At 37.1% G+C, this 144179-nt stretch overlaps 3 protein-coding genes across 9 annotated transcripts in view; 2 read left to right on the top strand and 1 right to left on the bottom strand.

The window, feature by feature from the left end:
- Window positions 1-2274: 2274 nt before the first annotated feature.
- Window positions 2275-94033, bottom strand: SLC9C1 (solute carrier family 9 member C1). The gene is made up of 27 exons (XM_070508529.1): window positions 93891-94033; window positions 90120-90321; window positions 88860-88960; window positions 86873-87001; window positions 77872-78037; window positions 74836-74964; window positions 70692-70853; window positions 67000-67099; window positions 62076-62219; window positions 60724-60898; window positions 51771-51852; window positions 49303-49469; window positions 47339-47464; window positions 44237-44334; window positions 40192-40311; window positions 27941-28136; window positions 24213-24398; window positions 22961-23110; window positions 21565-21616; window positions 20179-20327; window positions 12013-12138; window positions 10267-10365; window positions 9371-9544; window positions 8036-8167; window positions 7713-7898; window positions 6085-6215; window positions 2275-2416 (listed from the first exon to the last, which is right to left on the bottom strand). The coding sequence occupies exons 2-27, from the start codon at window positions 90268-90270 to the stop codon at window positions 2275-2277; spliced, it is 3573 nt and encodes a 1190-aa protein (XP_070364630.1). The 5' UTR covers window positions 90271-90321; window positions 93891-94033.
- A 2603-nt stretch (window positions 94034-96636) lies between these two features.
- Window positions 96637-137432, top strand: LOC106831806 (uncharacterized). The gene is made up of 7 exons (XM_070508811.1): window positions 96637-96769; window positions 120876-120992; window positions 122526-122864; window positions 123646-123873; window positions 127427-127529; window positions 129683-129763; window positions 137232-137432. Exons 2-7 carry the CDS (start codon window positions 120881-120883, stop codon window positions 137254-137256), a joined length of 888 nt encoding a protein of 295 aa, XP_070364912.1. The 5' UTR covers window positions 96637-96769; window positions 120876-120880; the 3' UTR covers window positions 137257-137432.
- Window positions 137433-137694: 262 nt separating this feature from the next.
- The window catches only part of LOC106831824 (OX-2 membrane glycoprotein), a 19212-nt gene continuing 12727 nt past the window's right edge, over window positions 137695-144179 (top strand). The window contains exons 1-5 of one of the 7 annotated variants that reach the window (XM_070508815.1): window positions 137718-137847; window positions 138027-138100; window positions 140659-140705; window positions 141112-141193; window positions 144129-144179. The exon at window positions 144129-144179 is cut by the window's right edge and continues 270 nt beyond it. In XM_070508815.1, the coding sequence (XP_070364916.1) occupies window positions 141172-141193; window positions 144129-144179 (73 nt within the window). In that variant the 5' untranslated portion in view covers window positions 137718-137847; window positions 138027-138100; window positions 140659-140705; window positions 141112-141171. Of the gene's footprint in view, window positions 137848-138026; window positions 138101-140424; window positions 140706-141111; window positions 141194-144128 lie in introns of those variants that run through there. The other 6 variants (XM_014842273.3, XM_070508814.1, XM_014842265.3 and 3 more) reach the window with 6 other exon arrangements.

Raw genomic sequence — 144179 nt, forward strand, 5'->3', positions numbered from 1 at the left:
GTAAAAAATACGGTTTAAATGGAATGAGTGCGAGGTCCATACTTCTTTGCTTATGGCACCAAGAACATCCACACAGGGTCCAGCTGGAAGTTGCTCTCTCTCGATGTAGGAAACGTGTTTCAAAAACAGGAGGCATCTCATTAGAGCAGCACCAATACGTGCATCAATCTTCAAAAGAGTCTTGTCCACCATTCCTAACAGAAGTGGGAAGGGAAAAAAAGAAATGCAAAAGAGCTTTGGAATCTTTCAACATTGACCTACGATCCAGATGAGGCTGCAATAGAGGGTCAGTTTCATTCCCACAACAACGTCTCCTGGTCATCATTGCTGAGGCCAAGGAAGCGAGTTAAGTGAGTGAGTGTGAATCACTCATCATTCATAAAGCAGTGGCAGCAGTGATTTAAACCGGGAGGCAGAGTCCGAGAAGCCCCTGGGGCCGGTTGAACCGGATAGAAGTTTACAGATGATCAGTGGGAGCATTTTCCACTGTGGGAAACTAACTGACGCCATCATCACTCACTGAGCTTCAGCTACGACTGTACCATCCCTTTCATGACTCTGCGACTGCTGAGTGAAGGGGTGATAGAGAGGAACAGACAACCATCAAATAACTTATATTTGAATGATGCTTTATAGTTTTAAAATCATGTTTGCATTATAAGAGTAATAAAACCACATAAAATAAGAGAAAGGAACAAAACTATCTCTACTGTCATCGTTCTAACATCTAATTGAATCATTTGGATTTATATTTCTGGTCTTTTTTCTGTTAAAAAAATCATATGTACAGTTTTGCCTTCCTCTTTGTATTTTACTTTGGACTACACAACCAGTCTTTTTGATGATGCGTGATATTTCCTTATATGGATGTTCTGTAGTGAAATTATGTACTTTCTTATTGTTGAACACTTGGGCTCTTTTACATTTTTTACCATTAAAAATAGTAGTGCACTGGACATTTTGTCAATGTGTCTACTTTAATACTTCGTATTACTCTCTTTGGATTGATTTCCAGAAGCAAAATCACTGAGTCAAAGTGTGTGAGTGTTTTTGTGACTGTGTTAAAAACTACTTTTACTCATTTACCAGCAAAATATGAGAAAACAAGTATCACTTTATTTTCATCTATTTCAAAGGAAATAGATGTTACCATTGAATAAAAATTGTTAATTTAAAAAAGCAAATATTAATACTTCATTGTTATTTAATTTTGCTTTTCTTAGGTAACTATTTCCTCCATATTCTGGGTATTGACTTTTCCCTGAAATGGCTGTTTACAAGTTTGCCTATTAGAATCATAGTTTTCCTTATCACTTTATATGCATTTTTTCCAAGGTAAAGATATTGAATGTATTGCAAATAATCCTTTCAAATGCTTTTTCATAGTGTATTGTTAGCCTTTAAATCTATTTTAAAATATGGTCTTCGTTATAAGAAGTGGCATGCAAGAGTTAACATTTTTAAAATGGCGATAAAATGAATTATCTGAAGGTCATTGTTTAATCCAGTGGTATGCTTTACGTAAGATAGAATCATATAAAATGCTCATATACACAAATATTTCCCCATACATGTCACATTTTGAATAACCACTAGCCAGACTGGTCCCTTCATTGTTCCCCAAAAAACTCGCCCTCTTGGTCCTCTCTTCTGAACGTCTCTTCCTTTCTCCACATGTTTATGCTCAATAACCAGCTGTTTCTCTTTTGAATTCCTTTAGCTTTCGTTGGCACTATCCATAGTGTATCATGTATTGTTATTTAATTGCCTTCTGGTATGTTTTGTCTCCTTGACTAGAATATAAACTTTTGAGAAATGACTTAACTTATTGCCTGTTTATACATATCTTCCACAGTACATGGCAGCCTGAGAAAGGACCTGCCAAATTGGGAGCAGCCAATGTTGCTTGTGAGATTAAGTCACAGAATATAGAGATGAAACCACGAGACTATAAAGTTTTCAGAAATCTAGATAAAGGAATCTCAGTTTAGAGTTCATTTTCCAAATTAGAATTTAGAAATAGTGTCATTAGAAGAATCGACCAGCCAGTGGAGAGTGGTGTAATTTACACTATCACACAAAGGGCAAGTGAACTCTGGCTTCAGTCTGTATCTCCAGGGACAGGTGTGCTCCTGATCATGTTGAGGAAACTGAGGCAGCTTACCAAGGTTTCATTTAGGTTTTTTCTCGTTGACTTCATCTATCTTCCTCTCTTCGACATTATCAAGTAATTCTGTAGGCTGTTCAACCTAGAAATGAGATAGGAGAGAGGAGTCAAATTCTGAGACTTTTAATGAGGATCAGATTTATAAAGCAGTCAAATCTGGTCTGTAGAACAGGGGACCAAGAACTGGGACTTCTGGCAGTGGCAGCACAAAAAACACTACGTGAGGAGCTGCTTGATGTTGAGACACGCCTTTTCATTATGTGAAGATAAGGTCACAACTCTGAGGTGGTGGGGGAAGGGTTTGTGGGGAGTGGGAAGGGAGCTGGCTCAGACACATAGCCAGGATCCAACAAGAGGGAGAAAAAGTACCTACTAAATAACACAATTTGAAGATCTTCTCTATATGACTCATTAGCTAATGTTTCTACCATTTAATGGACTGTCTTCCACTGTCACACTACTTCCTCTGTATTAACAGCCATCATGCAATCAATTTTTTTAATTATGAAAAAGCAGCATTTTGGGAGAATATGTACAGGGAGAGCAGTAGCTTCCTGGCTCATCCCTCCATTACCCAAAATATGCTATTAAGCCGAATCTTACAAGCTTGGCAGCCTGCCTAGGCTAAGGAGAAGGATGGCCTAGTCAGCGTGCTCTCGAAGCCATCTAATATTTCATCTTTTAAAAAAAATTGTAATTTCTCTTTGTTATTTCCTAGTCTGCAGCAACAACTGTGTTTGGGAGAATTAGAGGAGGTGACTGTATCCATATTTTTTAGGAAATGAATATGAGGAGAGCAAAGAAGTTTGGAGAAGTCATTTACAATTTTAAGAAGAGGTTGTCAAAGACTGATAGAAATTATGTGCAGAGATTGCTTGTTATATGCCCAAAACTATGCAGTGTACTTTTCCTTTCTTTAATCCCCACAGCAGCACTGTGAGGAAGGTATTATAAACGAGCAATGTGTTTTATAAATGAGGAAAGTGATGGTTACATGGGTTAAGGAATTCATCTGAGGTCACATGGCTAATAAGTGATGGAACCAGGAGGCAAACCAGGGAGTCTCATGCCAGACATCCCATACTCTTAGCTCCTCTGCTGTTGGGTCAGGAGTTCCAGGCAACAAGCCACAACCAAGGGAGATCTGAGGAAAAGCTTCCCCAGGAAGACTCCAAAATACTCAGGGAGAGAGTGAACTTCCTGCTTTTATGCAGGATGGGAACTTGGATATTAAAGAAGAATATTGGCCTGTTGAAGGCCAGGGAAGCTGGACACATTTGAGTTAAAGATGGACATGGCAGAAACACATTCAACTTCCCCATAGAATCTATCGTCACCTCTCATTCAACGTACGCTTGTGAGGAGAGGTTTGGGGAGGAGGAGCGTGCGTTCTCAGTTCTATGCCTAGTACTAACAGAGCAAATGGACTTAACTGATGTCAAACATATTTTTAACAACCAGATATACTATTTTCTGGCTTGTGTATTTGTAGCAGACATCTCTCAGATTCTGGGCATTATAATCAGCATCTCCTGGAGTAATACAACCAACTTGGCAAAGACTAGAATGAAAAATAAATTCTCCACCCCGTCTGGGACTCCCAAAGGGCCAGTCTACTGTTAAGCCAGTGTAGATGATGTCAGATACTTTCACTCTATTCTCTTTGCTGCAGTTTCATTTCCAGGGCCCTACAGTTTCATAACTTGGGCTCTTGTTGAAAAGTTGGCCCAGATCTTGAAGATCCCAAGATGCCCAAGTGACCTATCCAAGTTCATAGTGGACCATGAAATTAATCAATATTTGTGGGACTTTCTGAATAACTTAGGTTAGCCTGGGGTAGATTAGATTAGAGCATTTATCATTGAGCTCCTGCTTTGTGACAGGCATCGTGAATACAGGGGCAAACTGCCTTCAGGTTGGAAGATCCCAGATGGACAGCTGAGGTAGCAACGAAGCCTTCAGACCAGTCAAAGTTCCAGCACGAAGTGGAGAAGCGAAAGGGGCTCGTGTACATGACAACCATAGCCACCCCGGTAAGTGCCTGGTTGCTAATGTGATTCAAGAAGAATATTCTCGCATTTCCTGAGCTTTGTCTGTCTTTGTCATTTCTCTAATATTTACCGAAAAATACCAATACAATTTCCACTGTATCCCACACTGAAGGAAAGTGTTCATATCAAAATCTACAAAATGACTAGCTGGTGAACTCCTTCAGAATATGGAAACATAGTAGTTTCCATAAATTCCAGACTCTCTTCTCCCCAAAATAAAGCTTTCACCTCAATACCTTTGGGGAGATAAAGCAGGAAAAAAAAAAAAAAAAGATTGGCAACAGTTGTTAGCCCAGGTGCCAATCTTAAAAAAAAATAAAAATAAATAAATAAATAAAAAATTTACCTCAATACCTGTCTCATCTTCAGGGTGCTCTTCCTGTATCTTCTCTGTAGCTGGTGCAAATAAGACTGAGTTAGTTCAAGCACTGAAATAAAGGCCTGTTTCTCTTAGCCCTCCTATTAAATTAAACCAGGGTCAAATCCCTCACACCGGGGCCTGCGGTCTGAAACTGGTGGTAACCTCAGCTAGTGAGAAGAAGGATCACTTTTTAAAATAAGGATTAGAAATCTTTTATTATAAAGATTATGAAACAAATGTGCAGAAAGTTTGGGAATTAGAGAGAAAAAATCGTCTATTGTCCCAACATCCCCAAACACTTTTATGTTAATATGTATCGAGAGTTCCGGGCCCAGTGGTAAACAATGGGGTTACAGAAGAAAGCAAACCAGTTATGAACCATGCTTTCTTGGAGTCTATATTCTAATGGAGCAGACAGACCAGCAAAATATAAACCAAAAAATACGATATGGAACAATAGGCCTGTGTACGTAATGGGCAATGAGAGCACAGAGGAGAGTGAAGTTTTGTGAATTTGGGATGGATCAGTGATGGCTCCTTGGAGCAGAGTCTGAGATGTAAAGGATAAGGAGTCAGCTCCATGGAATGGGGAGGTGAGGAGGGGATGTTTAAAGGGTTCCGGGGAGAAGGAACAGAAGGAATGTGCAAAGGTTCAGGAATGAGAGACCATCAGGTCTCCACATTAAGTGAACCATTAGCAGTTTGGTGTGGCTCAGTTTTAGAGAGTGAGGAGGGGAGATGGCTGGTGAAGGAACAGATGGTGAAGGTTCCAACACCATGTCCTACTCCTGCTGAATTGAAAGGTCAGCGGGGACTCGTGGGATGACAGTATTCTGTGTCCACATGGATGCAAAGTTATATAACTGCAACATAATAAAGATAAAACTTTTATTGACAGAATTTTAAAGTTGATTTCTATATTTCTAAATTTAGAACATTATTTCCTCTTTAGCGAAATGATAAATATTACATTCTATTGTTATTTATTCTATAATTTAATTCTCTACTATTCAATTTTTCAATCTACATCAAACATTTTCTAAATTTTAATCAACTGCTTAATAGTAATTAAATACTTATTTATGTTATGATTCAATTTTTATTATGTGGAATCTGTATATAGAATAGGCTTTATATTAAGGTTATCTGTTCACCTCCAATGGTTTATATCTCTGTTGTTCAGACAGTACACCACCAATTTCATTACTACGGCTATATAAAATACTGTAATTTTTGGGAAGAGCTAGAAATTCCCTCACTAGTCTTTTTTTAAATATTATTTGGATAATTATATATGTTTATTCTTACAGATGAAATACAGAATAATTTCTAACTGTAACTTAGATATTCTCAGTTTGAATTCATACATTGGATATCAAATATGGCAGTTAAAAGGATTCCTCAGTACTCTAGGCAGAATGCATACAACAGTTTCTAAATACATATATATATATGGCTATTTTATAAATAGAAAGTAAGTTCTCAATTTCTCAAAGAAATCTAACTTACAAGCTGATTCTTCTGGAAGAGACGGCTTACGTGAAGATACATATTTTCTGGTGTTCCATCTGAATTTCTTCAAATCGACTGGAGTTTGAACAATCATTACCTTTGTGAAATCTTCAGTGCCTTGTACCTGAGAGTTGACAGAATACAAGTTAATTTCTGAGTAAATATCATACAATTAAATGTTTCTCTAGTAAGCTACTATCTCAGGCCCTCTCTAAATATTTGGGTCTGAAAATTGAAAATATCGATACATCTTAGATAGATATCTTAAAATACATGGATAGTTGGTTTTGTGAAAGTCAATATTCCATACACTTTCACTGATTTTTAAATATTTTGTGCATTTCTCTTACAAATGAGAAAAATGATCAAGAATTAATGATCAATGATTAAAATAGAGACTTTTTCTATGTGGCAGAAGAAAAGTGTTAAAAACAATGGATTTCAAGAAACGCTTCAACCTTGTGCTTGTTTTCAATATGCTTTGACTCACATTGGTAACCAAATATACAGTGAGCAGGGCTTTATGCTCAGCAGAGTGGACAGAGCTGGGAAGATATTGGGCTACCTTGAGAATCTCTTGCTTGACCATCTAAATTCCCAACCAGCACCCACACCAAAGCTCTGTTATTATGTATGTATCCAAGAATAGAGGGAGGGAGCACTATACTTAAGAATAATATGTTACTTCCTCTCATTGGGTATCACATTGGCGCTGGTGGCGTCCATGCAGAAAATTTTCTTGCCACCATTTCTCACCTCAAGATTCCTCTTATCCTTACCTCATGTCTTTCTAGTCTCCCAAATCTACCCTGTAAGTACTTCTAACATAGCTGTAAATGTTTTATTAACATATTTACATATGTTTCTTTTCACTTTGAGAGCTTTCTTGAGGGCAAGTTGCATGTCTCATTTGTCTTGATCACTTCGGCATCTAGCACTGTTTCTGTCATATATTAGCTGCTTAAAAAATACACGCCTAATTTAATTGACTCTCGGTCCCTCTTTCAATTTACTTTCTGTAGCTATATTTTATACACACCTTGATTCTTCCTGACGTGTGCCTCTCTTACTGTACCCGAACTTGCACACACACACACACACATACAGTCCTCCTTCTTTCCTTCTTCACATGGCACAGCTTCTCACTTTCCTTGGAAGGGGAACTCAACAGCTTAAATATGAGAAGTCCTTCACTGACACATTCACTTCCAAAGTAGCTGGGGAAATACCACTAGTATCGGGTCAGCATGGGTCTGGTAGAAACTTCTAGAGTATTATTGCACAGTCCAGAAAGAGCGGTCCTTCTGCAATGTGCAAATGAACTTAACAGGCCCTCTTTTGCTATTTACAACTGCACCAAAATCGAACTGTGGCCAAAAGGTACAGCTTGCCTTGCTTCATTGACCCAACAGGAAAAGCTTGGTGTTTGGGCTACCCGGTGCCAAAACAATAAATGAACTGGGTATGTGTGTGTTTGTGTGTGTGTGTGTGTGTGTGTGTTTATGGAGTGCAGAAGAATGGGAGAGGATGGGAAGGTGGAAAAGTGACAAATTTTCTAATGTTAACACATTGTTGGACATATGGCATATTGACCTGCAGACATGAATCAATATTTCTTTACCTGATGGCATGTTAGAGGAATTAAGGAAGGTGCCTTATAAGCTTTTCGTAACTGACAATCTTCTAAAGCTCCATGTATAAGGATGACATAAATTACAGTTTCATCATACATATCAGTTTTGATGTTCTGTGGTATATCTTTTACACAAACGTTACACAGCTTTAATTGCATCTTGTAGTTCCAATCCTATAAAAAAACCCATAATTTCATAGTCTACTGTTTACAAAGTTTAATATAAATTCCTAAATAGTTAATTTCTAACAATACTTTAATAGAATCCTTTAGTTCAGAGAGAAGGACGAGTTTGCATTAACACCTCTTACCTCATAAGATAAATGTCCCCTGATTTTTTGGGCAGTAATAGAAAGTCCAAGTTTTAGCCACATTTTGTATTCAATGTGAGGATAGTATTGTTCAAAAGCTTCATACAAGTCACTTTTGGGAATAAAACATGTCTGGAAAAAGGAGGATATAAATTTAAGACTTCATTTTGTGTACCTATGGTTTAAGGAAATAAGGTTTTCTCATTTGTATATAGCATTAAAACTAAGAATTTATGTACGATTTGAATTACTGCCTGGAAACCTAATAAAATGTTTATATTAGTAAATATTTGTACAATATTGTCATACACTAAATCTTAAAAGGCTACATGATCCAATGAGAACTTTTTTATTATTCTTATAGATTCAGAAAAAATGGAAAACAAAGTATCAAGAATCATTTACCCTTTTTAACGAAAGATGTAAGTGATTCTAAAAATACATTATTTGAAGGGAGCAAACTTTTTAGGCAACAATAAAATGTTGATGCTAACAATGAACAGACTATTGGCTACTAGGAAAAAGTTTCTGTGAATATACAAAACTTCGTGTATATTGGTTTTTATTTCCCTTGGGTAAGCACCTTTGAGTGGTATTACCAGGTAATACGGTAAGTGTGTGTTTAAGCTTAGAAGAAACTGCCAAACCATTTTCAGAAGTGGTTCTAACAAGTTACACTCTCACCAGCCACATACGAGCATTTCAGTCGCTTCACATCCTGGCTAATACCGGGTATTCAGTCTTTGTTGTTAGCCAACGCAGTAGGTGTGTAGTGATTACTCATCATGACTTTAATTCGTATTTCTCTGAGAGCTCATGTTACTGAGCCTATTCTTCATGTGCTTATATATTTACTGGGTTCAGTTGTTTTCAGTCATTGTTCTTTTTGAGCTCAAATTAGGCCACTGGGAGCCCCCACTGCTTTGAGGATTTTGTCCTCAATCGTGCCTAGGGAAACTTCCAACCACTTTGCTCAACTTTTCTATTAACAGATCCTAGCTCTCTGACTTCTTCCATTCCTTATCCTCCAAATTATGGTATTGATAATTAACATATCCCATCTAATTTCCCCATGAAAGACCTCATATAACCAGTTTTTCTGGTTAAATCCTTCTTTCAGTATGGTAGGTTAACTTTTGCAAGCCATTTTGTCAGGATGTTATACTGGGTGAGTACAATTCTGTAACAAGGTTTTTTTTTTTTTTACCATTCCTATATTTTACAAAATTTTCACTACACTGTAAACATATACTGAGTAGTATAGAAATATTCTAAAATTTGATACTAGATATTTAACAGGATACAACAGTAAGAGGTATGGTGATGTTTTCTGACCTCGACTACAGTTTTGCAGGTGGCAGAATATTTCATGGGTTCATTAGTTAAGCAGTTTAGCTCTCCTATTATCTCCCCGCTGATCAAAAAGTCTGTGTAAGTTATTGGATAATCTTTCTCCTCCGTCTCCCAGAGTACTTGGTCAATTCCCAAACCTGGCTTTGATCTTTGAAGCTGTTTAGGAACAAAGAAAGAGAAAAATACATATGGTCAGTTAATTTACCAAAATTATCTAATTTATGGCTTTTTTCCTTTGGTTTTAACAATTTTAGTATGTACATATTGTTTCAAGAATACTTGTTACTGGTATGTTTTTAAGTAAATTTATTGAATTAGCAATGGCTTAGAAACAAAGCAATCTTTTTTGCTGTTGTTGAGGAAGATCTGCCCTGAGCTAACATCTGTGCGAATCTTCCTCTATTTGTTAGTCTGTGGGCTGCCAGCACGGCACGGCCACTAACAGAGAGGTGTAGGTCCACACACGGGAACCAAACCCATGCCCCTGAAGGGAAGTGTGCTGAACTTCACCACTAAGCCACTGGGGCTGGCCCCAAGGCATTCTTAAATACTCCAATCTTTCAGATTCCTCCTACTCAGACAACCTGTACCTGCCTTGGAATGGCTAAATGCCCAACTCAAACATACGATAAGTAACAATTTATATTATATTTTCCATCTTAAAGATGATCCTTTGATGGTTACTTGTCATCTATGGGAAAGAGTGACTTAAAAGGTGTTAGGTGGTGTTAGCCATTGTGTCTGAACAAGAAAATCATTGTTTGGATGGTAGCTGCTATCCTAAAAAAGGAACAATAAAATTCCTAACATGGGAAGCTCTTAATTCTCAACTTTTTAACTAAAGCTCACAAATGCATTTATAAATAACTCTGCCTTACCTTTACCATGCCTGAAATAATTATATAAATTCCTTTGGGCTCATCACCTTCTTCAAATATATCATTTCCACAATCAAATGTTACAACTTTGGCTCTTTCCTAAAAAATATCACCAATAGTAAGCTATAAACAATGTTTTAGTAGTCGTTGGGGATGTTGAAGTTTACATTTTAATAAAAGTTTTACTTTTTTATTTTTGAGGCAGATTAGCCCTGAGCTAACATTTGCTGCCAATCCTCCTCTTTTTGCTGAGGAAGACTGACCCTGAGCTAACATCCATGCCCATCTTCCTCTACTTTATATGTGGGAAGCCTGTCACAGCATGGCTTGACAAGAAGTGCATAGGTCCGCACCCGGGATCCGAACCAACGAACCCTGGGCTCCCAAAGTAGAATATGAGAACTTAACCCCTGCACCACGGGGCCAGCCTAAAAAGTTTTACATTTGTAAAGTAAATATCACCCAAGAAGATCTGAGCTATCATGTTAGTAATAACTTTGTAAAAGAAAATAGGAGTTATGGCTAGCAAAGAGAGGAAGGTGGATATTCATGTATGTATGTAATTTCAGGTGGAATATTTATACATAGGTTAGAAAAGAAGTAATCTAATCCAGGAATAAGAATGTAATGGACAGGTGCAGGACAGATGCAGACTAATGTCACATATATGTCTCATACATACTCATGCTCTAAACAGCTGATGAAGTAAAAAGAGAAATTATTCATTAAAAATATTTTAAGTAGGTGGTAAAATGTAATTGGTCTTTTGCTACCAACTAGATATAGAAAAAGAATGTTATTAGAACAAGTTAGACCCTTTCATTTGTTCATTCCACAAACACTTATTGAGCATCTGCTATGTGATACGTAACGTGCTGGGGGCTACGTGTTCAAAAGCTGGATGAGCTAAAAAATATAGTAGGGGAGAGAGGTGTCAAGATGATTGTAGGGGCCGGCTCCTTGGCCAAGTGTTAAGTTCGCGCTCTCTGCTGCAGTGGCCCAGGGTTCGGATCCTGGGCGCGGACACAGCACCGCTCGTCAGGCCGAGTTGAGGCGGCGTCCCACATCCCACAACTAGAAGGACCTGCAACTAAGATATACAACTGTGTACAGGGGGGGTTGGGGAGATAAAGCAGAAAAAAAAAAAGATTGGCAACAGTTGTTAGCCCAGGTGTCAATCCTTAAAAAAAAAAGAAGATTGGCAACAGTTGTTAGCCTAGGTGCCAATCTTTAAAAAAAAAAAAAAAGATGATTGTAATGTAATGCACTTAATGCTATAATAAAGATATCTACTGGCTACAGTGGTGACAGCTTCTGTCCTCCAAACTCAGGATGTACAACAGGATGGTCTTCTACTGGTGGGGTGTGTGATCCCACAGCTTACTTTTCTGAGTACCTTTGGTGAGGATGTTTTCAGAGAAGCCATAAACAGGGAAGGTTTGAAAAAAGCAAAAACAAAAGGCATTTCAAAAAAAGTAAATAGCACCCACAGAGGAATGGAATTAGAAAACAGCATACTGTGCTGGGGTACCATGAGTGGTTCAGTGTGGAGTATGGGATATATGACGAATGCACGGGCTGTGGAGGCACTTTCCATGTCATTCAAAGGGATTTTGATGTGATCCTATAGGCAGTAAGGGATACGAAGAATTTTAAACTGGAGAGTATCACGGTCAAATCTTTATTGTTTAAAAGATCATTTGTTGGTATATTAAAGATGATATTACTAGGAAATAAAAATATTACCTGAATGAAGTTGATATGGTCCTCGTCTTTATCTAGCCATGGAATATGGTACAGTGCTTCTTCAACAGTAAGAGGCTTGATAATAGGCTGAAAATCAAGTATCTCTTGTTTTTTGGCCATTATTAACTAAAACCACAAAATTTAAGAAAGGAGGTGAGCAAACCTGGTGTTCACAGAATGCTTAAAACAATTATGGCTTTGTACTATTTCCTTCTCTTGCTCTTCTGAGATTTTTGTTCTTCCATGGAAACCGCCAACCTCTGCCCTCTTAGAGCATTTTTCTGCTATTCTTCTGAAGTCGTCGATTAAACTTTTAAAAGTAAACCTTTTTACTGAAGCATAGCAGATAAGCAAGAACTGCACAAAGCACTAACGTCCACTCAAAACACATTTACAGTGTGAAAACATCTGTGTAACTAGAACCCGGATTAAGAAAGAAAACGTTTCCTGCCCCCTAGAATCCTCCTTTATATTCTCTCCTAGTCATTACTCCTACCCAAGATAAGCACTCTTCTTCTATTACTGTTGTTTAGTTTTGTCAGCTTTTGAGCTTTATCTGCATGAAATCAGAGTATGCACTTGTTTGTGTCTAGTTTCATTTGCTCAACATTATGTTTCTGAGACTCATCTATAATGCTGCAGGGAGTAAAACTTCATTCATTTTCACTATTGTACAGTATTATGTTGTATGAATATGCCGCAGCTTTATTTATCCCCCGTTGATTTGCATTTGGGTTGCTCCAGTTTTGGGCTTTTGTAATGCTGCTATGAGCGTTTGTTCACTGTACTTATGTACACATTTCTGTGAGATATATGATTATATAATCTAATTTCTGGGTCTTAAGATATGTATATGTTCAAATTTAGTAGATTCTGCCAAACAATTTTGCAAAGCGATTGCATCAATTTACACTCCCACTCTAGCATTCTCACAGCTGCATACCGTCGTCTACACTTGGTATTGTCAGGGTTTTTTGGTTTTTTTTTTTAATTTAGGTATTCTAGTGGTTGTGTATTGATATTTCATTTTGATTTTAATCTGTGTTAAGCTTACAACAATGATTTTTTTGGTGTCTTTCCTTTTGTTTATTGGCTGTTTGAATATCCTCTGTTGTGAAGTGCTTGTTCAAGTCTTTTGCTGATTTTAAAAAAAATGGGTTTTCTGTCTTGTTCTTATTGATTTTTAAGAGATTTTAATATATTCTGGATGTGAGCCCTTTGTTGGATATATTTATTTTGAAAATATTTCCCACCTTTGTGTGCATTGTCTTTTCATTCTCTGAATTTTTTAATAAAGAGAAATTCTCAATTTTTATGTTATTTAAATCCAATTTTCTGTTCTGTTTAAGAAATCTCTGCCTAAGCCAATATCATGAAAATTCTCATGTTATCTTGTAAAAGCTTATTGTTTTACCTTTTATAGTTATGTACAATCCATCTGGAATTGACTTTTTCATGTGGTATGAAATAAGAGTTCAGATTCATGAATGAAATAGGTGCAAGAACTCTACACAGAAACAAAACAAGGACTACTGAGACAAAATTAAACCTAATTAAGTGGAGAGATATGTTAATGGATTGAGTCAATATTAGAAAGATGTCAGTCTCTAAATTGATGTACAGGCTTACTGCGATCCCAATGGAAATTGCAGTAGACTATTTAGTGGAAATTGACAAGCTGATTCTACAATTTCTTCGAAAATACAAAATGCCAAAACTAGTCAAAATAATCGCGAAGAAAAGAATGAAGCTGGAAGATACACACAATCAGATATGAAGATTTTTTATTGTTTCAATATGAGTGTCATATATATTGAAAAAGATTCAGTGATAAACAAAAAAATAAAACAAAAAAGAGTTCAGAAACTGAGTAGCACACACACAGTCACGTAATTTGTGACAAAGACTCTACTGCAGTGTAGTAGGGTAGGATGATCTTTTCTATAAATGATGCTGGATTGACAATTCTCCGTATGGGAAAAAATGTTAACTTTAACCTAGCATTGTTATGTGAGGCATTCTATATGACATTGCTTCTGTTCATTATTTCTATTGTCCTACAGGATAAACTTTCCCCATAATCAGGTATATTGGTCTTGGTTTTTTAAGTTCGAAACTTCCAGTCATTTTAGCCATATATACACCCATTTCTTTCTATTTTTGGTTTTTGATGGTGTTATGTCTAAAAGCGTGGGCTCTAGAATCAGAATTCCCGCATTAGAATACTGTCTCCTTACTTACTAGTTGTCTGAACTTGGGGCAGGTTACTTAATCACTCTGTGCCTCAGTTTCCTCCCTTATGAAATAAGGACAATAATAGTACTCAAGTCATAGGGTTGCTGTGAGGATCAAGTGAATACAGATTTACTATTATTGTTTTTTATGCTTTTGTTATTCTCCTCTTTGCATTATTTTACCATGGTCTTTTGAGGTTTTCCTCTAGTGTTTTACATTTTTTCTCCAGTGAAGATGCCCCTTTTCACAGGTCTTCCTGCTATAGTCAGGTGAAATTACAGCCTGGACCCATTAAACTGCAAAATAAGCATTAATCTAAAAATAATCTCCATTGATGGTGGCGAGTTTGTTTATTCGCACAAGGCACACAAGCATTGTGTGGTAATGGACTAACCTACAGAAGTATGGGCCAGACTATCTGTATCTTCAGGATGCTATTCTGGATACCTAGGGAAATTGTGGCAGCTGGGGGGCTTGGGATACCATATATCAGGACAAAATCCTCTTTAAACATTTATTTTACTTGTTACACAAGTGATATATGAGAACGTTTCTAAGTGAAAGTTTCAATCACTATGAAAAATATAAATAAAATGAATAAGGCTCCCATTATCCTCCTTCTCTCCTTACTACTGTTTCCTCCAGATGCAAACAATGTTAAGAGTTTCATATATTTTTGTCTAGATTTCTTTTTAAAATAGTACATAGATATAATGTGTAATATATCTTGGTGAATTTTTTCATGTCAGTACATATAGATTTTTCTTGTTAATTTACATGTAATGTTCATTTGCATGGATGTATCACAATTTACACAATCATTCACAATTTGATGGATGTGTAAGTTGTTTATAACATGTTTAAACATATATCTTTGTTTACTTTTAAGTATCTGTACATTTCTACATGTAATTGTGGTTTAAAGGGTGTGCACTTTTAAAGTTTTCATTTGCTAAAACTGCCCTCTAGAACGGCTATGCTCATTGGCATTTCATTCTGCCATATTTGTCTATTTTCTTATAACCTCATTAGCACTGAACATTGACAGTTTTTTCCATTATTGCTCATTTAATGGGCAAATTATGGTAGCTATTAATACTTCAGTTTCTATTTCTTTGGTTACTAGAGATGTCAAATATCTTTTCAAACATTCATTGGCAAATTTTCTTATTGTGTCTGTGAAAAGCCTGTTTCATATTCTTTTCTCACTTTCTATTGAATTTTTTGTCTTTTTTCTCTTGATTTGTGGGAAGTTTTTAGGTATTATTGCTATCACTATTTTGTCTGTCATTTTTGTTACAAATATCTTCCACGCTGTGCCTCACTTCTTAACTTGTTTGTAATATATTTCAACACATGAGGTTTTAAATTGTATGCTGGATTATCTACTAATTCTTTCACTAATGACATCTGGGTTTTGTGAACAGTTTAATAAAACTTTTCCCACATCAAGAATATAAAGATATTCTCTATATTTGATTATAACATTTGTACAATTTTTATGTTTAAATCATCATTACATCTGGATGGTTTTCTTTCCTGGTACGGTGTGAAGTATGGCCCTAATGCTATTTTTTCCATATGAACTTTGAATGTCTCAGCATCATTTATTGAATGAGCTATCATTTTTCCTAATTTGCAATGTCACATTTACATATAGTAGATCACTGTGTATTTAGATCTGCTACTGGATTCAAGCCTGTTCCATTGACGTATTTTTTCCTAATTCTATTCTAATTCCATGTTATTTGATTATTATGGATTTGTAGCGTGTCTTACTACCTAGTAGGGTAAACATTGCCTCACTGTTTTTTTCCCTCATATTTTCATTTGTGGTAAAATATACAAAATATAAAACTTACAATCTTAACCATTTTTAAGTGAGCAGTTCACGTGTTAAGTACATTCACATAGTGCAGCCAACAGCACTATTCATTTCCAGAAGGCTTGTCATCTTGCGAAACTGAAACTCTATACCCATTAAACAATAATTCCCCATTCTTCCCTCCCCGCAGTTCTATAGAAAGTTCTATAGAAAGTAGAAACCACTATTCTACTTTCTGTCTTTAAGATTTTTACTGCTCTAAGTACCTCACACAAATGGAATCATACCGTATTTGTCTTTTTGTGATCGTCTTATTTCACTTAGTATAATGTCCTCAAGGTTCATCTGCGCTGCAGTATATGTCAGAATTTCCTTCCTTTTTAAGGCTGAATAATATTCTATTGTATATTCCACATTTTGCTTACCCATTCTTCCGTCAATGAACATTCGGGTTGCTTCCTTGTTTTAGCTCTTGTGAACAATGCTGCTATAAACATGGGTATACAAATATCTCTTTGAGATCTTGCTTTTCAATTTTTTAAAGTATATTCTCAGAAGTGGAATTGCTGGCTGTTATGGTAGTTCTATTTTTAATTTTCTGAGGAAGTGCCATACTGTTTTCTACCGTGGCTATACCATTTTACATTCCCACCAACAGTGCACCAGGGTTTTTGTTTTTGTTTTTTTGTAATAGCCATCCCAACTGGCATCATGGTGTCTCTCATTGTAGTTTTGATTTGCATTTCCTTAATGATTAGTAAATGATTAGTGATGTTAAGCATCTTTTCATGTGCTTATTGGTCATTTGCATATCTTCTTTGGAGAAATATCTATCCAAGATCTTTGCCTATTTTCGAATTGGGCTGTTTGGTTTTTGTTGTTGAGTTTTAGTTCTCTCTATGTTTTGGATATTAATTCCTTCTCAGATACATGCTTTGCAAATATTTTCTCCCACCCTGTGGATTGCCTTTTTATTCTGTTGATAGTGTCTTTTGATGCACATGAGACACCTCATGTGCATTTTAAAACATTTTTTAATTTTCATAAAGTGCAATTTGTCTATTTTTTCTTTTGTTGCCTGTGCCTTTGTCATTTCCAAGAAATCATTGCCAAATCCTGTGTCATGAAGTTTTTGCCCTATGTTTTCTTCTAAGAGTTTTAGTTTTAGGTCTTACATTTAGGTCACGGATTCACTTTAAAATTAATTTTTGTATATGGTGTTAGGTAAGGATCCAACTTCTTTCTTTTGCATGTGGATATCCAGTTTTCCTAGAAATAGCATGTAGTTGGATTGCATCTTTTTTTAAATTTTTATTTATTTTCTTTTTATTGAGGTCATAATTGGATCATACTTTTTAACCATTATGCCAATCTTTGTGTTTTGATTGGAGAGTTTAATCCATTTACCTTTAATTAATTACTGATTAGGAACCATTTACTTCTGTTGTTTTACCATTTTTTTCTACATGCCTTATAGTTTTTTTGTCCCTCATTCCCTGCATTATTATCTTCTTCTATACTTAGTTGATTTTTTGTAGTGAAACATTTAAATTCCTTTCTCATTTATTTTTGTGTATATTCTTTAGTTCTTTTCTTTTTGGCTACCATGGAGATTACATTTAACATTCTAGAGTATAACACTCTAATTTGACTTTATACCAGCTTACCTTCCACAACATAAAAAACTCTACTCCTTTTATAACTCCATTCTCACCCCTTTCAGTTGTTGCTGTCACAAAATTACATCTTCATACATTATGTGTCCAAAAACGTAAACAAATAATTTTTTAAATGCATTAGTCTCTTAAATTATGCAGAAAACAAAATGTGGAGTTACAAGCCCAAGTAATAATAATACTAACTTTTAGACTAATAATTGTTTTTTGAAAATGTATTAGTCTCAAATCATGCAGACAACAAAAAGTGGAGTTACACACCATTATTAGAATAATGCCTCGGGTGGTGAACATGATGTAATGTATACAGAATTCAAAATATGATGTACATCCAAAAAAAACAAAAATTAAAAAAAAGAAATAAAAAAAGAATAACGTCAGCTTTTATAAATGCCTATATATATACCTTTACTGAGATCTTTATTTCTTCATATGGATTTGAGTTATTGCCTAGTGTTCTTTCTTAAAGATTGGCACCCGGGCTAACAACTGTTGCCGATCTTTTTTTTTTTTTCTGCTTTATCTCCCCAAACCCCACCATACACAGTTGTGTATCTTAGTTGCAGTTCCTTCTAGTTGTGTGAGTTATTGTCTAGTGTTCTTTCATTTCAACCTGCAGGACTCCTTTTAGCATTTCTTTCAGGGCAGGTCTAGTGGTAATGAATTCCCTCAGCTTTTGTTTATCTGGGAATGTCTTAATTTATTCCTCACTTCTGAAGGACAGTTTTGCTGGATATGGGATTCTTGGCTGACATTTTTTCCCTTTCAGTACTTTGAATATAGCAGCCCATTTACTTCTGGTCTCCAAAGTTTCTGATGAGAAATCTGCTTATAATCTTGTTGAAGATAACTTGTATGTGATGAGTTGGTTCTCTCTTGCTGATTTCAAAATTCTGTCTCTGTCTTTCAATGGTTTGATTATAACATGTCTTAATATGGATCTCTTTGAGTTCATCCTACTTGGAGTTCACTGAGCTTCTTGAATGTTAATATTCATGTCTTTCATCCTATTTGGGACATTTTCAGCCACTATTTCTTCAAATATTCTCTCTGTCCCTTTCTCTCTCTCTTCTCCTTTTGGGACTCCCACAATGCATGTGTTGGTCCAGTTGATGGTGTTCCACAGGTCCCTTAGACTCTGTTCTCTTTTCTTCAGTTTTTCTTTTTGTTCCTCAGATGTGATAATTTTCATTGTCCTAACTTCAAGGTGACTGATTCTTTCTTCTGTCCGCTCAAATATGCCCTTCATTTCTTGCTACATGGGTATTATATATTTTATGTTAAGTTCATACTTAACGATTTAGAGTTTTTAACTGCTATTGTGAATAGAATATTTTTCTACATTTTCTTTAATTGGGGAAGAATTTTGAATATTGATCTTGTTTCTGGATATGCTATTAAATTATCTTATTAATTCTACAGCTTTTAAGTTAATTCCTTAGAATTTTAAATTAAACAATAAATAAGTAATAACAATTTTCTTCTCTTTCCAAAATTTCTGGCTCTCAAGTTCCTTTCTTTCCTTCTTGACTTGGCTAAGGCCTCCAGCACAGAATTCAAGACTTGGAAGGACACTGTTCATTCTTCTTTTGTTCCTGAATTTAATAGGAATATTTCTAAATGTTTTGCCATCCAATACAATGTTTGCTTCAGATTTTTAATAAATACTTTTTATCCAGTTAATATTCTCTTATTAACCTTGTAAGATTTCTTTGAACATTCTGATTGAAGGCTAAATTTTATCAAATTGTTTATCTTCTTTGGTCTATTAATAAGTGAGCTATTTAGCTATTTTGGGAGATAAAACTTTCTTAGTCACAGTATGTTATGCTTTTAATATATTGCCAGATTCAATTAGCTACTATTATGTTAAGAAGTTTTATATATGTAGTCACAAATATAATAGCTTTATGGAGTTTTTTTTCTTACAGTATTCTGAATTTGGGGAATAAATTTTGCACTTACAGAATGAGTTGGGATGCTCTCTATCTTTTCACATGTCATGGTACTATTTAAAGAACTTAGAGAAATGAAATGTAGTCAATTCTTACCCTATAGTTGAACCCTATAGTTCTTATACATTATGGTTTTTATGGGAAAAGTTGTTTCAGTGTCACAGATAATTTCCAGGAACATATTGATACCTACTCAAACCTAGGCTGAAGAATAGTTTCATCATACCCTTGATTTGGGAGGAAAGTATAGAAAGAGGTGGTCCCTCATTGTGGTAGGAAAGGAAAGAGAAGTTGACCACTGGAGCTTCAGGAAGGAATCTCTCTATGATGGGTGCTTTTCTTTAGAAAATTATTTTAAGTTAGATATTCATATCTTAGGGATGGCCTATATACAAAAGAGCCAAATGTAGGTCTGAAGATCATGGATGACCATATATCAAGTAAACATATTTGCTTTGAAAATATTCTATCTTACCTTATTAATTTCAGAGCCTTCAATTTTATGAATAATTCCTTTTAACCTGAAAACTCTAACGATTTCTCTAGCCAAACTGAGCATGACAAGAATCTCCTCCTTTGTTTTCATAGTGACAACAATTTCTGGGTGATCATACTCTAAGTAGCCTGCAAAACCACGAAATATTTTCAGAAGAAATAAGGACATTGTTTAAATATTTCAAGTGGACATTATGCTAATATTTCTGTTCTAAACCCATGGAGTAAAACCCTCAACACAGGGAATGGTATCTCCCCCTGATGAGGCCTCTGCAATCAATCATCATTCACCAGTAGTTGCAGAGTCCCGCCTGCCATTTTCTTGTTAGCAGCTCATACCTGTGCCTTAGCTCATGAGGGACAGACAACTCTAGTCCTAGCATTAACAATTATGCTGATCCACTTGCACTGGACACCGTGAGGCTCTTCTGGGCTCTAGGTCTGGAGTTCATGTTCAACTTTTCTATTCTGTTTAAATCAGGATTTTTGACTACTGACTGTGTGCTTAGATACGGCTTCTGATTAAGTCCTTTCACTCAGCCTGGGTCATTGTCCATCTACCCTGCCTGTATATCTAGATAACTCTTCCATCTCCCTGTTTTATCTGGATTACTGAATGTCCATGAGAGTTTCATCCACTTAGATTTTACACTTGCCTTTTTGTTGGTCATGACCTCTTGTCTGGCTTGACAACTACATGCCATGCAAGATCTCTCGAGTTTGGCCTCATACCCAGGCTTGCTGTATCCTTTTGCTGCCCACCAGCTGGGACCAAATCCTCTTCTCCTCACACATGAACATTATACTACAGGAATTTGTCTGTCCCACTCCTGGGATTTGTCCTGCACTGAGAGCATGACCTGGCATGACTCAGAGAATAGGCTGTTGTCATGTTTGGGCATTGAACCTCCCAGGAGTCATAACAGAGATCTGTGAGACTCTGTTCTGATTTCAACTCATTATAAAGCTTAAGTCCTCAGATGGCAGCTCTGTGGCAACTGGAAGGAAAAAGTAACTTCTTCCCTGTGTTGTGCAGAAAGGTATGTATACTTCTGGTATGAAAGAAAATAGAATTTATAAGGTGATAATAACGTGTAATCATGGCATGCTAATGTGTTTTCTTTAAACAGAAATTAAAAGCCCTTCACTGTGGTATAAGGCAGAGAGAATAAGTGTGGAGAGATAAAATTACATTATGCCCATCCAGCCAAAGATATGATCATGTGGACTGTTGAAGTTATTCACTTTATTATTAATGGTAAGTAGGTTTCCTAAGAGAGCAGTTTAGTTATCAAGACCATTGCCTCTCTGAAGTAGTGATAATAAGAGATGGTCATGCTGAATCTTTAGGGTGAGAGATACCTACCTAGTTCTTTCATAGCATGTCCTGTATTCCTCGTTAGCCTGCTTAATAACATCTACGGAACAAAAGAAGCGTTATCCCCATTGGAAAACAAACTCTCAAAAAAGGCCTTTACATTTGCAACTGATTGATTTTTAACCCAAATTAAGAACTTTAAAGAAAAATATGATGGAGAGCCTTTCAGAAATTAGAATTAAATTTTGTGCAGTGAATTTAATTTTGGTCCAGCAAGAGTGATGGAGAGGATATGTGGTATTAACTAGGCTGATTCTGAGAAGCCTGAAGGTGAGTCATATATTTTTCCTTAAAGTAACTTGCTTTAGGATGCTATCGATTCCAAAAAATGCGAGAATTGTAGATACTTTCCCATTCAACTTTATGAGAATCCCCAAATTTGGGAAACAGGGGCAGCTGCACCTTAAGTGAGGTAAGAGGTTTGGCCAAGCTGTGTAAGAGCAAAAATGAGGACTAAAACTGAGCAAAATCCTAGAGATTCAAATCATTTTGTATTTCCTATTGTGTACCCTCAGATTTCAGTGCTAAAAATGAGTGGTTAGAAAAGGTAACAAAATTCAGGAAAATAGCTTGAAAGTTACAGGTAGTGAAGAGAGGAAAGATACTGCTTTTTGCGTTCTCCTTTACATATTGAATGTTCAATTTTCTCAACTCCAAAGCTTTGGGCATGTAAAATATAGCACTCAAATGTTCTAAATTTCCTTGAAAGGTAAATATTTAATTCCATAGCTGACAAACTTGTGGCTATATATCAGTGTTAATCTGCCTCAACGGAGAAAATAAGAAATAAAATCTGGAACTTAGGCCCTAGAATTCCCTTTGCTGTTTACCATCTATGTGACTTTCAGCCTAAATAATTTAATGTCTCTTGGCTTCATTTTTTTCATGTGCAGAAATAAGGGAATTCAACAACTTTTCCCTCTAGATGACTTATTGTTACTTCTTCCCATTTGCCGGATCCCCATCCTTTACTTCTGTTACTATTTACTGTGGGAAAATCAGGAATAGAGAGAGAGAGAAGGAGCCTGCAGGAATTATGAGGAACCTCTGTTTGTTCAACATTGCCTTCACTTCTGATCCTCCAATATTTCCTATTTAATGCATCTGTAGCTTGACCGATCCTGGAATTTGCATCAAGAGGAGATGACCATTGCACATGTGTTTCATGATAGCTTCCAAGAGCCTTGTAACTTCCTAGTCACAGACATTTCAGTAAGGAGGCATTTGAGTAATCTAAACATAGACTAGTTTAAGCTTTTACAAAAATTACTTAGCAAACCAGGAGTCAAAGACCACATCTACATAAATAGACAGAAGACATTATAGGGGCAATGGAGGGGTGAAAGGAATAAATACTCTTCTTAGTATTTAAAGTTTTCCTCACCTTTTTAACCTGTTTAGAACTTGCAATCTGATCAATTATAGTCATTATGTCTGCTTCACCTTGGACATATCCTTTTAGTATAGCATACCTAAAGGACAGCTGATGACTCATCTTTTTATCTATTATTTGCAGCAACTTTGGTGTTACAAGCTGAAAAAACAGGACTATTATTTAATATAAATTGTACAAATGTTAGTTGATTATATGTTGATTAGTCTAAATTAAAATAGATAGTAAGATGAAATGGCATGCCCTCAACAGTAACTATAGTAACCTGTCAGGGTTCTTAGTTATTTTATTCACGTTATCTTTATAACTTCATGGCTTCAGCTATTTCCCTATAACTAATAATGTTGGGCCCCTATGTGAAGTTATGACTTTATTCTTTACTTATTTCCCTTATAGAGAATTAGATTCTATTTTCAACTGGTTTAAATACTTGGAAAACAATGTGATTAATCTGTGCTTAGGTCATAAAATGGCTGTCTATAAAGTACTGCCACTTTTACCTGCTAAATCTCCTACTAAACTTCCTACTAGATGGTTCATTTGGGTTAGAATCTGCCATACTCAGACTCCATGTTTGACCCCACAATTAACTTCTTGTTGTTCCTTTGCTGAGAGTTTCTGTCTACAGGTTATCTGTTACCAGAGTGCACTCCCCTAACTTCAGCAGAATTGGCTATTCCTATGTTTTCCAATCTATGCTTCACAATCTCTATACTCATATAGAAAACAAATAATTACCCATCATGCTTGTTATAGAAAGATGTATTAGACAAAGGTCATTTTTGATACTTCAATTTTATAATACAAATTTATATAATACAAAACGTATATTTTGTGGTTTCTTGATTTGTATAAATGTGTACTATTTGCTTTATCACTATGAATGGTTTGTATGTGTGTTTGTTTTGTTGATTTCCATCTTTTATTCCAGGTATCTGTAAGAATAAACAGTACTTTGGGGTTAATCTTTATTTACACTAATATGGAATGTTTCATGTGCTCTCTATTCAAAGGGAAAGCTGTGATGAGTATTTCTATACTTTTATAAGCTAAATAAATTCTAATATAATTTGGATATTCATAATATGTTACAAAACTTAATTTGTCAAAGGGATCTAAAATTTAAAATATAAACATCAGACCAACAGAGAGTGGAAGCCATAAAACTATAAACTGGTTTTAGTCCATATCTCACGAAGCAGTCAAGAGAAATTTGAAATTACACAATTTAACAGTTCTTTACCTTCAAAATGCGTAGTATGCGAAGAAGCCGAGCAATTTTTATAAAGACCATGGCTTGAATCAAATCAAAAGTATAATCAATGGAGTTTGTCTCAATAAGTATTACGTCTATGATGCCAACTAATGTAATTGCTAATTCAAATAGGTTCCAGGTATGTGAAACATATTTCTTCCTCATTGCTGCTATCTGTTGATTTAAAAAGAAATTATATTATCTTGTTTGTTTTTGTTTTACTACAGCATTTTCTACAATAACTAAAACATCACTTAGTTAGGTTTTTCTCTGATCTACCTTAAGACTCCACTTGTCTGAAATACTTGTAAGTGATCATAGTAATTTGAAATAAATGGTTAACATATTGAAGCATCTATTCCAAGGGAGAAAATATTCAAAATATCTACTAGTTTATGATCATTCATTCATTCATTCCTTCTTTATTTCAAAAAACTTTCATTGAAAACCTACTTATAGCTAAGAGAGCGGGAGATGTCAAAGACGATTGTGGATTTCAGCCTGGGAAATTAGTTTTCCAGTGGAACTTTGAAGGAAAAGTAGGTTCAGAGAAGATATATGTGTTTCGAATATGCTGTTTGAGATGTTGGCACAGTATTTTGTTAAAGAGATCCAGTCATCAGTTGTCTATATGGTGTGAGGCTCTGGATAAAATCTGAGCTGGAGATAGGAATTTGGGAGTCATTACACCATGGATGGCAGTAGATACCAGCGAAGTGCACAAGATAGCATGACCTATGAGGCTCTTTATTATTTAATTCACATCTATGTTTCTTGTCTCATTTCCCACATCCTCCACACAAATTTGACACCTCTCCAATCTCCACCCTGACCAACATATCCCTAAACTTCTGTCACTGGGCATGATGCTCCTTGCATGTGTCACAGTGTTGCCTCTAAGTTTCCCCTTGTTTCTATTTCCCGTTATGCTACGTATTCACGTATTTATTCTCTAGTTTGACTCCTATTCATTATTCAAAATTCAACTCATGCATCTGCTTTCCTCAAAAGTCTTTCTCCTCTGACCCTACTATTCTGTGTAAAAAACTCTTGTTTTTTCTCATAACACCCTGTGTGTTTCTGTATTATAATGTTTAAGATACTGATTTGTAATTTTGATTAATTTGTTTTCCTTTAGCAGCTTGGTCCCCCTACCCACTATGATTCAAAGAATGTGTAGGAGACAGACATATTCATGCCCCAGGGAAAGCCTATGCTCCATTATAAATTAAGAAATTGCCACGTTTATTAACAGACTCCTGTGTGTTTAGTGGTAGAGAGTCATTTCTCTTGAGTCTGCTCACATTTGGCTGGGCTGAGGAAATTCAGTGTCTGAATCTAGGAAGTAGAAGACCAGATCCTGGTCTTGTGAGGTCCTGCCCAAGTCACTGTTTAGCCTCTTGTAGACGTCTCATTTCCTTCTTATGGAAACAGAGTATATAGGTGGGGTCATTCTCTTAGGAACTTGAAAAAACAGGTATAAAAGTTAAGACTTTATCCAGATACCAAATATTCAGAAACATGAAGGAGTATTCTGGAGGTCACTAGAATAGAGTCACAGGAGAGGAAGAGCCTGGCATAAAAGGATAGCGTAGACTTCAAAGGAAGAGGGATTTGTTGAATATAAGGTTGTCAAAGAATGGCTGAAGTTCAGGTAATGCCAGCCTCTGGCTCTCGGATGCAGAAGAGTGATTACCCTTCCTCTGGGAAAGTTTCAAAAAACGCATTCCTCTAATAGGTTAAGGAATGTTTTGGGAAAATGTTGAAAATACAAGTATGGAATTCTAAGGCAGCACTGTATATTAGAAAGAAAACAGAGTTGGCCCCACGGCCAAGCGGTTAAGCTCGCGCTCTGCTTTGGTGGCCTAGGGTTTCGCCAGTTTGGACCGTGGGCGCGGACATGACATCACTCATCAGGCCATGCTGAGGCAGTGTCCCACATAGCACAACCAAAAGGACCACAACTAGAATATACAACTATGTACTGAGGGGCTTTGGGGAGAAGAAGAAAGAAAAAAAAACATTGGCAACAGATATTAGCTGAGGTGCCAATCTACAAAAAAAAAAAGAACACAAACTTTGAAGGACTGGATTCCAACTTTACTATTCATTAGCTGTGTGACCTTAGACAAGTTACACAACTTATCAGAGACTCAGGTCCCTCATCTATAAAATGCAAGGCATAAACACAATGGATATTTAAAAAGGCACAGTACAAAGAGGGCAGAACTGAACTAAATAGTAAAGAGAGTGAAGGAAATGATAAGTGAAGGCGAGTTTGCAGATTGAGCAGTGAGGATGAATCTTGACTTAAGTAGAAGGGAGAGTCAAGAATGGGATTGCACAGTTGAGAACATCCTTTCAGCTATGAAGTGTGATGACACCTCTGCAGTCCAGTTCTGCTGTCTTAAGTGGGCCTGATTGAATGAAGCGGTGGCTGTGATGGCTATGACAGCAGCTTACATTTGGCAAAGTACAAAGAATAATAGAGCTAGAGGGATCTTCATCTATCATTTAGGCCAACCCTGACATTTTCTAGAAGAACAAATGGAGGTTGGGAAAAGATCAGTAACTTGATAAACAGCTAACAGTTTGTCAGAGAAAAACAAAACCAGAGCCAAGTCTCCTGACTCCTGTTCAGTGCTCTTTCTACTATAGCATGTATTACATGATTTCTTTCCTTTTTTTTTGCTTTTTGGTGAGAAAGAAGGGCCCTAAGCTAACATTCGGTGCCTATCTTCCTCTTTTTACTTGAGGAAGATTGTCCCTGAGCTAACATCTGTGCCAATCTTCCTCTATTTTGTATGTGGGATGCTGCCACAGCATGGCTTGATGATGGTGTCTAGGTCAGCAACCAGGATCCAAACCCGTGAATCCTGGGCTGCTGAAGTGGAGTGCGTGAACTTAACCACTATGCCACTGGGCTGGCCTCCATATTAAATGATTTTAGGGAACACCTCACTAACCCTAATTGTCTTGTTTTTTACTCTTAGTTATATGAAATCTCCTATGGTCTTTCCAACTAACTTGGAATTTTTTTACATACAGTGTGATTGAATGTAAATCTATCCCCACCTTCAAATATCATGGCTCAGCAGTAGCATTTAAATTTTCCAGTAAAGATTTGAAAGTCATTTATTTTGTCCAAATATAAGATTTAAATTCATCTATTTAAATCTTTTTGCTAAAAATATTTTATATTACAACTTGAACCATCTGACACAATATTATCAGTTTGTGAGTGTATATTTTCATTATTTAACAACTACGCTTATATTGGACTTAAAAAATCAAATTATGAAATGATTTCAAATATAATTGAATACCTAATAATATACCTATCCAACAGTATATCTGTCTAGTACAAAAATAATGAAATGACCAACCACGTACTCACCACCCTGCTAAGTTTAAGAACACTGCCAACACCTTTGAAACTCACTCTAGGTCCCTTTGACACACACCATTTTAAAATTTATTTCTGCAAATACAAACTCAGTCCTTAAAGTATATATATTTTCTATTGATTTACCCTAAGAAATCATCTTTAAAAATTAAAGCTTGTTTGAGAAGTGAGGGAGAATTTCATACACTCCTTTAGAAAACTGTCTGTAGCTAATGTTGAAAAATGAAGTTGGGAAATCTTCCTCTTAGAAAAATAACACATTCACACACACACACACACACACACACACACACACACACAGTTAGATTACCTTAAGTAGGGCCTCCAAGATATAAAATGCAAGAAAAGAGTAGTTAGAATGTCTTAATTCCTGCTCGTAGATAGTATTTAACCCGGGTATCCAAGAAATTATAATAGGAAACAAATTCATTAGTATCACAAGGTATCCAACGTACTCGAATTCATCAGTAAATACTATTTTATGGCATATACGAAGAAAGAAATGTCTGTAAAAAAAGAGAGAGTTTTATCTGATAAAAGAATCACATTGGATTATTTTTATCATATGCTCAGTTCTGTTCTAATCATCAATAGCTACAGAGCCCAGCTTAATTCTGGGAAGTTGTCATCATTACCTAAAATTTCTGGCATCCTACTTCAGACACTGTCCTACGAATTTCCTCCTCTGAGAAGGGAACCTTTGTACACTGCTGGTGGGAGTGCAAACTGGTGCAGCCACTATGGAAAACAGTATGGAGTTTCCTCAGAAAATTAAACATAGATTTACAGCATGATACAGCTATTTTACCACTGGGTATTTATCCAAAGAACTTGAAAACAGAAATGCATAAAGTTACATGCAGCCTGATGTTCACCGTAGCATAATTCACAATAGCCGAGACTTGGAAGCAACCTAGGTGCCCATCAAGGGACGAATGGATAAAGAAGATGTGGTATTTATACACAATGGAATACTACTCAGCCATAAGAAATGATGGAATCTGCCCATTTGTGACAACATAGATGGACCTTGAGGGTATTATGTTAAGTGAGATGAGTCAGAGGAAGAAAGTCAAATACCGTATGATCTCACTCATAAGCAGAAGACAAAAACGACAAACACATAGCAACAGAAGATTGGATTGGTAGTTACCAGGGAAGGGGGAGGGAGGAGAGCAAAAGAGGTGATTAGGCACATGTGTACGGTGATGGATGGTAATTAGTCTTTGGGTGGTGAATGTGAAGTAATCTACATGGAATTCGAAATATATTACGATGTACACCTGAAATTTATGCAATGTTATAAACCAATGTTAATGAAATAAAAAAAATAATAAAATAAAAAATTAAAAATAAAAGGATTGGTTTACCAAATAAAAAAATACAAAAAAGTTAAAAAATAAATAAATAAAATAAAATACATAAGCCAATGGGATGTGATGGCTTCTCAGTGGAAAAAAAAATCCTCCTTTGCTAAATGTCTTGAAGCTGGTTTCTCCTCTTTCTTTCTCACATTCTTCACCTCTCATTCATTTTTACTTTTACTTTTAATAGAAATACTTTTGGTTACAAGACAGGGATAATTCAAGCTGGAAATATTAAAAAACAAAACAAAACAGAGGGAATCTCTCCCACCTTCCAATAATTTCACTTCACAAGGATGACTACTATTAACAATTTGAATATTGTTCCAATTTTTTTAATATCATCACTATCGAAAAACACAAAATAAGTTATATCATACATATTGTCTTGTAAGTTTTGTTTTCTCTTAATAGTTATCACGAGCATCTTTCTTTGTCAAGGCATAAAATCTGGAACGGATCTGAGGATGTGTGGTAGCAGAACAGTGTGGGTCCACATTTTATCAAAAAATTTAAATTAATGAATATGCTTTAAAAAATAGTTTTCATACCAAGTATGCTAGAGAGTGGAATTGTAGATGAGAGGATTTTTACGTTAAGCATTTTAATTTTATTTTTTAAATATTCAAGTAGTATAATCACGGATTATTATTGGTAAAACTCAAATGAAGCGATTACTCAATTACAGATTGACGATTGGGTAAGTGCTCAGTCGCTTTCCCATTCTCAGAGATAGATCTGTGTTATTTATGATCCAAAAATTTTACAACTTGGGCCTTATTTAAGAAGAAGGTGAAACTATGAATACATGGATGATCCTGTCATCAAATTGCCAGGGACCTCCAAGGCCTCAGGCAGTGCCCAGGTGAGAGAGAAGCCACAGAGTGTAGGCCTTGTTGACTGCACGGTAACACAGCCTCTGCCCTTCTCAGTCCTCTCTCCAGACTGCTTTTCTTTTCTTTCTTTTATCTTTATTTCAGCTCTATTGAGGTATAATTGACATATAAAATTGTAGATATTTAAAGTGTACAACATGGTGGTTTGATATACATACAGATTGTGAGAACATTCCCCACACCTAGTTAATGAACACATCCATTACCTCACATAATTATCTTTTTTGGAGGGTGAGACCATTTACATTCTACTCTCTTAGCAAATTTCAATTATACAATACAGTGTTATCAGCTATAGTCACCAGGCTGTACATTAGGTCCTCACGCCATACTCAGGTTATAGCTGAACGTTTGTAACCTTTTACCAAACTGTACCAATATATATAATATATTCTTTATCTGTTCATCCGTTGATGTACACTTAGGTTATGTCCATATCTTGGCTATTGTGAATAATCCTGCAATGAAGAAGAGAGTGCAGATATCTCTTTGATATCCTGCTTTTATTTCCTTTGGATATATACCCAGAAGTGGGATTGCTGAATCATATGGTAGTCCTATTTTTAATTTTTGAAGAACCTCCATACTGTGTTCTATAGTGGCTGCACCAATTTACATTCCCACCAACAGTGTACATGGGTTCCATTTTCTCCACATCCATCCTCACCAACATTTATTATCTTTTGTCCTTTTGAGGGTAGGCATTCTAACAGGTGTGAGGTGATAGCTCCTTGTGGTTTTGATTTGCCTTTCTCTGATAGTGATGTTAAGCACCTTTTCATGTATCCGTTGACCATTTGTATGTCTCCTTTGGAAAACTGTGTATTTAGTTCCTCTGTTCATTTTTAAAATCATATTGCTTGTTTTCTTTTGGCTGTTGAGTTGCATGAGTTCTTGAAATATTTTGGATGTTAACCCCTTGTCATGTATATGAATTGCAAATATTTTCTCCCGTTCCATAGGTTGCCTTTTCATTTTGTTGACGGTTTCCTTTGCTGTGCAGAAGCTTGTTAGTTTGATGTAGTCACACTGGATTTTTGTTTTTGTTGCCTTTGCTTTTGGTGTCAAATCCAAAAAGTCATTGTAAAGACAGATATCAAGGAGCTTACCCCCATGTTTTTTCTAGTTTTATGGTGTCAGGTCTTATGTTCAAGTCTTTACTCTATTCTGAGTTGACTTTTGTTTATGGTGTAAAATAGTGGTCTAGTTTCATTCCTTTGCATGTGGCTGTGCAGTTTCCCCAACACCATTTATTGAAGAGACTATCATTTTCCTATTGTGTAGTCTAGGCTCCTTTGTCATAAATTAATTGACCATACATTCATGGTTTTATTTCTGGGTTCTCTATTTTGTTCCATTGACCTGTGTGTCTGTTTTTATGCCAACGCCTACTATTTGATTACTACAACTTTGTAATATAGTTTAAAACCAACAAGTGTGATACCTCCAGTTTGTTCTTCTTTCTCAGAATTGCTTTGGTTATTCAGGGTCTTTTGTAGTTCTGTACAAGTTTTTGGATTTTTAAAAATTTTTGTAAAAAATGTCATTGGAAGTTTGATAGGGATTGCATTGAATCTGTAGATTGTTTTGGGTAATTGGATATTTTAACAAAATTAGTTCTTCTGATCTATGAGCACAGAATATATTTCCATTTATTTGTGTCTTCTTCAGTTTCTCTCATCAATGTCTTATAGTATTCAGTGTACAGGTCTTTCACCTCCCTGGTTAGATTTATTCCTAGATATTTTACTCTTTCTGATGCAATTTTAAATGGGATTGTTTGCTTAGCTTCTGTTTCTGCTAGTTTGTTATTAGTGTATAGAAATGTTACTGATTTTTCTATATCGATTTTGTATCCTGTGACTTTACTGAATTTGTTTATTAGTTCTAACAGGTTTTGATGGAGGCTTTAGGGCTGTCTATATATAATATTATGTCATCTGCAAATAGAGACAGTTTTACTTCTTCCTTTCTGATTTGGTTGCCTTTTATTTCTTTTTCTTGTCTAATTGCTCTGGCTAGGACTTCCACTACTATGTTGAATAAGGTGGTGAGAGTAGGCATCCTTGTCTTCTTCCTGATCTTAGAGGAAAAACTGTCAGCTTCTCATCCTTGAGTATGATGTTAGCTGTGGGCTTGCCATACATAGCCTTTATTATGTTTAGGTACATTCCCTCTATACCCAGTTTGTTGAGAATTTTTATCATGCATGATGTTGAATTTTGTCAAATGCTTCTTCTGCATCTATTGAGATGATCATATGATTTTTATTCTCATTTTCTTAACGTGTTGTATAACATTAATTGATTTGAGGATGGTGAACCATCCTTACATCCCTGGAATAAATTCCACTTGATCATGGTATATGACCATTTAAATGTATTATTGAATTTGGTCTGTTAATATTTTATTGAGGATTTTTGCATCTAGGGATATTGGCCTATAATTTTATTTTCTTGTAATGTCCTTGTTTGGTTTTGGTATCAGGGTAATGCTCACCTTGTAAAACAGGTATGGGTGTATTCCTTCCTCTTGTATTTTTTGGAAGAGTCTGAGAAGGATTGATATTAATTTTTCATTAAATGTTTGATAGAAGCCACCAGTGGAGCCTTCTGGTCCTAGGCTTGTTTGTTGGGAGGTTTATTATTACTGATTCTATATATTTACTAGTAATTGACCTGTTGAAATTTTCTATTTCTTCCTGAATCAGAGTTGGAAGTTGTATGGTCTAGGAATTTATACATTTCTTCTGGCTTGTCCAGTTTGTTGGTGCATAATTTTTCACAGTAGTCTCTTATGATTCTTTGCATTTGTGTAGTATCAATTGTAATATCTCCTCCTTCATTTCTATTTGTATTTGTTTGAGTCTTCTTTCTCTTTTCTTGATAAGCCTAGCTAAAGGTGTGTGTATTTTGTTTATCTTTTCAAGAAAACAGCTCTTAGTTTCATTGATCTTTTCTATTGTCTTTTTAGTCTCTACTTTGTTTATTTCCACTCTGATCTTTGTTATTTCCTTCTTTCTACTACCTTTGGGCTTAATTTGTCCTTTTCTAGTTCGTTGAACTGTAAAGTTAGGTTATTTATTTGAGATCTTTCTTGCTTCTTAATGTAGGTGTTTATTGCTATGAACTTCCCTCTTAGAACTGTTTTTGCTTCATTCCATAACTTTTGATGTGTTGTAGTTTTTTTTAAAGATTGGCACCTGAGCTAACAACTATTGCCAATCTTTTTTTCTGCTTTTTCTCCCCAAATCTCCCCAGTACATAGCTGCATATATATTTTTTAGTTTTGGGTCCTTCTAGTTGTGTCATGTGGGATGCCGCCTCAGCATGGCCTGAGGAGGCCCACACCTGGGATCTGAAGCGGTGAAACTCTGGGCCACCAAAGCGGAGTTCGCGAACTTAACCACTTGGCCACAGGGCTGACCCCTGGTGTGTTGTATTTTCATTTTCATTTTTCTCAAGATATTTTTTTATTCTCCTTTTGATTTATTCTTCGACCCATTGGTTGTTTAGTAGCATGTTGTTTAATCTCCACATATTTGTGAGTTTTCCAGTTTTCTCTTTGTACTTGATTTCTAATTTCATATCATTTTAGTCAGAAAAGATGTTTCATATCATTTCAATCTTCTTAAATTTATTAAGACTTGTTTTGTGGCTTAGCATATGATCTGTTCTCTGTGCACTTGAGAAGAAAGTGTATGTTCTGCTGCTGTTGGATGAGATGTTTTGTAAATATCTGTTAGGTCCATCTGGTCTAAACTGTAGTTTAGATCTGATGTTTCCTTATTGATTTTCTGTCCAGGTGATCTACCCATTGTTTAAAGTGGGGTGTTGAAGTGCCCTACAATATTGTTTTGCTGTCTATTTCTCCCTCTAGATCTGCTAATATTTGCTTTATATATTTAGGTGCTCCTATGTTGGGTGAATAATATTTACAAATGTTATATTCTCTCATTGGATTGACCCCTTTATCATTATATAATTGTATATAATGATATAATTATGTCATGATAGCATCATATAATTATTTGTCTCATTACAGTCTTTGTCATAAAGTCTATTTTGTCTGATACTTCAGTTTTATTTTGGTTTCCATTTGCATGGAACATCTTTTTTCCATCACTTCACTCTCAGCCTGTGTGTGTCCTAAAACTGAAATGAGTCTCTTCTAGGCAGTGTATAGTTGTATCATTTTTTTAAAATCCATTCAGTCACTCTGTGTCTTTTGATTGGAGAATTTAGTCTATTTACATTTAAAGTAATTATTGATAGATATGGATTTACTATTGCCATTTTGATTATTGTTTTCTGGCTAATTTGTAATTCTTTTGTGCCTATCTTCTTTTGCTTTCCATCTTTCTGACTTGACAATTTTCTGTAGTGGTATGCTTATATTCCTTTCTCTCTATCTTCTGTTTATCTACTATAGGCTTTTACTTTGTGGTTACCACAAGGCTTATGTAAAACATCTTTTATTTATAACAATCTATTTTAACTTTGCTGTGTAGAGTATTCTTGGTTAGCAGAGTTTTTTTCCTCTCAGTACTTTGACTATATCATGACACTGTCTTCTGGCCTGCAAAATTTCTGCTGAAAAATCTGATAGTCTTATGGGAGGTTCCCTTCTACATAACAAGTTTTTTTTCTCTTGATGCTTTTAAGATTCTCTCCTTATCTTTAACTTTTGACAATTTAATTATATAATGTGTCTCAGTGTAGGTCTCTGGAATCATTGTATTTGGAACTCTCTGAGTTTCTTGGATCTGGATATCTGTTTCTTTCTCCAAGTTAGGGAAGTTTTCAGCCATTATTTCTTTGAATAAGCTTTCTGCCCTTTTCTGTCTCTGTTCTCCTTCTGGGACCCCTATAATGTGAATATTGGTCTGCTTGATGGTGTCCCATAAATCCTTTAAGCTATCTTTTTCTTTTTGCTCCTCTGATTGGATGAATTTCACTACCCTGTCTTTGAGTTCACTGATCCTTTATTCTGCTTGATCTAGTCTGCTGTTTAGCCCCTCTACTGAATTTTTCAGCTCAGTTGTTGTATTCTTCAGCTCTGTGATTTCTATTTGGTACTTTCTTATGTTTTCTGTCTCTTTGTTGAAATTCTCTCTTTGTTCATGCATTCTTCTCCTGACCTTGGTAAGCAACTTTATGATTGCTATTTTGATCTATCAGATAAATCACTTATCTCAGTTTCATTAAGATCTATTTCTGGAGTTTTATCCAGTTCTTTTGTTTGGAATATACTCCTCTGTCTCTTCATTTTCCTTTATTCTCTGTGCTGGTTCCTGTGCATTAGATCAAAAAGCCACCTCTCCCAGCTTTGATGAAGTGATCTTGTGTAAGAGATGAAGCTAATCATTCCGCCCAGCCTGAGCTCTCAGTTGTCTCTCAAACCTTTGTGATTGTCCAAGCTGCCTTATTTGTTCTTAGTGTCTCCCAGTAATTGAGGGTATGCTAAGACCTGTCTGTGTCCCAAGGGGTAGGATCTTATTCAGCAGTTATATGCAGGTTGATTAGAAGCCAGTGCCCTCAGGTAGCAGCTTTTGATGTATGCAAATAGACTTCTTTCAGAGAAAGACTGGGAGATGGGCATTTCTGTCTGCTTCTGTACTGAGCTCTGGAGGGCAGCCAGTTGAAAAGTGTCTCTTTATTTGCTACATTCCAGTGGACCCTTGAATGCAAGCTCCACTGGCCACTAGAGCCAGATAATAATAAAAGGGTATGTCCTCTGGGTAGCAGTCACAAAAGCCAGGGTGCCAGACTTTTGCACAAGCTCCTTCTGGGGAGACACTATCTTTGCAAGCTTATTAAGAATTATTACTTTGCCTTCTCTAATCTTGTGGATCTTGTGAATGTAAGCCCCATTAGCTTTCAGAGCTATGTGTTTTGGGGGCCCATCTCTCAGATGGAAGTCTTAAAAGTTGGGGCACTAAATGCTGGGTCCAAACTTCTTCCTTCTCAGGGAAAAGCTGGGAGCTGTGAATTCCTTTCTGATTGTATGTCTCTGTTCCAGAGGGTGGGTTTTATGGTAAGAGTGTGTCTCAGCCTTTCCTACCCATTTCAATGTAGGTATTTTCTCATTAGCCTGATGCGCAGAAGTCATTCAGCTAGTTTCTGGATTTCTTTCAGAGGGAATTGATCCATGTGTAGCTGTAGATTCAGTGTATCCACGGGAGGAGTTGAGTTCAAGGGCCTCCTAAGTTGCCATCTCGGACCAGACCACAGACTGCTTTTCTTGATTTCTTCCAGCAATAAAATCATATCTGGTACAGCTTTGCACTCGAAGTTACCTTTTGCTTAAGTTTATGATTGAGTATAATCTGACTTTTTTTATGCCAGATAGATGAATTGAAGGGGATATGATGGAGATTACTCACAATTCCTTTAAATCTGTAACGTTGGTATTAATTTCTTACCTCCTTCTAGAATGCTATATTGCTTCTTATTACTATTTTGTCCAGGGGTTCCACTTGGCCACTTGGCCCTTCCTGCCATAATGATTCTCATTCTATAGGTTAGCGAGACAATATGAATGTTTGGCTAGATGCTAAGTATATTCATTCCAATTATACACTTACGGACTCAGGGAAATAAACAGAGAGTAGACCTACTGGACTTCTATGAGACAGACTGGGTCAGAAACTCCATATATCATCTAGAATCAAAGCTCCTAGTCTAACTTGAGGACCGTGATGACATTATAAACCTTTCATATCAGTATCATTTTAAATGCCATATCCCAAAGTCCTATAAAAGTCTGGGTATTCTCTTTTCCCAATGCACAGTAACTCTGGTAAAGTGACTAAAGGTCCACTTGAGAAAAGATCGAGGGACTATTTACCTATATACTTGTGGTATTGTTGCGGTCTTTTCTCAAGGACTCTGGTTCTGAGAATTGACTTAGATTGAGAGAAGGGGTGAGGGAGGGATCATGATTTTCCTTTGCAGTAGTTGATCTCATCCTTTTGCTCATCAGCTCTCTCTCCATTCTTGAATCCTTTTGATGCTAAAAAGACCAATTCCATGGCAGCCTCTACTGTCAACCATGTCTTGCAGAGGACACCTATCTTTGAGGTTCTCACGATTGCCTTGGTGAAGGGAAATGTTCTCTGGGCCTTCCCAAGAAACAACGTCATGTGGTTGGTTCTTCATTCTTATATAATAAATCTAGTTAAACATTCCAATTTTTATCATATTCATTTCATCTACTGTAGGTTATTCATCTGGTCAAGCTTCAAAGAACCATCCCAGAAGTGTAATAGTACCAGCTCCAAGTGTCCTTGACAGAATCATCCCTGAATCATCATGGATAAGACCACTGTGCCAATAAATTCTCCCCAATGTGGTCTTATGCTGCAAACTTCTGGTCCAATATCCTCAAGATCCATTCTCTTATATGTTCTACTAGCATTTGCTAGTATTAGGCAGCTCCTGAAATTCCTTCAGTAGATAAGTTGTAATCTCTTGGAGAAGGCTCTGTATTTCCACTCTAGCTGTGCTGAGACTTGAGCTGGGTAATTATTTTGGAAGCAATGAAAGGTGGCAGAGACTAACCTTCATTTTGTGATGCTTCCTCTTGTCATGTCTTTGCAGCATCTGAAGGTGATATGAGGCTATTATGCTCTAGCAGGGGAGAGGCGACTGCTTCTGCCAGGCCAGAGTATTCATGAGAATGTGGGGTTCCAAGATCCTGAGGTTTGTTCACCCAAGAGCTACCACTTCAGATCTCAGGGTCCTGATATTTTCCTATCAGAGCCTTGACATTGATATGGAAGTCCTGTCAATGCTATGCATTTAACATTCTTTGTGTAGCTTTAGCTGCATCCCTCTAAATTAGATATACTGTATACATTTTTATTCAATTCTGAATAATTTAAGTTGAATTTTTAATTTTAAGAATTATATATATTTTTCCATTTTCTATTCAGTTTCTTTTGGTGATTGACCTCGTCATGTTTGTAATTCCATCACTTATTAATTTCAACATTTCAGTAATGCTTATCTTACAGTCCATATTGCATAATTCTAATAACTGAAGTCTTATAAACATAAATCTGCTGTTATTTCTGCTGATTCTCTTTGTTTCCTTCTGTGTTTGTTGATCTTTGATAGTTACTTCATCCATTGGCTAGAAAACTCAATTTTGAACGGAATGGTATTCCGTACATAGTAATAAATGCTAACATTTATTAACTGCTTACCCCGTGCTAGTCCCAGGATTAAAGCTTTCTATATACCCTACGTAATCTTGAGAACCATCCCATGAGGTAGGCAGAGGAGAACCCAACTAGCATATCTGAGAACATATTATGTGTCAGTTATTTTGCCAGATGCATCCAGAATATGACATAGATGTTACTATACTATTTTGCAGATAAGAAAACTGGGACCTGAAAAGATCATTCAGCTAATAAATGGTGTAGACTAGTATTCTAAACCAAGCCATCTGACTCCAGAATCTACCCACTTTAAGATGAATGATATTTAAGAGATAGCCTAAAGGATGCATTGACTATCAATTCTTTTTCAAATCTCACTTTCTTTAAGTTTCATCAACAGAAATAATTACTCAGGAAGTTGTAGCTTAAGTCAGTATTGAAGGCTTTAAAAGAACTGTGGTACAAAAATATCGTTTTGGTATTTATTGAGTGTGGTGGATTAAAGATAGCCACACAAACGTTGATACTCCTACTGAGAAGAAGGGTCTATATTTTCTCCTCTTGAATCTAAGAAAAGAAATAAAAGCTATCCAAAATGAAAAGGAAGAAGCAAAATTATCTCTATTCATAGATGATATGATCTTACATAGAGAAAATCTTAGAGAAATCACAGAAAACAACTAGAGCTAATAAGTGAATTCAGCAAATCTTCAGGATACAAGATCACTATACAAAAATCAGTTGTATTTCTACACATTAGGAAGGAATAGTCCAAAAATTAAATTAAGAAAACAATTTCATTTACAATAACATAAAAAATACTTAAAATTAAAGTCAACCGAAAACTTGAATACTGAAAACTATAAAACATTCTTGAAAGAAATTAGGGAAGATCTAAATAAATGAAAAGACATCCTGTGCTCATTAATTGGAAAGGTTAATATTGTTAAGGTAGCAATACTACCCAATGTAATCTATAAATTCAATGTCCCTATGAAAATCTCAATGACACTCAGGAATAGACATGCTAATCCTAAAATTCATATGGAATTGCAAGGAACTCCAAAGAGTTACACCAAATTTGAAAAAGAAAAGCAAAGTTGATGGACTCACACTTCCTGATTTCAAAATTGCCCAGCAGCTGTGGAAAACAATTTGGTGGCTCCTCAAGATGTTAAACATAAAATTATCATATGATCCAACAATTTCACTCTTAGGTGCATGGAAAGCAGGTGTTCAAACAAATACTTGTACACAAATATTGATAGCAGCACTGTTCACAATAGCAAAAGGTAAAAACAATCCAAATGTCCATCAACTGATGAAATGGCAAATAAAATATAGTATATCCATACAATGGGCTATTATTCAGCCATAAGAAGGAATAAAGTATTGATATATGTACAAAGTAGATGAACCTTTTGCTACCGATATATGCTACAACCTGGATGAAAACATTATGTTGAGTGAAAGAAGCCAGAAACAAAATGCTACATACCGTATCAGTCTATTTACATGGAATATTCAGAATAGGTAAATTCGCTGAGACAGAAAGCAGACTACAGTCATGACCCGCATAATGACGTTTTGGTTAAGGACAGACCACATATGCGACAATAGTTTCATAAGGTTAATATCATATAGCCTAGGTTTGTAGTAGCCTATATCATCTCGGTTTGTGTAAGTACACTCTACGATGTTCACACAACAATGAAATCGCCTAACAATGTGTTTCACAGAATGTATGCTAGTCGTTATGCAATGCATGACTGTAGTACCATCCAGCAGCTGGGGAGAAGGGGGAATGGGGAGTGACTGATTCATTGGGACCAGGTTTACCTTTGGGGCAACGAAAATGTTGTGGAATTTGGTAGAGGAGATGATTGCCCAACATTGTGAATATGCTAAACAACACTGAATGGTACACAAAAATGTGAAATTTATCTCAATAATAAAAAAAGTTATCATACTGTCTCTTTTTTTCTTTAAGTAACTTTCTATCTGTGTACAAGTAATTTAGTTGTAAACCACCTCAAAATATTTTGGAAAATATTCAGGATATAAATCTAAAAAAATAAAAAAGGAATTTCAAGTGAATATAAAAGCATTTCTAGTAAGCTTCAAAAATACTCACCTTGATGGGACCCCTTTTTCCTTTTTAGTATTATACACCCAATTGAGCAACACTTTTCTAATAAAGCTAAGAATTTTTTTGCTTTCAGAATAATTCTTTATTGTTTCAGGACTCACATGTCTAAAAAAAAAACAGAAATCTTTAAACATGCTTTAAAATTTTTAGGATGAGTTTATTGCAGTATCGTCAGAAGGCAGGAAGCCTATTTTGTACGGTGATGACTGGGAATGAGACACACTCATGGGCATAGGTCCAAGTCACAAAATTATAGATATAAGTAGATACACAATTATGAAGTTAGATTGTGGGGCTCACTCATTAAACAGAGTACCAAAAATGGGAGATACGTGGTTTAAAATAGCAGAGAAATCAAGGTTCAAAAAGAGAAAGCATATTATAATTCAAATATTTGAGACGCAAATACCTTCGGGTTGTCATGTTGGATCTTCCATTATCTGGTATGGCAATGAACAAATTATCTCACTAATCTGTTTGCTCTGTGAAACAGAGGTAAAAATATCTATGCCAGCTTGGGATAATTAAATGAGACAGGATATATGAAGCATCCAACCCATCTCACACCTCCTCCCATCTCTTTTCTTTCACCTTCTGAGCAAGTAGTCAGGGAATTTATGGGAAAAATACAAGAGGTGAAGTAAAAGAGTTAAAATGCTTACTTGGAGAAGTCAGTGATACCGACCCTGATATCATTTTCCCCACATTAAACCCAGCAAATATGGGGTTAAAAGCAAAACACCCATTCCCTGCTTACTCTCTGGCTTCCTGGCTCAAGAATCCACTATTCTCCATGGAGACAGACACCATCAAGGACAAGCACCTGGACTATCTCCTCCCGCAAAGAGATACGGGCTGGTGGGAAAGCTGCTGACCAGCAAGGTCATGAGCTCCCTCCTCTCTGCAAGTGTCTCAAGGCCAAAGACAGGCTGGTGGGAAAGCTCCAACCAGCAAGGCCATACGCTCCCCCTCCCCTACCTAAAACCCCAAATAAAAACCCTTCCTTTTAGCTTTTCGGGGAGTTTGGGATTTCAGCATTAGCTGCCCTCTCTCCTTGCTCAGCGCTGTGCAAAAATAAAATTCCTACTTTCTTCCACCACACCTGGTGTCAGAGATTGGCTTGCTGTGCAACGGGTGAGCGAACTCACTTCAGGTTCGGTAACATCAGTGAGTCTAACACCTTAAAAGACACTTTGGTAGCACTTGTCCCAAGTTGTCTGCAGGTTTCTTCTGGCTTTTCTATTGAGACAGCTCAGATTTATGTGCTATGATTTGGTCTCACTTAGCCAATTCCCTTGGTTTTATAAGGAACTTACCTGCTGCTGACCAAATACTTTCACTGTCTTCATCAGAAGGAGGTTAGGGCTCCGTCCCTGGGTCTGAGACCCTATCTTAAAATATGGCTCAGAGGAAGGGCATTGGTAACTTAAGTTCAACTTCCTATTGATTATAACGTTCTCACTCTGAAATTTGGGAGATTTCTCTGCTAACAGGGATACTGATGTAATTGAAAAGAATGAAGTCATTCAATTCTCTGTGATTCAATATAATAATGTGGTAATTACACGGAAAATCATGAATGGGTATATGACTTGATTCATTCCTAATTGTAAAATATTTATTGAACACCTGTTATGCTTGCTAAATGCTCCCCAGCATTTAGGAGGCATAAACCATAAAAAAGCATAAACCATAAACCATAAAGAAATACCGGTCCCTGCTCTTAAGGATCCAGCAGACTAGTGGAGTAAGACATGCAAATAACCATTGCAGGAAAGTGTAGTAAGTGTTGCTGCAGAGATAATGAACAAGAGGGCATGCTGGACCGCAAAGGGGGCATTTAATATAGTCTTGGGGAATCAGGGAGTCTTCCTGAAGGAGTTAACATCTAAGCTAAGATCTGATCATTTCACAGGTTCCTATGAATCTTAAAATTCTTTGATATCAATGAGTTTGTGATATATTTACAGCTCAAATTACTAAGTAATTGAGGTTCCTGAATTCCTGTTTTATATCAAGATGGTCACTGTTTAGACCTGATTTAGGAAAACAGTATGGTGTCTTTAAATGGATAGTGAGGCTGCTTCGCTTTAAACCTGAGCTCTGTAATTTATTAGTCAGATGACCTTGGCTAAATTACTTAAGCTCTCTGTGCCTCATTTTCCTCATTTGCAAAATGAAGATGTTAATAGCACTTATAGGATTTTTATGACATTAAATTGGTAATACATGTAAAATGTTTAAAACTGTGCCCTGACACAGAAGTCAACAAATATAAGCTCTGTATTCAAAGTATTATTTCTTAGTCAATTACGTAGGCACTTAAGACAGATTCTGGTCCCCCTGTTTAAACTCCCCACTCTTTCTCTCCTTAGACTTACTTTCTCACCACAAGATAACCCAACACGTGGGGATACTGATAGGAAAGATCAGCAAGTGACAAAATCAACTCCAAGGCAGCCCAGCAAAGAAGCAAGTACTGAATGCAAGTGTAATTAATAGAAAGTTCTCTGGGCACTGGAACATCATCTCGCTAATCTTGATATTCCCAACAGTGCCTGGCATATAGCTTTGCACATATTAATATTCAATATTTACCTCTTACAAACATGGATAAAAATGTACTATATTCCAAAATTTGCCTTCATTGTCCACTATGAGTCCTTTCAACTCTTTAACCCCTTTTCCCACTGTCAGTCTCCTCTATGTGTCCATTTATTCTGGGTCCTCATAGGCATGTGTTGCTTCTGCCTTCGTGGAGGATTTAAAGAGGAAAAATCAAGGCAGTGGGCGACTTTCTCGATACTGCTTTTTTATATTAACCTCTCCTAGACAATGCAGTGATAGCATTTTCAGCATATCATTTATTCATTCATTTAAAAACTTACACAATACACTGTGCATCTATCCTCTTTAAAGCATCCATCATATTGTTTCTAATTAATCACATTTGCCCAACCTTCTCCCCCACACCCCCTAACACCACTAAAGTCCCCTAAGCACTTGAAGGGTCTGAAGCCAGAGGGTACACAGAGGCCCTTGTACCATGTATGGATATATTTAAACATTACTACTCCAGAAAATGAAATTTTAAATAAGATATTTTATCTTCCTACCTTGACAAATATAATATCATAATGCTTTGCATGACTAGGTTTGAAATGAAAACTCTTAAGAGTCTTTGAAAATCTGTACTGGAGCTACATGAGAACACGCTCCAGTGTCTGGTTGCTTCTCCTCCCACGCACGGTTTTATCCCTCACTGCACCACAAGCTAGTACACGCAAGTGAACACCAGGCCAGCATCCCTCTTAGGTTTTGGGATGTGCATACCAAAGGCCTAGTTTGCTTATGAGAGGATGGCCCAGGGGAAGAGGCCCAATAAGATCCTAGAAATGAGCTGAAGAGCACTAGAGCAGGGAATTTTGGTGTCTTTGGTACCAGGAGTGTGGTCTGGAACAAGAAGGTATGTCTGGGCTTTGGGTGGACATGGTTGTAACTGCATTGCTGTTTAACTCTTCCCTCCACCCAATCATGTATCCTTCATCCTTCCACAGGCAATGATCTGAGGGTACTCCCTAACACACTGACTTTGAGGAACTCACTGGTTGCTGTGGAGATGGGAATCTAAACAAATCAGTCCAAGTGGATGCTGAGTATTAAGAGAGGATGCGCATTGAGAAGCTGTGCCTGGAGGGATCAAGGGAGTCTTTGACCTTAGTGAGGCAGTCTAAAGGAAAGAGTGGTTTACCACAGCTCAGCTTTGGAAGGCAAAAGGAGGATGGGAAGAGCATCTCATGCAGAAGGAGCAGCTTGTTCTAATGCACAGAGGTGTGAACGAGCAGAGCAAGTTTGGGAAACTGAAAGTAGGTGATTTAGCCTGATGGTGGGGTTCAGAGCAGGCAGTGGCTCACACACATAGTACTTAATGATCCCAAATTACCAGACAAAAGTAAGAAAACTCACTTGTACAATTTCCTAAATACAGTGGCTTAGAAGGATAGAAGCTTTCTCTTGACAACATACTTACTCTCCCTTCTTCTCGCCAAAGCTTCCTGCTACACCTACCAGCACTTGGACCGCATTCTGGGATAGAGTCTCATTCCTGTATTGTCTCTGGTAGCTTGCCTAAACGAAATGTTGAGTGAAATCATTATATAGAAGGATTGACAATGAAAACTTATGATTCCCTTTATGGAAAAATAATCTATGAGAAAGAATTCAAAATCCCCAGATAATCTAGTATCTTTCTAAAAAGAATCTTTCTATGGAGTCCAGACATGAGATCAATGCAGAAGGTAGTTCTGAGCTTTCGGTGGAAACAAACTGGTTTTGCAGGAAACTAGGATCCTGCTAGATGTTTATTAGGTTTTCAAAAATAAGTAGAGTTCTGTGGCTAAATAAATGTCGGAAGTGCTGCAAGCTGCATCCCCATCTTAAAAGTTGATAAAGCATATTCAAATATTAAAGGCTCTGAGAAATCCTTCACTAAAGGATCTGGGTTAATATCTTTACATAATTCCATTTTCCCAAACATATTGACAACAGAGCTCTGTTGTCTCCAGTCTATTGTAAGCATTAAATGAACTGCTACCATTGTGCAGAATGCTGTCATTTGTTCATTCAGTCCACATATTGAGAGCCCACTCTGCCTCGGGCACTACGTTTGAAGCTGGGGAAACCACTGTCTGACACCGTCTGGCCTCAGTGTTCTGAACATTGTTGAGAATCATTGTACAGACCAACTTCCTAAAGTGTAATGTATGATATCACTAAAGATTCCTGGGTTCCACAGAAGACATTCTGTCTGCACAATCATTTACGGATATTAAAACATGGTTTTACTCTTGGGGGATACTAGAAAGGGATAGAACTAAATCTGAGGATGAGGATCAAAAGGCTATTTGACCATAATGAGAAGAATTCAATAGAGTAGCATTTTTCTCCTTAAACTTCACTAAAATACTTATAAAATAATGTGAGATTTAAATATTTTCAGTATCCTCAAAGATAAACACTGTAGTCTGTGGAAAAATAAGGAAGCTAAAAATACTATGGGAACTCATGAGAGTTTAGCAACACAAATGACAAAGCATTTAGATACTAGAAAAATGTTAATGTTTAAATGATTATTTACAACAAAATGTAAGAAGAATTCAGAGAATGGCTGATTCCCAAAAATAACTGCCATTATTATATATTTTACATATATATATTATTAATTAATCAATGTATATATTTTGAATAAAATTATTTAATTCTTTCAATAGCTTTATGAGGAAGGTATTCTAATCTGTATTTTACAGATAAAAAAGCTGAGGCTCAGAGAGTTAAGTAGTTTTCCCAAGATCACAGTGGAAACTCAGTTCTTTCTGAATTTAAAACCTGTCTCCCTTCCCCCTCGCTTTACGGTATGCTGCCTCTCCTGTGCCACCGGCTTCCCATGCTGTGTTTCCTCTTCTAACATACGATAGTGGAGAAGATACTGCCCCAGGCAACAAGGACTGGCTGAGATTTCAATAAAAACTCTCAAAGCTGAAAAAACTGTAATAGACTAATTAATACTATAGTCGGGAACAGTGAACATTAGAGTTGAGTTTGCAGGAAGCAAATCAACAACCTGAGATAAACATGAAAATATGTCTTGGATGAAGAGGAACTAAAAAGATATGAGGTAAGATGAAGATCGAGAGACCAGAGCAGAGAGATTCAGCCTGCTTTGAAAAATAGGATTTCCTGATTAAGACACAACACATAGCACAAAATCAACAAAGATATACCAGTAGAAAATAAACATTTAAGGCAAGAAATCAAAAAGGTACATGGGGCCAGCCCAGTGGCACAGTAGTTAAGTTCACATACTCCACGTTGGTGGCCTGGGGTGTGCGGGTTTTGATCCCAGGTGCCGATCTACGCACTACTTGTCAAACCATGCTGTGGCAGGCGTGCCACATATAAAATAGAGGAAGATGGGCACAGATGGTAGCTCAGGGCCAATCTTCCTTAGCAAAAAGAGGAGGATGGGTGGTGGATATTAAATCAGTGCTAACCTTCCTTGAAAAAAATGGTACATGGAATGTATATTGCAGAAAACATAGACTATCACAAGTGGGAAGAATCTAAGAGGCCATTCAGTTAGCATAAGTTTTCTATTTTACAGGTGGTTAGAATAAAGAATAAAAGGAATAAGTCCTGAGTCACACATGATATTAATAAGGAAAACAAGACTCTACATGGAGTCTGCTGCATTGATTCTGAAGGCTCTTGAATACTATATTCTCCTGCAGTAGATTAAAAATTTGCAAGTGACTCAAAGACAGTATCTCATAAAAGCTGCTGGTGGAACAAGCACCATATGAGCATGAGTTCATCCTTCACAGCACTGCCTCCATTGCTTCAAGACGTCATGTAGGTCCTTGGAAAAGCTGTCTTTGAGACTCAGCTTGTCTACTAGGACTACTGCTGAAGAGAGAACCATCCCCTATAGAGCTTCCCTTGCCAAGTTCGACGGAGCAAGCAAAGGCGTGGAATCCTATGGAATAGCTGAAAAAATGCATGGCAGCTCCGTACGCAATGAGGAAGGCCCAACACGAACATTTGGAGAAGCTGAGTCGCGGCAACTAGCCTAGATCCTGACCTGAATAGGTAACAGCAACTAGGTTATTAGCAATTTCCCCAAGAGTTCTGTATGCTGCGATGCTACAAAATTTCTCTAATTTTTACTCAAGATTCAAGATGAAAACATACTATCCTCTACTTGCAGTTATTAGCAGACTTGGTGGCATCCTTTCATGAAAAACTAGATGGACCCAGAGACGGGCAGTGTCATAGAACTGACTGAATAACATGTCTGAAGACTGCGCTCAGCTGTAATTCCTGCCACTGGGATCTGTGAGATTCCTGGTTCCTCATAATAAAACACTTGAGTTAATTTGAGTAGATTTCTTTTCCTTTTTTTTTTTTTTGCAGTCAAGCAGATTCCTAAGATAATGCCAAACTTCCCTTTGCCTTTGTAAACAATCTACTAAGCTATGCAGGTGAGCATAATCAAGATGTTTTCAGCAAGGGAGAAAGTTTTCAGTATAATTTTAAGCCAAAAAGTAATTTTAAAAGAATACAATAAAGGACTAACGATTTGTGCTGACAAGAGACGCCTGTTGGCCAGCTCCATTGCTTCAATGTTCAGGGTCTCATCGATTTCCTTGTTGCAGTCTGGACATTTCACCTTTTGATGTTCTGTCGTTTCTCCTTGGCTCAACTAAGTAAAACACAAATCAAAACCAAAAAGTAATACATGAATATTAACATATTGTTTAGCATAAACCTCAAGTAATTTGCATAGCAGTTTGGTTTGAAAAACTATAGAAAATCTGCTGGATGCAGAAAAATGTTCAGATGAGTTTCCTCATTGTTTACACAGTTATCTGGAAGGGAAAATAATTGCCAGTTTTGGGGGGAAGGAGTTGTATCATATCTTTACCTTTACATGGCATTAACAGTTTATAAAAGCTACCATATATTTGATCACATTTTAAACCAGTGGGTCTGCAAGTGTGGTGCCCCAGCCTCAGCATCACCTGGGAATTGTTAGAAATGCACATTCTCAGACCCCGTCACAGACCTACTGAATCAGAAACTGGGAGAAAAGACAGCAATCTGTGCTTTCATAAACCCCTTCCTTGATTCTGCTGCAGCTCAAGTTGACAACCACCACTTTAAACTACTCAGGAAGGAAGAACAGAAAATGAACATGGCATTAGGAGATGGGAATATGGATAACCCCATTGTACTGATGAGAAAAGCTGAAGCTTAGAGAAAATAAAAGTTTTGCTCAAGATCACAAAGCCATTTATTAAGGGACACAGCTAGGACATGAACCTAGATTTTCTGAGACCAAGGCCGGTGCTCTGTCTATAACACTAAAATATCCCTCTTGTTTGCATCGTAAAGAACAGAAAGCGGTTGTCTGGTCACCTGCCTTCTGAAACAGATCAAGTCCCAGGGTGGTGCTTCAACCCTGACTTTGCAATAGCATCAGTTGGGTAAATGGATTAAAAATACATATTCCTGGGACCCTCTTCAGATCCTTTGCATCAGATTCTCCTGGGTAGGGGCTGGGGGAATCAATCCACATTTTTAATAAGTTTTCCAGATGATTCTGATGCAGTCAGGTTAGCAAAAGGTCACAATCAGACATTGGAAGCTACTATAGAAAATCCTGGGATTTGACTTGGTGCTTGTCTCATCCTGAAATCCTGGCAGTATTCCTGCAGGCAGAGGGCTTGGTTCTGACCCTCCATCTGGAGCTTCAAGCACTGGTTAGTGGACGTGAAAGAGATTTTTAGGAATCCTATTTCATAGAAACCAATTCTTATGCCTACACTCCTGAAGTTGGCTCCTCGTATTGTATGATGCAGAAAAACATTGTAATGAAGACTGGACATCACCTAGGAGAGGGCAAAGCAGCAGCAGCACTGAGGAAATCCCAGAACAACTTCATGATTTCTCTTTACGGCACGCATGACTGATTATTGAGTTACGTACTCTTAAATAAGTAAGAAGTCTGACCACAGAGATTCTAGAGCAGATCTCAGAAGTAGGAAGTGACATCCCACTCACATCTAAACTCATAATACTGGTTTTGAATTCTACTTTATATAAAAAAAAATAATATTTACCATAAGCTAGGGCCTAGCAAGTGCTCAGTATATATGATAGCCTGAATGCTGAATAAATGCAGAACAAAGGCACCTGTCTACCTTCAATCTAGTAAAAAACTGCCTATTTTCTAAGGCTCTCTCTCCTCTTTTTATGATATTTTTCAAAGGCAGCTCCGTTCACTGTTCCTTCTTTTGAACTTACAACACAAATCTTCTACGTACTCACAGGGGTTGTCACTTCTACTTTGCCCCACAGTGATCACAAAATGCCCTGAAATCGCCTCCATACAGTTAGGGTAAATACGGAGTTACCAATACCACTTCTCTGTCAATTACAAGTATTAAAAATTGTGAGTTAATAATTGTAACGTTTATGCTTACTTAAGGGCAATCATATCCATTTCGAGGGAACAAACAGAAGATACTACCGGCTCACCGCATACGGGTTTTGAAGTACAATGGCTTTCTCGACCATGTTCCAATCCGCATCAGCAAGATCTTTGTCAAATTTGAGTGCAGAGGCTGCGGATCTGGTTACCTCTTGAAAGTGTTGGAATGTACAATAAAGTGATTTATATTTTGTTGATGTGACGTCACGGAGACCTTCGATACAAAGAGCGTATTTTACAAATGAGGCACACCATCATTTTGATATGATTATAAAGCTTCCTTTTGTTCTTATTGTCACTAAGTATTTTTTTTTAAGTTAAAGACAACATAAATTTTTTAATAATGGGAACACTAACAATGTCAAACTTTTCTACTTTCATACTTCTCACAAAAGCTGAGGTACATAATGATAACAATAGCAACAGTTAATATTGATGGAGTGCTTGCTGTGTGCTGAGAAAGCACATCTCAGCACTTGGCACCTAGTAAGTCTTTGGATCATCCTGACTAACTTTTGAGGTAAGTTCCTTTTCTAGTTCCATAGAGGAGACAGAGGAACAGACGTGTGATGATTAATTTTATGTGTTAACTTGATTGGGCCATGGAATGTCCGGATAGTTGGTCAAACATTATTCTGGGCGTGTCTGTGAAGGTGTTTCTGGATGAGACTAATATTTAAGTTGGTAGACACTGAGTCAATGAGATTGCTCTCGTCAGTGTGGGCAGGCCTCGTCCAATCCACAGAGGCCTGAACAGGACAAAAGGCTGAGCAAAAGAAAATTCGCTCTCTGTGCCTGACGATCTTCAAGCTGGGCGGGCGGCCCTCTCCTGCCTGTGGAGTCCGACTGGAACTCACTCTACTGGTTCTTCCCTGGTTCTCAGGCCTTCGGACTGCAGATCCTGGGACTTCTTAGCTTCCATAATCATGTGAGCCAATTCCTTATAATAAATCCCTTTATATATGCATATACACACATACAGAATATATGTATGTGCATATATATTTATAAGATATATAGGTAGGAGATATATATGTCAGATATATATATGTGTGTGTATACATATATCTCCTAAACATACGTCTCTTAGATGTACATACGTACCCATATGTAAGAAATACGTGCCTATATATAAGATCATATATATAAGTATATATGATATATCTCCAGACCTCATAAACGTTTGAAGGACTCTTACTCTCAGACACAAATTCTTTCTTTGAGCCCTAGAAACTGTTTTGGAAAGCAATAAGGTACCATAAACAAATGTTCACTGCTCTCAGTGCAAGTAAACAGATGCTCCACATAAGAATTTTAGGTTTATTTAGCAACTAAGTAGAACATGTGATATTCTTTGCAAAACTTTACCTCTTTAATCTGTTCTTCCCATTTTACTAGGTTAAGGCACAGACAATGAAAAAAGAAAAGGAAAGAAAAAGAAAAGGTTCTGTTGCAAATATGAGGAAGGAAAGGAGATTGGCTAGTGCGATATTATCCTTAAAAATAAAATTTCAGATTGATAAAAAATGCCATTAGAGTGAAAATTCTGGATGAGACAGAAAGGGTGATAGGGTAGTCAAGAATATAATGGATTCAAAGTATCAGGGCAATTTATTTATAGTTCTTTTCTAGCCCTGACCTAGCTGTGTGACCTTTGGCAAGAACTTTTAACTCTCTAGATCTCAATTTCTCAATTGTTAAAAAGTAGGGGATTGAAACATGCATATTGCACAATGCAATCGCCTCCTAAAACTGCTATTTCTGTTTCTACTCTCCTCATGCCCCTCAATCACTTATCCACAGAAGGAGAGTGATCTTTCTAAGGCCTTAATTGTATAATTACATGTACTTGCTTAACACCAACCAAAGAATTCCTTTTTCCCTCAGAAAAAAGTCTTAAAATTCAAGGCCCTTCATTATCTAACTCCTCCCTACCTCTCCCATTTGGCCTTCCTCCATTCTCTGCATTGTTCTAGAAGGTTCCAACACCTCTAATGCTCTTTCCTTGAATGCACTCAATTTCTAGCTTCCTTGGGAGTCTAGCATCTGCTGTGTTTTCTCCTTTATTTATATGTGGTTTGTTTACTTTGATGCACACGTGACTCTCCGATATTACCTTATCTGACTGGTTTACTCTTTCTCCTCTCTCCAGTGTAAACTCCATCAACTCAGAAATCTTGTCTGTCTTCATAAAGCATCTCTATCAGTTAGAATGGTGCCTGGCATATGAGAGCCTCGTGTTTTTTTTTTAAAGGCTCTTAATAAAAGTTTGTCAAAAGAATAAACTTATTATATTATTTTACTTAAACTAAACTAATATAAATAAGTAATCATTTAAAGTAAACAAGCTTATCGGCCCAAACCTTTCATATGCCTTTACATAAAGATCTAATTTTCTCTTCAATTAGACACAGTTGATTTGTATTTATGTGGCTTCTTTCTTCATTATTAGCAATTCTTTAGCATATTTAGAATATTTTTTTCTTCACTCAGAATAGTAATTAGTAGGGCTTACCTAATTTACTGACTGCTATCGGCAAAATCAATCTATTGACAATCAGGCTGACTAAGCATACTGCCACTGCATGAAATAATACCTAGAATTGTAAAAAAAATACAAAGTAAGCATTATGACAATTTCATATAATGTGTTCTATATTTACCAATGCAGATTAAGCTGGGGAGTGTTATGTCATTAGATGCTCACAGCAGGGGAGAATTTGGATGTCAGGCTTGATGAAAGTACTCTGGGGATGTTCTATCTTCCTGAGTATATTTCATTCATGCTTTTGGAACCAAAACAAAACTCCGGACACGCAGTTTGACAAGTAAACTGATACTTATAAAGACATTGGGAAAAATATACTTGACCTTAACTCCCTTGCTGCACTTCTTGAGCCCTAGGAATATGTCTGTAACTTATCATTTCTCATGCACTATCCACACCTCCATGTGTGTAGCCACACAGTTCTCTGCTCAGCATTACCAGCACCTCCGTTAAAATAAGTCCCCTCACCTGGGAAAGTAGAACAACTCGGAGGGCTTGATATGTGTGCTCCACCTCATACTTTGCCTCCCTGGCATCCTTTCATTGTCAGCGGGGAGGAGCAGTTAATGGCTTTGGTGCCACTTGATTTCTTTCTCTACTTATTTCTGAAGTTGATCTCCATAGACGAGTGGAGCAATATCTTTCCATTTGAGACTACATACTTCTGTTGATTTGTAGATTTCTAACTTCCAGAACTTGTGTTAAACCCATAGGCAGTCCTCTGTTCTTTGGCCACAGATGGAGGTGAGGGACAGAGGTGAAACCACACGGGAGGCTCTCAAGTTTGCACCTTAGGATCACCTAGGAAACTGAAGTATTGGTGCCCAGGATGCTCCCACTGAATATTCTGATTTAATTCTTCAAGGGTACAGCCCAAGCATTGGTAATTAGAAAAACAAATCAAAAGTATAATCTACATGCATTGAATGTGTTTGTGTACTATTTGATGAGTTTTGACGGTGCGTACACTCATAGATCCCTCAATCCCATCGTGATGTGGAACATTCTCGTATCTCCCCAAACTTGTGTAGTCGCCCTTCCCAATTAACCCGCTACCTGACAAGAGGCAGCTACTGTTCTGATTTCTATTCCTATAAATAAGAATTACCAATTCTAAAACTTTCATATAAATTGATTATGTTTTTCATTGAAGTTTTAATTTGCATTTCCCTAGAGTAATGATGTTGAGCATTTTCAACGTGCTTAGTGGTATACATCTTTCTTTTTGAAGCATATATTCAAATCTTTTGCCTATTAAAAATTGGGTTATTTTTCTCTTATTATAAAATTGTGGAAATTTTGAAAAATATATTCTGGATAGAAGTGCAATGTCAGATATATGCATTGTGGATGTTTTCTCCCAGATTGTGACTTATCTATCCATTTCTGTAAAACTATCTTTTGATGAGCAAACATTTTTAATATCAATGAAGTCCAATATTATTTTTTATGTTCTAAAAACCCTTTGTTTATCCCAAGGTCATGAAGGTATTCTCTCATGTTTTCTTCCAGAGGTTTTAGAGTTTTTGACTTTATATTCAAGTCTGTGATTCATCTGGAATCAGTTTTATGTATGCTGTGAGGTAAAAATACAGGTTTTATTTTCTTTTTTCTAAATAAATATTTAGTTGTTCAGCACAATTTGTCAAAAAGACTATCCTTTCCTCCACTGAACTGCTTTGGCATCTTTGTCAAGAATCAATTCTGAGTCCTGTCTGGACTCTTTATCATATTCCATTTACTTTTTTTTTTCTATTTTATCTTTTATTGAAGTTATGCTAGTTTACAACCTTGTGAAATTTCATTTGTACATTATTGTCAGTCACATTATAGGTGTACCACTTCACCCTTTGTGCCCACCCCCTATTATCTATCTATTTTTATGCCTATATCCTACCAACTTAATTACTGTATCTTTACAGTAAGTCCTGATGTCAGATAATATATATTTGAATATATATTCAACTTTGTTCTTCTTTTTCAAAATTGTTATGGCTATTCTAGGTCTTTTATATTTCTACATAAATTTTAGATTCAGCTTATCTATTTCTAAAACAAATCTTCTGGGAGTGGATTGTGTTGAATAAAGTGAAATCTTAATGATCTTGAGCCTTCCAATCCATGAACGTGGTATATCTCTCCATTTATTTAGGTTTTTAAAATTTCTCCCAACAATGTCTTGTAGTTTTCAGTGCACAAGTCCTGTGCATTGTGAAAAGGAGCCTCTGAGATGGCTCCCAAAGATATCTACCTCCCGATATTTAGGTCCACGTGCAATCACCTCCCCTTGGGTGTGGACTGAACTTATTGATTCACTTCTGATGAATACAGAATATGGTAGAAGTAATGGGAAATTACTTTCAAATTAGGTTATAAAAAGACTGTGGCTTCTGTCTTGAGTGCTTGTTTTTTCTCACTTTCTTGCTTGTTCTGAGAGAAGCCAGCTACTGTATTGTGAGCTGACCTATGGAGAGACCCAGGTGGCAAGGAACTGAGGGAGGCTTCTGGCCAAGAGCCAGCAATGAACTGAGGCCCTTAGTCCGACTGTCTGCTGGGAATGAATCCTGTCAACAACCATGCAAGTGAGCTTGGAAGCAGAATCTCCAGCCCATTTGATCCTTTCGACGCTGTATCCCCAGTTTATGCTTAAATGAAAGTTTAAGAGAGAAATTGAATCAGAAGCACCTAGCTAATCCGCATCCACATTTCTGACCCACAGAAATGGAGACAATAAATGTTTCTTGCTTAAAGCAACTAAAATTTGGGGGCAATTTGTTACATAGTCATAGATAACTAATACACACATATTTCATTATATTTATTCCTAAGTATGTTATGTTTTTGATACTGTGTTACGTTATTTCATTTTTCTAATTGTTTGTTGCTAGTATGGAAAAATACAATTGAGTTTTGTAACTGAACATGCATCTCATGATCTTGCTAAGTTCACTTATTAGTTCTACTAGTTATTTGGTGCATACCAATCCGTGTGCCTTCCTTCCACCCCACCCCCACACCCACTATTGCCCTGGGTAGGACAGTGAGTACAATATTATATAGAAGTGTAGAGAGCAGACATATTTGCCTTTTCCCCAAATTTAGGGGGAAAACACTTAGTGTTTTACCATTAAGTGTCACATAAGATTTAGGTTTTTTAATAAATACCCTCTATTAGATTAAGGTAGTCTCCTTCAAATTCAAGTTCACAGAAAGTTCTTCATTTTTTACTCGTGAATTGGTGTTAAATTTTGTCAAATGCTTTGTCTGCATCTGTTGAAATAATTGTATGAGTTTTCTCCTTTATTGTGGTAATGTAATGTACAATATTGATTTTTTAAAATTTTTTTCCAGTTTTATCGAGATGTAATTGACAGTGAACATTGTATTAGTTTAAGGTGTATAGCATAATGATTATACATATATAAATGATTACCATGATAAGTTAACATCCATCACCTCATATAGCTACAAATTTTTTTCTTGTGATGAGAACTTTTAAGACCCTGCTCTCTTAGAGACTTTCAAATATACAGTACAATATTATGAACTATAGTCACCATGCGGTATATGACATCCCCAGGACTTACTGTCTTGTAACTGGAAGTTTGTGCCTTTGACCACCTTCACCCATTTCCTTAACTCCTCAACTCCCACCCCTGGAGACCACTGATATGTTCTCTGTTTCTATGAGTTCAGGTTTTTTTAGATTGCATATATGGTTGTTTGCATATTAAACTATTATTTTTTGGACACAGCTTTTTGAATAAAATCTACTTGATAATAATGTATTATCCCTTTTATGTGCTTAAAATATATTGGGTAAATATTTTTTTTTCTGCTTTATCTCCCCAACTGCCACCCCTCCCCCCCCCCACCCCCCCGCCCCGGAAACAGTTGTATATCTTAGCTGCAGGTCCTTCTAGTTGTGGGATGTGGGACGCCGCCTCAACATGGCCTGACGAGTGGTGACACGTCTGCGCCCAGGATCCGAACCCTGGGCCGCTGCAGCGGAGTGCGCGAACTTAACCACTTGGCCACAGAGCCGGCCCCTTGGCTAAATATTTTTAAAGGATTTTTGCATCATGTTTAATCAGCAGTTTTTGTTTTTTGTTTTTTTGTAATATCTGTGTTGTTTTTTGGTATCAGAATGGGCTGCTCACATAAACTGTTCCATCTTTTTCTATTTTATGGAAGAGTTTGTGTAGAATTGGTATTATTTATTCCTTAAATGTTTGGTATTATTTGCCAGTCAAGCCATCTGGGCTTCTAGTTTTCTCTGAGAAAATTTTAATTTATATATCCAATTTCTTTAACCAACAGAGGGCTATTCAGATTTTCTATTTCCTCTTGTGTCAGTTTGGGTAAGTTGTGTTTTTTGAGGAGTTTAACTATTTTATCTCAGGTGTTGAATATTTTGACCTAAAGTTATATATAGTTTCTACTTATTATTCTTTTAATAACTGTATAATTTGTAGTCATGTTCACTTTTTCATTCCTGATAGTGGTAATTTGTTTCCTATCTTTTACTGTCTCTCTGTCTTTGTTTCCATCACTCATTCTTTTTTTAAGTTTAATATTTTGAGATAATTGTAGATTCACATAGAGTTTTAAGAAATAATACAGAGAGATCCTGTGTAACGTTTACCCAGTTGCCCCCAATGATAAAATTTTCCAAAGCTGTAGTAGAACATGACAACCTGGATAGTGACATTGACACAGTCAATTCCACATGTTGACTTCTACAGCCACATTCACTTCCCTCCTGCCCCCACCCCTCTTTACTACTGGCAATCATTAATCTGTTCTCCATTCCTATAATTTTCTCATATAAGAATGTTATATAATTGGAATCATATAGTATTTACTCTTTTGAGAGTAGCATTTTTTACCCAGCATAATTCTCTGGAGATTAATAAAGATTATTGCTTTTATCAATAGTTTGTTCCTTTTCATTGCTGAGTAAGCATTCCATGATACAGTTGTACAACCATGTATTTAAGCATTTACTTGTTAAAGGACATCTGAGTTGTTTCCAGTTTTTGGTTACTATAAATAAGGCTACCATGAAAATTCATGTATGAGTTTGTGTAGACATAATTTTTTATTTCTCTGGGACAAATCCCGAAGGGGGCAATTGCTGGACTGAATGGTAGTTGCATGCATAATTTTTTAAAGCAATTGCCAAATTCTTTCTCAGAGTGATCGCACCACTTTATATTACCACTAGCATTGTATGAGTGGTCCAGTTTCTCTGCATCCCTATCAGCATTTGGTGTCATCATTATATTTTATTTCAGCCCTCCTGATAGATGATATCTCTTTGTGGTCTTCATTTGCCTATCCCTCGTGCCTAATGATGTTGACCAGCTTTTCATGCTTACTTGCCATCTGTATATTCTCTTCAGTGAAACGTCTCTTCATGTATTCTGCTCACCGGAGTATTGTTTTCTTACTGTGTAATTTTGAGAGTTCTTTACATGCTCTAAATATGAAACTTTGTCAGATACGTGGTTTGCAAATATTATCTCCCAGATTGGAGTTTGTCTTTTCATCTTCTTAACAGGGTCTTTCTTAAAGCAAAAGTTTTTAATTTTGGTAAAGTATAATTTATGGGTTTTTTTTTCTTTTATGGCTCATGCTTTCAGTGTCAAATCTGAGAACTCTTTGCCCTATGCTAGGTCTCAAAGATTTTTATCCCAAGTTTTTAAAAAAACTTTTCTCATTTTACATTTTATATTTAATTCCATGATGCATTTTGAATTAATTTTTGTGAAAGATGTGAGACTTAGGTCAAGACTAAATGTTTTTTGGCCTATGAATGTCCAATTCTTCAGCACCATTTGTTAATAATACTATCCATCGTCTACTGAATTGCTTTTGTACTTTTATCAAAAATCAGTTGGGAATATTTGTGTGCATCTATTTCTGGGTTCTTTATCCTGCTCCATGTGTCTTTATCTCTGCCAATACTACACAGTCTCCATTACTATAACTGTGATAATGTCTTAAAATCAGGAATACTGATTCCTCCCGCTTTATTCTTCTTTTTCAAAATCATTTTTGTTATTTTAGTTCCTTTGCCTTTTTACTTTCTTGAACAATTATACATGGTATTGTATTTTTAATTTTCATTTCCTAATATCAATTGTTAGTATATAGAAACACATTTGATTTTTTTATACTTATCTTGTAACCTGAAACCTTGCTGAACTCAATTATTAGTTCTAGGATATTTTTTTCTACTTTTTGAGGATCCTTGAGATATTCTATATAGGTAATCATACTATCTGCAAATAGGGATAGTTTTATTTCCTCATTTTCAATATTAATGCATTTTTTTTCCCTTTTCTTGTCTTATGGGACATGCTAGAACTTCCATCATGATGTCCAACATAAGGAGTGAGAGCAGACCTTGCATTGTTCCCAATCTTAGGAAGAAAGCAGTCATTCACTATTAATTATAATGTTACCTGTAGATTTTTTGGTAGATGTTCTTTATCAACATTAGAAAGTTTCCTTCTATTTATATTTTTTGAGAGATTTTATCATGAATTAGTATTAAATTTTGTTAAATGCTTTTTCTGTATGAGTTAAATAATTCTATAAATGTCAATTAGATCCTGTTGGTTGATGGTGCTTTTCAGTTCTGCCACATCCTTGCTGATTTTCTATCTAGTTGTTCTATAACTTGTCGAAAAAATTGTAGGGAGAAGTGTTAAAGTCTCAACTATATAGTTTGTCTATCTCTCCTTTTAGATCTCAGGTTTTGTTGCACATATTTTCCCACTCTTGTTTGGAACACATTCACTTAGGATTACTTTTTTCCCTTCTTCTTCAGTGTCCGGTCTACTAGTAAGCTCATAAATGAAAATTTTCAGATATTATATTTTTCAATTCTACAATTTCTCTTTGGTTCTTTTTTTAGTTTCAATTTCTTCCCAGAAATACCCCATGTCTTCATTTTTTATGTCTAGTTTTTTCTTTAAGTTCTTGAATATATTTTTAATAGTGCTGCTATTTCCAATATCTGTGCCAGCTCTGGAGTTGTTTCCATTGAATAATTTTCTCTTACAATTATTGGTCACATTTTCCTGCTTCTTTGCATGTCCAGTAATATGTGATTTTAGGTTGAACATTATGGATTCTACATTGTTGAGAGTCTTGATTATGTTGCCTTCCTTTAAAAAGTTTTGAGTTTCATTGTGTCCATCAGTTAATTTACCGGCAGATCACATTATCCAGCCAAGACGTGGTTTTAGTTTTTCTTAGAGTGGGTCTAGAGTAAACTTTACTCTAGGGCATAGTCCTTATTTTTAAGTCTTGATCTTTCCTGGGTCACAGCTTTATTCATGTGGTGTTCATGAGGTTTACACTGTACTTGGTCAGGAATCCAGTATCTGTCAGCATTGTGTGGCCTTCAGCATGTCCATTCAGCATAGAGCTCCCTAATGGCTCTTTTCTTTCTTTTTTAAAATTTTATTTTTATTGAGGTCAGATTGCTTTATAACATTATACAAATTTCAGGTGTACGTCTTTACATTTTGACTTCCGTATAGACTGCATCATGTTCACTACCAAGTCTAGTTGCTATCCGTCACTGTACACTGGTGCCCCTTCACCCCTTTTGCCTAACAGCTCTTTTCTGCCAACCCTCCTCCAATTCTCTTCTTGTGCGGATTAGTATTGGACTAATGACCGAAGGGGATCCCCATGCAGATTTCTGGTGCTTCTCTTCACCATTCTTCCCTCTCTAGTACCCTAACCCACAGATTCAAGCTGTCTTAGCAGCCCCATCTCTATTTTTAACACTCAGTGAGACTACCATTCTGTTCTCTGTTTGGCCTCTGCTTCTCTGTGCCACAACTTGGAAAAAAGCCAGAGTGAACGTGAACTCCCCACATGTGTTTCCTTTCTCTTAAAGATCTAACCATGCAATGTCCTTGCCATATCTAAAATCAGTTGCTTCTCTTATTTTAATCGGTTTTATACTCGTTTACTATGGGAAGTAAATCTGATATCCATCATTCTTCATGGTCAGGGCCAGAATTCCATAGGCATTGGTATTTTTCTAAAAGTCCCTGAAGCAGTCTAAAGTGAATTCAAGTTTGAGGACCACTAAGTTAGTTAAATAATTTAATAGTAATAAGAGCTAACGTTTATATGGTAAGCATATAGTACAATATATCAGGCTTATTTAATCCTCATTACAATTCTATGGAGTAAATACCAATATTGTCCAATAATACAGATGGAAAACTGAGGCACTGTAACTTACTCGAGGTCATTTAACTTGTGAGTACTATAGGAGAGAGAGGAATTTTTTTACACGTGGAATTTATGTAAAGAAATCACAATGGAAGTGTGATGTCGATAGGAAATCTCTTACAGAGCTCCTTATAATTACCTTATCTTAAGAGGAGGTAGGGGGAGAGTCATGCCCATTATGTTCTGTTAGGCAGAGTTTGGAGTACTATCTTAGAGATAACTTTACTTGACAAAGAAAATGTTTTGGTTCCTAGCATTACTAAATGTGACCTCATAAACTTACAGAGGGCAATCGAGACGATCAGAAGTAGGTTTCTGCTTCTCTTGAGTGGGTATCAGGAATAAATAAAAATAAAAACATTTATCGAGTGCATACGCTGCATCAGGTAAGATTTTAAATGGTTTATAAGTTTTAATTCCTTTAACATTTATTATAAACCTATTTTTAGGAGTGTGATAAAGGGATTTAGGGATTCCTAAACTAGAATGGGGGAGAAGCAAGCTGCCAGCTCTTCCTTCTCTCTCCAATCTTGCATTGTAGCTAATCACTCCCACAGTCCAAGTGGAGCTGAGCTACCTCCCTACAAAAGCATATTTTAGTACACAGCAAATGTTTCTATAAAATATTCAAATTAAAAAACACATCTTTCTTTACTTGAGATTTTTCTCTCTCAGATCCAAGAAAATGGTCAGAGTAGGCAAACAGAAGGGCCATGTTTATATTAGGCATCCCTTTCATTTCACTCCAGGCCATTATGAACGCCCAGCGCCAGCTGAACCCATCACCAAGTCGAGACAAAAGAGGGCTCATGAATAGAAAGACCAGAAGTCTAAAAGACAAAACAAATTTAAAAAGTTATTCCTGTCCTAGAAATTTCCTTCCATTTCATTCTACTCTGTTCTAATCAATTCCCTATGGAATTGCCAACTCTGAGGTAAATGAGCCATCTTCCACACAACGTTGACGTGGCACCAAAGGAAGGCAGAAGGGCATTCCACCGGGAGACATGCCAAGAGGATGCCATTATTCTCTTTGTTTCTTTCTGTTAGGCAAGTAGTAGGGTAATTCCACATCACCCTTGAGTGGTGTTGCATCAGGCAGAAAAGACAAAGTTAGGGATATTTTGTAGATATATTCTACTTTGGATCCCATAAAGAAACAAAAGCAAATCTAACAAATAAGAAGAGAGAATAAGACGTCCTCCCTTTCTTTTTAGATTTCAATCATGTTGGATGTATCAAACATTGGTCAATTCATTTCTATTTCTTCTTTCAGTCACTATTCATTCCTGCATTTTACACTAATTGTATCTGATAATTTGGGACTCATTTCCACTTACCTGCCACTAGCTGTCTTGATGTCAACTTTCAGCTAATAATCCTAGATGGAAGTAGAATGTTAACAATTTAACTGATGGAGATTCAAGGATTGTGAGACTCCACTTACGGTAGGTTTTCCTCCTCTACGCCATTTCCTTTTCAGCTACAGGAGTAGACTCTTTCCTGCCTCTTAACATTGAAAAGGGACTACAAAAATTGTTTGAGCAAAAAAGACTTTTACAAAGAGGACTTCCTCACAATTTTTAAAAACCTATTTCCAACTATAATTTAATTACTAGGAAATTATTTGTTATGTAATATTAAGCAAATAAAGCAAGATAAAATTTTTATTTATGTTAGGTTTTTAAGTTCATGAAACCTCATAGGAAAAAAAAAAAAACTCTGAACGAAATATACCAAACGTTAACAGTGCTTGTCTCTAGGTAGTAAGATTACAAAAGAGTTTTTTTTGTCTTTCTAATTTTCAAAACTTTTGCAAAGTGCTTGCATTGCTTTGAAATGCAGTTAAAAACTGAATAAAATACTAAGTCCTAATTTGCTGATAACTCCTTGGAAAGTTCGAGTCAATTTTTTATTTTAAGGAATGAAACATTTCTATCATTTAAAAGATTATCTTCGGTCTTATTCAACATCCTATAAATAGAAAAATTCAAATGACGTTCCTACCTTAAGACAATAAGGGTGAGGTAGATATTTAATGAATAATATATATCAGAAAATGATATATATAAATATGTATGTGCAGGAATTAGAAGTCCAATGAAAGTAAACACCATAAGGAAGGCAGCAAATGACAGACAATTCCAGAATCTGTATTTTCAGAAAAAAATTTAAATAAAGTTAATTATAGTTAATTAATCTAACATATTTATTGCAAGCCTTATCTATGTGAGGCATTGTGCTAGGCATTATCAAGAAAATAGAGATGAATAAGACGTTTACCAACAACACTCAAGGGACTTATAATTTAACTAGTTAATTAATTAGAAAGGAGAACTAAGGCAAGTAAAAAAAATAACTTCAAAGCAATTTTAACCAGTTTACACTGCATGAAAATTAGCGTGTTTCTTTCTGGATTGACTTTGAAACACATATTTAGGTTGTAGCTATGCTATTTAACAGAACTCATTCAGGTGTCGTGGTTCAGGTAGCTTGAAAACACTGATTGTGCAGTCTGCGTATCATTAGGAAGAGCTAAAATTTATTTTGAAAGGGAATAATGAACTGCTAGTCTGATTCACATAGTGATAGAATGAAGTCTTTGCCTAAAATCTAGCTAGCCAGCACTTGGCGGATGTGGATGAATCTTTTATTCACACAAATGCCCTTGGTAGAGTCTTCGTTTGAGATTTGTGAGCATGTGCTTCTTCAGTGCTCCAGAGCCCTGGACAGCTCTGCACCCCGCCCAGAGCTCATGTTCTTGTCAGCTGCAGGGAAAGCAGTCTACAAAAGCACACTCAAATACCAGTATTGGGCATGTTTGGGTGTTGGGACCAGAGGAGGCTATTTAAAACATTTCATATTGTCTTTCTATATATTTCATGTCTTTGGCATCAATATATTATGTTTCTGATGAAATACCTTGAAAGGCACGTGAATACTATTTTATGAGAGTGAGGTAGCTTGGTTTTACCCATACGCTGCCAGACTCTGACTCTGAAACCGTTTTTTTCCCCCTGAGGAAGATTAGCCCTGAGCTAACATCTGCTGCCAATCCTCCTCTTTTTTTTTTTTTTTTTTGGTGAGGAAGATTGGCCCTGAGCTAACATCGTCTCCACCTTCCTCCATTTTATATGTAGGACACCTACCACAGCATGGCTTGCCAAGTGGTGCCATGTCTGCACCTGGGATCCAAACTGGTGAACTCCGGGCCCCTGAAGTAGAATGTGCGAACTTAACCCCTGTGCCACCAGGCCAGCCCCACCCTGAAACCTTTTAAAGACCATTTTTTGCGGTATTCTCCAGGAATACTGATTTTGCTTACAAAAAACTCAATACTAAAAGCAAATCTTTCTCGTTATATTAATAAGAAATCTCTGTTTCTGAACTATATTTAAAAGGCACAAATATCTAGGCATTATCAGAGAAAAGAACCAATAGGATACTTTCTAGCCTAGGAAATACTAAGCCAAATCATTGAAAATATTTTTTCTGAACTTAGGCTGATTACTCTAGGCTGTGAACTACCACTGCTTTATTTTATTTTTTTTGAGGAGGAAGATTGTCGCTGAGCTAACCTCTACGCCAAGCTTCCTCTATTTTGTATGTGGGACATCCTCTCAGCATGGCTTGATGAGCGGTGCATAGGTCTGCGCCCAAGATCCAAACCAGCAAACCCTGGGCCACTGAAGGGGAGCATGTGAACTTCAGCACTATGCCACTGGGCTGGCTCCACTATCATCCTGTCTTGTGTATGTATGGCCATACTTTTAATTGTATTATGTTCTGGATTTAAATATTGCATCCAACATTAACTTGGAGAGAAACACACTAAGACATATTTTATGACAATTGTGTAATTTCAGTATTTTTTATCTTTTTTTTGCCTTCACTGTCAAAAGCAAATCCAACTGTTGTACCATGTACGAAGGTACCAAAAAAAATAAAATAAAATCCCTCAAAGCATTTTACTCACTACCTGTACAATTGAGCAAAAAAAATAATATTGAGCTGTCCAGACCCTTTCGTGTGTGGTAGAATTTAATGGGAGAAACCCAATGAGGAGAAAACCAGATTCTCTAAGGAATCAGTCTCCAGCAAATTCAGAGCTGGTGTGAGCCAAACAACAAAGTTCCAAACCTATGTAATAGATGTGTGCATGTTCTTATGCGTGTGTGTGTGTGTGCGCATGCAATAAGTCAGGTACACACAAAAAGAGCTCCTACATATTTTTTTAAAAGTCCCTTTCCTTCATTTGTGATCATGAGTTATCCTAATAATTCTAGACCTTTTATGGCAGCAAAGGGTCACAATTCTGCCTACATGTAAGTATCATCTGGGGAGAGTTTTTAAAAATCAGAAGTTTTATGCTCTCACCCTCATAGATTTTGATTCTGTAGATCTAGTCATCTGCGTCAATTTAATTACCCAGTGTTACACAACCGCTAGCCTAGAGGACTGGTAAGACCTTATGCACTGGACATATTAGGGATGTCAATTTTCCAGGAATAAAAGATTATACAGGCTGACGAGAAAGTGGTTCCTATTTTGGGAAGGTATTTCTAACAAGGCGATGTATGAATAGAAGCATGGAAGAAAGGAAATAGTCACTTCTGCCAGTATGTGGGGAAAGCACACCAATATGTAAAGGAAGCACATTTGAAGAGCAGAAACATGAGGACACAAGCCCAAACAGGGAGCATGTTCGGCATGCTTGAGGAATATCAAGATAATTAGTGTGGCTGGAGCAGGGTGGGTGAGGGTGACAGACATGAATCACAGAGGCAACAGGGGGACGCATCATAGGACTTTGCCAATGCAACAACTTTGACTTGTAGCCAGATGAGATGAGCAGTTATTAGATGGTTTTAAACAAAAGAAACGATCTGGGTAAGCAGGAAGTGAGGCAGGTGAGGATCAGTAAAAGGTCGTAGGATCAATTCATTACAGTTTCAGTGTGTTTGCAGAATTGTTAGAATTGGGGTACTACTGGGTGCAAGCTGAAAAGATGGCAGATGGTGCATCTCCTCTCTTAGAGAGTAGCATGGGCCTGCTGTAGATTGTTGTAGGACGTAGTAGGATTTACCATTATTATCTTAGATTTCTCCTATCTTGGAGGGTAGGGGCTGGTACATATATTTTAGATAGTAGGATTTTTGAAATTGAGATTTATGAAGTGGATATTTGTATGACCATGTAAGCGGGTGGCTGAAGTGGGGTGGTGGACATGTCTATAAGAGGAGAGGAAGTCCAGGGACTAAAAGGTGAGGTAGTAGAAGAGTCTACTTCGGATATTGATTGACATCACTAACGGTAGTGATAGAGTAATGTTGGAGAGAGTCACAGTGAGAGAGGGGCCAAAATCTTCCTGAAATGGAGAGTGTGACCCAGAGCTCCAGAGATAACTACAACCAAGAGGGTGGCAAATGGTATAATCTGATGGCATGAGCTTCAAAATTGGGTTCTCCTGGGGAAGAAGGAAAAAGAATGATATAGAAATCACTGAAGTACAGAGAGATCACTACCTCAACTCTAGGCTCAATAGAACCAGGGACATGGGTGAGAAAGACACCATAACTTTTAAGGAATGCAAAGGAAATAATGTCTTTAAGGAAGATCCAGCTTTCAGTTAGAGCAAGAAAGTGAAGGCAACCTTCAGAATCACTTCCCAGAGATACAGTTAAACACTTGCATAACATTTTGAGTTCTTCTTACAACTGTGGCCCAATTAATTCTGCCTAGCTTCTAGTACAATTGGCTTCTACCGTAATTGATGTGAAATTTTAGTGAAGTGCTGCAAAATCCTGTAAAATCCTATACTTTTAAGCTTTTGACTTCTGAATTTATTCTACCTTCTATAATGTTCCTCCAAGTTCCAAAAATCATTGATTATGTTGAGGGCCTCTGTCAACATTGAATGATTTAGGCCAAGTTCCCGCCCTACGTATTGGAGCATACAGGAGCATCCTTCTTCAAGGTTGCCACAGATTCCACTCACCCCTCAGCCCAGTGCCCTTGAGCAGGGCACAATTTGTAAAATTCTACTAAATATAAGTCTTGCTTACATTTAGGTCATATTTTCTTTCTTTTTGTTTGTTTTTTTTTTGAGAAAGATTAGCCCTGAGTTAATATCTGCCGCCAATCCTCCTCTTTTTCCTGAGGAAGATTGGCCCTGAGCTAACATCCGTGCCCGTCTTCCTCTCTTTATATATGGGACACCTACCACAGCATGGCATGCCAAGTGGTGCCACGTCCGCACTCCGGATCCGAACCAGTGAACCCGGGCCGCCGAAGCGGAAGGTGCGATCTTAACCGCTGCACCACCAAGCTGGCCCCCTGGGTCATATTTTCTTTTGTAACTCTGTCAATCCTCTGCAAATGCCTTAGCTTAATCTTTTAGTTTGCTTTGCATGGTGCTTCTTCATTGTCCTTAAAATATTGATCTTCCATTCCAGCAGCAGTGCCATGCTGAGCCATATTGGAGCGAAAGGAACTACCACTAATATTGCTCTTATCTTTATTTAAAATTTTTATTTTTTCACCATGGATTTTTTACACCAATTTCAAATTTTAAAATATTTATCTTGAATACTGATTATTTTAGCACCCTCTTTAATTTTGTGCCTATAATGGGTGCCTCACTTGCCTAACCTTAATCTTGGCCCTGACTAGTGGATTGCACTGGAAATTACTGGGTAGATGGCCAGAGGCTTGAGGGAATTAGTAGGGAAATAGACCCAACTCAAGGTGAAGTGCCTAAAACTAGAGGATCAGGAGACACATGCAATAGAGAGTTTCTAGGAAAGGTTTCTAGTTGGGTAGTTTGGAAGTCACTATCTTAACTTTGACCACGTAGCTGTAGATGCAGTTACTATTACAATATTATAACTTCTAACGTATGAAACAAAGTGAAAACATGCTAGCCACTCACTCGAGAAGAAGTGCTTCAACTCCCGGTTTAAAACTCGTAGAATTTAAAAAAAGTCCCATAATGGCCAGGGTAAATATTCCAGACATTCCAACCAGCTCAGCTATTTTTAAAAAGAAATAAATATCAAGTATTAATTTAACATCAACAGTGACACAAATTTGATCAGAGATGAAAATACCAGATGTTGTCCTAGTACAGTGACTTTCTAGAGAGGCTACCCCACTTGGTTTCAACCAGATAATATTGCAAATTATTATCACCACCCATAATCCTCCTTCCTCCTCAGATTCACACCCAGCTGTGTAGTAAAGTCCATATTGGACATCCTTGCACTGCTTCAGCTTCAGATCATTGGCAGCAATATGGAGCTCACAAAACTCTTCATGTGTCTTAGTGAGGCTGGACCACCTTCTACAGGTCTAATTTTCTCAGAGGGGCTCTGGATGAACGAAATGGAAATGAACTGATGAGTCTTTACGAACTAGCCCATTTCACATGCTTTCTTCTTGGGAGATAATAGGAGGTGGAATTGGTTTGACTTTGTGACAAGACTAAGGGAGCTGAGCTGGTAGAAACCCAATATGGATCTATTTCCCTAGTTTAATTTTGTTTTGGCGCACTTATTGTGAGGGACTGAAAAGCATAAAAGACTGTGGAATATTCTTTAAAGTAGCACCATTAGAGTTATTTTTCCCCTGAGCTTATGAAAGTAGTATATTATGACTGTGAAAAATTCAAATAATATGGTACACTATAGAGATTATATTTTTTTAAAAAGAGAATAGCTGCAATTCCACTGCCAAGACTTCAGGTATAATTTTAAAGAAAATTTTGATTGGAATTTCTATTAGAGAGAGGACTATATTGTCCTAAAAGAAATAATTTGATTAGCTAGTTGGGAGTAGAGAATGAGACCCAAAGGGCAGCTTCAAGCATTAAAGGATGCTTGCTGAAGTTTTGTACTGGAGAGAAGTGGTAAAAATTAAGCAGAAAACACGCAAAAGTGAGGAAGTAGAGGTAGCTATCAGATCTCATAAACTTGTGAACTACGTAATTTAACTTGCTCTGTGAGCTCCCCTTGTCCCCATCTTCTAATTCGCTAAGAATCAGAAACTGCCGTATATTTAAGAGGAGGCACAACAGATCCTGAGGGAGGAAATCCCAGAAAGTTTCAGAAGTCATGAGGAGATCTTTGAATTTTCATGGCCATTGAACCAGGAGTTTAAGATGACTGGATTAAGATCTTTGAGAGGAGTGGAGGACCCGGTGAACACAGTGGCATCCATCCAACATACATATACACAAAGTCATACATAAAAATCTACAGTGAGATTATACAGCACTAGCTCTTTAATAGGCTTCTTTTTTTTCACTTACTGTTTAGCAGACATTGTTCTAGTTAATAAACAAAAATTAAAGTTTTGTTAATATTAAAGAATATGGTTGCTATGTCATTTTTATCATATTGCCATATTTATCAAATTGCCATACTACTTGGATCAGTTCTGGGACCCTTCTCTTTCTTTGGTTTACTTTGTATTCCTTTGTTACAACTGTAGGCTTATTAAACGTTTAATACCTACCTAGTAGGGAAAGTTCTCCTTTTTAAAAAATTGTCTTGCCTATTCTCACAATTAATATTTCCAGATGATTTTTTATTTGTTTTGTAAAATTTTAAACAAAAAAAAATTTCTATCAATGTTTGATTCAGATAGTTAACACATTTTAATTTGAGGAAATTAGTATCATTATCACACTATTGAGTCTTCCCTTCTAGAGACGGAAAATTAACAAGTTTTGCATTCTTTATTTTAGTTCTGGCTAGAAATGGTACCCAGGCCAGAAATGAACACTTCAGCCATTTTCGAACCACGAAAGGAGAGGGAACTGTGGACATAGGTGCTTAGAGGAGATCAAGTCTTGGACTAGTCATGGTAACTTGTTAGGTAATGGTAACTTTGGAAAATATTTTTGATGACTACCTTGAAGATACTAATAACATAAACATTAGGTCAGGTCAGAGTGACAGTCCTTTTATATTAGATTTATATTTACTCTGCATCTCGTTTTCATGAAATTCTGTTCTACAAGTTTTCTTTCTAAAATGTTTTTTGAGACATTGTGACTCTAAAAGTTTAGAATTATTTCCTTGGGTATAGCCATTAATCTTGAGGCTATGCTTACTTACTAAATGATGTTAGAGGAAATTATATTTGTGGCAATATGTTTTTGTGGGAATTAGATATCCACAACCAAAGTAGTACATGATGAACACACTTGCTCTGTTGCTCGTTTCTTCAGTCTCTTAATTCATTGACTTGAATCTGTAACCTCACTAGGTTATAGTTAGGTTTAATCCACTGATTGGTTAGAAGACTTCAAGATCCTGTGTTCTGGCTTTCCTTTCTCAGACATGAAGATAAGGAAGCCAGTTACTCTAGCATTTCTAAAGGAAAGTTTTTTCTGTCTCAATTTATTCAAACTTTATACCTCTCAGTAAATAGTTTTCTTTTAATAGTTTTCTGTTTAGGTCCAAACTTTCTGTTAAGTTTATTCCTTGATATTTTAGAACTTTTTGCCAATGTAAAGAGAATAAAATTTTCTAATTAGCTACTGCTGGCTTGTAAGAAGGCTATTGGTTTTTTTTTTTTTTTTAATATTTATCTTATATCAAGCTGTTAAAGAGCCTTGCTGGCTTAGTTTACTAATTAATTCTCTTGGGTTTTCTATGTAATCTAAAATGTTGTGACTAATGTAAACATCTTTTCTTTCGAAATATATAGAAACTTCTTTGTTTTTTCTTTCTCATTGTATTAACTAGAACTTTCAGAACTATTTTCAATCATGTATATGAGAATAGGCAAGATTGTCTTATTCCTGAATGTAATGAAAAGACATAGTATAAGTTGCTAACTAGGTTTATCATGCAAGCCAACTTCAAGTCACTCGTAGAGCTGTCTGAAGGGCTGGGTTGAATACAATTCTGAGACTGTGTCAGGAAGCAGTGAAAGGGCTAATTATCAATATCTGCCATACTTCTGTGAGAAGGGAGTGGTGGTGAAAGCGTTAATAATATTGACAGATTTTCTAATATTTAGCGTGACTTGATCTGTGACTTCTAGTTTTATTTCCTTTTTGATCTAAGAGTTACCAAGAAAAGTATATTTAATTTCGGGTAGTTAGAATGATTATTTTGTTAAGACCCTCCTTTTGTAGTTAGTATTTAATTGTATTGTGGTTGAACAATGTTTGGAATTTTATTGAAATGTTGTTCTAGTCTATTTCATTTCTGTGAATGGCTACAGGTATGTAAAGAATTCTGTTTTGTATATCTTATACAATCAAGCAGTTAATTTTTTATTTAAATATTTTTATAGCCATAATTACTTTTTGTCCAACTGGTTATGAAATTATCTGCGAAAGGCATGCTAAAGTATCTCATTATAATGATTTTGTCAAATTCTTCTGTCCTTTTTAATGTTATTTACTTTGTATATCTTGGTACATTGTTTTCTGTTGTATAAATATTAGTAGGTTTTATCTCTTTTGATAGATTATTTAACAAAAATACTCCTTCTAGATCAGCTGGATTTTTTTGTTTTTTATCAACTTTTGCCTGGTATGTATTTTTCTGTATCTTTATTTTGAATTTTTCTATGTCATTTAATTTTAGGCATAAGGCCCTTACTTACAAATAAAAAAGATGAGGTACAGAATTGAAAAGCTGAGACTTATATGATTGACATCATCACCAAAAACAGTAGCCATCCACAACTGAATCAGTTTTGCACTTAGAATTCCAAACAAAAAACTTGCCACGAAAGATGACCAAATTTCATTCATGATGTCACCGGCTGCAAGAAAGGGGAGTAAATAGAAAATAGTTAATAGAACTTACTTGCTCTTAATTTTAAGTGGTACTCTGGGTCAGCTTTTCTTTTGTCATTATCTTTAAAAATAGCTCATTGCCTTCAGGGTAGATGTAGAGTATTTTCTTATTCCTAAATTGAAAGAGTTTCCTTTCAAATGCTGAAAGCCACACTTAAGGTTGTCAAATTCAGTCAGTTTCATTTAAGAGCTTCTTTCAGTCCCCATTAAGGAATGTATATTTATTCCGTAGCAAACAGTGCAATAAATTTTGGAGATACGGTAATGAACAAGAAGTGGAAATTCTCTAAACTCGTGGAACTTATACTCTAGATCTCATGTAATACACACAGGTAATACAGAAAAAGAACTGCCTCTGGGTCCCAGCTGAGAGCATCTCCTGTGATGTCTTGGGCTGCCAAACTCACTGATTGGTTCCTAATTGTTGGGCATTCCATTGCTTCCACTTTTCACTGTTTCCTGATAAACAATGCTGCAGTGAATATTTCTGTACATAAATTTTTTGACTTCTCTGATTACTTCCTTAGGCTCCAGAAGTGAAATTACTGCACTAAAGAATAATTGCTCTCTCACTGATATTGTTATATTTTTCCAAATTGCTTTCTATAGTCATTATGATGCCCTTCCCAGGAGAACAGGAAACCTAAGCCATTGGTAGCCTTGGTTGCTGGAATCAGGTCTTCCAGGGGAAGACCTCCCTACCTTTACAGGGTGAAGATCAGAGGAGCAAAATTTGAATCTCAGGTGAGAGTGGGTCTGGGATCAGCAAAGCCAGAAGGGCCGACTCCAATAGAAGAGGTGGAGAGCAGGAACAAAACCAAGACAAAGAGTGACCAAGAAAAGAGCAACAGGCGCCATGACAGAAACAAGGCTAAATTTGGGGAACTAAATCCTAGAACTGTGCTCTGAGGTGGCAAAATGAAGGAGAAAGAATCCTTTTATGAATCCTTGTCCAGAAACGCCCGCTGGTGGGGAGGGCACTGTTGAGAGAGCTGAGGTGACTCAGGCGCCTCCTTACCTAATCTCATCCCCACGGCTGAAAGGGAGCCACGGTTTCTAGATGTTCCAAGCAGAAAGATCAAACATCTGTAGGGACAGTGTGAACATGGGAGGGAAGTTTCTTGAAAGGCCCTCCAGGTCACATCTGTTCTAGGCATGGAGTTGGCCACGGGATAATTTTGGGAGTCCAGCACCTCCTGTAACTAAAATGTAGAAGGAAGGCTGACTCTGGTTTCAGAAGGATGCAATAAACTAGAATTAGAAGACCTAGTTTGAAAGTTGCTTTCTCTTTTAAGAAAGGAAAATAGCTTTTAATCAGTAAAATGTTTGCTGAATGGATTTATCAGGCCAGGAAAAGCCTCAAAGAAAATCCATTGTTTCTTACAATGTTCTTAAACTCTCAACACACAAGTTGGAAAAGGTAAGAATTCTGAGTGCAGTAACTCTTAGTTTTTCCCTATTATGAAATATGTACTAACTTCAAAGATAGAGTGACACTGTTTAAATAATTACATGTTATAAAAACAATGATGACTATGAAAATTATTTACAATTGTGTCAAGTGATATAAATGAAATATCAATAAAGCTTATCAAGTATCTTTCTTTCTTAAGGGAAATTTTTCTTTCAAGGCTATTAAAAATTCAGAGAAAATCCTAATGGCTAAGAAAATAAATTCACTGTTCTCTTCCTCCTACAACAGAGATTTTATTATTGTGGTTGTTACTATTATTATTTTAATAGAGTGATTACTCACAGTTTTGACTCTTCTGAAATCTAAATAAACACAAAATTCTGTTCCATCGATTATTATCAATTGCAAGACAATTCAAGGCAATTCAAAATTCAAGCTCTATGAAAGCAAAGACTATTATGTACATGGCTGAATCACCAGCACCTAGAATAGAAACTATCACAGAATACATATCAGTAAATAATTGTTGCATTAAAGGATGAAGGGACTTCCACAACAGCACCTTTCTTTTCTTCTGCTTTTCTTTTTTTTTCTTTGCTTCCCAGTGCATATTAAGAAAGTTCTCTTGATTAGACTGCAGATGTCATCTCTGATGTCGGTCCCTGAAATTCTGCGGTCAATATTTGCTATCTTAAATGGGGCTTGGTAGAATACTGGGCCAGGTTCAGAGGCTGGGCATGGATCCTTCCAACCAGCATGTATGACTGCACTTCTTTGCATTTTTCAGTTTCCCCCCAGGGTGGTACTCAGGTTTTTAAGATGCTTCTGATTATACACATCTCTTGTTGCCCACCTTCGTTATCTTCAGGAAGGCCTTATCTGTAGGTAGTTTTATGGTGAAAGCTCTCTCAGTGTCATATTGTGTCACCTTCCTTTGTACTCTGGATTTTGGAAGACATTGTATGTGTGTGGTTGTTTGGCTTTCTCACACACCACAAATGGCATATATGAAAGATTTAAAGAGGATGTACCCTTCCTGTGCTAAATTTGGGCTCTAGGTTCATCACAGGTGTCCCAGGCTGCCGTGGCCTGGGTAAACTAATTGGATACAGAGCAAGGCTGAAGGTGAGTGCTTCTTAAGCCCAGGTTAGGAAACTGTCCTAACCACCCATCCTCAGGACCAGCTCCCTTGAGGAAGACTTGATAGGGGCGATGGTCCTCAGAATGGTTCTTTTTGGGAAAGAATAGTTTTCACTTCTGAGTTTGAGTCATTGATTAAGAATATGTAAAGCACAGACGGGTCAGAATAGAGGTAAACAGGGTTCCTGGCTGCCCAACAATGAGGCGCTCTCCAGGTACAGGGAAAACAACTATAGCTAAAACTTCCTCTTCTTGAGCGATTGGAAAGGTAATCTGGGATATGCTTGATTGCTGCGGACAGGGTGTAGTAGAAGGATCCCGCTTCAACATAACGGGTTATTTGGCATCATACAGACCCACTGATGTACTAGAACGTGGTCTGGAAGCACCTCCTAAACACTCTTTTTCCAGAGGTTTACAGGGGTGGAATGAGATAAGGCTACAGAAGGCCTTAGAACACAGAAGATATCTGGTGAGCGGAATAGTATATGCCGGCAATTTTATCCAGAAGACTGTAATCATTGCTTTTCCAAAATCAGTGCTAATGGCAGCACAGTAAAAAAGGTAAATAGCCTCTTAGTATTATTGTAAAAATATTTGACTTCATGGACACCCTTAAAGTGTGCTGTGGACCACCTCCCAACCCTACGCTCTGAGAATCACTGTTCTAGGAGGAGAGCACAGGGTTTTGATCAGGAGAGTGATCATATAGACACTTCCGGGGGTGTTGGTAACACTGTATTTCTTGTCCTGACAGATAATTACACATTTGCATACTTTATAATCATTCGTTATAATGTGCCTATATCATTTATTTTATACCACACACACATACACACACACGATAAAGGAAAAAAATATTTATGGTTCAGGGTTATCTGACTGTGGTAAATGAGCTCATGGAGACCTTGCAATCTCCCTGCTCACAAGCACTGCTCTCAGGCCCTGTAGATGGCCATGCAGCTCACACTTCCTCCCTGAGCTGACAGTTTCTACGTTGGCTGTAAGGAGACAGTCCCAGGGCAAAGAGAAGGGAAGGCATCTCCCCTCTTCCCTGGGTGATACACTACCTGGCTTATCTTCTGAGTTGATCTTCAGCACATAAAAACAACATCTCTCATTCTTGTCGAGCATCCTGGTTCAGCCTGGGCCTGTGGAATGCTGCTACTATAAGCATCCTAATGAAAAGTCCCAATCTAGCCTCACAACAAAACCACGACTAATAGTAAATAAGGGATATACGGTAGTGCTTTGTAAAGGGTAAATCACTGCACTAATACTCACGGTTATGTTTGTATGAGCATAACTTATGGTATGATATTACAGAACCTTGGCAGCTTTCAGAAAATACAGGAGTCTGATTTTAAGAAATTCCGAAGAAAATAAGTCCTTACCTAAGGAATAGTTTGTCTTCCGCTGCATGCCAGATTTAATATGCACAATACCAGTAAATGTAATTAAAGACATTATAGAGGTCATCAGACTTTCTCCATTAATCAAATTGACGAGGCCTCTAGAGAGACCTATGAAAGGGAAGATATTTTTTTTTTGAGGTGGGAAAAACTTCATCAAAGTTAAAGAATAAAATCTTATTAGCAATAGAAGCATATTCATAGCTATGGATTTATATACTTCCCCTATGTACTTAAGGAAACTTTAGTTATGTTTGAAAACTCCCTTCAAGGAAATTTAGTTATATATCAACTGGAAATTAAGTCTAGACATCATCATTAGGTACCAAATTAATTGTGGTCGATTATGGTTTACGTAAGTTGGTTATCTAGTAACCCACTAGAGCTCTCATTTCTTGTTTCAAAGTACAAATAAAAACATGAAATTTGTTACTTTTTAATTCAATTTTTAAAAATTTGGCTTATATAAATACACACCATGTATTTAAGGTAAGACAAAAAATTACTATGGAGAAATAAAGTAATTTATAGCATGATACTTAAGCAAAGTATTAAGGCAATTGTCCAGATAATCTAACTACGATTGGAAATTGTCTGACTTTCCCATACATTCCTTTCAAAGGTTTTAGAAATAAACTCCATAAATAGAGAGCATCCTCATATTATTTAATTCTATCCTAATTTTTCTCCATTTATGATGATATTCTAAGTTTAGATATCCATCAATTATCATTTTTCTCTGCTATTAAATGTGCCTATAGTGGCAAAACTATAACTTCAAGCATCTTTAATGATTTTCTAATTGTCCAAAGGCAGGAAATGCTATTACATGGTAAAGGCCCCTCTTGCGAACCACCCACTCTAGAGCTGTGATCATAACCTAATACAGTACGTATGCTGTAGAAGAGAAGAAAAGCCAAGGCAGTCTGTTTCTGTGGAAGCTCAATCGTCTTGATGGTCCAATACCTCACCTCTCCCTGCATCCATGGCCTTTGCGGTAAGACTATTCAGTTTCTCTCACCCAAGAGATCCAGTCTGTTTAGTTCTGAGATTTGATGCAGAAGAGGCTTGAGAAAGATTTCTGCTTCCTCTCTTTTGGACCTCTGCCACCATCATGGCAGCATTCCCTGGCTACCCTCCTGGAGGAGTGCGAGAAATATGTGGTAGAAAAGAGGGCCTTCCCTGTCGAGGCCGTGTTAGATCACTTAGCTCCCAGATGACCCTTCAGCTGACTGTAGATTCATTAGTGAGCCTAGCCAAGATCAGCAGAGCCCAGTGCATACCATCAGAACTTCCAGACTCTTGAGAAATAATAAATTGTTGTTTTATGCCACTATGTTTTGAGTTGTTTCTTACTCAAAAAACTCTAACTGCTACTGTTGTACAATTATTCCATTTTAGAAAATTAAACTATGACAAAATTTGAATATTTGGAAATAACAGACATGAGGGCATAAGAGGAATCAACAGACCATAAAAATCTCAAGACAATGGGAATGTACTTACATACTCTACTCATAGGCCTGGGCAGATTTTCTTTTGAGAATAAAATAAAAAAATATAAAAATCTTGCTTTGAAAATTCAGGCAAAAATGTTGCCAAGAGAAAAATACTTTTTAAATTTTTCTAAAGGATGTGAAGTGAGGAGACAAACAAAATCCCGAAAGTAATGACAAGATGACCAAAATTTATGAGAATAGCCTTGCAAGTTAACCTAAAGAAACTATTCAAATTCAACTATGGCAGGCCAGGAGATCAGTGGAAAACTAAACTAACTAGACTATGAGATGGTAAAGTTAAGAAAGTATGGAATGTTCTCAGGTGGCACAGAATTCCCTCAAATCTTTTTTTTTTTTTAAGATTTTATTTTTTTCCTTTTTCTCCCCAAACGCCCCCCCCCCCCAGTACATAGTGGTATATTCTTCGTTGTGGGTCCTTCTAGTTGTGGCATGTGGGACGCTGCCTCAGCGTGGTTTGATGAGCAGTGCCATGTCCGCGCCCAGGATTCGAACCAATGAAACACTGGGCTGCCTGCAGCGCAGTCAGCAAACTTAACCTCTCGGCCACGGAGCCAGCCCCTCCCTCAAATCTTTTGAGTAGAAAAAGGGCTGGCCCTGACTGAGCCCCATGGAGGCAGGGTTGGGTGATAGATGCTGGCACTTCGTTCTTCTAAAGTCTTAGCTCACAATCGGAATCTCCTTGTTTTGAAGACTTGGCTTTCCTTTATGCCCATGTGCACACTTGATGTGTCTCTTCTACTCTATGTCTACCTGCCTCGGGTAGCTCTTTACCCTTTAATTGGCCATAAAGTGAAAAGAGTGTGTGTGTCTGTGTGTCTGCCTGCATGTGTGTGCCATATTAAAATTCTATTTTAAAACAAATGTTCTACTTCTTATTATTAAAAAGTGACTACAGGAAAATAAATTAGGTCACTGTTTTTCCTGAAGGAGGCTCTTGGATTTTTTTTCTGAGTCACATTGACTTGATATTTTACTTTTAAATATAGATTTCTTTCTCCTAAAATAGGACACATTGAAAACACTGCATTATTAGTGATTTTATTGTTTTTGACTTCTCAGGCTTTTGGTCCTAATGGTGACAATGACTCCAAAGGCAACTTTTTTACAAATGCCATTAACCTAATGACAGTGTTTTCAAAGGAAAAGAGGTGTTAGGCAATTGAAATGTCACCACAATTTGTATGCAATATTATAATGCTCCCAGAACTATTCCATTGACTCAGGGTAGAGGCATGTATAAAGTAAAGGATTCCAAACAATCCTTGTCCTATTCCACAGCAGGATGTAAGGCGTAAAAAAATATGTACTAAGTAAGCCCATCCCTGGCATTTTATTCTCTTCTAAGCATCACCACTCGAACCTCTATGCTCAACTCCCAAAGCCCCAGTGCCGTGGTTCGCATAGTGAAAAGCTATAGTGAACAAAAGATCTTAAAACTAGACAAGCAAAATACAGAATATGATATTTTAAATATAGGAAAAGAGAAAAATATAGCTACCAAGGTCTCTTATAGCCGTTGCAGTCAGCATGGGATCTGAACTCACAAGGATAGCTGCAAATAATAACCATGGGCTGGTTTTCAAAAGTAATTTATTCATGGATGCCAGATACCAAAGAATTAAGATGTAATTCATTATAAAGCCAGGAATTGTAATGAGAAGTATCTGCAAAAAAATTTTACAGATAGAACAGTCAGATTGCCTTTGTATTCCATTTTTAAAAGCAGATAGTCAGGATTATTGGAGATGTAGAATCACACTTAATCCGCCAGAGGGAAATTTTAAGTTATTTTATTAACAACCATGTGTTTGCAACTCTGGGAAGTAAGAGGCAAATATTGCAATGAGATTCTTAGGACCTAAGAAATACCAGTTGTAGGAAATACCATATATATACCATAAAAATATATATGTAAGATATATCCACATTTAACTGTGCATAAAAACTGAAACATAGCCTATTAACAAAAAAAAGCATACAAGTTTAGAAAGAAGTTACAAAAGGGGAAAAGAGAAAATAAGATAACAGAAAGAATGTAGAAAAATGGGCAAGGACCATAGACAAGATAGGAAGGGAAATTCTGTTATTCTGGGGACTGGAACTTGACCCCCTGCCTTCTCACCACTGCCTTCTACTTTCTCTTACTCTATCTGTGGCAGCTATTTAGCAAGATTTCATTTCCAAATGGACTTTGGAAAATGTGATAATTGTGCCTGAAGTTACCTAGAAGAATTCAGAACTGCACCCCATGTTCATTGCAGTATTATTACAATAGCCAAGACGTAGAAGGAGCCTAAGTGTCCATCAATGAATGAATGGATAAAGAAAACGTGTTTTATATATATATATATATATATATATATATATATATATATTATATAATGGATATTATTCAGCTGTAAAAAGGAAGGAAATCTTGCCTTTTGCAACAACATGGATGGACCTTGAGGGCCATTTCACTATGCTAAGTGAAATAAGTCAGACAGAGGAAGACAAATACCATATGATTTCACTTATATGTGGAATCTAAGAAACAACAACAAAACTGAACTTGTAGGTACAGAGAACAGACTGGTTCACCCCATTGGTTCACCCCCAGAGGCAGGGGGTGGGGGATGGGTAAAATGGGTGTAGGGGGTCAAAAGGTACAAACTTTCAGTTATAAAATAAATAAATTATTGGGATGTAACTTACAGAATGATCATAGTTAATAATACTGTGTTGCGTATTTGACAGTTGCTAAAAGAGTAGATCTTAAAAGTCTGCATCACAAGAAAAGAAATTGTAATTATGCGAGGTGATGGATATATTAACTAGACTTATTTTGGTGATCATTTTGAAATATACACAAATATCAAATCATTATGTTGTACTCCTGAAACTAATATAATGTTATATGCCAATTACATCTTAATTTTAAAAAGAAAATCAAAAAGGATAATTATAAGGATTTCATAATGATGTTGAAAAATGCTCTCACTGCCAATAGTAAATAAATACAGCAATATAAAAAAAAGATGAGTCTTGTGACTAAGCTGTATCATACATCCTTAATTACTTCTTTAGAATTTCAATAAGTAAAATTAAAGACATGCTTTCTGTAGAGATTACTGTCTGTAAAGATTACTAAACTTCCTTCTAAAAAGCTTTAGGGGGCCAGCTTGGCAGCATAGTGGTTAAGTTCATGCACTCCACTTCAGTGGCCTGAGGTTTGTGGGTTCAGATCCCGGGCATGGACCTACACACTACTCATTAAGCCATGCTGTGGCGGCATCCCACACACAAAATAGAAGAAGATTGGCATGGATGTTAGCTCAGTGACAATCTTCCTCAAGCAAAAACTGGAAGATTGGCAACAGATGTTAGCTCAGGGACAAACTGAAGTCAAGAACCCATAGATAATTACCTCTAGCGTGGCTGAGTTCTCATTTTAAGGTTTTAGTGGTCAGAAGACTCATATTATTAACTCCTGTTCAAAGGAACAAATTAAAATGAAGTTCTGAGACAAGAGTATTGAGGGTCAGGAGGCCCAAATCCTGTTCTTCCACAAAATACCTCTGGATACTTTGATAAATCACATGGTATATTGTTTGCAAAAGTGACTGCAGTAATTCTGCTCTCTGAATTCATGCGATTGAGTAGCTATCTCTTACTCTGACTTTGGGTTAGTCATGTGATTTGCTCTGGTGAATAGGAACGCAAGCAAATCTGGTGCAAATAGAGATGTAAAAGGACTGGCAAATTTGAGCTTGCCCTCTCCTTCTGATGTTTGAGACTCGAACCACCATGCAAAGAAGCCTGGAATAACCTCCTAGATGATGAGATACATCTGTCGCAGTGACACCCATTGCCGACAGCCAATACTAACAGTACTGACAGACACATGAGTGAGGCCTCTAGCTCATACACCTTAGCTGACCCCTCCATTGAACACTCGGATGGCTCAGCAGAGATCACCTGAACCAGCCCAAACTACTTCTATATCTCTATTCTTTTCAATTTTGTTTTTTGTTTTGTCATTGTCTGAACTCCATTTGCTTGGACTCTGTTTAAAGTGTAAATGATCTTAATAGTTTTCCTTCTAACATAGTTTAGGGATTGGTCTTATATTTACAAAACTGTTTTGATTACTTTGAAAGAAATGTACACCTTGCTTCAGAAATAGACTATTTTTTCTCAAGTTCTTTCCTTGACGGGATCCAAATATTACATGATAAGAAAAAAATTATAATAGTTTGTGAATTAGAATTATAGCTGTTTCTGTGAGTATGCTCTGCTTTTGTTCTTTTACATGTGGGTGTGGGAAGTTTTAGAAGGTGGGTATTTAAAATACAACTTTTATAGAAATCCACATACTTGTACATCTGGAGGTGGGTGGATTTGAACACACAGAGGAGGTAGAACCAGGGGAACAGCAAAGGCAGCGCCTGTGATTCTGGGCCCCTGGCCATGGTGGCTGAACCTGCAGCCTCAGAGAACCTGACAGCAGGAGCAGAGGTGGTGCACGCAACTCCAGCCTCCTGGCTGCAGTGGCAACCACAGCCACAGAGAATCAGGAAGCAGCAGTGATGGGGTCTGTGACTCTGGTACCTCCAGCTGCAGCAGTGCTTGTGATGCTGCCCCCCACCCCACAGCAATGGTGCCTGCAAACCCAACAACTCTGGATAGAGCGGAGGTGCCAGAGACTCTGGCTCACCCTCACCCTCCTTTTTCCCCCACCACAGCAGCATTGCTCATGACCCAGGAGATCCCAGATGCAGCAGAGGCACCCACCATCCTGGTGCCCCAGTGGCAACACCAGAGACCAATAGTGAGACCAACAGTAGCAAGGCACCAGCCATCCCAGAGGCACAAGTAGTGACAAGAAGGGCACCAATGACCCCTCTGGCAGAGGCAGTGGAGGGTGGAAAGTGCTGATTCTCAAGTAGAGCAAGAGGCAGCTTAGGCAAGAAAAACTGAAAACTTAACGCTAGAGCACTACCTACTGAAAACCAAAAGAAAGCTTTCTAATTACCAACCTTTTGAATTGTTAGAATCAAACTAAACAAAGCTTTACCTAAATAAGAAAGGTGCTTACTACTTCAAACATGCTGGCAGAGCAACAACACAGCAAGGACCATGAAAAAGCATGGTAACAGTGTCACAAAAAGAAAACGAAAATTTTCTGGAAACCAAATTTAAAGTCAAGGGAGCCTATACTCTAACTGATAGAGAATTCAAAACAACTGTTAAAAAGAATCTCAATGAGCTCCAAGAAAACTTGGAAAGGCAGTTCAGTAAGCTCAGGAATAAAATTAATGAACAGAAGGAATACTTTACCAAAGAGATTTAAACTCTAAAAAACAGAATCAAGCAGAAATCCTGGAGCTGAAGAACTCAATTAAAGAGATAAAAAATGCATTAGAAAGTAATGGAAATAGAGCAGCCTATAAAGAAGGGAGAATTAACAAGCTCGAAGATAGAAACCTAGAAATGATTCGGGGGAGGAGATGAGAAAGAACTAAGATTTTCTAAAAATTAAGAAACTCTACAGAATTATCCAACTCCATTAGAAAAGGCAACATAGAGATAATGATTATTCCAGAAGTAGAAAGGGAGAAGGGAGCAAAGAGCTTATTTAAAGATATAATAGCTGAGAATGCTCCCAAACCGGGGAAGGAATTGGATATACAAGTCCATGAAGCTAATAGAGCATCTAATTGTCTCAACACAAAAAGACCTTCTCCAAGACACATTATATTAAAACTGTCAAAAGTCAATGACAAACAAAGGATTTTACAGACATCCAGGGAAAAAAAGACAATCACCCACAAAGAAATCCCAAGGTTACTAGCAGATCTTTCAGCAGAAACTTTGCAGGCCAGGAGAGAGTGGAAAAACATTCTTAAAATATTGAAAGATTAAAAACTATCAGCCAAGAACATTCTATTCAGCAAAGTTATCCTTCAGATATGAAAGAAAAATAAAAGCTTTCCCAGACAAAAGCTGAGGGAGTTCATCACCATTAGAGTTTCTTTACAAGAAATTTTAAGGGGAATAAATAGGGAAGAGGAAAAGGATGGAACCTGTATAGGCAAATGAAGATCAGATGTTATCAGCTGAAAAAGAACTATTTTATTTATAAGATGTTTTATACAAACCTCATGACAACCACAAAACTAAAATCTAATGCATAGACACAAGACATAAAAAAAGACGGAACTGAGAAAACACCATAGAAAACCACCAAACTAAAATGGCAGACAGAAACACAAGGAAAAAGAAACAATGGAGATATATGGCAACCAGAAAACAAAAGATAAAATGGCAGTACTAAGTCCTCATATATCAGCAATCACCCTAAATACAAGTGGATTGAATTGACCAGTCAAAAGACACAGAATGGCTGGATGAATTAAAAAACAAGACCCAACTATATGCTGCCTTCACGAAACTCATCTCAGCTCTAAAGACAAACAGAGGCTCAAAGTGAAAGGATGGAAGATGATACTCTAAGAAAATGGCAGCCAAAAGAAAGTGGGTATAACAATACTTAGATCAGACAAAATAGACTTCAAGCCAAAAAAGGTAACAAGAGACAAAGATGGGCATTATATAATGATAAAAGGGACAATACATTAAGAAGACATAACATTTATTAATATATATGCACTTAACATATGAGCACAAAAATATATAAAGCAATTATTAACAGACCTAAAAGGCAAAACTGACAGCAACACAATAATAGTAGGGGACTTTAATACCCCACTTACATCAATGGACAGATCATCCAGACAAAAAAGTCAACAAGGAAACATTGGCCTTAGATGAAACATTAGACCAGAAACATTAGACCATTTAAGGCCTTAAAAGACATACACAGAACATTCCATCCAAAAGCAGCAGAACATACATTCTTCTCAAGTGCACATGGGACATTCTCAAGGATAGATCATGTGTTGGAACACAAAATAAGTCTCAATAAATTTAATAAAATTGAAATCACATCAAGCATTTTTTCCAATCATAATGGTATGAAACTAGAAGTAAAATTCAAGCAGAAACCTGGAAAAATCACAAATATGTGAAGAGTAAACAACATACTACTGAACAACTATTGGCAAACAAATCAAAGGAGACATTTTAAAAAAACTGAAGACAAATGAAAATAAAAATACAACATACCAAAAATCTATGGCATGCAGCAAAAGTACTAAGAGGGAAGCATATAGCAATAAAGGCCTACCTAAACAAACAAGAAAAATATTAAATAATCTAACCTTACACTTAAAGGAGTTAGAAAACAAACAACCGAAGCCCAAAGTCAGGAGAAGAAAAGAAAGTTATAGGCCAATGTCCCTAATGAACATAGAAGCAAAAATTTTCAACAAAATACTAGCAAATCGAATATAACAATACATTAAAAGAATTATATACCAAGATCAAGTGGGATTTATTCCAAGAATACAAGGATGGTTCAACATCTGCAAAACCAATCAATGTGATACATCACATTAACAAAATGAAGGATAAAAATCATATGATCATTTCAATAGATGCAGAAAAAGCATTTGACAAGATTCAACATCCATTTATAATGAAAACTCTCAATAAAATGGGTTAGGAAGGAATGCACCACAATATAATAAAGGCCATATATAGCAAACCCACATCTAACAGCATACTCACTGGTGAAAATCTGAAAGCTATCCCTCTAAGATCAGGAAGAAGACAAAGATGCCCATCTTTCCACTCTTTTCCAACATAGTATTGGAAGTTCCAGCCAGAGAAATTAGGTAAAAATAAAATAAAATAAAATAAAAGGTATCCAAATTGGAAAAGAAGAAGTAAGAAGTAAAACCACCACTATTTGTGGATGATGTGACTTTATATAAAAAACCCTAAAGATACACCAAAAAACTATTAGAAATAATAAATTGACATAGCAAAGTTGCAGAGTACAAAATCAATATACCAAAATCTGTTGCATTTCCATACAATAACGACAAACTATCAGAAAGAGCAATTAAGAAAACAATTTCATTTAGAATCACAACAAAAAGAATAAGATACCTAACAATAAATTTAATCAAGGAGGTGAAAGACTTTACCCTGAAAACTATAAGACACTGTTGAACGAAATTGAAGAAGACACAAAGAAATGGAAAGATATTTCATGCTCATGGATTGGAAGAATTAACATTGTAAAAATGTCCCTGTTACCTAAAGTAGTCTACAGATTTAATGCAAACCCTATCAAAATCCCAATGACATCTTTCACAGAAATAGAACAAAAAATTCCAAAATTTTCATGGAACCACAAAAGATCCTGAATAGCCAAAGCAATCCTGAGAAAAAAGAGCGAAGCTGGAGAATCATACTCCCTGATTTCAAATTATACTACAAAGCTATAGTAATCAAAACAAAAGCATGGTATTGGCAGAAAAACAGACACACAGATCAGAGGAACAAAATTGAGAGCTCAGAAATAAACCAACACATCTCCTGACAGCTAATTTTTGACAAGGGAGCCAAGAATATAAGATGGAGAAAGGAAAGTCTCTTCAATAAATGGTATTGGAAAAACTGGACAGCCATACACAAAAGAATGAACGTAGACCATTGTCTTACACCACACACGAAAGTTAACTCTAAATGTATTAAAGAGTTGAATGTGAGACATGAAACCATAAAACTCCTAGAAGAAATCATAAACAGTACATTCTTTGGCAACGGTCTTAGCAACATCTTCTTTGATACGTCTCCTCAGGCAAGGGAAACAAAAGCAAAAATAAACAAAAGGGATTATGTTAAACTAAAAAGCTTCTGCACAGCAAGGGAAATCATCAGTGAAACGGATAGACAACCTACTGAATGGGAGAAGATATTTGCAGATCATATATCTGATAAAGGGTTAATATCCAAAATATATTAAAAAACTCATACAACTCAACAATCAAAAAACAAATAAGTCAATTAAAAAATGAGCAGAGGGTCCGGCCCCATGGCTGAGTGGTTAAGTTCGCCCGTGCTCTGCTTTGGCGGCCCAGGGTTTTTCCAGTTTGGATCCTGGGCGTGGACATGGCATCACTCACCAGGCCATCTGAGTAGACATTTTTTCCCAAGAAGACACACAGACGGCCAACAGGCACATGAAGAGAGGTTTAGCATCACTAATTGTTAGGGAAATGCAAATCAAAGCCACAATGAAATATCACCTCTTGTATGTTAGAATGGCTATTATGAAAAAGACAAGATATAACAAGTGTTGGAGAGGATGTGAGGAAAAGGGAACCCTCATATACTAGTGGTAGGAATGTAAATTGGTGCAGCCACTATGGAATACAGTATTCCTCAAAAAAATTAAGAAGAGGGGCCGTGCACTCCGCTTTGGCGGCCCAGGGTTTTACTGGTTCAGATCCTGGGCACGGACCTAGCACTGCTCATCAGGCCATGTTGAGGTGGCATCCCACACAGCAGAGCCAGAAGGACCTACAACTAGAATATACAACTATGTACTGGGGACTTTGGGGAGAAGAAAAAAAATTAAGAAGAGAACTACCATATGATCTAGCTATTCCAATTCTGGGTATTTATCGAAAAATATGAAAAAACTAATCTGAAAAGATATATGCGCCCCTATGTTCATTGAAGCATTATTTACAATAGCCAAGATATGGAAACAACCTAAGTGTCCATTGATAGGTGAATGGACAAAGAAGATGTGGTAGGATGTTACAGTGAGAAAAAGGAACCCCCTTATGTATAATGGGCCCAGTCTGGGTCACATGCCTAACGCAATGGCCAAAGACTGAACTATGTGCCTACAGACCAATAGAGGCACTAGTGAAGAGACAGTCTTGGAAGTCAAAAGCAACAGGGGGCATTTTGACGGCTAGAGAAGAGGATCATGAACATCATGGAAGATCTTAAGTGCCATACTAAGAATTAGGCACTTTTGTGGTGTTATTAGAAACACAGAAATAAATTTTGTTCTTTAAATTCTCCTTTAAAACGTTTCATGGTAGTTTGGGAAATTCCAACATTATTTAAGTCTAGAGGTAGTAGGCTGAAATTTTATCTTAAAACTATTCCATTCACACACAATCTCATCTCCTAGAAAGTAACCACAATAAACATTTTGGAGTGTAAACACCATCCTCAACACATAGATGAAAAAACCACAACTTTTATCAACAATTTCCTTTTACTAGATCTTACATATTTCATGTTAGCTCTCTTATAGCATCTCAGAGTTCGAATTATAACTGGCATTACGTTCTGCTGATTGGGTTTTCAGAAATACTTTTTTCCTCCATGAGTTTTTTTCCTGTCTTCAATATGCTGGACAATTGCCAAGATACGGTTTATTCAGCAGAATATAAAGCTGAATTGACTTCTCCCATACCTTGCACTTTTCCCCTGTCTTCTTTGCTTCCTAATTTGGGGCAAATTTTTAAAAAATCTGAACATAGATAACAGAATAAATGATATTATTGAAAAAGAATACTTCTTACCTGCCAAAATAACTTGTTGAGCATGTAAACATCCATGTCAAATGCAACATTAAAGATAATTATTGGTGTAAATATATCAAAAAATAAGCCTGGATCTATCCATTGTATGGCATCTGCATATCTTTGGACCTAATAATATAAAAATATGTCATTTTCTCATTCATCCATCCTTCTATTAGCATAGACTATGTGCCAGGCATCCTATCTCTAGCAATAGAGAAAAAGAAACATCGCAATGTAGTAAGTGCTAAAGTTTTAACTCTTTAATTGTAATTTCCATCATATTTCCAATTACAGTGGAAAGTTACTGCATATCTCCATGCCAATTTTACTTTTTTAGAGAACAGGTATAGGAAGTACATTGACATGGACACTAGAGAATATGTAGATTTTCAGGCATACAAGAGGAAGAACGAGATTTCAGGTGGATGGATTATCGTGAATGAAATCCACAAAGGAGTAAAAGAATCACATCAAATTTCAGAAGCCACAAATAATCAGCCACGGCTTATATAGAAGATGTGTGTGGAAGAATAGCGGGGATGGAGGCTGCGAAGTTAATGCAGCTCATGAAATAATGGTGTTCATCATAAATTTTTGGTTGATATTTGTAATCCTATTATGGCCATCCATTTAACATTTCATTCATTGAAGAAAACACTGAGTACCAACTGTGTTGGGTGATATCTCATTTGGGAGATGATCTACACAGGTCTCTTGCGTTTCTCCACGTCTTATGCGTGGTGGCACTGATTGCTTTTCTTCCCAGCTACCTTTTCAAGAATGTTTGCATGGCTAACAGCTTTGGGAGATAGAGCAAGCATCTCCTTTCAGAATCAAGAGCATGGAGAAGCCGGCTGGTCCTTCCCTCTGCCTTTGACTGGGACTGCTCCAGACCATCCCCCTCAGCCGGGCTTCTGGCATGGCATTTAGGAAAGGAGTTCCCCGAGAACTGCGGTGAGAAATCAGAGTGAGGCCGAGGCTGTGAGCACAGCACAGCTTCCTCGTCCGTACGGTGGGAGTGGCAGTGCCTACCTTGTGGGATCGTCTTCAGGATTTTAGAGCATCTAGCAAGAGGTGGTAGTAAACCTTTAATAAATGTAAGTTCCTCTCCCCGTTCTAACTCAAACACCTCATGTGGGCATCTCCTTTCAGAGCAAAGAGCAGGTTTAGTATACTGTCTAGTATAATAAAGGTAATGTCTCCCTCTGGGGCAAAAGGACAGATAGGTTTAAATTTAAAATATTTTTATAACCTTCTTTATCTTTAGATATTTACTATATGGCCTGTTACAGAAAAAGTTTGCCGCTGACCCCTGGGTTAGAGGACTATTTAATGTGTCAATAATGTATTCTATATCACTTATACCAAGTATGTTCTCTCTCCACTACCTGACTCCAGTTGTTCCCAACTGTTTAGTAACACTGTAGCTGCCTTGACTATATAGTTTGCATTGCTCCCCATTTCCAACTCCAGGTAAGAGTTTCATCTTGTGTTTCTTAATATAGTCTAAGCCAGACACACTTAGAGACTAGTCTCTGTTTGAATGGGAACCTCATGGAACATTCTTAACTAAGGCAACAGATTGGTTCAATGTCAGAATTCTCTTGCTACTAGAGTCTTGTTACCAGCAGCTCAAAGCCTCTCTGGGCTTCTATCTCGTTAACCAATTTCTTGTCTGAGGGTGTAAACTCTGTTTAGATGTGCATTAGCTACTCACACTCCCAGTAGCTCTATGTGTACTCATTTTGCATTGCCTAACTCATTTCATACCTAGGCCCTATTTTGACTATGTTTAGCTGGATCTGAGCTCTTTCATGCCTCGTTCCTTTCTCTACTCTTATGATCTGATGTTATCCACACCACAATCATCTATCAACTGGCAGAATAGTGAAGAAATAAGTATTTTTACAAATTTTCTTAAGTCATCTTTGTATTTATATGAGTCTTAGATATAGTACACAATATTCATATTTACTACACACACCTGGTCAGATGTAAAACTTAACATTTCAAAACTGCATCCAATGAAAAATAATATCACAGGGAGAGGAATTGGAAAGTCTTTCAAGTGTAGATTTAAAAATGCTGCAAAAAAATAAATATCTTTACTAAAAGGCAGCAAAATATCGCATTTATAGAACTTTAATTTGGCATGGTTTCTCAGTACTGAGAACAATGAAATACCATTCCTGTACTCACTTCTTATATTCCTGTAATTGAAACTCTCACACTTAAGCACACAGAATCCGTGTAATTGTTAATCCACTAGATTCTTGCTTTACCTCTTCTATGAAGTTTCTCATTTCCTTAGAATCTTTAGTAAATATTGCTAACAATCATTGGCTCTTGGATTACTATCAAAATATTTATAGCCGTTTTAGTACACGCTATAAATCAGATATTAGTTTCTTTAGCAATCCTGCAATGAGAGGTTAATAAATAGCTAAATTTTCATGAAATCTCCTGATTGATTCCCAAGATAACAGTGAGGAAGTAGCTATAATAATTTGACCAAGGGGAAAAACTAGCTACCTATTACCAGTTATCTACTACAGATTAAAAAGCCTATGATGAGTATTTAACTTTGTTTAACTGTGTTGATCATTGCTATCCAAGTGCAATAAGCAACATCACAGCATTTCCTTCAGTTTCATGTTTTCTGCTTCTTTGTAATACAAACCCTTATCAGGTCAAAGAATACAAAAAAAAAGTGCTTTCTTTAGATCGCTACATTATTCTTTTCTTCTCAGGAGAGTTAGGCACAATTTATCATTTCGATAAAACGTATGAGACACCCTACCCAGTTAAAAAGTAACTGAGCCATCCAGAAGACCTATCACTTTAAAAATTCTTTGTGTAAGGGAAGAAAGTGGTAGGACAACCAACTTTTCAATATGAATGAAACTATAGTATATGATAACGCAGACAACAAGAAAATCCCCCAACCCTTGATTTTCTGCTTCTTTGCTTCAACTCTCCTGGTCATTTAAATATAACCATGACCTAGCAAGTAAGAACGTGGGAATAGTTTGAATCCAATAGAGGTAAAGAATATGGATCAGATTCTACTTGTCTCTTCTAAGAGACAGATTACTGTTAGATTCATTTGATTGAAAATCTTGGAATAAAGGTATGAATTTAGGAACAAAATTCTAATTTCCTATTATTGCTATTTTCCTTAATTCCATATGGTGGCATTTACAAGACATATCCAAAGTATAAACTCAAAGAAACTTACACCTACCTCCAACTGTACAGATTAAAGACAATATTAGAATGATTTCAGGGAGGCCCTCAGATTGATTCTCGATCCCAGTCCTGAATAAATCCATCCAGGGACCAGTAGAGCCTTTGTTTAAAAAAGATAAATTAGAAGGACCGGAACTGGACGTCATCCTGTTGTTTCTCACGGATCATCTGAATCCAGTTCTTAGGACTCTGCAAAACTAACACAGGGTCAAAAGAATGTAAGATTTACTTTCTCAATGGCTTTCTAATGCTTATCTAAAAAAAGGAAAAAAAAGCCTGCATTTCTCCTTAATTCCTTAATTATTTATAGTGATATCTGAGGGTCTGCCAAAATTAGGAATGCCTCCTCCTTCTATGATGCTTTCGATTTAAATGAGATAGAAAGGTACAACCCCAAGGGATAGAGACTAGCCAGTGTCACTCTGTGTTCACTTACAATGCCAGGTACTATTCAGCTATATTCACCCTGCATCTATCCAACTGCCTGAAAGGATTTTTTTTTTTTTTTTTGAGCAAGATTAGCCCTGAGCTAACATCTGCTGCCAATCTTCCTGTTTTTGCTGAGGAAGACTGGCCCTGAGCTAACATCCATGCCCATCTTCCTCTACTTTATACGTGGGACACCTACCACAGCATGGCTTGCCTAGTGATGCAAAGGTCCACCTGGGATCGTTTGAACCGGCAAACCCCAGGCCGCCAAAGCGGAACACGCAAACTTAACCACTGCGCTACCCGGCTGGCCCCTGAAAGGATTTTTCATCTAACTGGTCATCATGACCATAAGCTGGTGCAGGTTACTTAGCTCTGGGGATGGACAGCTGAGGGGTTTGTCCTCAGCTTATCTGAGCCTCTGGAAACATGTTGTGGCAGCTATTCCAAAGTGGGAAGTGGGATCGGGAAGAATATTCTGATATCTTTTGTTGTTCTATCCAGACAGAAATTAGTAGACCATGATGATATCAAAGCATAACTTTCTTTTATCTCATTTGGGCCACTCATGGGCCAGAAAAAGAGATTTCTCTAACTTTTATAGATTTACGTAGCAAGCAAGAATGTAAGAAAAATATTGAAACTGAAAGGATTTAGGACAGGGGAGATATTACACATTCTATCTCAATGTTACTTCTTAGAAGAGGAGCAACAGGGCCACGATGTGTCTTGGTTTGAAAAAATAAATAATAGCTGTAGTCTGCCAGTCTCACCTGCTTCCCTGGTAAGGAAAGTGTTACATCAGGGATCTTAAACTTCATGCAGGCAATTCTTCCAATTCAGTTTCTTATAATAGTGGCTTAACATTTTCTAGAGTCCGCCATTAGCATCGTATCTGGCTGCCTTGCTAAGCATTCATTTAGTTTTACTAAACTTCCTCTCATAATCCAGCAATGCCTGCTTTTTCAGTTTCAAATATATATATATATTTCTTATATGCTCTTTTCTGATTCCAAAAATAATGTTTTGAAAGAGAAATTTTAATTAAATGGATACATACTTATTGTGAAGACTTTTGAAATAAATATGTAAAGAAACATTTCAAAACAGAAAAAAATTATCCACAGTCATGTCATCTAGTGGCTCTTATACGTTTTATTTACATAGTTGGGTTCATTCTTATATAATTATACTTTATGCCGTTTTCCACTTGTATCACTAGCATCAAAGAGCCTTGATGTAAACATCATGTACAGAGGTTGTATCATATTAGCACCGATGTAAAAGTACTGACTCTGTGATCAGACTGTCTGCATGCAAGGCTTCTTTTCAATATTTTTGAGTCAGGTTTTGTGAGAAAGCGTATCCATGCCCTTTAGGCAAAGACCACCAGGAACACTTCTGTTGTTGGTAAGTTTAGTTTATTATTTGTCACAGCGAGGGAGAACATTGACCCTGGGGAACTGTGGGCTGTTTCAGTAAAAGGATGTTAGAAAGAACTTATTGCGAATCCGGGCTGTGCTGAGTAATTTTGGAGCGAGCCTAAGGAAATGAGGATTTTCTTTAGACTGGGTGCTGTCAGAAAGCAAGGACAGCTCTGTGCTTGGGTATCTCAATAAGTCTTATCTCTAGAGAGGGCCAACTTGAATGAGGATAAAGCTGTCATGGGTACAGAAGCAGCAGTCACTCATGTTACCCAAGAGAGGGGATGTTTGGTATTGTTTGGGTTGCATGGTGACTTTGATTTTGTCTTGCTTTATTGTGGTCTCAGAGGAAACTCATCTGATGTTGACGTTCTGTGAGATTATGTCCAACAGGATAATGTTAGACTAGCTATGAGCATCAGGCTAGCTTGTTGAAACACTGAGTGAGACCTAGCTCTGTCAGACCCGTTCCTGATGTCAAGGGCTGCTTTTTTTGTTTGTTTGTTGTTTTTCCTCAAAGGATTTCTAAATTCCTTAACCTCACTTTAACATGTCAAGAGCTGGAGGTAGCCCAGTGGATCTTGGTAGTAATATAAGTGACAGAGCAGAGCAAGTTCAGCTATCCCTCTGGTAGAGATCCTTAATCTTGGCTACACTTTAGAATCACTTACAGGGTTTTCAAAATACTGATTCTTGGGTGACACCTCCAGAGGTTAATTTAATTGGCCCGAGGTGCAGCCTGGGTATTGGAAACTTCAAAAACTTCTCAGTGATTCTAATGAGCAGCGATTGTTTAGAAGCACTGATCCAGGAGAAGCCCACGTCATTAGAGAAGAATGCTGCGATAGACTGACAAGGTTTGCTTTTAGTTAACACGAAACTATTTGGGAAAACATTGTCAACGTCACTTATTAACTTGCCCACTGTTACTCCCAGACCAAGCAGGCTTGACCAAAAAAGGAAAACTATTTTCTGCATCACAGTTATACATTCCTACATGCTTTCAGAATTTAATACAGGAAAGGAGTCTATTGTTTTCCAAACTGGAAGTAGGGAGATATTTTCTCGTAAGGATTTTTCCCATTTCTAAAACTGTTTGAAAACTTTAATAAGTGTTTATACATTCAATCCTAATAAATCCCTTTCAGAAAAGAATAAAATTACTCCAAGTCTTAATTATTCTGGAAATTCAAGGATATATATGATCAAGTTCAACAGAATTGTACTCTCTGGTTGGGAATATGTGCCAAACACTCGGTTTAGCTTCTTCAACCTCCACTCCAAATTCTCCTAACAAACCTTTCCCCTAAGAAATGATCTCATCTGAAGTCAGCATGTAAATGCTAATATTACTCTAGTTTATATTTTTAAAGGTATGAATGAAGAAGTAGCAGTGAGAAGAAACAGATTTTCAATATAATTAAAATTAAAACTCCTTCTTCCGGTTAAACTGACTTTTGACAACATTGGATGTGTTTATGAGTCCATGTCTCATTAAGGAAAAATCGGTTTGTCTTAAAATTACCACATGGGTTTCCTACGGTAATTTATCATCAATAAATTAGATAAGGCCTCAATTCTCTTTGTGTGTGGAGTTAACTGATGACTGCCCTCTCAAAAATGGCATGTGGATTTGTCCTCAACAGTCAGTCGACCTTGAGAAATTCTCTTTCTCATGGAGTGCAAGTCACAATCATTCACCTTGTCCCTGAAAATGAGAAGTCTTTCCTTCTTTCAATGACTACATTTTGAAGGAATTACATGACAAAAGTATCCTGAAGAGGGCACCGTGGGATCCCAGTGATCTTCCCAAGGTGCCAAGCACTTGCTTATTATGACAGATACAACAACTGGGGTTGGATTGTCTCCTCAGTAAACCTCCTACCATGCAACACAGCAGCCATCTTACTCACAGGCTCGGGAGGTGCGCGGTCTGTTGGCCTCCTAGTGCTCTTCACTCACAATGCGCCCTTCCTCGTCTTGGCTCAGCTCCATACACCTGAGGGAATGCAGACGTCAGTGTGCTTTCCCCTCTGTGCCTCATTAAGGCAAAGGGAACAGCATGAGCCAGGTGAATAATAAGGAAAGTTGATAGAGGAAGTGTCATGGGGGAGGGCAGGGGCTGAGGTAGAAATTCAAACTGAGCAACTGGTTGTACTTTGGGAAAGTCCTTGATTGGCTGCTATAAAACTCCAGGAGGGAACAGCTGGCTGAATCTGCAGCTGGAATACTGTGGGAACATTTGTTCCTCTCGGAGGGGAGGTTGAGGGAGAATGTACCAGAGAGGAAGGGCAACTTCTTAAAAGGGAAACTAGGTGAGGGCTCACCATCCATAGCCTCAGGAGAAGTATGCTGTGGTATGTGAGAAGTGGAGCCTAGCTATTCCGTTCACCCCAGAGCAGCCACAACCAACTGCTCCTCGCTGACAGTTACTTGCTCCAAGCCCCGCCCCTGGTCTGCACCCATTGGCTTCAGGTTCATAGTTCTTGATTTGATTGGCTGATGAGGCACAGTCCTAGAAGGTGCTACACAGCATCATTGCTCCTGCACGCTTAAGTCTACCTTTGAAGACTTAAGGCCATGCTTATTAAACAAGGGTGAAAAAGAATCTCCAGAAATTGTATTGCTACGTTAATTTAAAGCTTTTGAACAGTGGATTTCTGGCAAAGAGCGGATGAATACTATTTGCCCAGGATTCTGGTAGGAGTGAGTTTCCTGGATAAGTTAGGATGGTAGAGATTTTGAAATATGAGGATGCAAGTTTCTGGGTGAGAAAAAGCAAAAAAGAGAATGCCTGTTCTAGGCATGTAGGAGAATAGAATCAAGACAGGCAAGGTGGACTTTCACTTCTGGGTCTTTTTTTTAAGGAACAATGATATACTCATTTCTTTTTTCTAAACATAATATGTAGAGGATATTATAACTGAAATTACTTAGTGATATTACCATTGAGCCGATTTTCATATTCCCACTTTCATCATAAAATATTTTGGGAGAAATTTTGTAATAATTTTGAAATCTAGATGGATACTTATTTGGCATATGTAATACCTGTTTATAATTTTGCTCACACAAAGCCTTTGTGAAGCTATTTTGATGCCTATGAAAAGGGATGTGCAGAGAAGAGAGGTGGAAAAGTAGGGAAGTGAAAGGTGAGCCTACCAAAGACAGAAGTAAATAGTAAACGTTCTCTGAATAAATTATCCTTCTGGCTGGCAGAGAAGCACTCACAGCCTTCCTGTGTGGTCTTGTAGCGGCCGCAAAGCAATAGACTTTGTTGAAGGAAATTATTTTCACAAAGTTAGCAGTGTAAATTCATTTTGGGGATGGTCAGTTAAGGAAACTAAGAAAGACTTTTAAAAGCCATAAGGTGCACACAATGTTTTAATGAAATAAAAGTTGGGGTTGTTTCTGAATAACTCATTTGGATGGAAACATAAGGATCGCATGCAAGGTATCTTAGAGTTAGAATTAATGTTAGCAAATGAAATATTCGCTATATCTATACATTTATCAAGAAAGACATTCATGTTTATTTTAAGGATATTTTTCATTTTTATTTTTTGTTCTCTGTGTTACATCTTTCTCCAGTCCCACTTTATTCCTCCCCAATAACTACAAGGAAGACGTAACTGTATTTTCTACTTTTTTTCCTCTGATTTATTTGGGTGGAATTCAGTGGAAAATAAACAGTTAGTCACGGTTTGTTTCTGTAATATCTACTGTGAGTGATTTCCTCTCATTCATTATTTATCTTTTTAAATTTTCATTATGGTTTTTAAAAATTTCACCATTGCTAACTTTAAGTTTTTTATATACTAAGACCTATTGATGCTTTTTGTCTGTGATTTCTTCTTTCATTTTTTTTTTTAGGAAGATTAGCCCTGAGCTAACATCTGATGCCAATCCTCCTCTTTTTGCTGAGGAAGACTGGCCCTGAGCTAACATCCATGCCCATCTTCCTCTACTTTAATGTGGGACGTCTGCCACAGCGTGGCTCTACAAATGGTGTCATGTCTACACCTGGGATCCAAACTGACGAACCCTGGGCTACTGAATCAGAACGTGTGAACTTAACTGCTGCGCCACCAGGACACCCCTCCTTCTTTCATTTTTAAGTGAAGTCCACCCTTTATGGTTAAGTTTAATAAATATTAAAACTTATTTACTTCTAATTTTTAACAAATTGATTTTTTTAATAAAAACCTGTTTAACTCATATCCTTTAAGAAATATTTTGGTGCATAATAACTGCCACATGAGTGGCATAGCCTGTGTACTATAATCATCCAGGAGAAGATAGTTCATGATCATTTTTGACTGAGATGATCAGCGAAGGCTTTCCAGACGAAGCAGGATTTGAGCCTTATTAAGACAGGCAGGAACTGGTTGAATGGATGAGTTTAGTGAAGAAATGGGAGTCCCTGGCAAAATAAAAATCACCTTATCTGCATTATTTCTATGTGCATGGGAGTCTTGGGGGGTACAGAAGTACATGATAAGTGATTTCTTCCCCAAAGCAGCTTACTTGTATTAAACAGTTATCAATAGTGTAGTATACATAATAATAAAAGCAGTTATGGTAATTATTGTTGAAGGAAATCATCAAGAGGATGTGACCGCTGTTTGACCCTTGAGCTATACTCAGGCAATCAGAGGCTCCTCACCCCTGCTCCTGTCTGGAATGTGTGCTCTGCTCCCGGTTCACGCAGTGGGAGCCATTTTCAAGGACACAGCCTCAGAGAGTAATGTGTTGTTGAGACCACCTGGATGACATAGGTAACTGAACCCAGGTAAGGCCTCTCTATAAACTTTTAAGATTCTGGTGGTGCATGTGGAGATCTACTTATCTTGTGTCTGCCCAAGACAAGCCTGATAAGTAAGTATTCTTAGTAAACCTGCCACCCAGCAATCTAGAGTGGTCTGCCTCTTTCTTTGGTCTCTCTTTGCCCTTTGTATATGGTGACTGGTTTCAGATTTTACCCAGGAAAATTTACTCCTGAGTTTGCTAACCAAAAATTATTTATGTAAGGAAATGATGAACTTTTTCTGAGAATTAATTAGAGCTTGGCACAAATGAGGTAATGTCTTAGCCGATTTTGATAAACTAAGCTTATGTATAAACAGGGTTTTGTGAAATACTGTGATATGTTCAAGATATTTTCTATAGTTCACTGTAGTGGGTGTTGGGGCAATATCTTTGGTCTTGATAGATAAGAAGACTGTATATCTTAAGGAAACTGAAGAGTAAATATAGTGGGAATTAATGTAGAAAGACTAGGTTGTTGAGGAAGATGTGGTTTAAAAACAAGTTCTCAAAAGTTGAATGATTCTGGATTACAAGGATGTCCAGTGTATAGCCAATAGAGTTGATCGGAAAGTGAAATAGAAGAAAATCTTAAACTTTTTTTTATCAAATTTCAACCAACATGCACACACACGCAAATATTAGATTTCCAAATCAATTGATTTTTGCATATATATCAAGCCATGAGACCACAACCCGGACAAAGTTACAGCATATTTCCAGCAACACAGAATATCTCCTATACCTTTTTCCAGTCAATATCCCTTCCCCTCGAATTACCATTATTTGGATTTCTATCACTCTTGAATAGTCTGCCTGTTTTTGCATTTCATATTAATAGGACCAAACACTACATGCTCTTTGTGCTTGAGTTTTCATTCATTATTATTATTATTAAGAAACATTTTTAATGTATATAGAATACTGCTAGTAATACACTTACAGAAAGCTACAAGATTTTCAAAGTTGTCTCAGAGAACACTATATAAGGTGATGGTCCTGACGGTCCTGACAGTCCTGTGTGGTAGGGAGGGTAGAGATTATAACCACTATTATATAGATGATGAAACTGAGGCACAGAAAGAATAAGCATCTTCCCCAAGGTCACACGGCTCTGAGTTCTAATTCATCTTTTAGTTTTCCTACTTTCCTACTACAATGTGAGATCATTGTGGGAAGGAGAATCTTCCATGAAAGGCCTTAGAGTGTTGGAATGGGAAGGAAGTTGGTACATGCAAACACAGCACCAGTGTCAAAATCGTTTGCCTTTTCCCCAAGCTGTTTCTTTCTCTGAATCACTGCATATTTGTCAAATAGGGCTGGAATTTCCCTACCTGCTATTTGAGACTCCCATTTACCGTAGTGTAGCAGTAAGTCTTGGCATCAAATCCTTTTGTACAAGTTCTGTGTGGATTTGGGATGCTCCACTAGGCACAATACTAACTTGGTAGTTATGGACATTTGGTGATATAGTTAATAATGTGAATGTTAGTCACCTGGTCCTTATATTTTTATATATAAAGAGAGATCAACAGGAAATAGGCTTTATAGAGCTGCAGGTTGTTCAATAATTGACCTAATGAACATGAAAATAAGTGGTTATGCAGAGTTTAGGGAAACTGAAAATAGTGTGTGCATTTTACACATTCAGATGTTATGCAATTCTTATTTTAATTTAGTTACTCATTTAAGTTGTGCTTGGATTAAAGATGGTAAGTGACACGTCTAAAAGGAAGGAAAAAATTCAATCATAGTATTGTGACGTAAGGAAAAATGTGGTTATTAAAGCATGTTAAATTTTAACTGAAAAATAGTTGACTATTTCCCTGAAATAATTATACCACTCTAACTATTTAAAAGTAAACTTTTAAATGACATAATCAAACCCCCGATTGTGGTTTGTGCTGTATGAGGTATTGAAAGAACTTTACAGACCACTAAAATTGTTGGCAATATTTCTAATATAAAACATCTGTAAATTCACATCATATATACAATTGCACACCAGTAATCTAAGGAAATGAAACTTTCTCCTTCAGATTCCAAACACCTGAGTTCTTATCCATAGTAGTAATTTATTTAGGCTCTCTCAATGTTTAATATCAGTAAAGATACACAAAATACAGTAGTGTTTCCAGGGTTCTTCTCTTTCATATTACATAGCTTTTGGGTAAAAGAAAATCTTTTTTTAAAAAAAACTTTCTTTTTATGGATAATTTCAAGCATATATGAAAATAGGATAATACAATGAACCTAATGTACCTATCATCCAGCTCCAACAATGATAAACTCATGGTTTATCCTATTTCATATACTCCCTCAGCCCCTCCTCACCCCAATTATTGTTATTTTATTATTTTTATTGAAGTCATAATCATATAACATTGTGAAATTTCAGTTGTACATTATTACTTGTCTGTCACCATATAAGTGCTCCCCTTCGCTCCCTGTGCCCACACCTCAACTCCCTTCCCCCTGGTAATCACTAAACTATTCTCTTTGTCCGTGTGTTTATCTTCCACATATGAATGAAATCATACAGTATTTGTCTTTCTCTGTCTGGCTTATTTCACTTAACATAATACCCTCAAGGTCCATCCATGTTGTTGTGAATGGGACGATTGTATCTTTTTTATGGCTGAGTAGTATTCTATTATGTATATACACCGCATCTTCTTTATGCAATCATCAGTCAGTGGGAGTTGGGTTGCTTCCACATCTTAGCTATTGTGAATAATGCTGTGACAAACATAGAGGTGCATAAGTCTCCTTGCATTGTTGATTTCAAGTTCTTTGGGTAAATATCCAGTAGTGGGGTAGCTGGGTCATATGGTATTTCTATTTTTAATTTTTTGAGAAATCTCCATACTGTTTTCCATAATGGCTGTGCCAGTTTGCATTCCCACCAGCAGTGAACGAGGGTTCCCTTTTCTCTGCAATCTCTCCAGAATTTGCTATTTTTTGTCTTGGTGATTATAGCCATTCTAACTGGTGTAAGGTGATATCTCATTGTAGTTTTGATTTGCATTTCCCTAATGATTAGTGATGTTGAATTCACTCATTATTTTGTGAGATTCATCCACAGCATAGTTTTCTTCTTTCTTTTTTATTGCTGTGTAGTATTTAATTTTATGACTATTACTACAATTTATTTATCCATTCTAGAGTTGATAGACATTTGAATTGTTTTTAGTTTTGGCAACCGCAAATAAGTCTTCTGTGACATTTTCGTATATGCCTTTTGATGGATATATTCATTTTTTCTCTTGGGTGTATATCTAGGACTTAATTAGTGGGTGAAAGGGCATGCAGAATACAACTGTAATAGATATTGCCAAAATGATTGTACTAATGTAAACTCTCACTAATTCACCAATATACTTGCCAAAATGCTTGATATTGACAATTTAAAAAAAATTTTAGTGCTTCTGTTGGATGTTTGGTATTATTGTATTTGTAGATTTCATTTTCATTTAACTCAAGAATAACGATGTTGAACACCCATCTTTTCACGCGTATATTGACCATTTGAATATTCTCATTTGTGAAGTGCCTGTTTAAGTCTATTGCCGATTGTTAAAAATTGAATTATGTGAGACTTCCATTACCAAGAAGATGGAATCTATATACTTTTTCCTATCCCTCCCAGTAAGTAAAGCTAAAAGCCCTGGATATTATATGTAAAATAAAACTAAGAAGACTCTGAAAGATGAAGAGAAGGAAGACCAGATAGGGACCTTGAGACCTGAGTAACTACACAATGATGAGTTCCTTGAGTTTTCTTTTTGCCTCATGTATCTCAGACTGGCTATTAGAGAAACTGGAAACCTGGAAACACCAATTAATACAGATTTTTAAAAGACCCAGGAAAAGCCTATTCTCTCTAACCGAAAGACCAGGAAAGGGTAGCCTAGCAAGATAGAAAACTTATCAATGACTGCTTTACTCCAGCCAAAAACTACAGGAAAACTTTCACTTCCCCCTCTGTCAAAGACAAATATACACAGCAAAAGCTGAGCAGGAAGACCAGGCTTCACTCCTGCTCTTACCTGGAAATGTTTAGTTTCTCCTTCATTTTGGAGGAATAGTTTTGCTAAATACAGAATGCTTTGTTAACATGTTTTTTTTTCCTTTTAGCACTTTTAATATGCCTTCTCACCTCTGTGGTTTTTGATGAAGAATTAGTTGTTAGTGTTCTTGAAACTCCTTTGTGCCTGTGAGTCACCCTCTCTTGCTGCTTTCAAGATTTTCTTCGTCTTTGACGGTTTGATCATGATGTGTTTATGTGTGGATCTGTTTGTATTTATTCTACATAGAGTTTGCTGATCATCTTGGATATGTAGGCTAATGGTTTTCATCAAATTTGGCAAGTTTTCAGCCATATTTCTTCAAATAGTCTTTCTGTCCCCTTTCCATCTCCACTCTACTTCTGGGACTCTCATTATGACTATGGTGCACTGATAGTGTCCCACGGGTCTCTGAAGTTCTGCTCATTCTTCTTCATTCTTTTTTTTCCTGTTCCTCAGGCTGGATAGCCTCAACTGATCTATCTTCAGCTTCACTGATTCTCTTTTCTGCCAGCTCGAATCTGTTGTTGAGCCCCACTAGTGAATTTTTCATTTCAGTTATTGTACTTTAGTCCAGAATTTCTATTCATTCCTTTTTATGATTTTTATCTCTTTATTGATATTTTATATTTGGTGAGACATCATTCTCATACTTTCCTTTAATTCTTTAGACATGGTTTCCTTTAGAGCACTTTACTGCGGTTGTAGTCACCCTTTAAAGTTTCAATGCTTGCGTTCACATCTTTATGACTCACAAGTGTTCCATGACACACCCATCTGGGTGAGAAGTGTGGAATAGGTTGTCAAGAGACCAAAGAAAAGATCAGAGACTGCAAATGAGACATATGGGTTTATTGGGGGTGTTACTTACAGGGAAGGTCCAGTGGTGGCTGGCTGGACAGGTAATTTCTATCAGTTACTGCCACTGGACTTTCCCTGTAAGTAACTCCTAAATAAACCCATATGTCTCATTCACTGTCTCTGGGTCTTTTCTTTGGTCTCTGGGCAACCTGTCCCACACTGCATGTGGTGGAACACTTGGCAAGCCAACCAGGAGACCAAAGAAAATCATGTGAGTGCCGAGACTTTGGGGCATGGGAAGGGGAAATCCACAGGGGTAATTCCGGGTTGGCTGGTTTCTTCACTGTGGGGGCCAGTTGCCACCCATCTTGATAGATGGGGCCCACTGCATGGGTAAAGGGATGCTCCCCAAATGCCAAAAGGCCTAGGGGAAAGTCCTGGGCATGGGAGAAGCCCAGGCCATTGCTACAGCCATGGGGTAGCCCCTCCCCACTGTAGGATGGCTTGCAACGAAGGTAGGAGAAGTCTTGGGCAGGAGAAACAATGAGAGAGAAATCAGAAGCCTGGGCAGTAGCTGCTGCAGTGGGATGGTCCTTCCCTGCCACTGTTCAATTAGCAACAGAAGCCAAAATGGAAGCTAAGGCAAAGGTAAGGCAGCTACAGGAAAAGTTAAGACTCGAAAGGGTACACGGCTGGTTCAAGCTAAAACTACTGAGGCTCTGTCAACATGCCTATGGGAGTCTGAGGAAAGGACAGAGGTCTGACCAGCCCCGACTGGCAGGGGTAGATCCCATGGACACATCTCCCCCAGTTCGGCATGTGCATTCCATCGTGAGGGATTATATTGCCACAGAACTGGTGGAATTGTGGAACAAGTAAACTAGATAGATGTGAAAAGGTTGAAAATTTGTTGGGGGGAACCTTTTTAACAATAATTATGTGTTATGCTGTATGTCCTTAAAACAACCTAAGATGATAGCTAACTGCTTTATGTTTTTTTATATTTTTTTTATTTTTTGAGGAAGATTAGCCCTCAGCTAACTGCTGCCAATTCTCCTCTTTTTGCTGAGGAAGACTGGCCCTGAGCTAACATCCATGCCCATCTTCCTCTACTTTATATGTGGGACATCTGCCACTGCATGGCGTGCCAAGCGGTGCCATGTCCACACCCAGGATCCTAACTGATGAACCCTGGGCCGCAGAGAAGAATAACGTGTGAACTTAACCGCTGGGCCACCAGGCCGGCCCTGATAGCTAATTGCTTTAATGTCACATGAAGTTTCTGTGAGGAATCTAAACATAATTGTTGGGAACAAATGATTTAAATAAAAATGGGTAAGAGTTTTCAGGTACAATATGTTTTATGGTCTAAACACTTGAAAAACAGCTTCCAACATCTTTTTGGTAAATTGAAACCTTAGAGTTTTGCTAAATTAAGTTAAATGATAAAAATTCATTGAGTTTCTAGGTCACTTTCCAAAGAAGATAAAATAGAAATTGATTACTAAGCCTAGATTTGTCTGCCTTTGGTTTCTTATCTCAAAGAAACTAAAAGATGCTTGAGTTAATTGATAAACATGTTTTGTGCATGCTGAGAAATTTTCTATGAGAAAACATATATTTCTAAAAAGTCTGTATATAAGGAAAGTAAAATGTATGTTTTCAGTAAAAAAGCTATAAAGAATAGAAACATTTTTTTCATTTTGTTAAAAGAAATAAATTTGTCTTAAAGTACTAACAAAAAGGCATGGAACAAAATCTGAATTTTAAAAACAAGTAACAAAAGTTTTGTGGAAGACAAACCCTAAAGAGTTTTGTGTTTGGCCAAAGTAGCTGAGATTAAAATAAATAAGTTTCAATATCAAAAGTAAGGCGGTCACAAGAAGACTGGCTCCAGTACATGCACAGGAGCAAAGACAGGCCAGGAGCATGTCTGGTCGGGGACAAAAAGTGCCTGTGGGGGCAGGGACAATGCGGTGAAAGCATGGTCCAGCCACTGGCACCAGTGGGAGCAGCGGGTGGCTGGGACTCCCTGCCCCTCTCCCCTCTCTGGTGTTGGCCCCACTGAGGCTGAGCAAAGCGCAGAGAGAACTGTCTGCCCAACAACTACCGCAGCCCGGGAACAGCAAGCACCCCTTAGGGGAAAAAAAGTGATAAACAACCTAACACTGCTCTGGTGGCTTTAAGAGCAGGCCCAGTGACAGCCTGAGAACACCCTAGCCCCCTCCACTAGGGGGAGAGCCAAAGGACCTCGACCTATCCCTGCAGCTCTCTGAGGATGGCTTGGGTATTGGGGAACTGGAGGCCACATGTGGAAATAACAGTTTATTGGTCTACAAGGGCAAGAGGCATTTAGCTGTGGGGGGTAGAAATGAGCAAAATGACTTCCATTACTTTTCACTGCACCCTGCAGCAATGCTTCTATAACACCACCCGAAGGACAAAACCCCCTGATGTTGCCTTGTTTCGTTATATCCACGATGCCATGTTAACCTCGAGTCTTCTTCAGACCTTCGAGAAGCCTCCCACTCGCTCCTCACCCACCCATGCCATTGAGGATGGGTGGTGAACAACAGCAAAGTACAAAGTATCTGGGACTGGGGGACCACCAAGCAGGAGGCCCTGACCCAAGCCAAAATAACAGTAACAAATCCAGTCCTTGGGTGTTTTAACACAAGGACAACCGTGTGAATTGGACAATTCCAGTTACCCAGAGGGATTCAGATGGGCTCTCTGGCAGAGGCAAAGCAATAAACCCCAATTGTGGAAAGGGGCTCACCCTGTGGATGGCACAATGGGCACAACAAAAGTGAACTATTAATGGCCGCCCGTTGTCGGGGGCAGAACTCTGGGATGATACCTGGCAGCGGGTCTGGGGAATGACGATAACAGCATACCATGTGTCTGCACATCAGGCGACAAAGCCACCAGGGAACCAACAAGCAGACGAGTTAGCTCAGATCTGTCTCCTAGAATAAGCGTCAGCCAAAAGAATGGCAAAGTGACTACACAAGAAGACTGGACACAAAGGACAAAGGACCCTATGGGCTGTTGCCAAGGCCTGGGGCCTCCCCCTGTGCTATGCTGTGCCATGCAGGTCTGTCAGGTGTGACCCTCCTCTTCCTTACAGAACCCTGGGCCATTCCCCGGCACACAGGCCAAATTGCCGGAAATAACCAGCCTGCTCAGTGCCAGAAGATGGACTACACTGGGCCCTTGCCTCTTTCTGATGGCTGCCAGTATGGTCTCACTTGTGTAGACACGTCTACAGGACTGCTGCAGGCTTACCCCAGCAGGAGGACCACACAGAAGACCACAAAAAGAGGCCTGGAACACCTCTCTTCTGTGTATGGTGTTCCCATGGACATCAACAGTGACCAAGGTACACATTTTACTGGCCACCGTGTACAGACATGGGCTGATCAGATGGACATACATTGGCATTTTCACCTGCCATACAACTCCACAGCCACAGGGCTGATGGAACAAATAAACAGCTTGCTGAAACAACAACTGAGGACAGAAGACAGGGCCCTAGCCCCCTGGATGAGATGCCTGACAACTGCAGTATGTCAACTAAATAAGCATGAGAGGCACACCCGACCCAGTGCATATCAGATGTTGACACAAAGACCTGATATAATAGTACATCTATAAACAAGGGCTAATTAAAGAGAGAAACTACAACCACAGGTGGACACTCAGAACAACTTGCTTTGGTCTCTGCTGCAGAACTCACGGTGATAACAGTCCTGGGCTTGGCTAACCCAGCTGCTTTCTCTTGGGAGAGTTAGCACAAAAACCTTGAAGTCTGAGGGAACACGGAGGCCCCCGGGCGTGGTTGGGGCGGGGGCGAGTTGGCGGGGAGTGGCGGGGTGGGGCCTCTGGTCCTTGGAATGCAGGTCATACAGGGACACTTTCCCTTGGCAAGCACACAGCCTTTGTTCCTCCGCCTACTTAAGCAAGCTTCTCTTGGGCGGCAGTGGCGGGTGCGCATTTCCTGTCCAGCCAACCGCCACTGGACCTTCCTTATAAGTAACTCCAACAAATCCATATGTCTCATTCACTGTCTCCAGGTTTTTCCTTTGGTCTTTCAGCAACCTATCCCTCACTGCTCACCCAGCTGGGCCTGTGGCGGAACACAAGAAAACAATCAGCGACTAGGTGTTCACCTCAGGAGAATTTCATAGAAACAGCAGAATTTCCAACATAGCAACAGTGCTACTGACTGACTCAGTGGCTGCTGGGCCTCTAATCCTAATACCTCTTTATTCACAATGACCCCTCCCCCTGTCTCAGGTGTGGCTCCCAACACCAGAGGCAATAGATTCATCAGATCAGTTTCCTTTGCTCTTTGGGAACTGAGTTTTCTCTGCCTCATTGACAGAATCAACAGCTCTCAGATGGGTAGTGGGCTTAGCCTGTGGGCTTACGAGGCCAGAATTTAGATAGAGGGAAGGTTCGTCTCAAGAAAAGAGGAAAGAAGGACCTCCGCACTTAGAGCCATAGGAAAGAGATGAATACTCATGTATGGGGGATGGGCGGTGGAGGTGTGACCATTCATGCCAATGGAGGCTTCTGTTACCTCTGAGACAGAAGCTGAGGGAGAAGTTATGAGAGGGGAAGGTAATTTTTTATAGGGATTTATGAGTGAGAAAAAGGGGAAAGAAAAGACTTACTGCCCAAAATGTGTCCCTGTGTGGGCACACGTTATTGTGTGCACGTTTGTTGGGGGGAGGGTGCAGGGGGTTATGTGTGTGTGTGTGTGAAGTGGAGGCTGGTGAAGGATCTCAGTCCTGAGAAGTCAAGCCCAACTCACTTCTCTGGGGATGGGATTTGCCCCAAGTCCTAGCCCTGGCTTCAATCCCCACCCCTGGTCTGTTTGGCTAGTTAAATATAGTTCCGGGAGATTCTTTGTAAAGATCGCTATCCCTAACTTGTAAGACAGAACATTTAGCCCAGAAGACATCAATCTTTAAGCCAGCAATAGCAGACATGTAGGGGGGAAAATCCTCACTTTCAAATGGATTGTTTATGTTAAAGTATTCTTTGCCCTGGTAGTAAATGAACAATGGTTTTCCAGAATCCCGCAGGAGGAAGACACTGTGGAGAAGCTGGATGAGTTTGTGTGCATGAAATGCCAAGAGGCAGGTGGCTGGGTTGGAATTTAAAAGAGAAAAGTAGAAACAGAAAGCACCAGACAAGGAGTGCTTTCCCTCTTCATAAAGTACTAGTATGCAGGGAGAGTTTAAGAGAAAACGCAAGTGATCTTACCCATTGTGGATAGACTGGTTTCATGTCTGTTATGTCTGTAAATAAAACGGCATGAAATACTGGGAAAGGTTGAAACGACCCAAAGAAGAGCTAATTAAATTTTCTTGCAAGTCAGCAGGTTAAGTTTTGAGAGCCTGTGTTTGAATCATGTGACAGCTACAGAACAGCCAGCAGATATGTTTAAGAAAATTGTATAAATAAATCTAAGATTCTGAATAGACTTGGAGGTTAGACAGACAAGGAAGTTAAAAAATATGGCAAGGTGAAGAAATTGTTTTAATGGACCCCAGTTAATGAGTAACATTTTGGCGGGAAAGGCAAAAGACCTGGTAAACTTTTCCTTTCAGTGCTGGAGTTTAGTTAGAAAAAGAAATACTCCAGTATTAGTGAAGATTTTTGTCATCAAATTTCATGGGCTTTCCACTCCATCCCATTCTCCAGCTGCTCATGCTTCCCATCTGGGTACAAGGATTAGGTAATTCTTCACTTTTTCTCTCAAATGCATTTGGCTGGAAATCAGTGGCAGATAAATATCAGGCTGTGGTCTTTTTACTTTCATAAAGTTAGGTGAACTGAACATTATGTTTGGGTCTGCATGTCAATCACGTAACTATCCAAGTTGTTGGTTGCAAGCAAACTGTTTCAGTTGAGCATATTTGAAAGTGACTTAGTAAACAGAGAATGAAAGAAAGGTCAGGAGCAGGGCTTCTGAAGTGAGGGCGGGTAGCTCAACCCAGGGAAACCACAAACATGCTGGAAACAAAGGAGCTCTTTGCGAGTTAGTTGGTCAGTTGGTTCGTTTAGTTAGTTTGCTTTGCAGTAGTTTTTGCAGCCAATTTCCTTTTTGAGTTTGACTGGTTTTGAGGTTTTCCTGGTCATCAGGAAGTTTTTCATTTTATGTTGTGTAATCTGTTAATTGTTTCCTTTGTGGGTTCTCTTATCTTTACAAACTGGTATACACTTGAGACACATTAAGGATTTATTAAATATTTAAGTCCTGTTATTTTCTAGTTGTTTAAAATTATTTGATTAAGGATATTTAACTTGAATCCATCTAAAATCAGTTTAGTTCACGGTAAGGGCAACAACTAATGTTCTATAGGAATTCAGCAGAGGAAAAAAAACTATGATACCTTCTAGGTAAGGAGTTTTTTAATCTTTGCATTTAAGTAAAACTGACATACAGGAATGTGTACAAGCATACTATACAGTTATATTAATTTTCATAGTGATCACACCAATATATCCAGCACAGATCAAGAACAGAACATTCACAGCCTCCCAAGGCCTTATTCATGCACCCTTCCTTTTACTTTCCTCTCCTAAGAGTACCACTTCCTAATGTCTGTATCGGTTGTTTTTATCTGCTGTTCTTTATATAAATATATGCATAATATTTATATGTATAGAATTTGTATATAGTATTTGTATATAATATAATTTATATATAATATATGTATAATATTTATATAATAAAATATATATAACTTTTATATATAAATGAAATAAGTTAGCATTTATGCATTTGTTTCTGGTTTCCTTGGCTCAACAATATTTTGGTGAGCATTATGCGTATTGCTGAGAGTAGATGTAGTTCAGGAAATCTCATCGCTCTATAACATTCCATTGTGTAAATACTATAATTTATTTACCAATTCTTCTATTGATTTGCATTTGGGTAATTTCTTGCTTTTGACTATTACAAATAGTGCTTCTATGAGCATCCTTGTACATGTGTTTTGGAGAACATATATATGCATTTCTATTAGAAGTATACCCAGGAATAGATTTGCTGGTCATAGCATATGCCTATGTTCAGCTTTAAGATACAGCCAAGGGGTCTTCAAATTTACAGTCCCATCAGAGTGTGTGTGAACTGTGTTTTCTATACATCCTCACTAAACTTGGTATTGTCTGTCTTTCATGTTAATCATTAATCAGTCCAGGTTTTAATGTGTATTTCCTTGATGACTAAAGAAGTTGAGCATCTTAAATATGTTTATTGGCCATTTAGACATTCTCTTTTGTGATGTGCATATTCAAATATTTTGCTCAATTTTCTATTGAGTTACCTGTTTTTGTCTTATTGATTTGTGAAATTATGTATATATTAAAATACAAGTCCTTTGCCATATATATGTATAGCAAATATCTTCTCTCACTCTGTGGATTGCCTTTTACTTCTGAAGATGTATCTTTTCATAGACTGAAGTTATTAAATCTTAAAATAGACCAATTTTTCACTTCTGGTTCTTTATCATTTCATATTCCTAAGAAAGGAATAAAGTATCAAATAACTGTTGGTGTGTGTCCTATTTAATAAATCATTTGCTATTCCAGCCAAATAGATGTTATATGATACTTTATTTTATTTTTTATTTATTTTTCCATTAAGCTTTGCACTTCTCTTTTTTAAGTTAAATTTAGGGTTTTTTTGTTGAGGTAACATTGGTTTGTAACATTACATAAATTTCAGGTGTACATCACTATAATTTGATTTCTGTGTAGGTTATGTTGTTTCACCACCAAAAGACCAATTACCACCCATCACCATAGACATGTGCCCAGTCACCTCTTTCACCCTCCTCCCTCCCCCATTTCCCTCTGGTAACCACTAATCTAATCCCTGTATCTATGCGTTTGCTTGTTATTGGTTTTATCTTCTATTTATGAGTGAGATCATATGGTATTTGACTTTCTCCATATGACTTATTTCACTTAGCATAACAGCCTCAAGGTCCATTCATGTTGTTGCAAATGGCAAGATTTCATCTTTTTTATGGCTGAGTAGTATTCCATTGTGTATATATACCATATCTTCTTTATGCATTCATTGGTTGATGGGCACTTACATTGTTTCCAAGTCTTGGCTATTGTGAATAATGCTGCAAGAGGGGTGCATGTATCTTTATGCATTCATGTTCTTTGGATAAGTACTCAGCAGAGGCATAGCTGGAACATATGGTAGCTCTATTCTTAATTTTTTGAGGCTTCTCCATACTGTTTTCCATAGTGGCTGCACCAGTTTGCATTCCCACCGGCAGTGTATGAGAGTCCCCTTTTCTCCACATCCTCTTCAACACTTATTGTCCCTGTCTTGTTAGTTACAGACATTCTGATGGGCATGAGGTGATATCTCGTTATAGTTTTGATTTACATTTCCCTGACAATTAGTGATGTTAAACATCTTTTCATGTGCCTGTTGGCCATCTGTATATCTTATTTGGAAAAATGTCTGTTTCAGATCTTTTCCCCGTTTTTTAACTGGGTTGTTTGTTTTTTGTTGTTGAGATACATGACTTCTTTGTATATTTTGGATATTAATCCCTTATCAGATATATAGTTTGCAAATATCTTCTCCCAATTGTTAGGTTGTCTTTTCATTTTCTTGATGGTTTCCTTTGCCTTGCAGAAGCTTTGTAGTCTGATGTAAGTCCCATTTCTTTATTTTTAATTTTGTTTCCCTTACCTGGTCAGACATGGTATATGAAAATATGCTGCTAAGAGCAATGTCAAAGAGTGTACTGCCTATGTTTTCTTCTAGGAATTTAGTGGCTTCAGGTCTTACATTCAAGTCTTTAATCCATTTTGAGTTAATTTTTGTGTGTAGTATAAGATAATGACCTACTTTCATTCTTTTGCATGTGGCTGTCCAGTTTTCCCAACATGATTTATTGAAAAGACTTTCCTTTCTCCATTGAATGTTCTTGGCTCCCTTGTAAAATATTCACTCCCCATAGATGTGTGAATTTATTTCTGAGTTCTCAGTTCTGTTCCCTTGATATGTGTGTCTGTTTTTGTGCCAGTACCATGCTGTTTTAATTAGTATTAAAAAGTTTTTAGTATATTTTGAAATCAGGAAGTGTGATACCTCCAGCTTTGTTCTTTTTTCACAGGCTTGCTTTGGCTATTTGGGGTCTTTTGTTGTTCCATATAAATTTTAGGATTCTTTGTTCTATTTCTGTGAAGGATGTCATTGGAACTTTGGTGGAGATTGCAGTGAATCTGTAGATTGCTTTAGGAAGCATGGACATTTTAACTATGTTAATTCTTCCAATCCAGCAGCACCAAATATCTTTCCATTTCTTTGTGTCATCTTCAATTTCTTTCAATAATGTCTTATAGTTTTCAGTGTACAGGTCTTTCACTTCTTTGGTTAAACTTATTCCTAGGTACTTTATTCTTCTTTGTTGCAATTGTAAGTGGGATAGAATTCTTAATTTCTCTTTCTGCTACTTTGTTGTTAGTGTATAGAAACAGGACGGAGTTTTATGTTGATTTGTATCCTGCAACTTTACTGTATTCATTTATTATTTCTATTATTTTTTGGTGGATTCTTTAGAATATTCTAAATATATATTTAGAATATTATATATGATATTATTATATTAAATAATATAAGCATATTATATATTTATAATAGAATAAATATATGTTTATTTCCATATGTAAAATCATGTCATCTGCAAAAAGTGACAGTTTCACTTTGTTCTTTCCAATTTGGATCCCTTTTATTTCTTTTTCTTGCCTGATTGCTCTGGCTAGGACTTCCAATACTATGCTAAATAAGAGTGGTGAAAGTGGGCATCGGTGTCTGGTTCCTGTTCTTAGACGGATAGCTTTCAGTTTTCCTCCATTGAGAATGATATTAGCTGTGGGTTTGTCATATATGGCCTTTATTATGTTGAGGTACTTTCCTTTTATACCCATTTTATTCAGAGTTTTTATCATAAATGGATGCTATATATTGTCAAATGCTTCCTCGTGTCTATTGAGATGATCACAATTTTTATTCTTCATTTTGTTATTGTGGTGTATCACATTGATTGATTTGTGGATGTTGAATCATCCCTGCATCCCTGGAATAAATTCCAATTGATCATAGTGCCTGATCTTTTTAATGTATTGTTGTATTCAATTTACTAGTATTTTGTTGAGGATTTTTGTATCAATGTTCATCAGTGATATTGGCCTATGGTTTTCTTTTTTTGTGTTGTTCTTGTCTGGTTTTGGTATGACAGTAATGTTGGCCTTGTAGAATGAGTTAGGAAGCTTCCCTTCCTCTTCAATTTTCTGGAAGAGTTTAAGAAGGACAGATATTATGTCTTTTTTAAACGTTTGGTAGAATTCACCAGGGAAGCCATCTGGTCCTGGACTTTTGTTTTTTGGGGGCTTTTGATTACTCTTTCAATCTCCTTACTGGTGATGGGTCTATTCAAATTCTCTATTTCATCTTATTCAGTTTTGGAAGATTGTATGATTCTAAGAATGTATCCATTTCATCTCTATTATCCAATTTATTGGCATATAGCTTTTTGTAGTATTCTCTTATAAACTTATGTATTTATGAGGTCTCCATAGTAATTTCTCCATAGTAAAATCATTTCTGATTTTATTTGCTTGAGCCTTCTCTCTTTTTTTCTTGGTGAGTCTAGTTTTATCTTTTCAAAGAACCAGCTCTTGGTTTCATTGATTTTTTTCTATTTTTTTAAATCTCTATTTCATTTGTTTCCACTCTGATTTTTATTATTTCCTTCCTTCTACTGATTTTGGGCTTTGTTCGTTCTTCTTTTTCTAGTTCCTTTAGGTGCACTGTTAGATGGTTTATTTGAGATTTTTCTTGTTTGTTGAAGTAGGCCTGTATTGCTATAGACTTCCCTCCTACTACCGCTTTTGCTGTGTCCCATCAATTTTGGCATGTCATATTTTCATTTTCATTTGTCTCCAGGTATTTTTTTATTTCTCCTTTGATTTCTTTGTTTACCCAATCATTGTTTAGTAGCATTTTGTTTAATCACCTCATATTTGTGGCTTTTCCAGTTTTCTTCTTGTATTTGACTTCTAGTTTCATACTGTTGTGGTCAGAAAAGATGCCTGGTATTATTTCAATCTTCTTAAATTTATTGAGACTTGTTTTATGGCCTAATATGTGATCAATCCTGGAGAATGTACCATGTGCATTTGAAAAGAATGTGTATTCTGCGGTTTTTGGATAGAATGTTCTGTATACATCTACTAAGTCCATCTGGTCTGATGTGTCATTTAAAGCCAATGTTTCCTTACTGATCTTCTGTTTTGATGATCTATTCATTGATGTAAGTGGAGTGTTAAAGTCCCCTACTATTATTGTGTTACTGTCTATTTCTCCTTTTATGTCTATTAATAATTGCTTTATATATTTAGGTGCTTGTATGTTGGGTGCATAGATATTTACAAGTGTTATATCCTCTTGTTGGATTGTTCCCTTTACATTATGTAGTGTCCTTCCTTGTCTCTTGTTGCAATTTTTGCTTTAAAGTCTACTTTGTCCAATATAAGTATTTCTACCCCAGCTTTATTTTCATTGCCATTTGCATGGATTGTCTTTTTCCATCCCATCACTTTCAGTTTGTGAGTGTCTTTAGGTCTGAAGTGTGTCTCTTGTATGCAGTATATATATAGGTCTTGTTGTTTTATCCAATTAGCCACACTACATCTTTTTTTTATTTTTATCTCTTAAAGATTTTATTTTTTTCCTTTTTCTCCCCAAAGCACCCCAGTACATAGTTGTATATTCTTCATTGTGGGTCCTTCTAGTTGTGGCATGTGGGATGCTGCCTCAATGTGGTTTGATGAGCAGTGCCATGTCCACGCCCAGGATTCAAACCAACGAAACACTGGGCCGCCTGCAGCGGAGCGCACGAACTTAACCACTCGGCCGTGGGGTCAGACCCCCCCACCCTACGTCTTTTGATTGGAGCATTTAATCAATTGACATTTAAAATAGTTATTGATAAATATGTGCTTATTGCCATTTTGTTACTTTTTTCCTGGATGTTTTAGTACTTCTTTATTCCTTTCTTATTCTCTCACTCTTTTCTCTTGTGGTTAGATAGCTTTCTTTGGTATTATGTTTGTGTTCCTTTCTCATTATTTGTGTATTTATTATAGGTTTCTGGTTTTAATTACCATGATGTTCACATATAATAACCTACATATATAGCAATGTATATTAAGTTGGTGGTCTCTTAAGTCTGACCTCTTGCTAAAACATTTACTCTTTTACTCCCCTCCTCCCACATTTTGTGTCTTAATATCATATTAACTTTTCTGTGTGTGTGTATATCTGTTAACCTCTTATCATGGAAATAGACAATTTTAGTACTTTTGTCCTTTGACCTTTGTGTTAGCTTCATAGATGGTTGATCTGCTACCTTTACTGTATGTTTGCCTTTACTAGTGATTTTATTTTATTTTATTTTTTGTATCATTTTTTTATTACTGTTTCTGGTCTTTTCTTTTCCACTTAAATATCTCCCTTTAACATTTCTTGCAAGGCTTGTTTTTGGTGATAAACTCCTTTAGTTTTTGCTTGTCTGGAAAACTCTTTATCTCTCCTTCCATTCTGAATAATAATCTTGCTGGATAGAGTATTCTTGGCTGTAGGCTTTTTCCTTTCAGAACTTTAAATATATCATGCCACTCCCTTCTAGCCTGAAAGATTTCTGCTGAGAAGTCAGCTGGTAGCCTTATGGGGTTTACTTGGCATGCAATTTGTTGCCTTTCTCTTGAGGCTTTTAGAATTCTCTCTTCATCTTTAATTCTTGACGTTTTAATTATGATGTGTCTTGATGTGGGCCTCTTTGGATTCACCTTGTTTGGTGCTCTCTGTGCTTCCTGTACCTGGATGTCTGTTTCCTTCCTTATGTTAAGAAAGTTTTCAGCTATTATTTCTTCAAATAGATTCTCTGCCCCTTTGTCTTTCTCTTCTCCTTTTGGGACACCTATAATACAGATGTTAGTATGCTTGATTTGTCCCAGAGGTCACTTACACTGTCCTCATTGTTTTTAATTTTTTTTCCTTTAAATGTTCAGCCTGGGTGATTTCCTCTAGTCTTTCATCCAGTTCACTGATCCATTCTTCTGTTTCATCTATTCTGCTATTGAGTTCCTCTAGTGAATTTTTCATTTCCAGTATTATATTCTTCATTTCTGAATGTGTTCTTTTTTATATTTTCTAATTATTTGTTGAAGTTCTCACAGTGTTCATCTATTCTTCTCCCAAGATCAGAGAGCTTCCTTATGTCTATTAGTTTGTACTCTTTATCAGGTAAATTGTTTCATTGAGTTTTTCTCCTGAGGATTTGTCCTGTTTCCTTATTGGGAACATATTCCGTTGTCTCCTCATTTTGCCTATTTCTCTGTGTTTATATCTATGTATTGGGTAGATCAGCTACATCTCCTGATCTTGGAGAGGTGGTCTTAAGTAAGAGATGCCTTATGAGGCCCAGCAATGTGCTTCCATCTCATCACCAGTTCCAAATGTTCTAGGAATGTCCCCTGTGTTGGTATCATGTGTCCTTCTGTTGTGGCAGGGTTGCTCTTACTGCAGGTGCACAGGGAGGCTAAGCTGTCCCCCTAGCTAGCTGGTTGTAGGGCTCAGCTGTGTGTGGCTGCTATGGTCCCTTCACTTACTTTATTGGGCAAGGGGAGCCCCAGCACAGTTTGCTTCAAGGTCTAATAGAACATTCCTGCTTCAGTTTTGCTGTTAAGTGAGTAAGCCCCTAGTGCAGCCAGTTGTTAGGTTCAGAGGCTCACAATTGCTTCAGGCCTCTGAACTTTGAGGCTATTTTCAGCTCTCTCAGGACTTTAGCTGGATGGGGCTTGCCCCAGGCATGGCAGCACTCAATTGTTTCAGACATTGGAAGGTGGGGTAGATCCCTTATGTGGCTGTTTGAGAACCACAAGTCTGCTGCAACTGACAAGCCCAACTGCCTGCAGGCCCACAAACACTGATGATGCAGTCCTGCCCCATGCACACTCCCTGCCCTGCTGAAGTGGACCCACTCACCCTGCCGAAGAGGCCCCATACACTCCTTTAATTCAGGCATTCCCCCATGCATGCCCCCCCCCCCCCACAGAAGTGGACCCACTCACCCCACTGCAGAGGTCCTACACACCCCACCTATGCAGGTCCACAAGTTGTCACAGGGCTTGCTGGAGGGCAGGGCCAGTCCCTAAGGTGGTCTGCCTTCCCTGGCTAAGCTGGGTTAAATTGGTGCTCTAGTGGGTGGGGCTAACAGGCAAAGGGAAGAAATCCAATGGCTTCTGCCAGCATCTGTGTCAGCACACCTGTACCAGTTCACAATATTGGCTGCTGCCAATGTCCCAGTCCCTGCAGAGAACTCAGTAACCTCCTGCCTACCTGAGATACACCCAGAGCCTATCAAGTGAGTATCTTTCACCAAAGGACTGTGCACCTTTCTTTCTGGTGATTTTGTGTTGCTTTCCAGAATGGGTGAATTTGTAGGTAGGCTACTCAAGAGAAGGTTTTTCTTTCTCTTATGTTCAATAGCTTTTCTGGGAGTGTTCCCCATTGTTTTTAATAGCCAGCAAAGCCAGATATTATGACAATTTTCTCAGTTGTGCCAACTTCAAAAGCTACTTGTTGTGGCAAATCTCTCCCACTTTGGCTCCTGCAGGGAAAGTTTCATACCTTCAGATTGCTCCCAGCCGTGAAGCACCACAGCTGGAATGTGGCTTTTTCCTCTCCAGAAAGGTATTTCTGACTCTTCCACCTCAGTCAGTGCTGTCCCTTGTTGTGGTGGTTCTTTTATCCAGTTTCTGGCTCTCTCTCAGGGGTAATTATTCCAAGAGTAGTTGTAAATTTGTTGTGTCTGTGGAAGAAGATGAGTTCAGAGTCCTCTTGTGCCACCGTCTTTCCAGCAGTCCCTATAATACTTTATTTTTAAAGCTATGTTTTATCTTTCACATTTAGATCTCTAATGCATTTGAAATAGATTTTTATCTCTGGTCTTAGATGGGGGTCAATATATAATTTTTCCATATAGGTGTCCAATGTACACATTATCATTTATTGGAAAGATCATCTTTTTCCAAATTCCATGCACTGTCTGTTCCATTTGTCATATATATCAGATGACCATATTTGTGTGGGTCTGTTTCTGACTCTCTATTTTATTGTATTCATCTGTCTGCTTATTCTTGAATCAATATCACATTTTATTACTTTAGCCCTATATCTGGATAGTAAGTCTTCAGTTTATTGCCTTGGCTTTTTTTTAGATTCAGCTTGTCAAATTCCAGAATTAAAATTTTACCAACTACTTGAGTTTTATTAGATTTTCATTGAATCTAAAAATTTACTTGGAAAGAATTGACATCTTTGTGTTTTTTCCTCTCTGTGATATATCTTTCCACTTATTTAAGTCTTCTTTGATTTTTTCAAATATATTTTGTAAATCTTAGTGGAGAGGTCTTATATATCTTTCAATTCATCTATCCCTATGTATGTCTTTCTTTTTATTTGGGGAGGGTATTGTAAATGATATCTTCAAATTTTAATTTTCCATTTGCTTATATAGAAGTAGAATTTACTTCTTAAAAAGATTGTATCTTTTAGAATAGTTTTAGGCTTATAGAAAAATTGAGGAAATAGTACAGAGTTCCCATATGGTAAATGGGAACCCTTATCCAGTTTTCCCTATTATTAACATCTTACGTTAGTATGGTACATTTGTTATAATTAATAAATCAAGTTTGATATATTTTTCATAACTAAAGTCCACAGCTTTTTAAAATTTCATTAGTTTTTACCTAATGTCTTTTTCTGGTTAAGGATCCCATCCAGGATATCACCTTAATTTATCATGTCTCCTTGGACTCCTCTTGACTGTGACAGTTTCTCAGAATTTCCTTATTTTCGAAGACCTTGACTGTTTGAGGGGTACTCGTTAAGTATTTTGTAGAATTACCCTCTATCAGAATTTGTTTAATGTTTTTCTCATGACTAGACTGGGGTTATCAACTTTGGGGCGGTAGACCACAGAGATAAAGTGTCATTTTAAGTATATCATATCACGTGTACATACTATCAACTCTTATGTTAACATAGGGTTCTTTTGTAATACAATTACATTTTCAGGTTATAGTCTTCACTGCTTGGAATCTCTAGTCTCCTAAATGATTTTTTTTTTTTGCTGTGGAAGATCCTCCTTGAGCTAACCTCTGTGCCAATCTTCCTCCATTTTGTGTGTGAACCACCAGCATGGCCAAGAGTGGTGGTGGTCCATGCCCAGGAACTGAACCTGGGCTGCTGAAGCAGAGCTGCCAAACTTAACCCCTAGGCTACCAGGGCTGGCCCTAAATGATTTTTTAAAAATCTGTATACATTAAGGTTCCTTTTATGTGAGTAAAGGTCTATGCATTTTCACAAATGCATAATATCACTTATCGACCATTATGGTATCATAAAAAATAGTTTCAATATACTAAAAATCCCGTGTCTCACCTATTTAACCCTCCTCTCTCTCCCCGAACCCTGGCCACCACTGATATATTTATTGCCTTTATAGTTTCACCTTTTCCAAAATGACATATAATTGGAATTATACAATATGTAGACTTTTTAGACTGGCTTTTTTCACTTAGCAATATGCATTTAAGGTTTATCCATGTCTTTTTGTGGTTTGGTAGCTCTTTTTTTTCCATGGCTGAATAATATTCTGTTGTATAGATATACAGTTTGTTTACTCATTCACCTATCGAAGTCATCTTGCTTGTTTTCAGTTTTGAGTGACTATGAATAAGACTGCTATAAAAATTTGCATGCAGGTTTTTGTGTGGATAAAGTTTTCAAATAAGTTGGGTAAATACCTGGGAGCACCATTGCTGTATCATATGGTAAGAGTGTGTTTAGTTTTGTGGGAAACTGCCAAACTGTCATTTTGCATTCCCATCAGCAATGAATGAGAGTTCCTGTTTTTGTCCACATCCTCATCAGCATTTGGTATTGTATTTTTTTTTTTTTAGCCATTCTAACAGATATGTAGTGGAATCCTATTATTGTTTTAATTTGCAATTTCCTAATGAGAAGAGATTTTATGCATCTTTTCATGTATTTATTTACCATTTGTGTATCTTCTTTGGTGAGGTGTCAGTTCAGATTTCTTGCCTATTTTTTAATTGTTTGTTTTCTTATTGTTTTTGTGTATTTTGGATACAAGTCTGCTATGGTCTGAATGTTTATGTCCCTGCTCCGATTTGTATGTTGAAATGCTAACCCCCAGAGGTTATGGAATTAGTAGGTGGGGCCTGTGGGAGGTGATTGGGTCATGATGGTGAAGCCCTCATGAATGGGACTAGCGCTCTTATAAAAGATCCACAGAGCTTCCTAATCCCTTCCACCATGTGAGGCTACAACAAGAAGTCTGCAACCAAGAAGAGAGCCCTCACTCAACCATGCTGGCACCTTAATCTTGGATTTCCATCTTTCAGAACTGTGATAAATATGAATTTCTGTTGTTTATGAGCTACCCAGTGTGTGGCACTTTGTTACAGCAGCCCTGCAGGAGCAGCACAACATCCTATATCACATGTGTGTTTTACAAATACTTTCTTCCAATCTGTGGCTTGTCTTTACATTCTCTTAAATTGTCTTTCACAGAATAAAAGTTTTAATTTTAATAAAGTCCAAATTATCAATTTTTTTCATTCATGGGTCATACTTTTGGTATTGTATCTAATAACTCATCACCAAACCCAATGCCACCTAGATTTCCTCCTATGTTTTCTTCCAGAAGTTTTATACTTTTGAATTTTTCAATTAGATCTAATCCATTTTTCAATTAGATATAATCCATTTTGAGTTAATTTTTGTGAAAGTTAGGTGTCTATATTAATTTTTTTTTAGCATATGAATGTTGTAGAGGGTTGAATAGTATCCCTCCAAAATTCATGTCTATCTGAATCCTCAGAATGTGATCTTTTTAGAAATGGGATCTTTGCAGATGAAGTTAAGGGAAGGATCTCAGGATGAAGTCATCCTGAGTTAGAGTGGGCTCTAAATCCAATGACTGGTGTCCTTACAAGAAGAGGAGACTATACACAGAGACAGAGAAGATGAAGGCAGAGATTGGAGTGATGCATCTAAAAATCAAGGAATCACAAGGCTCATTGGCAACCATTAGATGCTTGGAGAGAGGCATGGAATAGATTCTCACTGAGAGCCTCTGGAAGGAACCAACTCTACTGATATCTCAATTTGGGACTTCTGACCTCTATATCCGTGAGAAAATAAATTTCCACTGTTTTAAGCCACCAAGTTTGTGGTAATTTGTTATGGCAGCTGTGGAAAAGTAATCAGACATCTAAGTATCTCAGTAGCATCATTTGTTGAAAAGACTATCTTTTCTCCACCAAATTGCTTTTGCATCTTTGTAAGAAATCAGTTGATTATATTTGTGTGGGTCCATAACTGGGCTATCTATTCGGTTCCATTGATCTATTTATTCTTTTGAAAATACCACACATATTGACTACTATAGCTTTAAGCTAAGTCTTCAAGTTGCATAGTGTCAGTTCTCCAACTTTGTTCTTTTCCTTCAATATTATGTTGGCTATTCTAGGTCTTTTGCCTGTCTATTTAAACTTTAGAATCAGTTTGTTGACATCCGTAACATAACTTGCTGAGACTTTGATTGGGATTGCATTGAATCTACAGATCAAATTGGGAAGAACTGATACCTTGACAATGTTGAGTCTTCCTATCCATGAGCATGGAATATCTCTCATTTATTTAATTCTTGCTTAATTTTGTTCATCAGAGTTTGGTAGTTTCCCTCATAGAGATCTTGTACATATTTTATTAGACTTATATCTGAGTATTTCATTTTGGGGCTGCTAATGTAAATAGTATTCTGTTTTTAATTTCAAATTCCACTTGTTAATTGATGATATACAGGAAAGAGACTGACTTTTGTATATTAACCTTGTAATCCTACAGCCTGATTAAAGTCACTTATTAGTCCCAAGAGTTTCTTTTGTTGATTTGATTGTGTTGATTTCTGATTTCCTATGTAAGATGATCGTCATCTGTGAACAAAGAAAGTTTTATGTCTTTCTTCCCAATATGTGTACCTTTTATTTCCTTTTCTTGCCTTATTGCATTAGGGAGAATGTTCAGTATGATGATGTTGAAGAGGAGTGGTGAGAGAGGACATCCTTGCCTTGTACCTGATCTTAGTGGGAAAGCTTTGAGTTTTTCACTGTTGAAGTATGATGTTGGCTGTAAGTTTTTGTAGATATTCTTTATCAGTTGGAGGAAGTTACTCTCTATTCCTAGTTTACTAAGAATGTTTATTATAAATTGGTGTTGGATCTTTTAAAATGCTTTTACTGCATCTATTGATATCATATGACTGTTCTTTTTTATGTTTTGGATTACGTTAATTGATTTTCAGATGTTGAACCAGCTTTGCATATTTGGGATAAATCAATTTGGTTGTGGTGTATGATTTTTTAATACATTTTTGGATTCAATTTGCTAATATTTTGTTTAGGATTTTTGTTTCTATGTTCACAAGAGATTTTGGTCTATATTTTTCTTTTAATATCTCTCGTATTTTCTTTTTATTCTTTTTAGAGTTTCTAAATCTCTGCTTACATTATCCATGTGTTTTTGCATGTGTCAACTTTTCCACCAGAGTCCTTAATATATTAATCATAGTTATTTTTAATTCCCTGTCTGGTAATTTCAAAATCTGTACTATATTTAAGTCGGGCTTGCTTTGTCTCTTTAGACTGTTTTTTATTCTTGGCTTTTAGCATGCCTTGTAATCTTTTGTTGAAATCCAGACATGTTGCATCAGCTAACAGGAATGAAGGTAAATAGAGCTTTAGCGTGGGTTTTATGTTTATCTGGCTAGGAGCTGGGTTGTGTTTACTGTTTGCTGTAGGTCTAGGTGTCAGGCGCTTCAGATTCCTGCAGTTTCTTTGTTTTTGTCTCCCCTGTTGTTTTTGAACTCCTGTAATAACTCATTATTAATTAGAGTTTGAGCCTTGTAACCATTGCAGCTGTAATCCAATGTCATTATATCGGAGCCTATTGATGTGACTGTAAAACATGGGGCAGAAGAAGTATTTTAAAATCTTATAGTTAAATCTTACTCTTTTAGTGGGTCTGTGTCCCTTGGCTGTGACCTTCACAAGTTTTCTTACCTTTTTTTTCTCCTTCCCCCTCTTAGATGAGATAGGAAAGCTAACAGGAACTGGAGTTGGGTTATTGTCCTTCCAACTACATGAGATAAAGATCTGGTAAAGTCTTTTCCCCTGGAGAGTAGGTCTTTTAATGGAAAATGCACTGGGCTTGTTTCCAAATGGTACTTTTCTCTCCCTTTTCCAAAGATATAGGATGATTTTTCTTGGCTCTTTACCATGAGAACCTGATGAGGTTCCTGCTGGTGAAACCTATGGAATTTGGGGTCTTCCCTAGGACTGGAGCCCTGAGGAGTTTTTCACCTTCAAGCTAGTTCACATTCAGCCTCCAGAAATTCATCAAAATTACCATACTTATCTTATATTGGTTAATTTGTGTTTGAATTTTTGCACTCATTAAGTATTTATTGACTAGGTAGTGTATGCCAGAAATACTTTTAGAAGCTGCATATCAATGGTGAAGAAGATAGGGGAGTTTATTTTCTAGTGGAGAAGAGAGGAAAATAAAAGATAATTATAAAACAGGGAGACAAGTGTTATGAAGGGGTAAGTCCAGGATAGTATGAAAGTGCATTTCTCTTCATTCATATTGGGTTTCATTTTCAGATTCGCCACATAGGATAAAGCACAAAAATAATGAGACAGCTGTATTGGGAGAAAATGTGACGATTTTCTGCAATTTAACAACTCCAGCAGATGTTGTGCAAATTACCTGGCAGAAGATCCAAGATTCTTTGCCACAAAATATTGGCAAATATAGCAGTAGATATGGAGAAAAGATTCTTCCACCATATATAAATCGGCTGCACTGCAAGGCCATTGAACCCAATTCCTCATTCATAACTATTCGTGAAGTGACATTTGAAGATGAAGCCTGCTACAAATGTCTATTTAATGTGTTCCCACATGGCAGCCATGGAGGACAAACCTGCCTTAACATTATAAGTACGTAAAGGTTTTATGTAGAGTCAAAATCATGGGGGATGTGGTCTGAAAGTTAAGGTGCAGAGAAAGAATATTAGAGAAGGAAAGGCCATGATAGAGGTCACCCATGTCAAGTCTTTTGTTATACAGAAGAAAAAACTGGAAGCCAATGATTATTATATGACTCGCCCATTTTCACACAATGTGGGATCAGGTACAGCATTTAAGTCTTCTGCCCACTAAACTAACTTTTTAGCCCTACGTTGCACTGATTTTAATCCAGAGGGTAAAATTCATGAACAGTGTCAGGAGTTTCACTGGGAAAAGAGAAGAAAGAGAGAGAGTGAAGAAGGAGAAAGAGGAAAGAAGAAGACTCTAAGAGAATAAGAATTTCCCAAACTTCAAATTAACAAAACATTGAAGGAATAGAGATAGTGTCATAGTGTTCCTTCATTACGTTGCCATAAATTTAAAGTTTTGGAGGTTTATATAATGTAATTTTAAGGTTGAATGAAAGTGGAGATACCAATTTTTCCTCTCAAATTGGAGATAGTGGGTATAACAGATGGAATTGTGAAATTTTGTAAAATGTGAGGAGAAGTATCTGAGAGGGACATGTTTTCAACATTTTGACGTCACATAAAAATTTGGGGAAATCCATCTTTAACACCATAAAAATATGATGTGACAAATTTTTATATTTAATTTTGTTTCTCCGTTTTTGCCTCAGCTGTATCTGAATTAAGAACTGAACTCCAACCCAATCTTGACTGTGAAAATTTTCTTTGATTTATTTATTCAGCTGTGGGAAAAACTGCTCCTCAAATATCTCTTTCCCCGTCACAAGTCTTGATTAATCCGCCAGAGGAATACCTTGCTCAGAACCCAAATGGCACGGCGACTATCTCTAAAACGTGCAACATCTCCTTAGAGACTGTGAGGTCCCTGAGACTCCATCACCTGATTGTGCACATGGACCATCCTCTAAGGAAGGAAGAGAAGATTGTTCCTCTGTCAGTCAAACGAGAATGTAAGTAGAAGTAATAATCCACAAGGGGAAACTGTTATCTTCAAAATTCACTATCAGAAGTGTTTGATCATCTATTTTTAAAAATGTAAATCGATGTAATACTATGCATAGTTAAAATATTCAAATAATGAGGATGTTCTCTACCTCAGCCCTGCTTCTGAGGGTAACTGTTCTTAGATGGCACATTTTTAATTGATCTCCTTTACATGCTTTCCACTGAATTTCATAAAGTTTGAATGAAAGGAGGAGACATCACATCTTTTGAAAGCCTAACAGTTTTTGTCCATAGCCAGCTATTGGAACATTGGAATGAGTAGTCTGGTACATAGTCCAGAGTGGCCAAGCATAACCTCACTTACTCCCAGGACATCTCATCAATCTCTCAATTAACTCTGAACTAACCTAAATAAAACACAGAATGATGCTAGGCCCAGGACACCTCATCAATCTCTCGATTAAGTCTGAACTAACCTAAATAAAACACAAAATGATGACTAGCACAAAATGAGACTACTGTAAAACAATATACTCAGGCTAACAAAGATTATCCTTCCATCATTTTCAGTCCTTCAAGGCTAGCACAACCTGGTCCAAGTAGAGACTTAGACTCAATGCTGGAGATTTAGAATAACAGGCAATATTCCTACTGACTCTAGTAGTCACGCTAACAGGCCACAGGATGTACCCCACTGTCTTACAATGCTCTTACATGTGATTGATAGCTTGCTTGTTATATAACTTTAGCTTAACCATCCTGCTCACCTCAGAACCTCTAAAGCATTTCTCCATTGTCTTTGACTATCCATTGTTATTGATGAGAAGTCAAATGTCAATCTGATAATTCTAATAGTAGATATTACTTTATCTTCTCTTTGGTAACATAGTATCTTCTCTTTATCCTCAGAGTTCCAAAACTTCCAAAACTGCTACTGTTTGGTGTCTTTTTTTAAAAATCCTTTAATGTAATGGACATTTGGTGAGTTCATTCAATCTAGAGACTCAAATCCTTCAATTCTGAATATTTTCTCACATCTTCGAGAATTTCTCCCCTGTTCATCAACTTATTCTTTTTTTATGAACTTCTAATTAAGTGGGCATTAAACATTTAGATTGGATTTTATTTTCTCCTTTTTTTAAGTATTCACAGATCTTTTTTTCTTTATACTAGCTGGGAGATTTTCTGAAACTTATCTTCAAATGCTTTCATTCAATTTTTCCTTCTTTTGGCAATCAGGTTTATAATTTCGAATTGCTTTTGCAATTTAAAATTAATTTCACAAATTAAAATTGCTTTAATTTTTTCATACCCTTTTCTTCCTATTTTAAGGAAGTACCATCTTCTCAAATCTATCTGGGAATAATAATTTAGAGGTGTTATAATTATCTTCTGTTTTATTATCTCCTCCAATCCACCTCCCCACTACTATCATTTAATTTAAATTTCTTTTACTCAGTCTTTTTCACTTTGATTACAGGCTTTCTTCACAGTCTAGTGAGCCCTGACTAAAGATTTATAGAAGCTTTATTTGGTTTATTGCATCTCGTGAACAGACAGACTTTTCTTTTTAGAGAACAGGCATCAATTAGCCAGGATACTCTAAAAGCAAGAATGTAGAGGTGCTCTGACCCCCTCTAGCCTAGTCATTCCTGTATGTTCAATAAATTGCTTTAACTATCCCTCATTTTTTTGGCTAAGGGGTAAGCACCTGATGGTCCAAAGTTGTGCTTTGGGATATGGAAATGGTGCTTTTGACTGTAACTTTCATTCCACGATTCACTCCTTCTTCATCATCGAAATTCTGAGCCTCCCCAGGTTCGGCAGAGGTCTCTCTGCAGTTATAGTCTACTTTGTACATGCGTGAGCCTGTAGCTTCTTTCATCCTGCAGCTTCATTCCTCTATCCACTTTACATTTTTTGTAAGTTTGTTTAAATCTCTTGCCAATGAAGTTCACTCTTCTGTTTGTTGTTTTTCATTTAATCATTTTATTTTTGTTACTATAATTTTAGTGGAGTCTCAGGAAGGAGTAAAGATTAATATTTTTCTCATGTGTGTCTTTTGCAACTAAAGTTAATCAGCTTCTCTTTCTTGGCAATACCCAAATTGTGAAATTGGAATATGTCAATTGAATAACATATGTATCTCCCGTCAATATTTTGGCTAGATTATTATGGTTAATTTCACTTCTCAGAGAGATCCAAATGTCTGTAAAGAAGTAACACCAACTCAGAAAAGGATTCTACTTTGTTTAGCATTGTCACAAATATTTGGGATAGAAATCCCTGATTCTGCTGAAATCTTGTATAGAGCTTTTTCTCCTCTATGTTTTGTTGTTGACTTAAGGGCTGTGTTTACATTTTAGTACCAAATTCTTCCCATTCAACCTCTGCCACTCATTTTGAATGAGCTATGTATCTCATTTGAGAAAGAACATCGTTAAAACTAGAATCTGAGACAAAGTGATGTCTGAACAATCAAAAATAAATGGCATAAAGTTCCTCAACTGAAACATGTGGACTTTCTAACAGTATCTCAGGGAAGAGGTAATTGCTAACAGGAGTTTCTCTTTTCCTTCAATGGTAATAGAAAATTCAAAGCAGAAAATTTAAAAGAGGTGAGAGGTTACAATTAGCAGAGAAATTACATCAGTCTGACAATCAGAAAGAGTACAAAAAAACTTATCACAAACAGACCTAAGAATGCAAAATGCGCAATGCCATTTAATGTAAGTGCAAATTTCCTTAAGGTACATCCACAAAGTGTATCGGTGCATTTTTATATTATATCTAAGAACTATCATTGACAGTCATAATGGTGGCCTTTTGTTAAACTTAAGTTGCAATGAAAAGTGTAAATTATGTTCAGAAGGCTAAACAGAAAGAAGTGAAGTCTGTTATACAATTTAGGAATGTTGTGGTCAAAATAGCTACTGTAAAAATTGTTGATACTCAAAATTTTATAATTTATTTTTTTATTAAGAGTACAGGCTCTGGAGTCAGACAGAAGTGAACTCGCTTCCCAGTTTTGCCTCCTAATCACTGTGCATCTTTGGGCAATTTTCTTAACATCTCAGAGCCTCCATCTTCCCACTTGTACCTAATAATTGTACTCACCTAGTTGATGTAAATAATCCTTATAAAATGTTTATCACATTGCTTAGACCATTAATTTTAGATACTAATTATTATTATTATAAATTTATTTTCTGAGATTATTGCAGACTCTTCAGAAATTCCATTTTAGTAATTGGATAATATTTCATCCAATTATTATATTTTGCTTAAACATTTTTAGGTGGTTATAGCTAGGTGAATAGTTAGGTGGTTATATCTTTTTCTTTTTAACTTTTAAGAGTGGAAGGATGATATTAAATCTTATGTCTTCAATTTGAATGTAGATTAGTATATTCTTTTATAAAATTAAATATCTCATCAATTTGAATGTCAGCAAAGCAATGGTGAGTCAAAAGAACATCACAAATGAAAGTATCCAAACAGCACAGAGCATAGAAAAGTACAGTCAAAAAGAATGTGTTTCTGGTTCGTGTTTTTCAGGTACTTCTGGTTCTTCTTATGCTTGGCTGCCTATAGTTGGTGTCTTCATAATTTTTCTCTGTATTTCACTTATTGTTCTCTTTATTGTTTGGAGAAAGAAAAAGTAAGTTGCATTATCACTTGTCTGTGATAGAGAAGGTGGGTATAATGGAGTTAGCTTCAAATCTGAAAAAAAAAAATCCAAAATTCATTATGGAAAGAATCATCAGGGAAAATTATTTTCCATATGCTTGATGATTCTTGCAGCCGAGGATTTATCCACGTTAAAATGATACCAAAATGATATTTGGATTTGTTATAATGGTAGGCTGTTAGTAACCATTCATGCTTGTGGTAAATTGAGTTTGAGATTCTTTCTTGTGGACAGATTTTGACAGGCGAGAGCATATAAACTTCAGACAGCTGGTGGGAGGGGGTCCACTGAGTGGTAAAAAAGAACGGTTAGAGGGGCTGGCCCCATGGCCGAGTGGTTAAGTTCGCGCGCTCCGCTGCAGGCGGCCCAGTGTTTCATTGGTTCGAATCCTGGGCGCGGACATGGCACTGCTCATCAGGCCACGCTGAGACAGCGTCCCACGTGCCACAACTAGAAGGACCCACAACGAAGAATATACAACTATGTACTGGGGGGCTTTGGGGAGAAAAAAGAAAAAAATAAAATCTTTAAAAAAAAAAAGAACAGTTAGATTAGAAACTTGAGATAAGTCTACCTGACAAAGGCATAGAAAGATGGAAGTGATCTTACTTTACAGGACTAATAGAATAAAATATTGATTTGTCTATTCAACAAATGCTTCTTGAGTGCCTGTATATTGCTATGCATTGTTATGAGTGTGGGAGACAGAGATACAACTACAGCAGACAAGTTCTTTGCCTTCAGAAGCTTATTTCCCAGTGGGGAGAGATAGTCAATGAAAATATACAAGGAAACAAGAAAATACCAGCTAGTGATAAGTACTATTTGGAAAATGAGGCAGAATGATATCACTGAAAGAGACCGTGGGGCTAGTTTATGTTGAGTGGTCTCTCTGAGGAGGTGACATTTAAACTGAGAACTGAGTCAGAAAAAGGTTGTGAGTAAAGTTATTGGCAAAGAGTGTTACACATAACAAAGGAAGAGTTAGTGTGGATCCCGAGGTGGGAATGAGCTTGGTGTGCTCCAAGAAAAAAAGAGAAAGTCAGTGTGGCTAGAATGATGATTTAGAAGTAGCGATGGGGGCCAGAACAGGTAAGACCCACAGGCCTGGAAAGGCATTTGGGTTTTCTACTATCTGTAATGTCAATCCATTGAGTTATTTAAAACAAGAGAGTACAAGGTTCTGATTTACCCTTTAAAAAGATCTCTCCAGCTGGAATGTGGACAAAGTTTCTTAGAAGTTAAGAATGAAAGGAAGGAGTTTTTGGTTTTTTTGTTTTGGTTTTGTTTTCTTTGGGAGGGAGATTGGCCCTGAGCTAACATGTGTGCCAATCTTCCTCTATTTTATGTGGGACGCCGCCATGGCATGGCTTGATGAGTGGTGCTAGGTCCGTGCCTGGGATCTGAACCTACGAACTCTGAACTGCGGAAGAGGAGCATGTGAACTTAACCACAACACCACAGGGCTGGCCCCAGGAAGGACATTTTTAGAGATGATTGCCATAGTCAAGATGGGAATTGATAGTGGTCTGGAGCAGGGTGTTTGTGATGGGAATTGGGGGATATATTTAGGATGATAAGATTGCTGATGGATAAGATGTGGAAAGAGTGAAAGGGAAAAACTATCCTGATGATGCTAATCTTTTTGGCATAGATGAAAGAACCTTTTACAAATATAGGGGAGATCAGAGGGAGAACAAACTTTGGAGGGAGGACCAAGAGTTCTATTTTGAACATGTTAATTTTTAAACGCCTATTTGACATCTAAGGGAACATGTCCATTATCTACAAAAATGAATCTGGAATTTACAGAGCAGATAAGAACCAAAGGTATAAATTTGGGAGTATAGCAGGTATATTCTCCAAGAGGACAAATCATATGTTGTGACTCTCACTATTATAGAGTGGAAATAACATACAAGTTCTGTAATTGCAGAACTTGTATAGTATTTTTATGCTGAACTAAACCTTCAAAAGATATTTTGATCAATCTTTCAAGAGAATTTGAATCTGAGCCTTCCATTTTTTTATTCATAGCATACTCTTACAATATACACCATTAGGGGGAGTGTTTGGGCTGTGTTGCTCTTACGGACACATCCATGTCATTATAATATCTCTAGGTCAGTGAATGTGCGTGAAACCAGACCCCAGCTGCCACAGCCTGAGGTGGAGAACTTGAGCTGCTTTCTTCCTGCACACAGGTAATTGGCAGGTGTGTGATGTTTGCTGTCACACACAAATACTTCAAATTTAAGACTTAACCTTCTGTCTTAAATCATCCATTTGGTAGCAGCAATAATCATTCTTAAAATAAATGGAAACAAAGATTTGTTTCTGTTATCCAATTTCATGAACTAATGGTTTCAAATGAGGTTGCATTAATGGCTTTGAATGTTTCTGTTTATCCCCTGATTCAGGACCCCTCCCCATATCACCAATTGATTGGCCGCTTTGATTTATGGGTTTTTTTCTGATTATTAAAAAGTATGAGCGTGTCTTCATATATTTGTTAGCCACTTAGGTTTTCCCTTCTGTGAAGTTCTTGTCTACATTCTCATGTGATTTCTGCTTGGTTGTCTATATTCGCAGAAATTCTTTATATCCTTTACATACTAGATATTGATTACTTCTCCCTACTTGGCATTGCTCCATTAAATTTCTCAGTTATGTCATTAAGAGAATAGAAGTCTTTAGTGCTTTAACGTTGTAAAATCCATCAATTTTTCACCTAAGAGTTTGAGTTTGGGGTCTTATTTAAGAAGTCCTCACCCATCTAACTTCACAAAAATATACTGATATTTATTAGTTTCATATTTGTCTATTTCATATTTAGGTCTTTAAGCCTTTGTACATAAAGAAGGATTGATATATAGTATTACTTTTCATCAACTATATAATGAGCCAGATTTCCTAACACCAGCTGCTACATAATCTATCCTTTCCTTACCAATTAGCTCTATTTTCAGCTCTCTCGGGTAGAACTTTGTTCCATTGTTTTAATTTTTTGTTTCTTCATAATTGTATATAGGTTTATTACTACAGTCTTTCGTTATGTGTTAAAATCTGGTAAAGAGAGATTCCCAGCTTTTGTTTTCTAACTTGATGTATCTATTCATGGATACACACACACACACACACACACACATATCATGAAATAAATTTATTTATTTAGAATTTTTTAAAGATTTTATTTTATTTTAAGATTGGCCCTGAGCTAACATCTGTCACCAATCTTTTTTTCTTCTTCTTCTCCCCAAAGCCTCCCAGTACACAGCTGTATATTCTAGTTGCAGGCCCTGTTAGTTCTGCTATGTGGGACACTGCCTCAGCATGGCTTGATGAGTAGTGCTAGGTCTGCGCCCAGAATCGAAACCCGGGAAACCTGGGCCACAGAAGCAGGGAGCAGGAACTTAACCACTTGGCTGGAGGGCCGACCCCAGATACATTTATTACATTCTTAAAAATATATAGTTGGAATTTTGGTCAGTCTTACATTGAATTTATAGATTAATTTAATTTGGGGAGTATTGATAGTACTGATGTAATTTGATCCACCTATAAATATGTTATCCATTTTTTCAAGTCTTTCTAAATGTTTTTTGGGAAAGTTTAATAATTTTATTTCTGCAGATTTTGTGTAATTTTTGCTAAGTTAATGCCTTGGTACTTTTAATTTGTTCACTATAATAAATGGCATCTTATTTTTTTAATGAAATTTTCCAGCTGCTTATTAGTGGTTTAGGAACAGTTCTGGATTTTGTAAGTTAGCCTGTATTTGCAAACCTTTATTAATTCAAAGTTTTTCTTTTGATCTAATGGTTTTCCATGGAGATGATCATCTGTTACACATAATGACATTTTTGCTTCTTCCTTTCCAATCCTTATACCTCTTTTTTATATTAAATAATAGCAACAACAGTTATCTTTGTCTCATTTCTGAATTTAAAGACGTGAAATTTTTCTAAGTATGATATTTACTATAGTGTTTGGCTATTAAGCATATTATCAAGTTTAGGAAATGTTTTATTATTTATATTTTCTGTGATTTTATCATATATAGGTTGTTGAATTTAAGAAGTAATTTTTTTGTGCCTGTTGAGATAGTCATATGAATTTTCCATTGTAGTCCACTAATATGATAAATTACAATGACAGATTTTCTAATGGTAAACCATTCTGGGAATTTTTTTTTTTGCTTTATAAGTAAACCATATATAGTTTCATTTTTTGAATTATGTTTCTCTAACTTTGAAACAAAGGTTTCAAATTAAGCTTTTGAAATTAACGCTATCCTGAAAAGAAGAGCTTAGCCATTTAATATTTCCTCTTTTAGAAACGTATATAGGATAGAGATTTCTATTCCTTAACAATCATCTGGGTCTATGGGTTTTTTGGCAGGGAAATTCTTTAATTTCAGTTTAGTAGCTTTCAAAGTCATTGGCTCATTCAATTTTAAATTTTTATGCCGATTTTTATCGTTTTATTTCTAATTTTTGAAAATTTTATTCTATTGTAGTAAGAACATTTAACATGAGATTTACCCTCCTAACAAATTTTTTCAGCATAAATATAGTACTGTTGATTATAGGTACAATATTGTACAGCAGATTTCTAGAACTTATTCATGTTGCTTAACTTACGCTCATTGGTTAGTAATTACCCATTTCTCCCTCTCCCCACCGCCTGGCAACCTCCATCTCACTCTTTGATTCTATGAATTTGACTATCTTAGATATCTCACATAAGTGGAATCACACAGCATTTACCTTTCTGTGACTGGGCTTGTTTTCCTTGGCATAATGCCCTCGAACTTCATGTATGTTGTCTCATATTGCAGAATTTGCTTCTTTTTAATGCTGAGTAATATTTGATTGTATGTATATACCACATGTTCTTTATCCATTCCTCTGTAGACAGACATTTAGGTTGTTGCCTCACTTAGGCTATTGTGCATAGTTCTGTAATGAACATGGGCATGCTAATATCTCTTTAAGATATGAATTCAATTCTTTTATATAAATACCCAGAAATGGGATTGAATCATATGTAATTCTATTTTTAATTTTTTGAGAAATATCCACACTGGTTTCCATAGTGACTGTATCATTTTGCATTCCCACTATAGCGAGCAAGGGTTCCAATTTCTCCACATCCTAACCAACAGGTTGTATTTTTTTTTTTTTTTATAATAACCATCCTGACAGGTGTCAGGTGATATCTCATTGCGGTATTGATTTGCGTTTCCCAGATGATTAGTAACATTGAGCATTTTTTCATATAGCTTTTGGCCATTTGTATCTTCTTTGGAGAAATACCTGTTCAAATCCTTAGCTTATTTCTTAGCTGGGTTATTAAGGTTTTTTGCTATTGAGTTGTAGGAGCCCTTTATATATTTTAGGGATTAACCTCTTATCAGATACATGGTTTGAAATTTTCTTTTTGCGTGGGTCATGTTATCTTTTATTACTGGCACTGATTAATTTAAAAATACACCAGGAAACATGCCATAAATAAAAGTAAAACTAGTTTTAGAAACTCATTAGGCCAGATGATATGACTGTAATTGGAAGAAATAAGGACAGTCTCCTCTGCAAGCATTTTGGGGCTGAGGCAAGACCTCCAAGATTCAGATGGAGGACAAACCCTGAGAGCGACTGAATGTTTCCACCTACCCTGGAGTTACTTGCCAGTACCTCTGAGCAATTGTTTCCTGTTACATATCTGTAACACACACAAATAGGTTACACTCTTAAAAGTCATTAATGAAGGTGAGAAACGAACATTTGGTGGTTGTGATGCGTTTTACATCTTCTAAGGACTCCTGAAAATATTTTCCCCCATTCTGTAGGTTTCCCTTTCACTCTGTTGATTATTTTCTTTACTGTGCAGAAGACTTTTAGCTCAATATAGTCTCATTTGTCTAGTTTTGCTTTTGTTGTCTGTACTTTTGGTGTTACATTCGTGAAATCATTGCCAAGACCAATGTCATGCAGCTTTTCCTCTATGGGTTTTTCTAGGAGTCTTATAGTTTTAGGTCTTACATTTAAGTCTTTAATCTATTTTGAGTTGATTTTTGTGTGTGGTGTAGAATAAGGGTCCAATTTCATTCTTTTGCATGTGAATATCCAGTTTTCCCAGCATCATTTGTTCAAGAGGTGATTCATTCCCCATTGTGTTCTTGGCACCCTTGTCAAAGATCGGTTGACTATACACGTGTGGATTTGTTTCTGAGCTCTCTATTCTATTCCATTGGTCTATATGCCTGTCTTTATGACAGTTCCATACTGTTTTGATTACTGTAGCTTTGTGCTATATTTTGAAATCAAGAAATGTGATGTCTCTAGCTTCATTCTTCTTTCTCAAGACTAATTCGGCTATTCGTGGTCTTTTGCGTTCCATATGAACCTTGGAATTGTTTTTTCTACTTCTGTTAAAAAAATTCTTTGTGAATTTTGATAGGAATTGCATAAAAAACCTAACTCCACTCCTTAAGGACCTAGAAAAAGAAGAAAAAGCTGAGCCCAAAGTTAGCAGAGGGAAGGAATGAACAAAGATTAAAGAAGAAATAAATGAAATGGAAAAAAATCAACAAAACTAAGAGTTGTGTTTTTAAAAAGATAAAAAAAATTGAAAAACCATTAGCTAGACTAAGAAAATAAGAGAGAAGACTCAAATAAATAAAATAATAACTGAAAGAAGAGGCATTACAGCTAATGCCACAGAAATAAAAAGGATCATAAGAGATTACTATGATAAATTATACACCAACAAACTGGATAACCTAAAAGAAATGGGTAAATTCCTAGAAACATACAACTTACCAAGACTAAATCATGGAGAAGTAGAAAATCTTAACAGACCCATAACTAGTATGGAGATTGAGTCAGTAATCAAAAACCTCCCAACAAAGAAAAGGCCAGGACTATATGACTTCACTAATGAATTCTACCAAACATTTAAACAAGAATTAATGCCAATGCTTCTCAAACTCTTTCAAAAAATTGAAGGAGAGAAAACACTTCTGAACTCATTTTATGAGGCCAGCATTACCTTGATATCAAAGCCAGACAAAAACAACACAAGAAAAGAAAACTATTGTCCACTATCCCTAAGAAATTCAGATGTAAAAATCTTCAACAAAATACCAGCAAACTAAATCCAACAACTCATTAAACGGTTCACACACCGTGACCAAGTGGGATTCATCCCTGTGGTGGAAGAATTGTTCAACATCTGAAAATTAATTAATGTGATACATCACATTAACAGAATAAAGGATAAAAATCAAATGATCACCTCACTACATGTAGAAAAAGCATTTGACAAAATTCAACACCCTTTCATGATAAAAACTCTGAACAAACTAGGAATAGAAGGGACATTATAATAAAGGTCATATATGACAAGCCCACAGCTAACATCAAACTCAACAGTGAAAAATTGAAAGCTTTCCCTCTAAGATCAGGACCAAGGCAAGATGCCTACTCTTGCCATTTCTATTCAACATGGTACTGGAAGTCCTAGCCAAAGCGACTAGCCAAGAAAAAGAAATAAATAGAAATCAATAAGGAAGAAGTAAAACTGTCCCTGTTTTCAGATTACCTGATCTTAAATATGGAAAACCCTAAAGACTCCATAAAAAAACTTTTAGAACAAACAAGTTCAGTAGAGCTGCAGGATACAAAACTAACAAACAAAAATCAGTTGTGTTTCTATACCCTAACAATGAACTATCTGAAAAGGAAATTAGGAAAAACAATTCCATTTACAATAGCATCAAAAGGAATAAAATACTTAAGAATAAACCTACCTAAGGATGTGAAAGATTTGTATACTGAAAACTACAAAAACATTAATGAAAGAAATTAGAGAAGACACAACAGAACAACATCCCTTGTTCATGGATTGGAAGAGAGACAATTTTGAGGACCTTGCTTTTTTAAGGCAATTATAAATTTTAATAATGTATTTGTCCTTTCTACATATCTTTCTATGGAACATCCTCCTGGATTAACTTTTCCTTTTTCTAGAACACTTCTTTCGAAAATGTTCTCAAGGAGAGTCTTGATGTAGTAAATTTTCTGAGAATTATATGCTTGATAAAATCTTTTTTCCATCCTGTAATTTTATAATATTTTGCTCATAAAATCTAGGATAGAGTCTTTCAGTAGATTTCATAAATTGAGTTCCAGCATAATCATCTACAAAATATCATCTACACACTTGTAAAAAAAAAGAATAGAAGAAGATTAAAAATAAAACAATAGGAAAAGATATATATGGCAAAAATAAAAAATAATAAACATAATGGTGTACATTATGTTCATGAAATGCCATGTATAAGAATGTTTAGCCTACCACTATTAAAAATAATCCCAAATTGGAAACAAACAAATGTCTGTTAACAGTAGAACAGATAAATAAATGTAATACATGGAATTTACAGAATGGCATAGAATACAGCAGTAAGACTGAATGAACTGCAACTACACGCAAATAACAGCAATAAGATTTTCAAATCTATTCTTGAGTGACAGAACCCAGATACCAATGAGGACATACTCTATAATGCCATTGATATGAAGCTCACAAGTAGGCAAGCCTAGTCTATGATGTCAAAAGTAGCTGAGTGGTGGGAGGGTAGGAGTGACAGGAAGGGCAGGCAAAGGGAATCCAAGGAGCTTTGGAGAGCTAAAGCATGTTCAGTGTTTGGATCTACTTCTGGCTCTGTTGACAAGCCCACAGCTAACATCAAACTCAACAGTGAAAAATTGAAAGCTTTCCCTCGAAGATCAGGACCAAGGCAAGATGCCCACTCTTGCCATTTCTATTCAACATGGAACTGGAAGTCCTAGGGCACGATTATGAGAATTCAAGCTGTGCACTTACCATGTAGGCACTTTCCTCTATCAATGTTATGTTTAATTAAAAACAAGTTGGGGTGTGCACCATTGTCAAGGGGTTAAATTTCCGTATGCTCCACTTAGGCAGCCCAGGTTCGCAGGTTCAGATCCCAGCTGTGGACCTACTCCACTCATCAAGCCACATACAAAATAGAGCAAGACCGGCACAGATGTTAGCTCAGGGCTAATCTTCCTCAAGCAAAAAAACAGGAGGATTGGCAATGGATGTAGCTCAGGGTGCATCTTACACACACACGCACACACACACACGAAGTGTTTGTTTTTTATTTTAACTATACCTGTGTAGCAATATTTATAAAAGGCAAAGTGGAATTCAAAGATATTCTTAACACTGAAAATTAACTCATCACCTTGTATCCAGCAGTGCATTGTGACATTTAATGTCCCTTTGATTCTTTTTCTTTTGTGTCTCTCTCTTTTCATCGTGAAGCTTTTAGAATTTCCACTTCGATTTTCTTAAGTTGATCTTAATTTCACTATGGGATGTCTGTAAGTTGGCTTTCTCTCATGTATCCTGCTTGGCCCTCCCTGAGTCTTTGAGTCCTTTCAATATGTGTATTTCATATTTCTGTTTTTCTGGAAAAAATTCAGTCATGATTTTATTATTTACAGTCCTTGGGTTTACAGCCCCATGGATGCATAGGTAAACGCTCTGTCCCCACAGCTTGTCAGAGGGTAGTGGTAGGAAAACAGAAAAAGCTTCAGGAGAGGAGCATTTCATTTACCTTTTTTTTTTCTTTTTAAGAGCCAAGAACCCTGGAACTTGTTAAAATAAGAAGAATCCTCATCATCAACGCAAGCGAAGGAAATTCCTCACAGTAAAGAAAAAAAAGGTCACATCATGAAAGGACGGATCATTGACTGCTTGAATATAATTTGTTTCTGGATAAAAAATGTGTGCATTTGTTTTTCAAAGTGTCTATTGATTAAATTCAGCCTCAAAACAGTTTTCATTTTCATAGGTGACGTTTAGGGGAACAATAGCATTTCTCAAAAATCTTAATTTCCTTGCGTGCCCGCTCAAAAGCGCAGGTTACCATTCCCCCAGCCCTAATGGAATAAGTGGTTTTTTTCACTTTCTCAGTTTCTCCAAATTGCCACCTCAGAAAAAGGGAAAACGTTTTAAAGATACGAAACACAGCGTAATGGCATTTAGACTAAATCGGAAAGTCCGCCCGGTCTTCTTTGCCCCGTGTTGGTGGATAGAACTTGAGGGGGAGGAGAGATCCGGGATGAGGGGGCGGCCCTGTTTGTAAAGCTACGCCTCATCGGCCGCCCAGCTCAGAGAGGCTTGAGATCCCCCGGGCTTCCCAGCTGAACCCAGGCCCCCGGCGTGGCTCGCAGCGAGAATGGAGAGACTGGTGAGCGGGGTCGGGCATGGGAAGGAGACGCAGGGTGGGCGATGTCGCGCCAGGGGCCCCGGGGCGGCGGGGGGAGCGCGCCTGGCTGCCTCTCGCCGGGGTCGGTTGGCAGCTGGGGTCTGCAAGCGCTTTCCTCTCAACGCTTAATCTTGCTGAGAAGCCGATTTTGCCTTCCAAAGGTTGGCGCGCAGGCCGTTCCTGGCGTCCTGGTTCTCCGTCTCAATCCGCTGGTGAAAGGATGCTGCCAGCCTAGGTCTCAGAAGATGCTTCTTCCTATCATTGTCAACCTCGGAGGGGAACTGGGCGGGGAGGGGCGCTCACTGCCTTCAGCGCATCCTAGTTTAAACCCAGGAAGGGGGCGGAGGGCGGGTGCTGTGTTGACTCTGTTGGCATCAAAAGCTAGGGTGGGGTTGCCGAATTTGGGCCTCGCTCTCTCCAAGAGAGCTCGCTCCCTCCTTGATGCTCCGGCCTCTTTCTCCATCCTCTGGGCCTTTGCCTTGGGAAGCCATAAAGGATCAGATAAATGAGGGTTAAAACCCAGGGTATCCGAGACAGACATTTTGTTTATTCAGGATCTATTTACACGACACGAAATGAAGGGGAGGGTTTTCATTGACGTTGGTATAATTTTAAAAAAAACAAAAATTAAAATCCAAATACAAGTAATGCCTCACGGGAATTTTTTTCATGTATAATGTATTGGCAAGACCACACAGCCAGTTATTTCAATATCTTTCATAACAAAGGACAATAGTGGCCTGTAACCTAGTGTTTACCGCGTGCCAGATGCTCTTAATCTTTACAACTGTGCTTCAAAGGAGGAATACCCGATTTTACTAATAAATAAACAGGCAGAGAGGTTAATTTTTCCAAGTCCATGTGACTACGTGTGATGGGATCAGGATTTGGACCTAGAAACTTTGGGGAAAGAGGTATGTACTGGGGCTGTGTAGCTCCCAGGTGGGCAGCTATCAGGTAAGAGTAAGCCTCTGTGAACCCTGGCTCTCTTGGCAAGGCTATAAGTGGCCTACTCCATTCGCATTGTTGTACTCTGCATATAGGATTTGATTAATGATGAATTTTTTTACCTACCTAGCACGTACTAGCACTTACTGTATCTTAAGCGCTGTAGTAAGTGCTTTAAATGCTTAGTTCTCATAGTAACCCAATGGGGTAACGGCAACATTCATTTAGTGCTTATTTGTATCAGTCACTATTCTAGAAGCTGTACATATGCTACCTCATTTAGTCTTTTTAACAGACAGGTTGGTATTACTATTTTTCCTGCATCTTAGAGAGGTAAAATCATTTATCCTCGCTCACACATCTAGTATCTGTGCTAGCCCAAACTCAAGTCAGCCAGAGTAAATATGTATATATTTAATAACAAGGCTTTCCTTCTGTTCCCTTTGCCTCAATCACTGTTTTTGTTCCTTAAATATTGCGGGCCTCTGTTCACGCATTTTATGTTTTGCTATGTGTCTGCTCTCTTTCTTGTCCTAAAGCAGATTGTCACTATGAGAGCCGATCCATTCTGTATTCCTCATTATAGCCTTTGCTAGAGCTTGGATTTTTCATGTGACGGAGAGGCATGTTGGTTTAAAGAAAACTGATGTGGAATTAGAATGGCAAAGAAGACTTTTTAGTTCCAGAAGCCAAAGTTTTGAAATAACAAGAGCCTAAGCATTTGAGTTTTAAAAGCCTAAATGCTGAAAGACCAAGCCATATGTTCACCCCAGAAAGAGTTGACAGGAAGAGCGCAGGGTGATGGAGGAACCAGCTTTTCTGACCCCAAGGGAAATAAGTATTTTCTAGGCTGAGAGAGCCAGAAGGGATGATGAATGTCTGTGCTCAGACACCAGTTGTGTCCTGAAAAGGAGGCCCCCTGTACCAGGCCCCCAAGAGTGGGGAGTTCAGGAGGTTAGTAAATAGAAGTCACAGGTAGGTGTTACAATCTGAGAACAGAAAGCACCTGTGCCTTACTTTCCCAGGGGTACCTGTGAGAAGAGGCCAGCCTACCCATCATAGCAAGGGAACAGTAAGACAGAGATGAATTGATACGTGGGAGTCTAGACAGAGAGCCATGTAGAACTTTCATTTGCCCAGCGCAGGGAGAATCAAGGAGCACGGAATCAGGAGAATCGAAAGAACACTGTAAGCTCAAGCTTTCACTGCACAAACCGATGACCACGATGACCTGAAGGGAACACAGCTGTCTTAAGGAATGCCGGCATGGATAGATGGTTGTAACCAAGGATAACAGTTGTCCCACCGCTAGGCAGTATGTAAGCCCCCGGGGAAGTAGATGCAGTGCCAGAGATTGGGGCAATCATGAAGAGTTAGTGGGCTGAACTGACAGATTCTGCGACATTGACTGAAATGAAGTCTCTACCTGTAGTTGAAATGGCAACATGAAATACAAGTAAAGTTCAAAATATGAAGATCAGTTAAGGAAAAATACTAGAGAAACCTTTCTTACACACCTCTATTATAGAAAAATATAGAAATAAAGAAAAAAATATAAGGAAAAGCTGCATTTCTTGCCTGTACCCCTTACAATGAACACACACACATAGATTAAGTCAGTGGATCGTGGGGCTACTGCAGAGAGAAGGTAATCTGGCTACATTCCACCCTTCCATTTTATAGTAAAGTGGTACCCAGAAAAACATTCCTTTAAGTACCACTGTGATTTGTAGAACGGCCAAGGATTTCTGCGCAGATGTATGAAAATAAAGCAATGAAGGAAAAAGTAAAGCCGCTACTGCTTTTTAAAGGGTATAATTTATGTAAAATTTGCAAATTTTACAGAAAAATCAACCTCAGCAAGCTTCAAGGCAGTCACATGTTTCTGAAAAGTGAGTACTCCTGAGTTGTGTTTTTAATATTAACAGGTGTGGAATATTTTGGAAATGGATGCTCTCTACCACTTGTAGTCTCTCGTTTTTCTGTGTCTATTTATTTGCTTTCCCCAGAGATCTTTGAGACCTTGGTCTTGACCATGGTGGCTTCAGGAGCAGGGCCTCAAATTGCTAAGGATTGCCGTGGTGAAGGAGCCACCCTGCTGTTGTTCTCTTCCCGGATCCTAAGCACACTCTGTTATTACTTCCATTTATAGTCTCTGTTTCTGCTTACACAAAACCAGAATTTTCTGGTGGTTAATGCTTTAGCTGCAGCAATGCCTGAAATAACATTTAGATTGAAGCTTCCTTTGTTTTGTTCACACCCAAACACCCATTTCTGAACTTTGCTTTCTGTCTTCAGGTGTTCAGGAGGTCCTTCTGTCATCTGTCTACCTACAGACTGGTTTGGTTCTTGGCAGCAATGATGCTATGCAGGGCACAAGGTAAAAGATACTCAGTTCCCCTGCTTGGAGTCCAGGGAAAACAGTTCCTGGAGTGGAGACCTGTGGCCACTGTTGCTTGCGCTGTGTTAGTGCATTTATCTGATGAATTATTTAAATATGTAATTCGCTTGAAGGAGTGCGACTGGTTCTTTCTGCTTTCCACATTTTTTGGTTTTCAAAGTGGAAGAAGAGTGACGTTTAGAAACTGTTTTGGTAGACAAAACCAGACATGAAAAAATTCTTTGGAAATTAACATATCATTTTTCACCTCTCAAATTGAATAACTTTTAAAATAATAATTCCTTATGCTTGTAAAGATATGGGAATGCTTGGGGGAGGAAGAATGAATACAGCCTTTTTGGGAAAGTAATCTGGCAGTAAGCCTTAAAATAGGGTGTCCTCCTCTTTTACAGGAAAGTGTAGAAAATAATGAAATATAGAGGTCTCATAGGTTCATAAAGTCTATTATATAAAGCATGTACCTGTGCTGTCCACTTATCTGTTGAATTTCCCCGTTGTGCCAAACTTTTCTCCTCTGTTCCATGGGAGGCCACCCCTCACTTGGCTGCCAGACTTCTGTCACCTTCTCTGTGCTGTTGGTCTGCATCAGCCCTCACAGGGCAGGTTTCGCATCATCTACAATCCAGGATTTACCGACTGACTGGAACAATCTAAGTGGAATTCCATAGAAACATCAAAGAATTGTAAACCTTCCCCTAAATTATTTCTTCCATAGTCAAAGAGATCAATCACCCGAGAAGTTAAAACTCCAGCTTTGATCTCTTTTTGACCCTCCATTCTAAAAGCAGCAATTCCTTCCACTCTCTGCTCTGCATAATCTCAACACACTTTTAGGGAACCCCACTCCTCACAACAGGTATTGCCCCCAGAACTTTTCACATCCACCCAGAGCACAGCTCGCTGAGACTGGACTCGGGCAAAGCTCCGGCGTTCCACTTTGCATTTGTTGCTCTGCCCATCTTTTCATCCCCTGATGATGTTGAGGGGTTGCTGAGAGGAAATATTCATGCTGCTGTCTTGTTTTCTAATCACACAGCCAACATTTTATCTATGTTATCAGTCTTTAAAAGAGCAGATTTGATGTTTTCTATTGTCTGCATCTGTGTATTATTTCATTAATTTGTGCTTTTGTCTTTGTTAATTCAGTCCTTTTATTTTTGAGGGGCGGTGGGATGTTTGGGTCTATGTGTGTATTCATTTTTAATCTCTCTTCTTTCCTAATAAGTCAAGTTAAGATTAAATATTTCCCTCTGAGAACTACTTTACCAATTTCTACAGATTTTAATGTATTATATTTTCATTGTCATTCATGGTAATTTATAATTCTTACTATGATTTCTGGTGTAATCAGAGTTAAAAGAAGTATGTAAACTTCTAATTTTAACTTTGTGGATGATGTTCAAGGTCTTAGGGTAGCAGCTTTTTATGTATCCCATCTCAAGTTCAATTTTGGGGAAATCGAAAAGATTTCTACATGTTATTTGAAAAGATTTTATGTGCTTTTTTGGGAAAAAATTTAGAAATACATACTTATATACACACCCATACGTAATTTATATATATTTGTTTTTCAATCTTCTGTATCTTTGTATTTGACCTTTTCCCTTTACTTATTTTTTTAATATGTTGGAAGCGAAAATTCTGAAGGAACTATGGAAAACTCTCCTATAACGATTGTGGATTTATAAGTTTTCTTTGTAGTTCTATTAACTTTTTATATATTTTGGAGTTATGTTGTTAGATGCGTGAAGGTTCATGATTGATATGTCTTGCTTTAGATTGCTCCTTTTATCATTTTGAAAAATACCTTTTTGTCCCTCACAGTATTTTTGTCTTCCATTCTCCCTTTTCTTTCCGTTTGAAAGTCTTATTGGGCTGATATTGAAGCATTCCAGCTCTTTGAATTTTTCTTTAGTGCCTTCCATATCCCTTTGTGCTTCATTCTGGAAAAATTCTGTGACTTGGTCTTCCTACTTACTGATTTACTCTTCAGTGACCCCCATTCTGCTAAGCCAGCCCATCTGTTCCAATTTCTACTATTTATAATGCTGGCTTCTTTTTATGCTTACGATATCACATTTATTGATGTCAAAGTGTTTCTTGATTTATGATTCTTCATTCATTTGGTATGAGTTCTTGAATTTGTAGTTTGTTATTCCTCTTTCATTGTGTTAGCTTTCTCAAATGTTGGCTATTTGTTATTATATTGAGATTTCCCATTGAATCACCTGTCCTATCAATATGAGTAGCCAGCATTTGAGGGGGAAGAAGATTTTGCCATGCCTTATATTCTGCACTGCATTCAGTAAAAATTGGAGGGAATGTGTAGGTTGTCACTTGGTTGTCACAGCTCTCTGGTACTATCTGCCTCCTGAACATTGTCATGTATGTCTCTCTGCCTTATATTCCTATATTCACCACTGCCTCCTAGAGGCAGACGCTGCTCCTGCTGTCCCTTCCCTCACAGAGTGTGTGTGGAATGTTTAGGGCTGCTCCATCTTCTTCATAAACTAATCACTCTGCCTATTGCCCATCGGCCCTTTCCTGCTCCTGGCTTCCACCTCTCCGGGCATGAACACACCTGGTGATGCTTCTGTCCTTCCTGGCAGTTTTCATCTTCAACCTCGTTCCACCTGCTTTCCAGCTTACAGGGATTGGTTACGCAATTTCTGGTCACTGAGAGTTTGCTGTCTTGTTTTCCTACTCTGCTACCCATAAAGATTGAATAAACATATTTGAACTTACATTTCTCTAGTGACATCAGGAATGTTGATAGATGTTTTCTTCTTTTCATTTTCCCCTATCTCTTCTATATTTAACTTTGAACATGCATGTTGTAAAGCAGAAAAATGTGTATTTGTGTATGAATTCAATTTTAAAATATAAATGTTCTTTCATGATTCCATGATGAAAGTGGTGACCCAAGATGAAAGAGTGCTGCTGAACACACCTGCTTCCTTAAAAT

This window comes from Equus asinus, chromosome 5, assembly GCF_041296235.1.
Source record: "Equus asinus isolate D_3611 breed Donkey chromosome 5, EquAss-T2T_v2, whole genome shotgun sequence".
Taxonomy (NCBI): domain Eukaryota; kingdom Metazoa; phylum Chordata; class Mammalia; order Perissodactyla; family Equidae; genus Equus; species Equus asinus.

Coding starts and splice junctions, on each gene's coding strand:
- SLC9C1 (XM_070508529.1), bottom strand. CDS start 90,270: ATGACGTCCAGTTCCGGTCCTTCTAATTTATCTTTTTTAAACAAAGGC. Junction 49,470..51,770: donor GATAGCAGTCAGTAAATTAG/GTAAGCCCTACT, acceptor TTTGTATCGAAG/GTCTCCGTGACGTCACATCA. Junction 9,545..10,266: donor TTATTTCAGGCATGGTAAAG/GTAAGGCAGAGT, acceptor GTTCCTAAACAG/CTTCAAAGATCAAAGCCAGG.
- LOC106831806 (XM_070508811.1), top strand. CDS start 120,881: ATGTTCAGTATGATGATGTTGAAGAGGAGTGGTGAGAGAGGACATCCT. Junction 122,865..123,645: donor AACCTGCCTTAACATTATAA/GTACGTAAAGGT, acceptor TTATTTATTCAG/CTGTGGGAAAAACTGCTCCT. Junction 123,874..127,426: donor TCTGTCAGTCAAACGAGAAT/GTAAGTAGAAGT, acceptor CGTGTTTTTCAG/GTACTTCTGGTTCTTCTTAT.